The sequence below is a fragment of the Carex rostrata genome, chromosome 9, assembly GCF_964058835.1.
Source record: "Carex rostrata chromosome 9, lpCarRost1.2, whole genome shotgun sequence".
In the NCBI taxonomy this organism is placed as follows: Eukaryota; Viridiplantae; Streptophyta; class Magnoliopsida; order Poales; family Cyperaceae; genus Carex; species Carex rostrata.
Window position 1 is genome coordinate 7,826,329 of NC_135926.1, and position 144,179 is coordinate 7,970,507.

Sequence of the window (144,179 nt, forward strand, 5' to 3'; positions counted from 1 at the left end):
GATTCAGGCTAGCTCGGGAACAGTATTATTGAGCTTTGAGGTTCGTACCAAGTTAAAAAGAACAGTTCCGATCTACTAATTGTAGAAGATTCTGAGAAAGTGTGAATTCGCCTGGAATTTCTGTTGTGAAACTGACACAAATTATGTCGTGTACCAACTGCTGAGCTGCTGATACCAGAGTTTGGAGCTGATTGGACCTAGTCAATAGTCAAATTAATTACGTCCCTGATGCTGAAATTGTTATCATAGGAAATAAAAATGAAAAAAAAAAATTGTTGCATCCTAAAATTGCCCATTTCGGCTGGTATATTACGGTTGGGTTTCCCTCCAGTAATATAGATTTCATTAGTCCTCTTTAATTATATTTTGAATCGGAGGGTGTCCATGTAAAGTTGGTGTTTGACATAGGTATGTCTAAGAAGTTTATTAGTAATCATTCTATTGGACTTCTGCACTATTAATAATCATTCTATCGGCTGGAAGTTTGATCTCAATCATCCAGTTTGAAATAGACGGTTAAGATATGTCTAAGAAGTTTCAATGATATTAGTACCATTGGAGAGACCAAGAACCATTAAGAGTCTGATTTCAGTCCCTTATCATGGGAAATATAGTATTAATAATCATTCTATTGGACTTCTGCACTAATATTCATAATCATTCTATCGGACTCTTCTGCACTAACTGTCAGATTTGTCATGTATATGATCTCTCAAACATATATTTATACAATCTACTGATACACTGGTCCTACCGAATTTTATTAGTAACAGTTAGAATCTTCCTTGAAAATTTGGTGGGCACCATTTGTTAATTGACATGACAGATTTTCGCACAAAATCTGTGACATATCAGGATTTGGATTGGAACCCTGGAAATGGGTATGATCCTAACTAAAGCACATAGTCAAGTCCTCCTACCTCTATTATAAAAGCACATTATATCTTCAATTATTACACATATATATTCATCTCTCTCTCTTTCTCTCTCACACACGCGCACATACTTTTTAGCTATCAATGCCAAATTCATTTTTCTTTCTACTACTCATTCAATTCTTTTCTCTCCCACACAACTCCTACGCAAAACCACAATCCAGTCTAAGCAAACATTTTTCTCAGCGAGTAGAACACCATGACCAACCCTTTCTTGTCTCACAGGATCAAAACTTTTCTTGTGGTTTCTACTCTGCCGATACAAATGCCTTCGTCTTCTCCATTTGGTTCACCAATTCAATCAACAAAACCATAGTGTGGACTGCAAACCGAGACTCACCAGTTAATGGGCACGGGTCTGAAATGTCATTTCGACATGGTAATTTGGTTTTAAAGGATATTAACGGATCGACTGTGTGGTCAACCTTGCTGCTCTCTTCGGATGAATATACCATCTCCCTCCTTAACACCGGCAATCTTGTAATAAATAGCTATGGTATAACCATATGGCAAACTTTTGATTCCCCTACAGATACACTCCTACCAAACCAACCTTTGTCAAAAGGTACTAAGCTCATCTCGGCTTTGGAGAGAGGTGGAATCAGTTCAGGTTATTATTGGTTCTTATTTGATAATGATGATGTGCTGAAACTTATATATGATGGGCCAGAGACCTCTAGTATATATTGGCCGAATCCTGACAATAGTTTTTTTTTCAATGGACGTAATTACTATAACATCACAAGATTAGCAGTTCTAAACGAAACAGGTAGCCTAATTTCTAATGATGGCTTATCTGTATTTGCTAGTGATTTCGACCCCGGTATTAGACGGAGATTAACTGTTGATTATGATGGCAACCTAAGAATTTATAGTTTGAACACATCAGACGGAACATGGGAGGTTACTTGGGAGGCTATGCAGCAGCTGTGTAATGTGCACGGGTTATGTGGCCAAAATGCAATATGTGAGTATTCACCGGGCCTGATGTGCTCTTGCCTACCCAGTCACGAGATGAATGACCCAAGCAATTGGAATAGAGGTTGTCGACCTACATATAGCTTTAGTTGCAATCAAACAAAATCTCGGTTTGTAGAGGTCCCAAAAGTTGACTTCTATGGGTTTGATCTAGGGTATACCACTGGCATTTCATTTCATGATTGCAAGCTTCTCTGCTTGCAAAATTGCACTTGCATGGGTTTTAGCTACCGGTTAGATGGTGAGGGAGTTTGCTACCCAAAAGGTGTACTTTTTAATGGAAACAAGGTATCGAGTTTCCCTGGTAATTTTTATCTTAGACTCCCAACTGATTCCAATAACTCAATTCTAGACACTCGTTCTGGTCTAAATTGTACCAGTAGTTCTGAGGTCATAGGGAATTTTTTAGACACTCGAAACGGCCCACAATGGACATATGTATTTGTTTTTGTTGCAGTTTTGGGTGCACTAGAGATAATTTTATTTGTGATCGGATGGTGGTATCTCTTCATGAAGTACACCGATGTACCAAAATCAGTTGAAGAAGGGTATAAGATGATATCAAGCCAATTTAGGCGGTTTACATATAGAGAATTGAAGGAGGTGACAGGAAAATTCAAGGAAGAAATCGGAAGAGGTTTTTCTGGGGTTGTCTATAGGGGGGTTTTGGATGACAAGAGAGTAGTGGCTGTGAAAAAACTAACTGATGTCACACAAGGCGTGGAGGAATTTTGGGCAGAGGTGAGTGTGATTGGTAAAATTAACCACATGAATTTGGTTCGAATGTTTGGCTTTTGCTCTGAAAGCCGACAGTATCTCCTGGTATATGAATACATAAAAAACCAATCGCTTGACAAGCATCTTTTCAAGAGCAACATGACCCTCCAGTGGAGAGAGAGGCTCAAAATTGCATTAGGCACTGCCAAGGGGCTCGCATATCTCCACCACGAGTGCTTAGAATGGATCATACATTGTGATGTGAAGCCCGAGAACATTCTCTTAACAAGCGATTTTGAGCCGAAGATTGCGGATTTCGGGCTAGCTAAGCTGTCGAAGCGAGACGGGCCAGATTTCAACTTCTCTCACATGAGAGGTACAATCGGTTATATGGCCCCTGAATGGGCACTGAGTCTACCGATAACATCGAAAGTTGATGTGTATAGTTATGGGGTTATGCTATTGGAAATAGTAACCGGTAGTCGAGTATCAAGTGGGATTTTAAATGATGGACAAGAGATGGGTTTAAGGAATTTTGCTGATGCTGTGAAACAAGTTTTGACATGTGGGGATGAATCAGCGATAACAGGTCTAGTAGATGTCAGATTGCTGGGACAGTTCGACCTCGAACAAGCGGCTACAATGCTACGTGTTGCCATGACTTGTCTCGAGGAAGAAGGAAATCAGAGACCAACTATGGATGAAGTAGTCAAGCATCTCTCTGTTTTGGCGGAGTGCGATGAACTTTCACTTGGCTCATGGTAAAAATTTGCAGAGTTTGTGAAGGTGTCAACTTTTGTGTTTACAACTTGGTTGTTATTATGATTAAATTCTCATGTAAAATTTTAAGGAGTTGGATAATAGAAAAGATGTACTTTGTTATGCTCTATTATGGTTTTGCTTTTTGTCATATATGATTAATGTTTTTTCTTAAGAAGTTTTGAACTACTTCTTTATCTTCTTATTTCAAATATCTTCCGGTACCTTAAAAAAAAAAACTTCTTCAAAATATCTTCCGGCACCACTGCACCAGTGCAGTTCCTCTGCATGTTAATTAAGAAAATTCAGAGCGACTAAGAACCACAATAAATTATATTTTATAGAAGGCAATTAATCGGAGACCACAATAATTTATATATGGAATTAATAGGAATCCAAAACAAATGATTTGAAGAAACTAATAAGAAGAACCACACTTTGGTTCGTCACGGTCTCACGGCATGATTTTCTAGATAGGTAGAAAATCACTTGATCTAAATGGAACAAAATTTTCAGATTAAGTGATTTTCTACTTATCTAAAGAAAATAGTAAAAAAATTTTTTTTTAAATTATAAAATTTTGTTACTCTATGTTACGAGTTGCACCGTAGCTAACTCATATATATATATATATAGGAATATGCTAGCATGCTATGCATAGCATAGAGTCCCTCCATGCAACGCTTTGGATTTTGACTTTTCAAAATCCTAACGGTCGATCCGAACCCTGGCGGGGATACATAATTTCTAAGTTTTTGAGGGGTATACATGAAATTCCCTCTATATTTTATGTAATGAGATAACCATTGAAATTGCTTTTTCACTTATCATAATTTTTTTATTGTAAAATTTGAAATTTGAAAACAAAATTGAGTCAAAAGGCAAGAAATCGAAGAAGGAAAAAAAAAATATATTAACGATATAAACTTAATGTGTTGAAATAGAAATACACAGTTTAAGACATTGAAATAACAGAATCCAAACCCTGGCTTCACGTTACAAAGTGGACCGGCGGTCAAGATAGTATGCTGATAAAGATTTGGTTGGATAAATCCCACAATCAAATAATAATTAACCTCTCCAGTGCCCAATCAAACATCCAGTCTTTAAAAGATATACTTAGGACTATATTTTGGTGAGGTTAATTCTGATCATTAGAAATAGATTCTCATTTTTACATATCAGAAGTATTTCTCAGTGATGTAATGGTTTTGGTTTTGGCCTACGGATATTGTAACATGAAAAAAAAAAAGACTATATTTTATTTAGCAATTTAATTACCATCTATTCTTTTGTTTTAAAAATTGTAATGTTAATAAAAGATAATTGTGTTAATATCTTACCCCTGCGAGAATGTTATACACTTTCTTCCAAAACCTTAGTATAATTTATTGAGTAGAAGTAGGATCCTTTTAAGCTAACAAAGTCTTTAAATCAAAACCGTTGAAACCTATCTACTTCACTAGCAATGTGAATTACTCAACATGATATCTAAATTAAAATCATTGTTTTGGATGGTCTAAAATCATTTGAAAACAGCGACTTTGTACATATCTAAAATAATAATAAAAAGCTTGTCTTTAAGCACATTTTAATATGGAGACCATGTTGACCGCTTCAGATCGATTGTTGGACTTTGAAATCGCAAAAATTATTTTATAACATTATGACATTAGTTGAACTGTTATTACTTTGAAATCGATAGGTATAGCTTAGATTGAAATTATAACATTATGACATTAGTTGGACTGTTATTACTTTGAAATCGACTGGTATAGCTTAGATTGAAATTATAATATTATGACATTAATTAACTAGTACAAAAAACTCATTCACCGACCCTTAATCACTGACTGTTTTAAGCAAAGCATCAGTGTTGCTCATACTACACTGACTCTTTTATTAAATAACAGTCAGTGTTTGTTATCAACACTGACGGTTTTTCAAAAAACAGTCAGTGTTGGTGTTCAACACTGACTGTTTTTTGAAAAACAGTCACTGTTGATAATTTAGTGTAAGAATTCAGTTTTAAAGTATGAGATTCATCGTTTATCTATCTAAATAGCAATACTGTAAGAATCAAATTTTGAGTTAGTGTAAAATACAGCATCTTTTTGTGTGAAAGGTCATCAATTTAAATATTGGATGTGAAATCTTAATAAATAATGGAGTTTTGAAGACCAGACTCTATTTTTTTTCTAAAAAAAAAATCTAGCTAGCAATTAGATATAACCATTATTTAGCTTGTGATAATTTTGGTGAGTCAATAAAAAAATGTTTGTGGAGAATGAAAATTCATTGGTATCTTAGAAATTATTGCTCCAATTAAAAAGTTCAATTTGTCCATTTTTATTGAATAAATATGACATGTACCAAATTTAGCTCAATTAATAAAAAAAAATTAACTTTTCATCGAATAACATTTTTAAACGATTGACTTGTCATTTTTGTGTGAAATATATTATAACTGTTAGATGTAAGCAAGAACTATCCTTGAGTAAATGTAAACAAATGCAATGGTCATTGCAAAATATCGTTCGTACTTAAAAGTCAAATTATACATATTTTAATAAATAATGACTTTTAATTTTTCTTCTATAGATGATCAATTAAATTCAGAATTCACTGTAAATTTAGGATGCCCTGTCTAAATGATATATAGTATATATTTAAAAATTAAATTTCTTTCAATAAAAAAATATTTTTCAATATATCAAATGAATATAATATTAACTGTCCCTGAATACATGAAAAACAAATTCAAAGCTAATGGCAAAATACTTTTTTAATCATAAACTGGAGGGTTCAATTTTATAACTTAATTTTTAACTAAATTTAATTTATAACTTGTCATATAATAATTTAATTTTTACATTATTAAATTTATAAGTTAGTATAACAAATTACTGGAGGATTACAAACATTGACTGTTTTTATTATAAGTTAGTATAATAACTTGTCATGTCTCACACGTTTTTTATTTTTATAATTGACAAGTCAATTTCTTGATTGTCAAATATCAACAATATACCAAATGTCTGCTTTGAGATGTTGGCTGATATCTTCATATTATATCTAAATTACGATCCTGATTTACACTGAAACTTGTGCTTTAAAGCCTATAAATGTGGATTTTTTACTTTGAAATGTGGTACTGCTATGCTTTGTTTGGTATTTTGCAGGAGAAAGGGCGAAAAACTGGATCTGACTACTTTTCATACGGCCCGTATGACATTCTGTACGGACCGTACAAGATCTGCCCAACCACACAGAAGGTTCCACAACAGAGGCACAAAGTCTCCAAGTCAAAGCACAGGCATACAGTCTGTACCGGATCCCGTACGGACCGTACGACGCTAATTCGGAAAATCCAGCTGGAATCTAAAATGAGCATAATTTAAGGAGGCCGAAAAGGAAGCCTCTGGGGGCGTGATCTGGGGCATTAAAGGAGATATTCCACAGCAGAAAAAGGGGGATTTTTGGGATTGAACCTGGACAACTTTTCTTGGAGCAAAAAGAAGACAAGGAAAAGAGGAAGAGAAGTGAAAAACGCGAGTTTGCAACGGATCTTCGGATTTTCCACTGTTTTGTCATGAACTCTTTCTTTTCTTGTTATTTGTGTTATCTTGTGAACATGAGTAGCTAATTTACTTTGTTTCTAGGGCTAAGATGTAGTTTCTAGTTTGGCTTTGTTTGTATGCTACTTAGGTTTTGTGTTGAATGCTTTGTTTTTACCTTGTTGTGTAGTATTTTGATTGCTTTATTTGTGCTTGCTTGAATTGATTAGTCATCCCGTTAGATGAATGCGCACATCTAAGTGTTAGGAGCCAAGTCTATGACATTTAATCCAACCGAATAAAGTATATGAAGTAGGGTGAAACCAAGGAGTACCCGAAAGGTGAAACTTTCCTTGAGGCGAAAGTCCTTGGATACTTTTAGTAAACCGACAAGTAACTTAGATAAATTAGGCCAAAATGCGAAAGTTGAGGTTTAACGCATCTAAGAGGGAAATATTTGAGTCCGGTAATCGGGTACTGGGCCAAAATGCGAAAGTTGATATTAGGTATCTAGATCTGGTCGATAGAAACCCTAAACATTAGTATCAACGCAGAAAACAGTAGCTGCAACATCAACTCGGGGTCCCATACGGACCGTACGGGAATCTGTACGGACCGTATGCCTTGGGGCTGGACAGAAATGAAATCTGAACCCTGAAAATGCCTTTTTATCAATTGAAAACAACTTTAATTCCCTTTTATTGTCTTTTAAACTTGTCATAAATCAGTAGAATTGTTAGAACTAAACCAAACCAATTTCTCTCACTTCTAGAATCTTAAGTGATTTTAGGATAAGTCCGGTCGTTTTCTTCCGTCCCTGTGGATCAATACCTGAGCATACTCATCGATAGGATAGTACACTTGCTATCTGATTTGACAGAGTATAACAAAGATTTAAAAGGTATAGCTTGCTATACCGAAACTTTGTATCATATATTCTGTGCGAACATTGGCTTAAATTATTTTTATGACTGAAATAGCAATTTACAATTATAGTTGCTGAAATATATACCAACTATTTATATCTTAATTAATAATGTATCACCCAACAAACATGCATCTCAACACAAAGCAACTAAAGTTTAATTAGGATGATAGAATTGATTCATACAAAAAAAATATAGCATGAGACAAGTTTAAAAAAAACAGTCGGTGTTGGCAGCTAACACTGACTGTTTTTAGAAAAACAGTCGGTGTTGGCAACCGAATATTTTTTAATGAAAATTATATTAGTAATATTTATACAATAATTAATGTTATAACATGTTTATTGCTTAATTAAATGATTTTAACACATTATATTATATAGCATTACATGCATATTGCATATATGACTCACATCTTCTATGCATGAACATGAAACATAAACTCTTGTTTCGTGAATTAATGAAGACGCACGGAAATATGTCGTGCGTGGGTCGATTGGAACCGTTTAAATTACAAGTACAATTGTTTAATTGTTTAATTGTTTAAATTGTTTAAATTTCAATTATGTATATTTTTCATATTTTTGTTTGTTTCATTTTTTTCCTTAATTGTTTTTTTTTCAAACGGATATAAATTTACAAATCTAAATTTAGGTAATAAATTAGATTGAAAATAGTATGAAAAGAATTAAAGAACATTGCATTTATTTTCTTGTACCAAAATTTGATGAAATTTTATTTTCATTTACCTATCAATCAAGAGGATGAAATATTGAAACATCGAAGCGCTATAAACACTTCACGTTGGATTGAAGCTTAGACATGATCGAACTTCAAAAAATTTATTTTAGTTATGTTTAATATTTTCCTCTTGATCATTTAAAAACAACTTTGGAATTATTTCATTGAAAGTCGACCGTCCATTGCTCGTGTAAAAATAAACGGTCCACAAATATTTACACATATTGAAAGAGCAGATAATAATTAAATTCTATAAAATCAATAATTATAAGTATGATTTGTCCATGAAAGCTGTAAAAAGTTTGAAAATATTTTATTTTTATTTTTTTCCATATTATTTGTTGTACAAATTAGATTTACATATGTACAAATTCAACATAAATAAGCTAATATTGAATGTCCAAACTAATTTGTCGAAATTTTCTCTTATCCCATGAACTTTTGCAAAAAATATATCTCTTAAATAAAATTCAAAAAATATAATATAATTCTATATATACAAATTATTTTGCAAACTTTTTTATTTCTCTTCCTTGCAAAATTTTTAACCCTCTATCAAAAAAAATCACTGACGGTTTTTGAAAAAACAGTCAGTGTTGATGTTCAATACTGACTGTTTTTTCAAAAACCGTCAGTGTTGATAGCCAACACTGACTGTTTTTGAAAAACAGTCACTGTTAATAACCAACACTGACGGTTTTTGTAAAAACCGTTGGTGATTTTTATTTTTGTATGCCGCTGAAATTTTCGTTCCCGGTTTATATCTTTCGATTTTAGCCGCGAAGAACATTTCCATCTTCTTTGCGATAAACCCCTCCGTCTCTCTCACCTAGAAAAGCACCGATGTTCGATTTCTCCATCTCCTAGGAAAATCCTTAGCCGCATCTACCTTCTCTCGCCGAGACCAGCCTACCCCTTTCTCTCTATCGCTCTTCTTTCTCTCCGTTCCAGCCTACCCCTTTCTCTCTATCGCTCTTCTTTCTCTCCGTTAAATAATTTTTTTTTTTTGGGTCCGATTCCACTTCCTCCTCCCTTCTCCGCTGTCTTCCCTCTCTTTGGCCGGAGATGACGATAGGGGAACCAACACTGATCAATTTTAGTCCGATTCCACTTCCTCCTCCCTTTCTTTTTGCTGTACTTTTCGGCTTCAATTTTTGAGCTAGGGTTTTGACGGGAAGGTTCGGAAGCTAGAAATTATTCATGGCCGGCCTTGGTTCTGCACTGCTGCCTTGCTGTCTCTCGGCCCGCTCAGCCGGATTCAGGGTACTCTCTCTCTGTCCTTTGCCATCTCAGCCTTGGTACCAGCCCCTTCTTGCCCCTCTTTGCGATTTGCTCCTCTCGGGTAATTAAAAAGCACTCACTTTTATTGTTGCTTGTTGTCGATTTTATTTAGTACTATGATGTTTCGCGCGGGTTGTCATTTTTCCCCGCCGGAGTTGTAGAATTGTGGAAGTAATGATTGTAATTATGGTTCATGAGAAATACTTCATCAAGGACTAGATAACATAGTTATGCCTCAGTGAATACTGTTACTTCGATAAAATTGGGATCATATTGTTTTTGCAAGGATGAAATTCTGTTTTATGGTGCTAGGACAGCCCATATGTCCAAATTTATTGTTCTTTATACCAAAATTCTCAGGAGGATGCAACTATACCCTTGATTTATTTCATGTTTTTCTGTATTTTTTAGCCATGGTTTCTAATAACTTTTATAAGAGGAGAGTTTCAGCCCAGTACCAGTTTTTATTTGCTGATGACCTTTTTTGTAAAATTTGTACAGGGCAGACTACAATTCTGATTTGGGTGTTCTCGGTACCAAAAGTTTCAGTAAAGCACAATCTATATCCTCGAAAAGTTTCAAGAAATTAGAAGACCTAAATCTATTTTTAATTTGTAATTTTATAAAGGGCATATTCTGGGACAGCAAGGTTATTTACCAGTATATTCTGGGCTAGCAAGGGAACTTTACTCGGAGCCTCCTTATACTGAATATGTCTCTACGAGATGGTAAGTTCATTATTTTTGTTCACTAAATGCTTTAAAGTTTGACCCTTGAAATTCTACTGGTACCTCAAAAACCCCAAATGACCTTCTGTGACAGATCAGCCAGTGCAGGTTGATCAGGAGTCCAAACCAAAAATCCACATGAACAGTCAGATAGAGGACTCAAAAACACACACTTTAGACCCAAATTTTGCATTCATAGCATTTTTCTATGATTTACTAGCTATTTTTAAAGTTTGCTTTCTAAATCTCCAAAAAAATGTTGTTCTCTGCATCTTTTACCAATCTGCTCCTGCATTCAAGCATCTGTTAAAAATAGTTAGAAAATTACTAAAATCCTGAAACTTGGCAAGCATGTAGTTTAGACTTTCCTTTACATTTCTATAAAAAGAACAAAAAATTTGACTTTGTAGATTGTCTAGAATGAATTTTTAAAGATTGGCTGACAGCAGCTAAACTCAGATCTGGGTTGGTTTTCTTTCCATTGATCTATCTCGATCTTCTCTTCCTACTTTAAATTTGTTTCTTTTCAATTGCTAAAACAACATTGCTTATGTTCTTAATTTTGCTTAATGGGTGAGCTTGCATTAATTTGAGAATAATTTGCAGAGTGAGTTTGCATGGAGTGAATACACTTCTACGGTATATTGTCATACACTTTATCATTGTGATATTAAATTTAATGGCACAAATTCTAATTTTCACTAATTACTATCCATAGGTTGTACTAGGTGAAGTGGCAATGTGAGGTTGCTTACGTTGAATAGGCATCGTCAATTGAATGTCATCTCTTCTCGGGTGGTACTATCCTTTATATTAGTTATAGGTTGCAAGAAAGAGAAGCATTTTTTATTTAAGTCAAGTAAATAGATTTTTGATGGCAATTAACTTGGATAATTTGGTGTCTTTTGTGTGTTTTGTGGATATATGGCATGTAATTTGGATAATTTTTAATGGCAATTAACTTGTTTGGTGTCTTTTGTTTGTGATTGTGGCATATTAATTTTTTAATGTCAATAAATGTTGAATGGTAATTTATGGCTAGCAAAACAGAATCATGCCAACACAGAAAAACAGTCGGTGTTGGTGCTCAACACTGACGCTTTAAAAACAGTCAGTGTTTAACCCAACACTGACTGTTTTTAGAGCGTCAGTAAAAGATAACCTTCACTGGCGCTGGCTTTACTGACGTCGCAATAACAGTCGGTGTAAGAGTATTTGAACAGTCAGTGAAGGAGTTTTTTGTACTAGTGGTTGGACTGTTATTATCCAAGTAATGTACAATGTTGTTATTTTAATTAAAACTTACTTTATGTTTGCAGGCTATCTTATATTTTCTTGCCATACCCACAAATTTGTTTGTTTGGAAAAAAAAAATCAGATTTGATAATTTTCATCTTATGATTTGATCACAGTTGAAATTTTATAACTGCACTATAGCGAATTAGATTGATTATATAGAAAAAATCTATTTTTACCAATAATGTTCAAAAAAACATGCTGAATATTAGTCTATAATTGTTTGTAATAACAAAAAAAAAAACATCAATATATAGCGACTGCTCTTTTCCTAATGCAACTGCTCTTTTCCTAAGAGCTCCATCTAACTACTAAATACTAATGGCTTGTATGTTCTTCTTTGTTATCCTAATGCAACTGCTCTTTTCCTTACACAATACAAAAGCACAAGCACAATCCTATCTAAACAAAGGATCCTCTCTGGAAGTACGTCAAGTGCCATGTAAGATAACATGATGCACAAATTCTAGTTAACCACTTTCACCTCGATATTGACCCGTCTCAATATATAGCGATTGGTCAAACCTCATGTTCCAAAATCCAGACCCTGGCTTCACGTTACAAAGTAGACCGGCGGTCAAGATAGTATGCTGATAAAGATTTGGTTGGATAATTCCCGCAATCAAATAATAATTAAGCCCTCTAGTGCCCAATCAAACATCTAGTCTTTAAAAGATATACTTAATTATTAGGACTATATTTTGGTGAGGTTAATTCTGATCATTAGAAATAGATTCTCATTTTTACATATCAGAAGTGTTTCTCAGTGATGTAATGGTTTTGGTTTTGGCCTACGGATATTGTAACATGCAAATAAAAAAAAAGACTATATTTTATTTAGCAATTTATTTACCATCTATTCTTTTGTTTTTAAAATTGTAATGTTAATAAAAAAAATTGTGTTAATATCTTAGCCCTGCGAGAATGTTATTCACTTTCTTCCAAAATCTTAGTATAATTTATTGAGTATAAGTAGGATCTTTTTAAGCTCACAAAGTGTTTGAATCCAAACCGTTCAAACCTATTTCACTAGCAATGCGAATCGCTCAACATGATATCTAAATTAAAATCATTGTTTTGGATGGTCTAGAATAATTTGAAAACAATGACTTTGTATATATCTAAAATAATAATAAAAACTTTTGGAAAAAAATGTAAAATTTTGATTTTAAGCACATTTTAGTATGAAGATTATGTTGAGCGCTTCAGATCGATTGTTGGACTTTGCAATCGCAAAAATTGTCTTGTTATAGCTTAGATTGAAATTATAACATTATGACATTAGTTGGACTGTTATTATCCAAGTAATGTAAAATGTTGTTATTTTAATTAAAATTTACTTTATGTTTGTAGGCTATCTTATATTTTCTGTTTGTATTTTTTTTAATTATAACACACTGTTACCTTTTTTTTAATGAAGGTTGCTATACCCACAAATTTGTTTGTTTGGAAAAAAATAAATCAGATTTGATAATTTTCATCTTATGATTTGATCACAGTTGAAATTTTATGACTCCACTGTAGCGAATTAGATTGACTATTTAGACAAAATTTATTTTTTCAGATTTGGCAATGTCATGTTATTGTTGTTCAAAAAAACATGCTGAATATTAGTCTATAATTGTTTGTAATAACAAAAAAAAATTAATTTGAACATAAATTTACCTCATTCTAATGTAGACCGAGATGAAATCTCGTTAAATTGGAAATTAGCAAAGACTACAAAAAATCATTGTTAAAGAACCTTTTCCTTGCTATTTCACAAATGTGTGAATTTTACATCTAAATCCAACTCTTACAAGGCAATGACATCACCTTCAATAGTTCATACATTGTCATATTTTGTGGAATTTATTCAAGACAAGACGAACGTATATCACGAGCACAAGTTTATTTCCGCGGCTATTTCCCCATCTATTTTTTTACACATCAAAATCGTCAATCAAATATATTTCTGGGGCCAAGCTGTTAAAATGATGAAATGGTTCCCCAGCCGAGCAAAACAGCTGGCATAATCTCTCTCTCTTTTGTTTCTTTTTTAAAGAAAAAATAGGGGTCTAGAATCTAACCCCAAATTTCTCTTTATTATTATTTATTATTTTATTGAGGATAATCCAATATATGAAGCCCAAATACAATGTCTGGTCCTCTTTCTTTGCAGATCAAGGTCACTGTTGTGTGTCAAGTTGTAATACAATGTCTGGTCCTCTTGCTTTGCAAATTGATGACCATAAAATATGTATACTTTTGTCTAGGGTTTCATATCAATGATTTGATCAATTTTCATACATTTAGGCAAATTTAGTTTAATTTAGTTTAGAATTATATCAAGAATCAAGTTACTGCCGAAATCTATTTAAATTACAGGAAATGAAATTATAGATCTTCTCACAAGCTTTCCGAAAAGTGGTAGAACACTGAAAACGGAAATACGGATAATGAGTTATGCCTATTTGAAGTTTGGCTCACAGCATAAACTGAGGCAGGACGCGGGTCGCGTCAGTTGTGATGCGGGTCGCGCAGAAAGCCGACAGAGCAAATATGGAAATTCCAGCTTTCGACATCTTTTCGTATTTTGACTATATCTTGGACATACGAACTCCGTTTTAGGCAAATAAAAGCTTGCTGGAAAGAGGACAACGAGATCTACAATTCTATGAAGATTATAAATCAGAATTTATAATGTGAAAATCACAGAAATCATTTTAGAGAGGCATCAGCTGAAATTATTGCCATATTTCATGATATCTTGGTTGATTCACCTTCCATCCTTGGTTGCTTGCTCCCCAAGTCACAAAATAGCTATAAATAAGGGGGAGGCAGCAGGAGGAAGGGATATATCTCCTTTTGTGAAGCAATCTTTGGAGAGGAGACATATTCCTAGGGTTTGGACTTGATGGCTAGCTTGGAGACAAAGTCGAGAAGCAAAAAGACAAAAGTTTCTTCACGGATCTTCTTTGTTCTTCGGGTTTTGTCATGAACAATCTTTTCATAACTTGTTTTGCTTTATTTTTTATCATGTCTGAGTAGATTTCTTAGTTTCTAGGGTCATGATGTAGTCCGAAACTCTGTTTTTATATGCATGTTATTTGGATCTGAGTTGATATTTGTGTTTATTTGCTTGAGTATTATTTTTATTGCTTGGTTGAAATTGATTGAATGATTCTTGATTGTCTACTATTAGATGCTGTACACATCTTTCTAGTAATTTGACCTAGATGTTTCTCTCAACCAGACTAAGTATTTGAGGTAGGTCTTTAAAAGCCAAAGAGTAATCGAGAGGTGAAACTTTCCAATTATCGAAAGATAATGGATGCCTTTAGTAAACCTGACAAATAACTTAGGTTGAATACCTATAAACGAAAGTTTAGAGTTTGAAACTTAAGAATGTGAAATTGCATTTCCGTTACCAAGTTTATTAAGCCAACATACGAGAGTTGAGGTTTGGGAACATTAGGTATGGTCAGTAGAACCTCACACAAAGAAACAACAAAGAAACAGAGAGTATGTTGTATTATCCTTGAAGCCCACGCGAGCCGCATCATACCTGACGCGGGTCGCGTCACAAGGGTCGCTTCTGAAAGGAAGCGGGTCGCGTGGCTGGTGCTGAGAGGCAGAGTGGAAGATGAAATCAGAAACCCTGGAAACGCCTTTTACAATTGATAAAACCAAATTTTATTTTCTGTCATTTATTTCTCTCAATTGAACTTAGGAAATTAAACAAACCATATCAACATTTTTAAACTTCTAGTACCTAATTAATTTAAGTAGAGTCCAGTTTATATTTGAACCGTCCTGTGGATCGATACCTGATTTTACTATACGATAGGATTGTGTACTTGCAATCTTCATCGAAAGTATATTCAAGGTTTAAAAAGTACAGCTTGCTGTACTGAAACTTTGTAATACACTTTCGTGCGAACAAGTTTTTGGCACCGTTGCCGGGGACGGCATCATTTATTTTCTGGATTTTTGCTTAATTTATTTAATCTAGATTTTATCTTGTATCTTTTCTTTTTCATTTTCTTTTTTCTCAGGAAGCTATGAATCTGATTGACAGCATGGCCCAGAGCCAACAGTGGTCCGGCCGTGACAACACCCGAGCTGGAGGTGGCTGCCGATTTGAAGTTGATCAGATCACTGCTCTAACCGCCAAGCTGGATGCTATGCAGAAGAAAATCAAAAAGTTGAGTGTGAAGGCAGTTGTCAACCATCAACTACAGCTATGTGTCATGTGTGGAGACAGAGGGCACTCCTATGAGCATTGCCCACTGGAACAAAGGGAGAAGGAACCCGAGCATATCAGCTCTCTCAACCGAAACTTTTACCATGATGCTTCATTTGACAACTACCACCCATTCCAATACGATCCACCCGAGCCGTACATCGCTCCCGCTGTGAGCGACTTCATGCACGAGCAGGCGAAGATGAATCAGATGATGTTCGAGCAGATGCAAATAATCAGTGCCCAATTAGATGCTCGAAGCAAGATGATAAATATGCTAATGGCTCGCCAAGCTGCCTTTGCACAATCACTTTCTAGAAGACTTCCCAGTCAACCAGTACCCAACCCCAGAGGAGAGGTAGAAACGATCGAGTTGGAATCAGTCTATGCAGCAGATTTGAAAACAAATGATCTGGAGGAACTGGGACGCGGGCAGGATGAAGCAAACGCGGGCCGCGTGCCACAGTCTGAAGACCCAGAGGAACCGGGACGCGAGCCGGATGAACTTGACGCGGGTCGCGTTACACAGTCAGAAGGTTTGAAGAGTAAGCAAAGCGAGTCGGATGAAGCTGCTACGAGGTCTTCACGCGACCCGAGTGTACCTGACGCGGACCGCGTCAAAATCCAAATAGAGAGTCCGACCCCTGAACTCAAGCCTCTTCCAGTAAACTTCAGGTATGAGTTCCTAGATCCAGATAAAACTTGTCCTGTGATCTTAAATATGCAGATACAATTTTCTTATATTCACAAATACCATATGACCTTTGATCACTTCTCTAAGTTGTGATCAACGGTCCTTTTCGGATATCCTAAAATAAAGAAGCACCTTTTTGAGGCACTATTATTATTTTTTTATTAATTTCTCTTTTTTTCAAGGACAATGTGGGGAACCAACTAATTCAATTTGAGCTCCTTCAAACTACTGCAACTTTTATAGTTGTGATAGCCAGCATATTTGCTGTTACAACATTCTTTTCTTTAAGCATATAGTGTCTCAGTCAAATAATTAAGTCCAAATTTTATTAAGCACCAGAATACATTCGGTACTAACATAATGTGACTAAACAAAGTTGTAAAAAGACTGACTTATTATTCTTTTATTATAATGTTTGAAGAACAATTGCGATCCTAAGCTATTATACAGTGGAAACATGAATGTGTGTATTTACTTGTCTTAATATTAAATTTAATGCTTCAAGGTAAAGAAAAAAACTTTACAAACTTAAAACTTATTGTTAAACGGTTGTCCTGCCGATCCATTTATGATTATGTTTCTTGGATTTTGTATGAGAATGGTTAAACTGTTATACATTAAAAATGCGTCACCTTATAAAAGAATTGTTTTTTATTCTCTTATAATATGTTTCCGTTGCAACGCACGGGCACGATACTAGTATATGTTTGCTTACTATAAAGACCTAATTAACATTTATGTTTTCAATCAAATGTTTCCTTTTATATAACTCAATTAAATATTGCTTGTTGTTGTAATTTAATTTTGTTAAATATTCAAAGGGGCATCTCAAATAAATAGAAATGTGTAACATCCCGAAAATTTGAGTTATTATTATTATTGCTAAGAAGATATTTTTTTTATAATAAAATAAAGTTCTATGGCGTAATTAATAAAACATAAAATTTGAATATATATATAATTTCATTTTACCCATCTGATTATTTTGTTTAAAAATTTGTTTGGCTTCTTAAAATATTGTTTAGTTATTTATTATTATTTTTTTTTAATCTTATTACGGTTTGAGAAATACATTAACTGTTTATTCTTATATATATATTAATATTAATTTACACCCTTTCGCTGATGACACTTATATACTCTTTCTTTGACCACCTTTCGATCATTAAGTAATATTTACAAAGTTAAAATTATAATTTACAATTAGATATACATTAACTGACATCCTTTCGTTGTAATTAGATGTGCATTAACCGATCATAACCGCCCCTTTTAATAAATTCCTTGCCGTAAACCCTGTTTTGCCCCAAACCAAATATCCCTTTAAATTTTCTCCATTCATTGCCATGCCTCTCTCTCTCGCACCCCAAAAGAAAAAGGAAAAGAAAACCGAAAATAAAAGAAAGAAAGAAATAAACAGAACTTATCATCACAATTATTTTGATATTCGATTTCAATATCCGATTCGAATTCTGACTACGCCGCCGTGATTCTAATATGTCGTTGCGATTCGATTTGGAATTCTGAGTATCTCGTTATCAAGTAACCGGACTTCTCTATAACTGTGTTTTCGTTTTGTATGGTTGATTTGAATATTGGTATTGCATATTGAATTATGATGACATATTTAACGGGATAGCGGGTCTGAGGTTGGAATTTGAAATGTGATTGTAGCCTCTCATTGTTGGATGGATTTCCCAGTGGGTTGGCGGTCTTCCAATGTTGGATGGATTTCCCATTGGATTGGCGAATTAAAGGAATTGTGTTATGAGAATGTGGGAATCGCCTGTGACAGGGATTACACGTGTGTGAATATGATGTGACTTGTTTTATGGATAACCTAGACCGACGTGCTATTGCTGGTTAAATATGCGTGCATAATTTGATGTGTATTTGTGTGGATTAATCCGGTCTAATTGAATAGTTGTTAAATTAAGCCAATTGTAGAGAAGCGCGTCGTTAAATAACCGGTTACTGAGCTTTCTAGCTGACTCCGTTTTGTTATTTTTGTTTTCATTTCTGTTGGCGACGTAGGTTGACGGGCCAATGAAAAATGTGAAGATGCTTATATAATCACGCTCCGGATGGTAAAAATCTGGGGTGTGACAAAATGTTTATGTCTCTACGAACTAAACTTTTCCAACGGTGATCTCATAGAAATAATATGTCTAACAATAAAATAATATAAACTGAATCAACAAAATATTTTCAAGGACATTGTGCTCCAGCATTTCCATGAGTCTCACTATAAAATAATATGAACTGAATCAACAAAATATTTCCAAAGGCATTGTGCTCCAGCATTTCCATGAGCCTCATTATAAAATAATATAAACAGACTTACCAAAATATTTCCAAGAATAGTATCATGGAAATAATGTCTCACTGCTTCCATTTTATTTCCATGCGCTGGGGGTGAGGTATTTCCATGGGCTCTCAATAAAATATAGTATTTGGTCTGTTTAGCAAGTCATGAATTTTTTCGACTAATCAACCGAGTATTCCCAATTATGGCCAGTTATTTCCTATTATTCCCGATTAATTGTTTGGCGGTACCTTGTCCGTCCGACAACTGCATACTATTATTTACAACAATGGTGTACACTACAGTGAGCCTACGGCCATTATACCAAAAAAAAAAAAAAAATTCTCTTTTTAGACGGATATGGCTAAGTTTATTTCGGTGTTTAGTCTTGACTAAAATATCAGACTATATCGTATTGAAATTAATTTTGATAGTCAAAGAACCCTTCCAGAAATCAGACGGTAAAAAGTTCAAAGTAATTACAGTGCTACCACTCCTTACATATACCATCTGTGCGGAAGCACGTCCGATGGTAGAGGGGCGATAGTAAATGTGTTTTTTCTGTAGTAGTGTTTATAATTAATTATTCACAGTATTATTGTTAGCGAAACTACGTGCATACATATAGATGTACAGCTGTAGAAGATTGCGGAACCGCCAGTAAAATTCGCTATTTCTTCGTTTGATAAAATGTTGACAAGCAAATTCAGAGGAGGGGATGAAGAGATTTACATATTGAAAATGGGTGGCTTGAGTTTGCTAAATTGTTAGGATCATGCAGACTAGGTAACTAGCTATAGAGATGAAGACCGACAAGTTATTTTCAACATGGTAAGTTCTAAATTATTATTTTTTTCCTTCTTTTAGATAAATGATTGATCTGTGGAATAGACCTCTAATGTGGTCTTTCTTGATGTCGTTGTCTTTTCTTGTAAGCTTGCTAGTAGTAAATACTTTTTCCTTGTTACGTAAACATGACATTAGCTCTCTTCTATAAATCAGACACCAATTATTTATTTATTTATTTATTTTATGAATTTGACAATACTATGATCCAATCTCATCTTTCTTGATCCTTTATGCGCCTTCTCTAAATGAGATTTTCTTTTTCTCGGGCTTCATACATTTCTTTGCTTAAACTTTTTGCCAAGGCTATATATCTTGATCAACTTTTACGTTCATAAATTAATTGTATAATTTTTAAGGAGGGAGGAGAATGGTTTCGCCCATAAAAAATGTTAGTTTAGGCCGATTAGTCGTTGGCGATGATCAAACCGTTATGAATTTTTCCGACCAATCGACCGAGTATTTCTGATTAAGACCGATTATTTTTTATTATTCTCGATTAATCGCTTGGTGGTACCTTGCGTCTATCCGACAACCGCATATTGTTATTTACAACATTGATATACACTACAGCGAGCCTACGACCATTATACCAAAAAAACAAAATCTTTGTTTAGACAGATATGGCTAAGTTTATTTCGGTGCTTACTCTTGACTAAAATATTAGACTATATCATATTGAGATTAATTTTGATAGTCAAAGAACTCTTTCAGAAATTAGCAGGCCAGTGGGGGTAAAGAGAAGAATATTTTAAAAAAATAAAATAAAACTTAATGTATTTCCCATTAATTTCCCTTTCTTCCTGTCATATTGTTATGAATTCACATCCTCTCCAATACCTGATAAGGGTATCTTTTACAATTACTAGATCCGGACCGTTCTTTTTAATTTGGCACAAATCTTAAAGCCTAGTAATACTGGCTCTTATGGTGATCTGAATCCCAAACCGATTGAAATTTAATCTCAAACTGTAAAATGAAGATAATCCTCTGCAATACCTGAGAAGATACGAACTCATATTGTTACCTTCTGAAAATCTCCTGGCCACGCCTTTAAGAGAAGATTACCGTACCAAGAACCTGCAATGTCTAAATTTCTTAAAAATCAGTGCAAGCCTTGAGAAAGTGAAGAGTTCTCTAAATTTTTATCTATAAGATTTCGCCCATTTTTGTAAGATCTTTCAAGTTCTCTTCTATTTAGTATGAAATTAGTTTTGAAATATAGCCGACATTTTGGATCGAGTGACTGTAATTTTGCAAATAGTACTACCGTTTTGTACTAAATTAATTTTTTTTATTCCAGTTAATTAAGAATAAATGTTAATTAAGTTCCCACAGTAACAGAAGCTTTAAATTAGTTTATGAAGATAATGCATGATACTGATACACTTTGGTTCTTGAGAATTAGTCATTTGTCTTTAACTTTATCTTATAAAAAATTACATGTCGACTATGCATAAATCTTTATCTAAAAAAATGACTTCACCCCAATTTCTCCTTAAAAATATATATATATATATGGTTCTTACTTTACTATACTATGCTTATTGCTTATAACTGTACTCAACTGTACCACTTACCAACATCTTTAATTTCAGATTGTACAATTAGCTGAAGTTACAGAAAATTAGTAATTACTACTTCAACAAATAATTAAGTTACAAGTTATATTTTTATAAGGAGGGTTCAAATGCCTCCATTTTTTGTGCCTCCATCATGCCTTCATTTTTAAAAACTTTAATAACTCAAAATTTAAATCTTAAAATTCAAAATAAAACCGTTGGATATGAACTACATCATTTTATCTATGCACGTGTAAAAAATTATGACATTTCAACTTTGTTTTGGTTGTCATATTGAGCTTGTAAAAATGTATACTAATTAATGTAGATACTTTCTAGACGTAACTTTTTCAACTTATTGATTCATATAAAAGCAAAATCAAAATGTGATAATTTTTTATGGACACATAAAGAAAATAACATAAATCACATCTAATAGTTTTATTTTGACGTTTAACTTTTAAACTTTGAGTTATTTAAGTTTTTAAAAATGGAGGCATGATGGAGGCACAAAAAATGGAGGCATTTGAACCCTCCTCTATTTTTATAGAGAGCAAATGTTTCTATATTTTTGTGCCTTTATCGTGCCTTCACTTTTTAATTTTCTAATAACAAAAAATGAAAAAATTATATGTTAAAATAGAATTGTTAGATGTGATCGATATTATTTTCTCTATCGTATAAATCTTTATCTGAAAAAATGACTTCACCCCAATTTCTCCTCAAAAAAAAAATTTGGTTCTTACTTTACTATTCTATGCTTATTGCTTATAATACTGAACTGTACCACTTACCAACATCTTTAATTTCAGATTGTACAATTTACTGAAGTTACAGAAAATTAGTAATTACTACTTCAACAAATAATTAAGTTACAAGTTATATCTTTATAGGGAGCAAATGTTTCTATATTTTTGTGTCTTTATTGTGCCTTCACTGTTTAATTTTCTAATAACAAAAAATAAAAAAATTATATGTTAAAATGAAATTGTTAGATGTGATTGATATTATTTTCTCTACATGTACAAAAAAAATTATCACTTTTTGGTTTTATTTTTATATGAATCAACAAGTTGAAAAATCAACGTCAAGAAATTATCCACATCATTGTATTTTGCAAGCTCTCGATAACAATAAAAATTAAATTGAAATGTCATAATCTGTTCCATGTGTATAGAGATATCTATATCTAAAAGTTTTATTTTGACATTTAAATTTAAAATTTTTAAGCTATCAAAATTATATAAATAGAGATATAATAGAGACATTGGAACTATATACATTTTTATATTGAAAATGCTGTTTATTATTAGTTTTGTAGTTATATTTTTTTTATTTATTGATTCTGTCCAGGCGTTTCTTCTTCTTTTTTCTTCTAGCACTTCCAGTATACTCTTCTCATTAGATTAAAAAAAAAAAAAAAAAAAAAAGATAATAAGAACTCTTGAGACGAAAAGATGGAAAAAAAAGAAGCTATGACCCCTTTAAAGATGATAAATCAAAGCTCTAATGAAAGGGTGGTGGCGGATATTACGATAATTTACTTGAATTGATATGGAAATTGAAGTTGGGGGCATAACATACGATGATATGAAAAGTACCGGTGTGGGGCGGAGCAATTTCCTTTGAAATAAATGTAATAAATAGTCATGGTGACATAAAGTAAAAATATTACTGATAGAACAAATTTTGATCTAATTAGAATCCGGCTACTGTAATATCAGTAGTATTTCAATTTAAATACTATTACCTTTAAATCTATCGAATTGGTTTTAAATGATTAATTCATGAAATCAATCTTTTTCGTGAGTGGTGTGTTTACATATGATAAAAATGATAAGAAAATAAATGCATTAAAATTAACTTAGAAAACTTTCATATTTGACCGCTTGACTTGATACTAAAATAATTCAAAAAATTATTAATTTTGCGTATAAATAAATCACTCATAAAGTAAATTGGTTTGGACGGTTTGGATCTATTATTTGAAGCATATACGATAAGTTTAAGAGTTGGTGACAAACACCATTGATGTCACGGTAGCCGTATTTTAGTTGAGTACAATGGAGATGATTAAGTGTATGAAAAAATATGAGAATCAATATTTAGTTTAGTGACAAAACACGATAACTTCTGAGTAAATGGTCATGAGTTCGAAATTCAGCCGAAGAAAATCCTATATTATAATAACAGTGGTATGGAATTTGAAAATTTAACCTCCATCTTTCTTTCAAAAAGAATATATGTTATATTCCTTTTTCCTTTCCTGTAGCACAATTTGTAGACGGATATTATTAAATTATAAGTTGATAGTAACATTAAGAGATTTTTAGTGATTATTTTTTTGGATCATTATATATATATATATATATATATATATATAGAGGGTCCGGCTAAGTTGCTGCTGGCAGCATTTTAGCCAAGGTGCTGCCGGGCCTATATATTATTTTGTGATGTTCAAACAACAAATTCAAACCGTTAGATGTTTAATCTATATTAAAATCTACTTGCAGACCAAATTTTATATTTTTTTGGAATTTTTTTACTATTTATTAAGCTGATTTGAAAACCGTTGTTTTCAATGCTACAAAAATTTACTGAAAACAGCGGTTTTCAAACCAGCTTAATAAATAGTAAAAAAATTCCAAAAAATGTAAAATTTGATCTGCAAGTAGATTTTAATATAGATTAAACATCTAACGTTTGGATTTGTTGTTTGAACATCACAAAATAATATATAGGCCCGGCAGCACCTTGGCTGAAATGCTGCCAGCAGCAACTTAGCCGGACCTGATATATATATATATATATATATATATAGAGAGAGAGAGAGAGAGATGGGCTACGGTGAGTTGCGAACTAAAGCGACTATTTTACTTCACACTCATATTTTGCGATTTAAAAATCCAAACGACCGATACGAACCGCTCAACATGATCTCCATATTGAAATGTGCTTGGACACCAAATTTTACATTTTTTGGAAATTTTTTACTATTTATTAAGTAATTTTGAAAATCGCTGATCCGATGGTCCAGAAATTTTTACTGTTCACAGCAAAATAGCAGTTTTCAAAATTGCTTAATAAATAATAAAAAAATTCCAAATATATATATATATATAGTAAGGCTACGCTACTTCGTGAATTAAACGGATTATTTTAATTTGCGCTCATATCTCTAGTTTCGAAGTCCAAATAGCCGATCTAAACCGTTAGATGTTTAATCTATATTAAAATGTGCTTGCAGACCAAATTTTATATTTTTTTTGAATTTGTTTACTATTTATTAAGATGGTTTGAAAATCATTGTTTTTATTAAAATTTTGCACCATTAAAAAACAGTGATTTTCAAACCATCTTAATAAATAGTAAAAAAATTCCAAAAAATGTAAAATTTGGTCTCCAAGCACATTTTAATATAGATTAAAAATAGTCCGTTTAATTCGCAAAGTAGCATAGCCTTACTCTCTCTATATATATATATATATACATATATATATATATAGGAATATATATTTATATATATATATATATATATATATATAGCAAATATTTAAATATTGTGAATCGTTCAACTTCAGAAATCTATAATGATGTAGAATCAGTAAAGGCTAGCTCAATGGTCATGTCAATTAAAATGGGACAAATTTAAATATGACCGAGAATTAAAGATGGATACATCACGGGTAGGGCTGCAAACAAAAATTGAACTTATCTCAGTTTAAGTTTGATTTGAATTAATTTCGAACTAAGTTTGGTTTGAATAAATTTTGAATTGAATTTTTTACGAACTCAATTTCGAATTTTTTATGAACTTTTTTACGATAAGAAAGAGTGATCATAGTCGCCAAAATCTTGGTGGGCAACATACAAGGTAGTAGAATTGGCTAATAAAAATCAATTTGCCACTCAAGGCCCTGCAAATGCGAACGGAGACTGGAAGGGACTAATATTTTCTGACAAAAAAGCTTTATCGAGGGCACTTGAAGAATGGCACATCACCCACTTTGTTCAAATGAAAGTGAAGAAATCTGAGGCTTGTCGCTATACTTGTGTTTGTGTTGAAAGTGACTGTCGTTGGAGGTTGCACGCACACAGACCGAAATGAGTTACATATTTTTTGGTCAATCAATACAATGGGTCTCATAATTGTGTTATTCCAATTGGTAACAACATGCACCGAAATTGCACCTCTGCTTTAATTTGTGAGAAGATTCTTCTATTAATGAGAGTGATGAGTGTAAATTAGGTATACTTTACCTAGTGTTTTGTATCAATAACTTGACCAATTTCCATGCATTAAGGTTAATTTAGCATAATTTAGCTTAGAAATACATCAAGAACCAAGTTCCTGCCGTTTACTCATCTTATTTGTAGTTTTGGAGCATTTGCAAGCTTTGGAACGGTCTCTAGGGCACATGGTGCGACTGTGTCCACTTTAGAAGAAACCTCGATCGAAAAAGAACAAAAATAGCCAAGTTAGAGGGGTTGTGCGGCCTAAGGTGTGGTCTGGCCGACCCGCACACCCCTCAAAAGCGCCAGAAGACAAGCACATCACATTGGTGCGGCCTGCCGTGCGGCTACCCTTGCCTGCACCTCAACCTGCACACCTGATCAGAAGAACACCCCATCGAGTCAGAGAGCTTTTGCGGGTGAAGGTGCGGCCTCACTGACCCGCACGGGCTCCATCTCTCCTCACAGCGCAGCCGGTTGTGTGGCCTGCCCAGGCCGCACTAGCCATATCTTTGGCAGTTTCGTGCAATCTTCGCTCGATTCACTTCTAGATTTCGCCTGATTGTTCTACAAGTCACGAATTTAGTTATAAAAGGTAGCAGGCAGCCATCTGGAGGATCATCATTCATTCCACCATTCTCCTCCATCAAACCCTAATCATCTTCTCCATCCATCTCATCTCTCAAGTGAATCAAAGGCGCGAAGGATTGAAGAACTTGGCGGATCTCGAGGAGCTTACAAGGAAGAACTGAGGCATAACTTGGGAATTGGTGTATTCTATTTCTCTTGTTATTTTCTTGATTTTACTTGTATGGATTCTTTGTTTTCTATCATGGATGTTATTGTTTTTGCACCAGGCTAATTTCCTCTCTAAGGGCTTAGGTTGTAGCATGAACTTGTGTTAGTTTATTTACTTGGATGTTCTCTTTATGATGATTGTTTTGGCTTGATGTTTGGTTTTATTTTATATATTTGTGAGTCATGCATGATTTGTGTTTTGGTAATCGAACCTTGTTAGGGTAGTGACAGTACTTTAGCATTAAGGGTGTATGATAAAAAAGAAACACTTTCATTGTACACAAATAATCTTAGGGTTTAGATAAGGTTGACTGGATTCGGATCTATTTCCGGAATCATAGAACCAAATATGGTACCAAGTAATAGTAGTAGATGATCCGTGTTAAATAGACCAACCTAGTTGGAATTTTCATCAAGATTAGACATGAATTTAGAGAACTCCAAAAGTGAATAGATTGACCTAGTGATTGTAGACCAAAAGCCCTTAGACCTTGCTATCTTGATTTACAAAACACTTTTTATTTGCATTTGATTTAGTTTCTTGTTACAAACCAACTGCTTTGGGTATTGAACCCACACTTAGTTACATTGAAACAAAACCCCCCTTTTTAATTACTTGCAATTTATTTAGTTTTAATTTAGTTTAGGTAAAAATTACAATTGCCATAGACTTTGGATCGATACCTCATTATGATATCTCCATATTATGACTAATTTACAGCCCTAATTTGCACTAAAACCTGTGTTTTAAAGCCTATAAATGTGGACTTTTTACTTGTATTTCGATGAAATGTGGTACTGCTATGTTTTGTTTGGTATTTTGCAGGAAAAAGGGCAAAAAACTGGATCTGACAGTTTTTCATACGGCCCGTATGATATTCCCTACGGGCCGTACAGGACCTGCCCAACCACACAGAAGGTTCCACAACAGAGGCACGAAGTCTCCAAGACAAGGCACAGGCATACGGCCCGTACGGGGTCCCCTACGGGCCGTACGACGCTAAATTGGAAAATCCAGCTGGAATCTGAAATCAGCTGAATTTAAGGAGGCCGAAAAGGAAGTCTCTGCAGACGCGATCTGGGGCATTAAATGAGAGAATTACACACCAAAAAAATGGGGGATTCACCACTGGAACTTGGACAAGCTTGCTTGGAGCAAAAGACAAGAGGAGGAGAAGAGGAAGAGAAGTGAAAAACGCGAGTTTGCAACAGATCTTCGGATTTTCCACTGTTTTGTCCTGAACTCTTTCATCTCTTGTTATTTGTGTTATCTTATGAACATGAGTAGCTAATTTACTTTGTTTCTAGGGTTAAGATGTAGTTTCTAGTTTGGTTTTGTTTGCATGCTACTTGGATTTTGTGTTGAATGCTTTGTTTTTACCTTGTTGAGTAGTATTTTGATTGCTTTATTTGTGCTTGCTTGAATTGATTAGTCATCCCGTTAGATGAATACGCACATCTAAGTGTTAGGATGTAACACTGTGAACTTTTAAAATTCAGATTTAATTAAAATAATAAGTGGTTAAATCGAATTATATATATATATACGTATATACGAAATTAGTGACGTGGATGGTGAACAATAATTATACGATTAATTGTGTTAAGAAAGAGGAACAATAGGTGTTATATAAATCATTTAAACAATATCGAACAAGTGGAGGGTTTATTTTGCAAAAAGACCACTTACAAGTGGGGGCCCCTTGTCATTCTTCTCTTTTCCCCTCCTTCCTTTCTTTTCCTGCGCCCCCTCCCTTTTCCTTTGCTTCCGCCAAGAGAGACAGAGAACGAGAGAGTGAGAGAGAGATCTAAACCCCCCGGTGACCGTATTTCACGAAAACGGAGATTTAGGAAGAGGAGCTCAAATCTCGTACATCCATCCGTTCCATCGATAATTCTCCTTTCTATTTCTCTCTCATTTCGTGATTCCTTGTTTTTAGGGTTTCGGTGAAAACCCGTAGAATCGTACCAAACTTATTATTCCGTGCCTTTGTTGTTTCTATAGTGTAAATTGACTGATTCCGTGTTCCAAAGTGCAACCAAATTTCCAATTTACGGATTTTCCCAAAAATTGATTAGGGTTTAAATTGTAAAAGTGCCGGAACTTAATAAATTTACCTATGGATAGATCCTAACAAGCACGGCTAGCGGGATTGACGAGCTTACCGAGTCGCGAGATCGCGGACCCTCTACGTGCCCTACATAACCAGGTGCGGGGGTTCACGGGATCTGTTTTGGGGTTTATTCGTAGAACTAAATAACGGTGCATATTATTATATTTATGTTGATTGCTTGATTTAAATAAACTGTGCATAGCATGTTGAATCTCTGATTGAAAGCATTTGTTGCCGCATTGCATTAATTGTGATATTAGTGTAATTGAATTGTATAACTGTTATGATTCTCATGTTGGTATGGTTTATCGATTGTTGATCTGTCGTTTTGAATAAGTGAGTGGAACCACAGTATGACTTGGATTGATTGTGTGAAGTGAACAGTGTATCATAGTGGAAAGTCTAGCTAGCTACTAGACTTTCATCCAGGACCCTTATGCGCATCTGGAGAATGGCCCTAGTGAACCCAGTACCGGTTGGGTAAGGGAAGTGCAGTGTAATTTTAGGTAGAACTGTGGTTCAGTGGTTCAGTGATTCAGTGAAAGTATCAGTGATTTCTTTTTGAGAAAAGTGATATTCTGTTGCATATTCGCGGAATATGCCCGTGTATATTTTAAGTGATGAATTGATGAGATTGTATGACTTGAAACTAGAAAATAGAACTGTTAAGCCGGAGGTGACCGATAGTTGATATCTGTACCTCATAACCAGACTTATATATATTATATCTGTGAAACCAAATCTTTCTGGAAATTCGTTGTTTGATGTTGATTTTATGTGAATTGAAATCCGTTTGAATCTATTCCCAGTACATGTGCATTTATTATTATTGGTGAATAAATAAATAGATGCCCTATTGCTAGTGTATTTAGTTCTGGTGATGGATTTCTCACAAATCCAGTAGCCCTTTAAATTCCGCACTGAGAAAACGGATAACAGGTTTTCTCACCCCCTCCCCTCGGGGAATTTTTCCCTTTGAACTGATATGTGCAGGTAAACGCGAGTGAAGTGGGACTCGGGCTCGACTCGTGAGTATAGGCCGAGCTAATAGGTTATGCCAAACCCTTTCTATGCCATTTTGAATGTGTAGTTGAACCCGTAGTCGGTTATTTTGATGTATAGGTTATTATCGAACTGTATTATGATATAAAACCCTAACGGTATGTTTTAAATAGTTGTTATGATTTAAATGTTGAAATTGCATGTTAAACGTCATTAAAATTTCTAGTGAATGGGGAATAATTGTTCAGTTATACGGGGATTTGATCGGGTTTGGAAAACGGGGTGAAATTCCACGAAAATGGGCAAAGGGATGAAAAACAGTACCCTTATTGCGGGCCGCAATAACCCTATTGCGGGCCGCAATGAGAGTAGACAGAGGAAATTTCGCAGATTAAAACCCAAACAGGTCATTGCGTGCCGCAATGAATGGATGCAGAGGCCAACCAGGTCATTGCGGGCCGCAATAAATTCATTGCGGGCCGCAATGAATGGAGGCAGAGACAATTTGCAGAGGCTGGAAATTTTGGAACTTGTTGCGGGCCGCAACAGCCCTATTGCGGGCCGCAATGGGGATTCTGAAAAATGTTGTTTTGAGTATAACTTAGCCAAATTAAATTGGATTTGAACCAAACTTGTTTTAAATCAAATCATATGATAATTTGACTAATCTGGACCGCCGGTTAAAAGATTTTCATGCAATTTGACTTCTCCAAAATAAAATTTTTCGTGCTCTATTGAGCGGTGCTTCGTAACCTCAGACAACGCTCGCAGGGGGCTGCCGCCCCCCTGCCACCCCCCCCCCCCCCCGCATACTAATAGAATCAGGCCCACCCACATAAAAATATAATAATATAAATATAAATCCGCATGCATGAACAAAACCGCATTTTAAAACAAAACTGCGCGACCCCCTGTTCCGGGGTGTGACATAGGAGCCAAGTTTATGACATTTAATCCAACCGAATAAAGTATATGAAGTATGGTGAAACCAAGGAGTACCCGAGAGGTGAAACTTTCCTTGAGGCAAAAGTCCTTGGATACTTTTAGTAAACCAACAAGTAACTTAGATAAATTAGACCAAAATGCTAAAGTTGAGGTTTAACGCATCTAAGAGGGAAGTATTTGAGTCCGGTAATCGGGTACTAGGCCAAAATGCAAAAGTTGAGGTTAGGTATCTAGATCTGGTCGATAGAAACCCTAAACATTAGCACCAACGCAGAAAACAGTAGCTGCAGCATTAACTCGGGGTCCCCTACGGGCCGTACGGGAATCCGTACGGGCCGTATACCTCGGGGCTGAACAGAAATGAAATCTGAACCCTGGAAACGCCTTTTTATCAATTGAAAACAACTTTAATTCTTTTTATTGTCTTTTAAACTTGTCATAAATCATTAGAATTGTTAGAACCAAATCAAACCAACTTCTCTCACTTCTAGAATCTCAAGTAATTTTAAGACGAGTCCGATCATTTTCTTCCGTCCCTGTGGATCGATACCTGAGCATATTCATCGATAGGGTAGTACACTTGCTATCTGATTTGACAGAGTATAACAAAGGTTTAAAAGGTATAGCTTGCTATACCGAAACTCTGTAAGCATATATTCTGTGCGAACACATTACTACAAGGATAAATTGTGCGCCTACAATTGATCTACTTTGTGTTTTTAGGTTTATAAATTTAAAGCATATTGTGTAAGATTTAGTCCAAAATAAATACCCCTAAAATTCACAACAGAGAGCATCGTTATCAATGAGTGTAAAAGAAATTCGACTCAAGATCAAGGATGATTTTAAAACAGATATCAGTTATGATTTAGCATGGAAGGCACGCAGCAGAGCATTAAAAATTATATATGGTAGTTGGGAAAGGTCTTTTTTCTGATCTACCAAAGTACTTATTAATGATGCAAGCTTCAAATCCAGGTACTGTTTGGACCATGAACCCTCCTTGAACAGAAACAGGCAGACAACAATTTAGGCAAGTCTTTTGGGCCTTTGGCCCTGCGATAGAGGGTTGGAAAAATTGCCAATCGGTGGTAAGTGTTGATGGCACTCATTTGTATGGCAAATACGAAGGATGTGCATTGTATCAGAAGTTGCCTTAACTGGATACGATAAAGGTGGTTCCGACCAGACTCAATATGAACAAACATCCACATTCTCCCGAGTTTTATTTACTTCTCAATATTCAACTTACATTATAAATATTTATTCTAAGCCTTAGATTATAGTCAGCTCAAATTAGAACTGGCACCAATTGCTGGTTGATTTTGATCAAGTTAAGTTGACTCAAACAAAATAATGTATTATATTCTCATTTATGCAATGGTGACGATAACAAGGCAAAAGAAGAGAGAATAACCGCACCATCCCGTTGAAAACACTTAGGGCCCGTTCGGCCACGTACTATTCACCGTAGGAAAAAAAAATTTGCTCAGAGCTAAGTTTTTATTTCCACGGTGAACAGTAAAAATCAGTTCAAAATTTTTGATTCCCACACCCATTCCTATTCCCTACTGGGTTGCCGAACGGACCCTTAGGGCCGGTTCGGCCGACAAATGGAAATGGGCTTGGGCACGGGAATTGAATTGAAAAACACTGTTCCTGTGGGAAAAAAAAATTCAGTTGAACTGAATTTTTTTTTCCCACGTGAACAGTGTAACATCCCGAAAATTTTGAGTTATTATTATTTATGTTCACAATTTTTTTTTATAATATAATAAAGGTTATAATTTATTTTGAGAACATATATTAGTTATAATTATATTACTTTAAAAAAATACAAACATATAATCTAGGTATTATTTTTTTTCTTTTATACATTCTAAATTATTGATTTGACTAACTTTATTTCTTTCTTTTTTTCATTTGATTCTTAGGTCATTAATTTGTGTATTTAATTATATTAATTGATAATTTCATTTTAAAAAAATGAAGCAATATAGCTGAGTCCATTCTTAATTGTCCCTCTGATTTCGTCACTCGATACACATTACATATATGACAGTTACCATAATTTTTTATTAATTAAACTACTATAAATCATCCTCCTTAATTTACTTTAAATATTAAATAAATAAAAAAGGAAACGACGCCTTGTAAAAGGCGGTTATGCATGGTAGCCTCTTTAATTATATTTCCTGTCTTTCTTTTGTTTCGCTAAGATTAATTATAAGCGCCCTGTTGAGTTATAAAACCCCCTCCATCCGTACCCTAGATTCACATCATTCCTCTTTGAAATTTCTTTTGGCTTTATCCTATATCTACTTAGAATATAATCTACAATTGATTTATTCGTCTTATATCGTCAAAATCAACCACTCCATAATCAGCCCCGAAAGAAGAAATATTTTGTTTTCATATCAATTATCATATGCCCGTTTCGAACTCCTATTACGTCGCAGTAATTTCGAGCTATCGTTGCAATTTGATTTGAAATGCCGAATGTCTCACTATCAGGTAACCGGACTTCTCTATAACTGTGTTTTCATTTTGTATAGTTGATTTGAATATTGGTATTGCATATTGAATTAAGATGTCATATTTAACGGGATAGCGGGTCTGAGGTTGGAATTTCATATGTGATTGTAACCTCTCATTGTTGGATGGATTTCCCAGTGGGTTGGCGGTCTTCCAATGTTGGATGGATTTCCCATTGGGTTGGCAGATTAAAGGAATTGTGTTATGAGAATGTGGAAATCGCCTGTGACAGGGATTACACATGTGTGAATATGATATGACTGGTTTTATGGATAACTTAGACCGACGTGCTATTACTGGTTAAATATGCGTGCATAATTTGATGTGTATTTGTGTGGATTAATCCAGCCTATTTGATTGATTGTTAAATTAAGCCAATTATAGAGAAGCGCGTCGTTAAATAACCGGTTACTGAGCTTTGTAGCTGACTCTGTTTTGTTATTTTGTTTTTATTTCTGTTGGCGACGTAGGTTGACGGGCCAAGGAAAGATGTGAAGATGCTTATATAATCACGCTCCAGATGGTAAAAATCTGGAGTGTGACAAATAGTGATTCGTCCGAATAGGCCCTTAAATTTATTTTATTCTGCCTACGGGCTTATGTTAATTTTTTTTTATTTTATTCATTGTGACTTTACAGTTGTACAGTTTTTAAGATATAATGTATATAAATATATAAAATCATGTCCTCATTTATTATATTGACAATTTATTTTGTTTTTCTACATTATCTCAATTGTTAATGCCGAAGCGAAGCGAGGCTTTTTGCTAGTATATATTGATGTAGGATCAGTAAAGGCTCCAATGGTCATGTCAATTAAAATGAGACAAATTTAAATATGACCGAGAATTAAAGATGGGAACACCACGTGCTTGCTTATTGGCAAACATCACAGGCTATGCTCTCAATAATTGAATTTTTTTTTTTTCTGTCTTTATTATAGAGCGGCTGTGCGGCTTGTGATGAAATATTTGACTTTATCATTTCATGAAAGAGAGAGTCTATGATGCTAACATAGTAACATATAGCATCATAGTCTTCATAAAATATTCTTTCGAATAACGGCATCAATAAATCATTATTAAATTATACAATAGTTTGATAAATGAAAATTTAGTATGCTGATTTTAGAATAGTAAATTTTGATCCAGAATCCATATTAACAACAATAGTATTTCCATTCCATAAATACAACATATGCAACCTGACAGCTTCTTGAGATATGTTTGATTGCAAAATAATAATAGTTAGAATAGTCAAATTAAAAATAGTTATGATTTGTCTTATTATAATAGTTAAATCTCAAATTCTTAACAATAATATATTCTAATTAGATAAAAAGTTTGAATTTATTATTCTAACTATTCAAATTCAACTCACCAATAATAGAGTTAAAATGCATCATTAGTGTTGTGTCTCAACCATACCCCACGTCTTTATCTCTACTTTCAAAGTTCAAACAGTCAATTCGAACCACTCAACATGATATCCATATTAAAATGTGCTTAAAGACCAAATTTATACCTTTTAAAAAAAATTACTATTTTTTTTAAATAGATACAATATCACTGTTTTTACCTAACTCTAAAAATAACTTATTCTCGATCAAATATTCCCACCCACGAGGTTCGTTGGCAGACTCAACCTGACATATTACGACACGACTGCCATGAATTGCCTCCAAAGTCAAAAACATATCTAGCATGAAATGATTTAGTCGTAGTAAAATCAATATTAAAGTATTTAGTGTGGTTAAATCAGCATAATCAAAGAACCAAAAGATATAAGACAATGTGATGCAACACCATCCTAATTATGATTCCTTATTTTAAATAAAAATATTGGCAATGTGGTATGAGATAAAGATATTAATAATATTATTTTGATTTTATGCAGCGTGTGAGTTATATTTTTTTTTTCATTTTAATTTTATTGTCTATATGCTACGTGAAGTTGAAAAAGCACTATCAATATCTTTATGTATCCGTCTTTTAGACCTCTCTAAACCTTTTAGAATTTAGACACATGCCGCTTTTTTAATTTTATTGTCTATATGCTACGTGAAAATGAAAAGGCACCATCAATATCTTTATGTACCCTTCTTTTAGACCTCTCTATACCTTTTAGACACATGCCGCTTTTTTTAAATTTTATTGTCTATATGCTCCATGAAGTTGAAAGGCACCATCAATATCTTTATGTACCCCTCTTTTAGATCTCTTTATACCTTAGACACATGCCGCTTTTTTAAAATTTTATTGTCTATATGCTATGTGAAGTTGAAAGGCACCATCAATATCTTTATGTACCCGTTTTTTAGACCTCTCTGTATCATTAATTTGGACACATGCCAAATTTTTTAATTTTATTGTGTACATGCTACGTGAAGTTGATAAGGCACCATTAATATCTTTATGTACCCGTTTTTTAGACCTCTCTATACCTATTAGACACATGCCTCTTGTTTCTATTGTCCATCCTTATTCATAATTAGTGTGTTAAAAAAACTCATAATATTTTTTTAAGAGAGAAAAAAAACTTATAATATGGTTATGAGATCAAATCCCAACAAATAAAGATTAATTAAACGAATTATAAATAAACTTGTAGATGATTAATTAGGATCAAGCTCAAGTCCTTCACGGAATAATTAATATAGGTAATTAATCTTTTTTTTATTTTGAAAAAGTGGAGATACCACCTGTTTCATTACGAAACACTCAAGTTCGTACAAATGCATAGTCCAAAATATACAAAACCAAGAATAGCTAAACTGAAAATAAAAACAGCTAAGGCAAAATACAACCAATAACAACTAAGTCAACTAAAGCAATTAAGACGTATCACTTCGAACCATAGCACTCATAGAACTAGAAAACGTCATTAGGAGAATCATTGAGGAGACCATCAATAGCCATACTCGACCCTATCACGCAAATAGTTAGAGAGGGCCGACCCCTCTAAACCAAGAAAAGCGTCCTCGTCTGAATTCCCCATGGAGTTTTCCCTTTCCTGAGTGCTCATATCCAAGAGTATCATCAGAGAACCTGCCTGATTCAAATAAGTTGTATCCATATGTAAAATTATAGGTAATTAATCTTGATTGAAGTTAGCTCATATGCTGACGACATAATTTATTTATTGGCTGATTAATCACCTAGTTCAACCCGGAATGGCCATATATACATTTCGATTTAATTTCTAAAATCTAAAAATATTTTTATGACACTTGTACGTACAACAATTACAAATGTTGATATGATAATTGTAATTTCAATTACATAAATATAAAATAATTGTTGTTTAAAGATATCACATCATATTGTAATTACATAATAATTAAAAATATAAAACTTAAAATTTCAGAATCATTAAACTATATGCTTCATGCGAATAGTTTTGGCTTCATACAATGCACAAACAATATGACAATTTGAAAATAAAATAAAATGACTCATGTAAAGAAATAAATAAATACATTTGTACTTAGCCGAATAAATATACAAATTTTTGCATAAATAATTTTTATATATAAGTTACAAATTTTATTTATTTATATACACTATTTGATATTAAACTATTCAAATTTTAAAAGTTGAATTATAAACATGTAATGATATTCGTACGACAACGAGTCAACGACACTGTAAAAAAAAAACAGAAAAAAAAACCGGTCCAGACCGCCCCTACCCGGACCGCCCTACCCCCGCGGGTATAACGGGCAAGGGTATTAGACGGGCAGAGCACAGTTTTTGAAAAAAATACCCGTAATACCCGGCCCGAATTACCCGTATACCCGTCGACCGTCGTGCCCGTGCCCTTGCCCACCCATGCCCGTGCCCGGGTATGTCCGACCCGCCCTGTCCCTACCCGAGAGCAAACCACTATGCAACACTATCCTTTATGATTCCTTATTTTAAATAAATATATTGACAATGTTGTATGAGATAAATTTTTTTTTTTGATAAAAAGTTAGATTGTCCATTTCATTAGCATGAAATCATAGGTAACTTACAAGAAAAGAGAGTTCAATGTTCAGTTAAGAAAAATCATAAAGTACTAATGCAAAGCAAAACATAAAGGCTTTGCGTTTAACAAGCCATCAAAAAACAGTCATAGCAAAACAACAAGCTAATATACTAAGGAGTTTGGCTAATATAACATCAGTGTTATTTCAACCTATATAACACTAACTTTAAAACCTATCAAATCGATTTCAAACGGTGAATCCAAACCCTTCAAACCGATCTACTTTATTAGTTGTGCGTTTACATGCAAAATTTATAACTTTTCGAATTTATTTAGTATTAAGTAAAGCGATCAAAAGTGTGAGTTTTTAAGTTAATTTTAATACATTAATTTTTTAATATTTTTACCGCTTGATTTGATACTAAAATAACTCGAAAATACAAAAAAATTGTATGTAAACACATCACTCATAATGTAAATCAGTTTGAATGGTTTGGATTAGTCGTTCGAAGTCGATTTGATAGGTTTTAGAGTTGGTGTTATACAGACTGAAATGACACTGTGTTATACTAGCCAAACTCTATACTAAGCCACATATAATAGGGCTAAGGTAAAATAAGAATCCTAAACTCGAAACTAGACAAAAAATCTTTGTTCTTCTTCGTTGCGCTCAAGCTAGAGAACCAGCATCCCTCAGCAACATAATAGGGGTTGTTTTTGCATCTGCAACATCCTTATACACTACCAATTGGTTGTTAGCAGGATCCAAAACACGAAGGGGTATTGCATTGATTTCCTCCAGCAACCATTCCTATTGCCGCTTCCTTCATTCTTTTATCCATGCGACCTGTCCAATATTCAAATAAAGATATGATGGCTGGATTGAAAACAGATTGAACACGTTTACCTTTACTAGATTGAAAACAATTCTTGTAAATTTCATTTCCTTGTTTCCCAATCGTCCAACACACGGCACTAAACACAACTAATTAAGAACCCTAAATGGTGGATTGAATCAAGTTGACATGAAAAATAAAAATATCAGAACAGTATGACCAATCAGTCAAGTAGAGAGAGTTATTGCCTAACCAAAACCATATTTTTTGTGCTTGAGGGCATTTAAGGAAAAGGTGGCTAGTAGTCTCCTTCTTAGTACAAAAATGGCAAGTCAACGCTCTTGATCATCCTCTTTTCCTTAAAATTTTCTTAGTTAAGATACGATTATGTATGAGATAAAGATATTGATAATATTATTTTGATTTTATGCAGCCCACGAGTTATATGTTTTTTTTTTCATTTTAATTTTATTGTCTCTATCTACGTGAAATTGAAAAGGCACCATCAATATTTTTATGTACCCATTTTTTAAACCTCTCTGTACCTTTTTGACACATGCCGCTTGTTACTGTTGTTCATCCTTATTCATAATTAGTGTGTTAAAAAAAAACTCATAATATTTTTTTAAGAGAAAAAAAACTTATAATATTAATGACGAGGTTATGATAGATCGAATCCCAACAAGTAAAGATTAATTGAACGAATTTCAAATGCATAATTAAAACTGATTAAATAAACTTGTAGATGATTAATTAGGGTCAAGCTCCAGTCCAACACCGAATAATTAATAGGTAATTAATATTTGTTGGATTTATTAATTGGCACACCCGTTATGGGAAACCCGAATCCAAAACCTGACCCGTTATGAAAAGGTTCTGATCTATTATGAAGATGTGCATTGGTTTTTATATATAAACTCAATCCCTCTCTCTCTCAGTTACTTAAACAGAAATAACAGAACCACTATTTTCGTAATACAAGAAAAACACCAAGAAGTACTATGTTAATGCTTGAAGGTCTCAGGTCGAGGAAAACACAGGGCTTCCGGCTTCGGCTTGTGATTCCTTGCAGAACCAGTGATATTGCTACATTCGCAAGATCCGCTTTTCTATGAAGATTAACGGAGTAATTTGTAAGTTCTATCCGTTAATTAACATTGGTATCAGAGCTTTTATAGCATGTATTCTGGTTTTTAATAAATAACACGAATTGTTCCGAAAATTAATTTCATGTTTTAGAAAAAACGCCTAATTTGAAATTATAAAAAAAAATTTCTGTATCATGGTTAATTTTCAGATTTAATTTACAAAATTTTTTTTGTAAATTTGATCAATCTAAATACGAATTTTATTTTAAAAAACGTATTTAATTGAGATTCATTGTTTTGGAGATTTTTTAAATGTATCTTTTGGAGATGTATTGTAAAACAGTGATCTTGTATAATGGAAATGGGAGATGCAAAGCAAAACAATGCATCTTTAGTTTATTACAGATCTTATACAACTGGGTTGGACAATTTTTTGATCCAAATGAATCACAACCGTCCAAAGAACTATTTTTTCTCAAGAATTCTCACGAATTTTTTGGTCCAAATGAATCTTTAGTTTATTTCCGATTGGATGGTCGATATTCAGTGTGGACAGTTTCTATACTTCCATATTGTACATAATCCATTTCTAATTCAAACGGCGAAAAGGATGAATATGGTCCATTTCTTGCTTGTGAACATGGTCCATTGGTTTCCAAGGGAAAAAGACCATTTTACCCTTGGCCCATTAAGGCATGAATAGTGTTGGGCTTTGATTTTGGGCTTTGACTTTGGGCCTTTAATTTTAATTAAGGCTTTGATTATTTTGGGCTTTTAAATCCATAATTCAAACCCATAATTAACAATTAAAATTCCAAATCATATATATATAATTGTCATGTACAATTATATTTCTTTTCGGTTATTGTTCGGTAACTTTTATACAACGTAACGTGTACGTTTATAAATTAACCGTTGTTTCTGCTTGTCATTCTAAATGACATTTATAATTTAATTATATCACGTATAATTAATTATAACCATCTTAATATTAATTATAATCAATTTATAATTAATCAGTAAGATTCTCCGAGTAGCTCCTATATGGTGTGACCCAATAGGATCTGTGTTATGTTGGTAAACAGAGTTAAAACTGTTTTAACTTCTGTTAGTCATGGGTGGCATCTGGCAACACATCATGACCATCCAATTACACAGATGATGCTGTACTGTACAATATCACGATCCAGTAAACAATTTACTTGTGTCAGTTCTTCTGTCTCATAGCTATCAGATCAGTTTTAAGGTAGATATGTGTCATCCTTGTTAACTGTATCTTTTCTTGATCTTGAGTAGATTATCAAATATAATTACTCTTGTAATTATACTGCATGCAGATAATCTAACTCTACCAAGGGGCCCAGTGATGCTATAGCTCGTATAGAAATACGAGGGACAAGTAGTATTCTTGGCAGACTATCACTTCCTCAGCTAAGTTATATATATGGAAATGCTACCGTTATGGCTGCTTTTTACGGACAGCGTTAGATAACACTTACTCATATATATTTCTTAGTGGGAACGATAAATACCTCATACTGTAGAACTTTGACACTGAATGAAAACATAAATGACACGAACACAATTCTATTTAATGTTTCATTCGGGGTCTGTCAAATATCATGTTCCTAGAACATGTATCCATGTGATTAAAATGACATCTCGTGTCAGGTGGTTTGTAAAACTTAACCATCTTTTAATCCACATGCTAACCTTATCGCGGTAATTAGTGTTCCTGCTAATTACCTTGGTCAGTGACTTTTAAGAGTATATATTATCTATATTACGGAGTTTCACAATTTCAGTCATGAACTCGAAATGATCCATAATTTCAATAACACTCAAGGCAACAAAATGATATATAAATAAACATTCAATTCATGAACAAAACTTTATGATTAACTTATCGTATTATTGACTTCTAGATTATTACAAACTAACAGCTAGTTGTAAAAAATGGGCATCACACTGTCCTTTTGGGGCACTTCTCTTCTTGATTTCTATGGCCGGTCTGAAGAAGTTGATAGCATGGAACATGTTTGATGGTGTACCATATGTAGATATTGCTTTATACAATGCTTTATTTGGCGGTTATTCTAAAAATGGATTTAATCATGCTGCATTAGGGTGTTTACATAAGATCAATCGTATTGGCTTAAGCCCGAATGAGGGCACTTTATCAAGTACAGTATGACCACAATATCATATTCATAACGAACAAATAACTTCTGTAGCATAAAAAGGTAAAGTCGTCCTTCAAAGAAATGTGTAATGTTTGGCTGAATCTCTAGATTCTATCATAATATAGTTATGTAATATCTAAGCTGAACAGCTGCTGCTGCCTTTTTTATTTTTATTTTTTTTATTTTATCATTCAATGCAACCTGAATCAGCAATTTCTGGAAAATGGCTGGGGTCATATGGGATGTCAGTGCTGCCATTGCGGGCCCGGGCATGTGTACCGATGTCAATATCTTATATCAACATTTTCAAGCAGTATACAACAGAAGGTACTATCATGACTTTCAATTTTTTATTTTAAATTGAAATTATTTGGAGTGGTACTCAAGGCTTGCCTTAACTATGTACACTTCAAAACAAATCCCCAATATTGTCTAAATAAGAAAAAATATGTTTAAATATGTCTACTTCAAATCTTTTAACAAAAAATTCTTACAGCCAAAAAGAACAATATGTTTTCTTCAGGATAAAAATAAAATGAAAGCAAAATAAGCATCAACAGCTTTATTGTTCAAAGTGAGCAGCTCTCTGTCTACAAATGGGACAAACAGCTTGCTCCTCCATCCACTTGCCAATGCAAGAGAAGTGGTACTCATGGCCGCACTTCAGTTGTCCCTTTACATCAGCGTCAGCATATTGTTCCTGCAAAAAAAATTTATCTTTAATTAGATTTATGAGGTATACTTTCCGTCTTGTCTCCATATTTTTGCCCATTCCAGACCCATTTGGAATTGACTGCTTTTTCTATGGAAATACACGGTTGAACCACTTAAATTGGATTCATTCTATAAACAAAACACAGTCAAAAGCTTATGCATCAATTACAATTCTAGTTGTACCAATTTTGCTAACAATGGTGTCTGACATATTAATATAAAGAGACAAAGAGAATCATGATACCTGGCAAATAACGCATCGCTCTGCCTCGTCCTGCTCCCCAGAAAAGATAACTTTTTTCAAAAATTTGGAAAGCTCGGTTGTTTTGATTCCTGTGTTGACTTTCCCAATCCTTTCTTCCAATTCAAGCAGTGCCTATATATATATATATAAAAAAAACAATATTCAATAATTATTATTTTAAGTTGTTTATATTTTTTTTTGCTATTTTTTTTGAAAGCAGGATGCAAGGAAAGACCTCATAGCTCCAGTTGTTGATGTCCATATCCATATCGCGGTGCCTGACAGCCTGTATAATCTGAGGGTTCTGAAATATACAGAAGAAAACCATGCTGAAAACCGTTATCCAAGGAACACTGTTTAATGCTAGTACTTTTCTATTTTTTGTATATAATTTTTTTTTCTTTCAAATGAAGGGTTGAATTAATTATCTCAAAAAGGAAACAAATCAAGGAAAAAGGGGAAGCTGGAGTACTTGTTTAGGTAGTGTTGTGTACGTTTAACTTTTATGCTAATTTGAGTATAAGATCATGTTAGATAAACTTTCTTCGGTCTTTAGTGCAAGAATAATTTCAAAGATCTCTGATATGTGCAAGCATCAATTGCCAGTGCTAAGTATTTTCCGATATATTGGAAGCCACAATATGAGCAATGAAACTTCAAAACGAAAGTTTGGACTATTTGTATAAAACCCGAACGGTACAAAAAGGGTAATGAATATATGATCATAATTCCAAACATGAATCATGTTCCAATTATTTTGTACTACATACATCAGCCATCACAATCCCATTTCTATTAGAGAAAAACAATGTTATTGAAAGGAGTAATAGAAGTACCTGAGGCCCATCTATTGGAGATGTACTTGGTAGAGAAACACTCCTATCTTCTGAAGCTGACATAAGCCCCCCACAATGTTCACAGATATGAGGGGATGTAGATCCAGCCAATGCCTGAAGGCCTTGTGAGGTATCTGAGGAGATAGATATGCTCTCATCAGAAACTGATGTAGGGCTCTGGTGGTCGGCAAGAAGATCTGCGGCCAAGAACTGAGATAAGCTGGCCATGACCTGAGATACGATCTCACCAGAAATTGATGTAGGGCTCTGATGGTCGGCAAGCAGATTTGGGGCCATGAACTGAGATATGCCCTCACCAGAAACTGATGTAGGGCTCTGATGGTCGGCAAGCAGATTTGGGGCCATGAACTGAGATATGCTTTCACCAGAAACTGATGTAGGGCTCTGATGGTCGGCAAGCAGATTTGGGGCCATGAACTGAGATATGCTTTCACCAGAAACTGCTGTAGGGCTCTGATGGTCGACAAGCAGATTTGGGACCAAGAACTGAGATATGCTGGCCATGACCTGAGATATGTTCTCATCAAAAATTGATGAAGGGCTCTGATGGTCAACAAGCAGATTTGGGGCCATGACCTGAGATATGCTCTCACCAGAAATTGATGTAGGGCTCTGATGGTCGGTAAGCAGATTTGGGGCCATGAACTGAGATATGCTCTCATCAGAAATTGATGTAGGGCTCTGATGGTCAACAAGCAGATTTGGGGCCATGACCTGAGATATGCTCTGACCAGAAACTGATGTAGGGCTCTGATTATCGGCAAGCAGATTTGGGTCCATGACCTGAGATATGCTCTGACCAGAAACTGATGTAGGGCTCTGATTATCGGCAAGCAGATTTGGGGCCATGACCTGAGATATGCTCTCACCAGAAACTGATGTAGGGCTCTGATAGTTGACAAGCAGATTTGGGGCCATGACCTGAGATATGCTCTCACCAGAAGTTGATGTAGGGCTCTGATGGTCGGTAAGCAGATTTGGGGCCATGAACTGAAGCCGTGGCTGTAAGTTCACATGAGGTTGGTCCAAGGAAACAACCCTCTCTCTGGGCATAGACGGAGTAAAGGGACTGCGGCTCCTAACATTTCTCTGAGCCTCGTCTACTGAAGATGTACTTGGAAGTTCTCGTTTCATGTTAGAGCTTCAGTTTTACCCTGTTAAAGTTTATAAAATTTATAGTATTGATGTTAAATTGATAATGGAAAAAAAATATTGTGCTTTATATTTAGTGTTAGATGATATTTCAAATGCATTCATTTCTTTGCACCTCTAATTTTTAAATCGTCAATAACAGATGTTTTAAAATTCAAATAACAAAATAAAACTATGAAAATAATTAATTCGTCAAATTCTTTTTGAAAAACCCTGAAAGTCAACACTTATTCGAAAATTGTGAATTCACTCTACTGGTAAGAAGGCAACTACAAAGAAAAATAGCTCAATTGGCACAGTGTACTTATTTCACTCAAGGAAACAGTTTAAGAGGTGCAAATCACACTTTGATTTGTGCTATGGAGAGAAAGGTGCAAACACATATTTGTGGAAGAGCAGAAAAATGAAATTGACATCTCAAGAGAAGTACTGACAGAACATAGCATCTGGTTCTCAATTGGAATAGGATGATGATACTTCGATGTATAGTTTGCAGTCTACTTTATAATCTTTCTTTTGGGTTTCTCGTTGATTCTTCGGTTTCAACTGGTGACCTCTTCTTTTTTACATTTTTTTTTTCCCTTTCCTTTTCTTTTGGGTATTGAGCATTCAATAAGCCCTTGTAGAAATGACTCCGAGAACAAAATATATACGGAGTGGTTTAATTAGTGCTCGATTTGAGAGAGTGAGAGAGAGAGAGGTACCTCGATTTGAAATCAAAGCTAAACCCGCGCTTGGGAGAATTGAACGTCAGATGAAATCGCTCAATTTCTCCCGGGAAACCCCACTTTTCCTTTTCTTGTGAGAGAAAGATACGGAGTGGTTTAATCAGTGCTATTACTCGGCGCATTTATAGAGACGAGAAGTCGGTTCCTCTAATTCTTTCCAAATTTAGCATATACAAATTTAGAATATCTAAATTTGTCGAAGTAACTGTTTTTAATTTGGGCAACATCTGATTTCCTTATTTGCTCTATAAAACACTTTGTTCTGTTTTAACTTTTTTTTCATTTTTTATTTTTATGCGCTAATATATATGCTGTTGTTACTTTTATTTTTACATAAACAGAAGCTATTTTCCATCTAAAAATATATTTGTTACTAATAATATGGATGAGAAATTATTATTTTCGTATTATAGTAGATAATGATTTACTATTTATATGTCAAGTTTACAAGTATAAATTTAATTCATTAATTAATTAGATTTAAATATTAGCAGCAATCAAATCCCATAAACTAATTTTTATATATTATATAGTAAAATGAAAAGATGTACAAATTTATTCCATAAACACATTTTTATATATATTATATAGTAAAATAAAAAAAATATGTACAAATTTAATTCATTAATTTAACAAGATTAATAATTTAATAGTTTAGACTTTTGGATCAGTCTTTTTATGAATATATAGTTTGAGCTCTTAAGCATTTTTGTGAGAAGAATTTAAAAGTACTTGAAAATCACATATATCTATATTTTTTATTTTGTTTCTTTTTAATAAAAAGAAACATTATACTCTAATATTACTATATTAGAAAAGAAAAATTCGGACAAAATTAGAAAAGAAAAATTCGGACAAAAAAAGGTAATAAGATGTTGAAATAGGCAAATAATCAATTTTTTGTTTTCAAGCATTACATGCTTCAAGTAAAGAAAAAAAAATGTTCTCAACGTGGCACTGTTTATCCCAACTTTTAAATAGTTATTAACTTTTCTTATTCTAACATATTTTAATTAGAAGTAAAAAAATAGGACGGTTTTCAAGAAAGACAAAACTGCTCTGAAAATAGACGCCATCTTAATCTAATCCGTTAATCTAAAATTAAAATAAAAAAAAAAATAGTTTATCATAGTCTATTTTTTTCGTTTTAGTTTTTTCTGCATCTGTCCTCTTTCCTTAATTAAAGTGAAATAATCTAGTTTTTATTCTAGTCGACGAGTGCTAAAAAAATGATGTTTATTGTTGTGTGCGCTATTTGCTAATTCTACTAAAATATAGCCTATTTATATTTGCATCCAACAAATAGTTTGCTGAAGCAACTAATTTAAATTTGTACAACATCATGATTTCCTTATTTGCTATATGGAAGACTTAATTAATTAATTTGTTCTGTTTTAACTCTGTGCATCAAGTTGTTGTTAGTTATTTTTATGCGCCAAAATATTTTCTATGTAAAAATAGATCAGTTAATAATAATAATAATACGGGTGAGAATTGAGAAGTTACTATGTTTAAATATGTCTACTTCAAAATAAATAAATAAAAAGAAAGAAAAATATGAATCAATAGCTTTATTGTTCAAACCGAAATTCTTTTAGTTAGCACCTCAGAAAAATAGAATTAAATGATTATCATCCAATCAGTCATATTTAAAATCATGCACCTATATATTCAGTCAGTGCACCAAATTGAAATGGTGCACAGACTAGGGATGCGCACCGAAGTTTTTTTTTTTCTTTTTCTTTCTGTTTTGCAATAAATATTTCATATACAATTCATTCATTTTTTGGAAGTATGCACGATAGGTTTTTTTTTCTTTTGTTCCGACTACAGAGGTGCATGTGTTCACACCGAATTGTATATCATCTATTTCACAGATATGATGTGCACCATTATCGGGGTTCACAATTCATTTGTATTGAATTTATTACAAAACAGGAAAAAAAATTGTCTGCATATCCAATAGGTGCACCGAATTGGTGCGCGTTCTCAGTCTATGGACCAACCTAATTTCGTGCACGGACTGGATCCACGTGAGTGATAGGTTTGAAATATAGCTTGAACGGTGTGGTAATCATTTAATTCTAATTTTCTGTGGTGCTAACTAAATTTTTTTTTGCTTGTTCAAACTAAGCTGCTCTGTGTCTACAAATGGGACACATATACAGCTAGCTTGCTCCTCCATCCACTTGCTAATGCAAGAGAAGTGGTACACATGGCCGCACTTCAGTTGTCCTTTTATCATCAGCACATCATATGTTCTTGTCAAAAGTTTAGATCTTTAATTAGATTTATGAGATATAGTGTCCGTCTTCACTCCACATTTTTGCCCATTCCAGACCATTTGAAATTGACCTTTTTTTATATGGAAATACACGGTTGAACCACTTAACTTGGATTCATTCTATAAACCAGACACAGTCAAAAGCTTGTCCATCAATTATGATTCTAGTCATACCAATTTTGATAACTATTGTGTCTAACAAACAGATACAGAGAGAATTAGAATTATGACACCATGCAGATGACGCATCGCTCTGCCTCATCTTGAACAGATTAATTTTTTCACAAATTTGAAGAGCGCGGATGTTTTGACCCCTGTATTGACTTTTGCAATCCTTTCTCCCAATACAAGCAGTTCCTATAATAAATAACCAATATTTTATTAATTCTTTTTTTGGATGATTTTTTTTTTTTTTTTTGGGGGGTGAGGGGAGCTTGAGGAATTCACATTCTCTAAGATATCTCAAACTTTGGGTGTTTTTAATGGAAAATCTCAACTGTTCAAATATGCTTAGCACGAATCTCAAAGCACAAATTATACTACCCGTACGCTATCCCTCGATAGGCACGCTGGGAAATTGTATCTTTTGTATCAACTAAAAAAAAAATCTTTTGAATTAATATATCTAGCCTGTTCGATCATTTTAAAATTCGTGTAAATTAGATCTATACTAATGTTAAAGGGCTCCTCAATTATAAATTGTGACCAAATTGGCTCCGTTCAAGAATACTCTTTTGAGTTAATGCAGGCGATGCGGACTCGCACGTCGGTCACACAAAAGTTGAGATTCTCAGAGAATATGCACTCGAGCTTGAGTGGGGGAAAGAAAAACCTCGTATCCCGTACAGTTGGTGTCCATATACATATCGGGGTGCCTGACAGCTGGCATAATATGAGGATTCTGATCATTTACCAATAAACAGAACTCTGATGCAGAGTCGGTACCTGGTACCGTCAAGTTGAAGCACATTGTCCTTCAGAACTGTCTAGCCAAGGTGTGCCAAAATAGATCGTTGAGCTTCTGATCTTCTAGCTACTGTTAGATCCATCTCAGCGGTCGCATCATAAGCCTTATCCAAATTGTCTATATACATACCACGTTTCATATCTTTGCATATGGTGATTTAAAAATCTGCAATAATGATTTATTCAATTTGATCAGAGCACAATAATAAAAAAATGTCTTAATATGGAGCACAACAATTTAGTTTGTCTCCAATATCTCATAGATTTTTTTTTTTTTTTATTTCATAGAATTATATATAACAATTTCAATATGCAGTAAACTATATGAGTTAATGTCCAAATGATTATTAAAATTATACATACATACATACATAAGATTTGATCGAAGTGAAAAATATCATGAATGCCACCGAAATAACATGACTAACAAACAAGATAAAATAATGAAACAAATTCATTCAAACAAGTCCAATAGTTATGGGCTCTTTAGCGTGCTCATGTGATAAGTCTGAAGAAACAGCCTATTCTAAAAAAATTCTACAAGAAAGCAAAAACACCCAAAGATTCAGATAAATCCTTTTCCTTTCGAGAATCAGAACAATTTGGTCCAATGTAATACTAGGTAATTTCATGATAAGCTAGCAGTCCAATGTCCCAATTCTTTCTCGGCTGCTATATCCCTTTTGCTAGAAGAGTCGATATGTAGTGCAAAACGGGTTGAAACTATATAAAGGATAAAATTTTTTTTGAAATCTTACAATTGAACTTTTTCACATGTTCTTAAGAACAACCCATTTGGCAATGCTCACTGCCAAAACACCTTACGCTGTTTTTACGAGATTTTTTTATATTAAATACTTACAGTACTATTCTTACATTTTGTCTGAACTATTTAATCAATTTTGTGTTAAATAAAAAGAAAATGAACTGCTAAGGCCTCCTCTGTCCTGTCAATGCTGCTGGTACCGGATCTCGTACCAGTAAGTAAATTCATCAGTGTTTGCCATGTCTTGTACCAGGAGCTAAATTCCCCACTGTATCCAGTCGCTGGTACCGCGTCTTGTACCAGTAGGTAAATTTCCCACTGTGTTTGCCATGTCTCGTACCAGTAACTTAATTCCCCACTGTATTTGTCTTTGTGGTCCACATTTGCAACATGCAAATTTCATTATTCTTCTTGTAAAGTACTGCAACGATGTTGTGTTCTTATCTGATCGACCAACTCCAACAATGTTTTATGTTAAAAGGAACAATTAATTAGAAATACACATTCCGATAAACTCGCTCGATCAAAGTGCGGTTAATTAAAGATTGAGCAAGATCATACAATTACAACCACTTGGTATAAAATGAAATCAGATCGAAGATTTCCTGAACTGAAACAAATATCAGATCACAGAACTAAGATTGTCTGAGATCCCATGACAGTGAACAAATTTCTCTACATGGAATGCTGAGGAGCTGGATTTGTCTCCCTCTTTTGAAATAGTTATAGATATGGACTTGATCCTTTTGTAAGTACATCATTGGATCAACCAATTTACTTGAAATAAAATCATACTAAATCCCTTAACAAATGTCCACAATATCATATTCATAACCAACAAATAACTTCTGTAGTGTAACAAGGTAAAGGCGTCCTTCAACGAAATGCTTAATGTTTGGCTGAATCAATACAATGATACAAGTGCGTACTCAAGGCTTGCCTTAACTATCTGCACTTCAAAACAAATCCCCAATATTGTTTAAATAAGAAAAATATGTCTACTTCAAATTTTTTTTACAAAAAATTCTTACAGCGAAAAAGAACAATATGTTTTCTTCAGGATAACAATAAAATGAAAGAAAAATATGCATCAACAGTTTTATTGTTCAAAGCGAGCAGCTCTCTGTCTACAAATGGCACATACAGCTTGCTCCTCCATCCACTTGCCAATGCAAGAGAAGTGGTACTCATGGCCACACTTCAGTTGTCCCTTTACATCAGCGTCAGCATATTGTTCCTGCCAAAAATTTTAATCTTTTATTAGATTTATGAGGTATACTTTCCGTCTTGTCTCCATATTTTTGCCCATTCCAGACCCATTTGGAATTGACTTCTTTTTCTATGGAAATACACGGTTGAACCACTTAAATTGGATTCATTCTATAAACAAAACACAGTCAAAAGCTTATGCATCAATTACAATTCTAGTTGTACCAATTTTGCTAACAATGGTGTCTGACATATTAATATAAAGAGACAAAGAGAATCATGATACCTGGCAAATAACGCATCGCTCTGCCTCGTCCTGCTCCACAGAAAAGATAACTTTTTTCAAAAATTTGGAAAGCTCGGTTGTTTTGATTCCTGTGTTGACTTTCCCAATCCTTTCTTCCAATTCAAGCAGTGCCTATATATATATATATATAAAAAACAATATTCAATAATTATTATTTTAAGTTGTTTATATTTTTTTTGAAAGCGGGATGCATGGAAAGACCTCATAGCTCCAGTTGTTGATGTCCATATCCATATCGCGGTGCCTGATAGCCTGTATAATCTGAGGGTTCTGAAATATACAGAAGAAAACCATGCTGAAAACCGTTATCCAAGGAACACAGTTTAATGCTAGTACTTTTCTATTTTTTGTATATAATTTTTTTTCCTTTCAAATGAAGGGTTGAATTAATTATCTCAAAAAGGAAGCAAATCAAGGAAAAAGGGGAAGCTGGAGTACTTGTTTAGGTAGTGTTGTGTACGGTTAACTTTTATGCTAATTTGAGTATAAGAGAATGTTAGATAAACTTTTATTCGGTCTTTAGTGCAAGAATAATTTCAAAGATCTCTGACATGTGCAAGCATCAATTGCCAGTGCTAAGTATTTTCCGATATATTGGAAGCCACAATATGAGCAATGAAACTTCAAAACGAAAGTTTGGACTACTTGTATAAAACCCGCACGGTACAAAAAGGGTAATGAATATATGATCATAATTCCAAACATGAATCATGTTCCAATCATTTTGCACTACGTACATCAGCCATCACAATCCCATTTCTACTAGAGAAAAACAATGTTATTGAAAGGAGTAATAGAAGTACCTGAGGCCCGTCTACTGGAGATGTACTTGGTAGAGAAACACTCCTATCTTCTGAAGCTGACATAAGCCCCCCACAATGTTCACAGATACGAGGGGATGTAGATCCAGCCAATGCCTGAAGGCCTTGTGAGGTATCTGAGGAGCTAGATATGCTCTCATCAGAAACTGATGTAGGGCTCTGGTGGTCGGCAAGAAGATCTGCGGCGAAGAACTGAGATAAGCTGGCCATGACCTGAGATATGTTCTCACCAGAAATTGATGTAGGGCTCTGATGGTCGGCAAGCAGATTTGGGGCCATGAACTGAGATATGCCCTCACCAGAAACTGATGTAGGGCTCTGATAGTCGGCAAGCAGATTTGGGGCCATGAACTGAGATATGCGTTCACCAGAAACTGCTGTAGGGCTCTGATGGTCGACAAGCAGATTTGGGACCAAGAACTGAGATATGCTGGCCATGACCTGAGATATGTTCTCATCAAAAATTGATGTAGGGCTCTGATGGTCAGCAAGTAGATTTGGGGCCATGACCTGAGATATGCTCTCATCGGAAGCTGATGTAGGGCTCGGATGGTCGGTAAGCAGATTTGGGGCCATGAACTGAGATATGCTCTCATCAGAAATTGATGTAGAGCTCTGATGGTCAACAAGCAGATTTGGGGCCATGACCCGAGATATGCTCTCACCAGAGACTGATGTAGGGCTCGGATGGTCGGTAAGCAGATTTGGGGCCATGAACTGAGATATGCTCTCATCAGAAACTGATGTAGGGCTCTGATTGTCGGCAAGCAGATTTGGGGCCATGACCTGAGATATGCTCTCACCAGAAACTGATGTAGGGCTCTGTTTATCGGCAAGCAGATTTGGGGCCATGACCTGAGATATGCTCTCACCAGAAACTGATGTAGGGCTCTGATAGTTGACAAGCAGATTTGGGGCCATGACCTGAGATATGCTCTCACCAGAAGTTGATGTAGGGCTCTGATGGTCGGTAAGCAGATTTGGGGCCATGAACTGAAGCCGTGGCTGTAAGTTCACATGAGGTTGGTCCAAGGAAACAACCCTCTCTCTGGGCATAGACGGTGTAAAGGGACTGCGGCTCCTAACATTTCTCTGATCCTCGTCTACTGAAGATGTACTTGGAAGTTCTCGTTTCATGTTAGATCTTCAGTTTTACCCTGTTAAAGTTTATAAAATTTATAGTATTGATGTTAAATTGATAATGGAAAAAAATATTGTGCTTTATATTTAGTGTTAGATGATATTTCAAATGCATTCATTTCTTTGCACCTCTAATTTTTAAATCGTCAATAACAGATGTTTTAAAATTAAAATAACAAAATAAAACTATGAAAATAATTAATTCGTCAAATTCTTTTTGAAAAACCCTGAAAGTCAACACTTATTCGAAAATTGTGAATTCACTCTACTGGTAAGAAGGCAACCACAAAGAAAAATAGCTCAATTGGCACAGTGCACTTATTTCACTCAAGGAAACAGTTTAAGAGGTGCAAATCACACTTTGATTTGTGCTACGGAGAGAAAGGTGCAAACACATATTTGTGGAAGAGCAGAAAAATGAAATTGACATCTCAAGAGAAGTACTGACAGAACATAGCATCTGGTTCTCAATTGGAATAGGATGATGATACTTCGATGTATAGTTTGCAGTCTACATTATAATCTTTCTTTTGGGTTTCTGGTTGATTCTTCGGTTTCAACTGGTGACCTCTTCTTTTTTACATTTTTTTTTCCCTTTCCTTTTCTTTTGGGTATTGAGCATTCAATAAGCCCTTGTAGAAATGACTCCGAGAACAAAATATATACGGAGTGGTTTAATTAGTGCTCGATTTGAGAGAGAGAGAGAGAGGTACCTCGATTTGAAATCAAAGCTAAACCCGCGCTTGGGAGAATTGAACGTCAGATGAAATCGCTCAATTTCTCCCGTGAAACCCCACTTTTCCTTTTCTTGTGAGAGAAAGATACGGAGTGGTTTAATCAGTGCTATTACTCGGCGCATTTATAGAGACGAGAAGTCGGTTCCTCTAATTCTTTCCAAATTTAGCATATCCAAATTTAGAATATCTAAATTTGTCGAAGTAACTATTTTAAATTTGGGCAACATCTGATTTCCTTATTTGCTCTATAGAAGGCTTTGTTCTGTTTTTAACTTTTTTTTCATTTTTTATTTTTATGCGCTAATATATATGCTGTTGTTACTTTTATTTTTACATAAACAGAAACTATTTTCCATCTAAAAATATATTAGTTACTAATAATATGGATGAGAAATTATTATTTTCGCATTATAGTAAATAATGATTTACTATTTATATGTCAAGTTTACATGTACAAATTTAATTCATTAATTAATTAGATTTATATATTAGCATCAATCAAATTCCATAAACTAATTTTTATATATTATTTAGTAAAATGGAAAGATGTACAAATTTATTCCATAAACTCATATTTAGATTAGCAGCAAGTAGACAGAGTAATGCTTATATAAATTAGCAGCTAATAAATTCCATAAACTCATTTATATATATTATATAGTAAAATAAAAAAATATGTACAAATTTAATTCATTAATTTAATAGTTTAGACTTTTGGAGCAGTCTTTTTATGAATATAAAGTTTGAGCTCTTAAGTATTTTTGTGAGAAGAATTTAAAAGTACTTGAAAAATCACATATATCTATATTTTTATTTATTTTGTTTCTTTTTAATAAAAAGAAACATTATACTCTATATTACTATATTAGAAAAGAAAAATTCGGACAAAAAAGGTAATAAGATGTTGAAATTGGCAAATAATCAATTTTTTGTTTTCAAGCATTACATGCTTCAAGTAATGAAAAAAATATGTTCTCAACATGGCACTATTTATCTCAACTTTTAAATAGTTATTAACTTTTCTTATTCTAACATATTTTAATTAGAAGTAAAAAAATAGGAAGGTTTTCAAGAAAGACAAAACTGCTATGAAAATAGAAGCCATCTTAATCTAATCCGTTAATCTAAAATTAAAATGAAAAAAAATAGTTTATCATAGTCTATTTTTTTCGTTTTCGTTTTTTCTGCATCTTTCCTCTTTCCTTAATTAAAGTGAAATAATCTAGTTTTTATTCTTTTTATTACTAGGCGACCAGTGCTAAAAAAATGATGTTTATTGTTGTGTGCGCTATTTGCTAATTCTACTCAAATATAACCTATTTATATTTGCATCCAACAAAATAGTTTGCTGAAGCAACTAATTTAAATTTGTACAACATCATGATTTCCTTATTTGCTATATGGAAGACTTAATTAATTAATTTGTTCTGTTTTAACTTTGTGCAAAGTTGTTGTCACTTATTTTTATGCGCCAAAATATTTTCTATGTAAAAATAGATCAGTTAATAATAATAATAATATGGGTGAGAATTGAGAAGTTACAATGTTTAAATATGTCTACTTCAAAATAAATAAAAAAAAGGAAAGAAAAAAATATGAATCAATAGCTTTATTGTTCAAACTGAAATTCTTTTAGTTACCACCTCAGAAAATTAGAATTAAATGATTATCATCCAATCAGTCATATTTAAAATTATGCCACCTATATATTCAGTCGGTGTACCAAATTGAAATGGTGCGTAGACTGGGGATGCCCACCAAAGTTTTTTTTTTTTTTTTCCTATTTTGCAATAAATATTTCATATACAATTCATTCATTTTTTGGAAGTATGCACGATAGGTTTTTTTTTCTTTTGTTCCGATTACCGAGGTGCATGTGTTCACACCGAATTGTATATCATCTATTTGACAGATATGATGTGCACCATTATTGAGGTTCACAATTCATTTGTACTGAATTTATTACAAAACATGGAAAAAAAATCGTCCGCATATCCAGTAGGTGCACCGAATTGGTGCGCGTTCCTAGTCTGCGCACCAATTTAATTTTGTGCGCCGACTGGATCCGCGTGAATGGTAGGTTTGAAATATAGCTTGAACAGTGGTAATTAGTTAATTCTAATTTTTCTGAGATGCTTACTAAATTTTTTTTTGCTTGTTCAAACTGAGCTGCTCTGTGTCTACAAATGGGACACATATACAGCTAGCTTGCTCCTCCATCCACTAGCTAATGCAAGAGAAGTGGTACACATGGCCGCACTTCAGTTGTCCTTTTATCATCAGCTCATCATATGTTCTTGTCAAAAGTTTAGATCTTTAATTAGATTTATGAGATATAGTGTCCGTCTTCACTCCACTTTTTTGCCCATTCCAGACCATTTGAAATTGACCTTTTTTTTTTATGGAAATACACGGTTGAACCACTTAACTTGGATTCATTCTATAAACCAGACAGTGAAAAGCTTATCCATCAATTATGATTCTAGGTATAAAATGAAATCAGATTGAAGATTTCCTGAACTGAAACAAATATCAGATCACAGAACTAAGATTGTCTGAGATCTCATGACAGTGAACATATTTCTCTACATGGAATGCTGAGGAGCTGGATTTGTCTCCCTCTTTTGAAATAGTTATTGACATGGACTTGATCCTTTTGTAAGTACATCATTGGATAAACCAATTTACTTGAAATCTGTAATTGCTACAAGCCCTAATGAATTGAGTTAAGCCAAAATATCTGTTGTGTTTGAAATTCATCTTGGAAATTCCGTTAACTGTGATTCATCTGATTAATTGTTGTCTAGCATTGGCATTCTGTTATTTATGATTATATATATCTGTTTGAATTGTTATTGTTTGGGTTTCATTGCTGAATATAGAGTTTGATTGCAAGTCCAATAGTCTGAAATGTGGCAAATTCGCACTGAGAATTTATTCTCACCCCCACCCTCCGGGTTATTTTTACAGGTACGGGTGCGATGGATTCCGGAGAGGCACGCGAGTAGTGGGCCTTATAGTTTACCATCTCATGACCCTAGTTATGTTTTGTTGTATAGTTTAGGGTAGACCTCATGGTTGGTATCCGGAGGAGATACTTTTGTTGTATTATATGCTGACCAGACTGTGTACTCTGATTTGTGTATATATAAACTTGGTTTATATTATTTTGATTTTGAATTGCTGGGTATAATTTGGATAAGCCTTGTAAGTATACACGGCGTTGTATGCTTACTGCGGGAGACTGTCGCATCCCGTGGCCGCGGGGTGTGACACCAAGCAGCAATCACTTATACAAAAGATCCCAAGTATCACTCAAAGACCAAACACATTGATACTAAGTATAACTTCGTTAGAGACATGGTGGCGAGAAAGCAAGATTGCATGCAGTACATATCGACACACAAAATGGTAGAAGATCCTTTTACAAAGGCAATACTTAGAGATGTGTTTATTGGCCATGTGAAATCTCTAGGGTTACGTAGATTGTAGTTATACATTTGATTGAACAGTATATTATGTATATTTGTATTTGTGGGATAAATGCAATGAATGATATTTTCTTATTCATTTATGTGATAATTGTTACAAATTATTTAATACCAATATATTTAGCATAACACATGAGATATAAAATGAAAGGTATGTCAGACAGTTGATTGGCCTTCTCACACAGGCAATCGCTTCTATGTCTTGGTAGGACATAGAAATGAAATTGATTTTAAGCTAGACATGATACAAAATGTGAGAGCAAGTGGTTAAAATATATATCGCCTTGACAGAGAATCAAGATGAGGTCATATGAATATATTATTATGACCGAAGGTGAAATACCCACTATTCACATTAACTGTCTTATGCTAAGTGGGAGTGCTGTTATTGAATTTATATGATAAGTAGAGTTGTGGACTCAAGTTAGATATTATGTATATCTGAACTATCACTTGTACGATATTGGATTTTATTTTAGACATACGCTCCATAAAAAATAGAGAATAATACCGTAACATATGTTTCATACCATATGTGCAATTGACCGACAGGGTAACAGAAGATATGATATCTTCTTCTTTGTTGTGTGAGACCCGCGAGATCAAAAGGATCTCATAGTACTCTTCGATTTTTTACTAAATACTTGAAGTTTCTTTTCAATTAGTTATTTTGGAATGTTACCAATGATCATGTATGATGCGATCTAATTGAACATATCTGAATAGCAATTGATTTGGAATGAAGAGATTCTAGATAAAAGAAAAAGATCATTTGAGTGTTACATTAGGTTATATTCACTGGTGCACCAATTATATTTATGTAACATAATTGTGAATATATAAGTATAGTTGTATCAATAAAAACAAAAAAGAGATCATGTAATACTTAAAAATGTAACTTGATGATCTAGGGTACTGCATATTTACTCTACTTAGATGTTGTTATACATACCTAACAGTTGGATAACAACATATGCTCTAAAATTAAAATATGCTGGTCACGACCTATTTCTTAGTTTATAGCGGGTATCCCATTTTGTGCGAGTGGGAGATGTTGGATTTATTAATTGGTACACCCGTTATGGAAAACCCGAATCCAAAACCTGACCCGTTATGAAAAGGTGCTGACCCGTTATGAAAAGGTTCTGATCTATTATGAAGATGTGCATTGATTTTTATATAAACTCAATCCCTCTCTTTCTCAGTTACTTAAACAGAAATAACAGAACCACTATTTTCGTAATACAAGAAAAACACCAAGAAGCACTCTGTTAATACTTGAAGGTCTTAGGTCGTGGAAAACGCAGAGCTTCCGGTTTCGGCTTGTGATTCATTGCAGAACCAGTGATACGTTTACGCTCGCAAGATCCGCTTCTCTATGAAGATTAACGGAGTAATTTGTAAGTAACCAGTGATACTGCTATGCTCGTAAGATCCGCTTCTCTACGAAGATTAACAGAGTAATTTGTAAGTTCTATCCGTTAATTAACAATATTGATTGAAAAGTTAGCTCATATGCTGGCGACATAATTTATTTATTGGCTACCTAGCTCAACCCGGAATGGCCATCCATACATTTCGATTTGATTTCTAAAATCTAAAAATATTTTCATGACACTTGTACGTACAACAATTACACATGTACGTTGATATGATAATTGTAATTTCAATTACATAAATATAAAATAATTGTTGTTTAAAGATATTACATCATATTGTAATTACAATTATAATTAAGAATATAAAACTTAAAATTGCAGAATTATTAAACAATACTCTTCATGCGAGTAGTTTCGGCTTCATACAACGCACAAACAATATGTTGTTTTGATTATATAGTTCATGCATAGGCTCAGCTCAGGACCCAGAATCCAAGGGGGACCAAAAAATAGTTTGTATATATTAAAAAAAAAAATTAATATGTATATATTAAAAGAGGAGGATCCATTTACATTATTTTTTGATGATACCGAATTATATCCTACATTTTCAAAGTTTTTAAAGTCTAAACAGTAAATCTAAATCGTTCAACATAATAAATATATTAAAATGTGTTCAAAACCTTTATAATCGGATCTGGCCATGCGCTACGCTGCGTGAAGTCAAAATTGGTATGTTAATATATATATCCAAAAATCACCCGGCCTGGAACGGATTCGTAGAGGATTACCCTCTGATGTTAAATCTCATATAGTTTGAAATTCAGGTTAGCTGAGGGGACAGTATTATTGAGCTTTAAGATTTGTACCAAGTTAAAAACAACGGTCCAGATCTACTAATTGTAAAATATTCTGAGAGAATGTGAATTCGCCTGGAACTTCTGCTATGAAACTGACACAAATTTCGTCGTGTACTGACTGCTGAGCGGCTGATACCAGAGTATGGACTATGGAGCTGATTGGAGCCTCCGTATCTATAGTCCAAAGTCAAATTAATTACGTCCCTTCTGGGAAAGATGCTGAAATTGTTATCATAGGAAATAAAAAATGGAAGAAAAAAAAAATTGTTGCATTCTAAAATTGCCCATTTCGGCTGGTATGTTCCTTTCAGGCTTTCACAACGGCTGGGTTTCCTTTTTCTCGAAAAAAAAAAAAAAAAAATGGTTGGGTTTCCCTCCAGTAATATAGATTTGATTAGACCTCTTTAATTATATTTTGAATCGGAGGATGTCGATGTAAAGTTGATGTTTGACATAGGTATGCTTCAAGGTTGATCTCAATCATCCAGTCTGAAATAGACGGTTCAGATATGTCTAAAAAGTTTCAATGATATTAGTACCATTAGAGAGACCAAGTACCATTAAGAGCCCGATTTCAGTCCGTTATCATGGGAAATATAATATTCATAATCATTCTATTGGACTTCTGCACTAATATTCATAATCATTATATTGGACTTCTGCACTAATATTCATAATCATTCTATTGGACTTCTGTACTAACTGTCAGATTTGTCATGTATATCATCTCTCAAACATATATTTATACAATCTACTGCTACACTGGTCCTACCGAATTTAATTAACAGTCACGGAATCTTCTTTGAAAATTTGGTGGGGACCATCTGTCAAAATGAGATGACAGATTTTCGCACAAAATCAATGACAGATCAGGATTTGGATTGGAACACCTGGAAATGGGTATGATCCTAACTAAAGCACACAGTCAAGTCCTCTTACCTCCATTATAAAAGCACATTATATCTTCAATTATTACACATATATGTTCATCTCTCTCTCTCTTTCTCTCTCACACACACGCACACATACTTTTTAGCTATCAATGTCAAATTCATATTTCTTTCTACTCCTCGTTCAATTCTTTTCTCTCTTACACAACTCCTATGCAAAACCACAATCCAGTCTAAGCAAACATTTTTCTCAGCGAGTAGAACACCATGACCAACCCTTTCTTGTCTCACAAGATCAAACCTTTTCTTGTGGTTTCTACTCCGCCGGTACAAACGCCTTCGTCTTCTCCATTTGGTTCACCAATTCAATCAACAAAACCATAGTGTGGACTGCAAACCGAGACTCGCCAGTTAATGGGCACGGGTCTGAAATGTCATTTCAACATGGTAATTTGGTTTTAAAAGATGTTAACGGATCGACTGTGTGGTCGACCTCGCTGACCTCTTCAGGTGAATCAATCATCTCCCTCCTTAACACCGGCAATCTTGTAATAAATAGCCGTGGTATAACCATATGGCAAACTTTTGATTCCCCTACAGATACGCTCCTACCAAACCAACCTTTGTCAAAAGGAACTAAGGTCATCTCGGCTTTGGAGAGAGGTGGAATCAGTTCAGGTTATTATTGGTTCTTATTTGATAATGATAATGTGCTGAAACTTATATATGATGGGCCAGAGATCTCTAGTATATATTGGCCGAATCCTGCCACTAGCGTGTTTGCCAGTGGACGTACCTACTATAACAGCACAAGATTAGCAGTCCTAAATGAAACAGGTAGCCTAATTTCTAGTGATGGCTTATCTGTATTTGCTAGTGATTTCGGCCCTGGTATTAAACGGAGATTAACTGTTGATTATGATGGCAACCTAAGAATTTATAGTTTGAACACATCAGACGGAACATGGGAGGTTACTTGGGAGGCTATGCAGCAGCCATGTAATGTGCACGGGTTATGTGGCCAAAATGCAATATGTGAGTATTCACCGGGCCTAATGTGTTCTTGCCTACCTGGTCACGAGATGAATGACCCAAGCAATTGGAATAGAGGTTGTCGACCTACATATAGTTTTACTTGCAATCAAACAGAATCTCGGTTTGTAGAGGTCCCAAAAGTCGACTTCTATGGGTTTGATCTATGGTATACCACTGACATTTCATTTCATGATTGCAAGCTTCTCTGCTTGCGAAATTGCACTTGCACGGGTTTTAGCTACCGGTTAGATGGTGAGGGAGTTTGTTTCCCAAAAGGTACACTTTTTAACGGAAACAAGGTATCGAGTTTCCCCGGTAATTTTTATCTTAGACTCCCAACTGATTCCAATAACTCAATTTTAGACACTCGTTCAGGTCTAAATTGTACCAACAGTAGTTCTGAGATCGTCATAGGGTCATCAAGCACGTTTGATACAAGTCGAAACCACCCACAATGGACATATGTATTTGTTTTCGCTGCAGTTTTGGGTGCACTAGAGATAATTTTAATTGTGATTGGATGGTGGTACCTCTTCAAGGACACCGACGTACCAAAATCAGTTGAAGAAGGGTATAAGATGATATCAAGCCAATTTAGGCGGTTTACATATAGAGAATTGAAGGAGGTGACAGGTAAATTCAAGGAAGAAATCGGAAGAGGTTTTTCTGGGGTTGTCTATAGGGGGGTTTTGGATGACAAGAGAGTAGTGGCTGTGAAAAAACTAACTGATGTCACACAAGGCGAAGAGGAATTTTGGGCAGAGGTGAGTGTGATTGGTAAAATTAACCACATGAATTTGGTTCGAATGTTTGGCTTTTGCTCTGAAAGCCAACAGTATCTCTTGGTATATGAATACATAAAAAACCGATCGCTTGACAAGCATCTTTTCGAGAGCAATATGACCCTCCAGTGGAGAGAGAGGTTCAAAATTGCATTAGGCACTGCCAAGGGGCTCGCATATCTCCACCACGAGTGCTTAGAATGGATCATACATTGTGATGTGAAGCCCGAGAACATTCTCGTAACAAGCGATTTTGAGCCGAAGATTGCAGATTTCGGGCTAGCTAAGCTGTCAAAGCGAGATGGGCAGGATTTCAACTTCTCTCACATGAGAGGTACAATCGGTTATATGGCCCCTGAATGGGCACTGAGTCTACCGATAACATCGAAAGTTGATGTGTATAGTTATGGGGTTGTGCTATTAGAAATAGTAACCGGTAGTCGAGTATCAGGTGGGATTTTAAATGATGGACAGGAGATGGGTTTAAGGAATTTTGCTGATGCTGTGAAACAAGTTTTGGCATGTGGGCACGAATCAGCGATAACAGGTCTACTAGATGTCAGATTGCAAGGACAGTTTGACCTTGAACAAGCAGCCACAATGCTACGTGTTGCCATGACTTGTCTCGAGGAAGAACGAAATCAGAGACCAACTATGGATGAAGTAGTTAAGCATCTCTCTGTTTTTGCGGAGAGAGATGAACTTTCACTTAGCTCGTGGTAAAAATTTGCAGAGTTTGTAAAGGTGTCCTTTTGTGTTTACAACTTGGCTGTTTTTATGATTAAATTATCATGTAAAATTTTAAGGAGTTGGATAATAAGAAAAGATGTACTTTGTTATGCTCTATTATGGTTTCGCTTTTTGGTCATATGATTAATGTTTTTTCTTAAGTTTTGAACTACTTCTCTATCTTCTTATTTCAAATATCTTCCGACACCTTAAAAAAAAACTTCTTCAAAATATCTTCCGGCACCACTGCACCAGTGCGATTCCTCAGCATGTTAAGAACATGCAGAGCGACTTGTGGTTCTTATAAGAACCACAATAAATTATATTTTATATAAGGCAATTAATCGGAGACCAAAATAATTTACAGGGGGAATTTCACGTATACCCCTCAAAAACTTCAAAATTACGTATTTCCCCCTCTAAAGTTTACGTATTTCCTCCTCTAAACTTCAAAAACTCACAAATTTACTCATTTTATTGTATTTTATATTAAAACTCATTCTAAAATCTTAAAATACTCATTTTACCCTTTATTAAAAGCATATAAAGCCCATCAAACTCAAATTTAAATCTAAAGGGTTCCTCTACCGTTTGATTCATGTGTATCGCATTAAGATCTATGCATAGTGCTTCAATTTTGTATTGATCTAGCATGCACGTATCTTAAAGCAATATTGATTGGTGTGCAACGCATTAAGATCTGTGCACGTCACATCAATATACGTGCGTGTTCGCATCAAGATTCGTGCTAATCTTGCACACGCATATTTAAAAGCAGTTTGGACGGTAGAAAAATTGTTCAGATTCAACTTTGAGTTTGATAGGCTTTATATGCTTTTAATAAAAGGGTAAAATGGGTATTTTATAAATTTAGAATGAGTTTTAATATAAAAGACAATAAAATTTGTGAGTATTTGAAGTTTAGAGGGGGGAATATGTAATTTTAAACTTTAGAGGGGGAAATATGTAATTTTGAAGTTTTTGAGGGGTATACATGAAATTCCCCCTAATTTGTATATGGAATTAATAGGAATCCAAACAAATTGAGTTGAAGAAACTAAGAAGAACCACACTTTGATTGGTCACGGGCTCACGGCATTAACAGGGATGCAGAGAGCGACTTCAAATTTGGAGGCGCGCTTGTTTTTGTTTTATTTAGAAAATAAAAACCTATTAAGGAATAATAGCTCAATAAATCCAGCATTTTTTATTATTATTTTTGTCTTTTTACAATCCAACTTCTAATAGCAGCCTACTGTCCCTGTCCCTTAATTGCCATAAGTGACGTGCTAGCTACCGTTACTTTGAGGGCAGCTAATTGTGTCTACTTATATGCATGATGCATTGTATAATCAAAATAACTAATTAAGAATGCATTTTTGTTAACCACAAATAATTAAATATTTGTAATTCAATTATATAATATGAATATTGATTTGTCAGTAATAAATATATACTTGTTAACTATAAATACCAAATAATTATATGTTTGTAGACACATAAGATTCTTTATCAGAGCGCTACTCCACAAAACAAAAACAAAAAAAAGGGGATGGATTCTTTAACAACTTATTAATTAGTCTAAACAATAAACTAATTATTAACAATTAATTAGATATTAAAATAACTGGATGATCAAAAGGGTGAACACTAAACTTTTTTCTTTTTTAATCGTAGTAGTAACAATGGGTTTTAAAAGGACAGTTGTTCCTTTACATTTAGCCATTAGCCTATTGTTATGTAGTTATCATGCGATCTAGTATTCAAGTTAATCAAATGAAGATGCATATGCTTTAGAATTAGTATTGTTAAACTTCCTGGCCTGGAAATATGAAATGTAATATTCAAGTTGAAAATATAATACGCAATATACAATGTGTTGTTCAAATTAATAGTCAACTTCGACAGCAGAAGTTTTCAATATTTTATAATTTTATTGTATTTTTTTCTGAGAAAACTTAAATTTTAATTAGGTTTGAAATTTGCAATTTCTTGTTATAATTTGTTCCCTAGCTTTGTAATCTTCTAGTTGATTTAATGAAATCACCCTAGAGATTTGAATAGTATCATTTTTTTTGTCATTAATGCACTGATAACAATCTAGGCCGCATTCATGATTCATAAATAGGCCCGAATTGAAGAATAGCAAACAATGATTGCGGCAATAAACTAAATTGACGATTATTTTGTCAGTCACTTTTGACACGGAGCATTTTCAAAATAGAGGCATTGCCCCCATGCTTAATCAAACATGAAGTATAATACTATAGAGAGTCATGTAACATCTTCGAGCATTAATACAGGGATGTCAGCACAAATCAATAATGAAAAAAAAAAGTTCTAATAAAAGTATAAAACCTATGAAAAATCAGATCAAAGAAAACTTACTACATGTAATACAGGACACACGCAAAGCCTCTTCAAGCTGCAGTGAAGTGCCTCTGTGCCATCCACATCTGAGCAGAGATGAATTGGTATCAAAACACCATCTCTGAACAAAAACCTTAAGGTAATTTCTTCACCTCCTTCGTCATTTGGCATATGGCATTCGCAATCTCTTGGTGCGAACTCAGCTGTTCTAGAGAATTTTTCATCACAAGGGCACGAGTGCGAGTTAGCTGCCTCCTGCTGACTTGTGCTTTGAGATGCATGCCATTTAGACATTGCCGAAACAAGACTTAAACCATATGAGGTGAGTATGCCGTGCATGTCTTCTATTGTTGAGCAATTGACATGCGATATCCAGAACTTCGAGACTGCCTCGTGAACTGCAGCATGGACCCCATGGTAGCACTTGTAGCAGCACATGTAGATGCAGGAATCCTTCTTTCCAGAGACAAATATAGGCTGAACGAACTCTGTACTGGTAGATTGGCCCTGGTTTTCAATTGGTGTAGGTTCCGTATCTGGACTTTCATCGGTTAGATTTGGTGAGTCCTTGGATATGGCCTCTGGAACCATCTCTTGTTCTTGGGTTTTGGTCAGCCTTGTGAGTTCTGCTACTACATTTTCATGACTTAAATTTTGTGATTCCTCCAAGATGGCGTCTGCAAGGGTGTGTAGGTCTTGACTTTTGCCAGATACCAGCTCATTTATAGGAGGGTCCAATAATTGTTCCTCAATAGGAGGACCCATTGCCAGTTCATCAACAGGGCCTGATACCAGCTTGTCAATTGGAGGATCCACTTCCATCCCATTTTCAGTAGCAGCTGGAATTTCTGATTGGTCAGCTGCCTCCTCAGTGAGTATGGTAACTGCATCTCCTAGCAAAGGTTTGTCTTGTGCCTCAACTCGGACCTGGTTGGGAGCACTTTGTTGAAAGAGAGAGGGGTTACATTGAGATGCACAATTATCATTGCATGGCTTTTCATCAATTGTTTTGGTGCTTGATGAAGGGATCTTGATGTCACCGTATGATCTGAAAAAATATTAGTCGCAAAAGGGTAATAAATTACTGCTTGATTCAACAGGAGCATACATGATATTCATTTTTTACAAGGCTATAGGAAATGTTTTTTCTAATAACCAATATTTATTTATTTTCTACTTTCAAGAATGCAGGCATGACCACTGGAGATTTACCATATTGCTATTAGCCAAAGTTGAGTAGCAGTCAGGGCTTCATTGGGATTAAAATATGAAAAGCTGGCCCAATAATACAACGGCTAATATTGGGGGCTAATTTACTAGGCACAGGACAAAGATTTAAACGAGAATATATATTTTCTATTACAAGATCAAAATAAAAGTACCTTCGAAAGGCATAAGCCCAGTTCAAGACCATGTCATCCAAATAAGCAGCCTGGGTGAGAATATGAAAATACCGATATGGATCCCTCTTCTCTGAAATCCTTGCCCGGATCTTCTGTACCAACAACTCCAATACCTTTCTCACATCACAACAGACCTCATAAACTGAGCTGTATTCACCCCTAAATGCCATCAGACCCACCGCAACCAAACCCCATGCAATACCGCTGTGATCCTTTTTACTCTCTTTAGCCATAATAGTAGCACTACTGGTACGGACCACACAAGAGTTAAAAGGCCAGCCCTTCCATGGCCCTTTGGTATTGGCTGAAGGTCCTTCTCTGAGTTTTGAGGTGACCCAACACAGCTCCGAGAACTGGGGGTACCTTAAAATTTGGTAACCAAATGACCAAATTGCACCTGTCCTGATATTATTCTTCACAGGCTTTTTAGGCATGCTGCTTGGATTATCTTCTGCTGGCGCTGAACTTTCCTTCTGAATTTTGGATTCCATTTCATTCTTGTTTGGAATTTGAAATTGTAATGGAGATTTAAGCTCAGCACCGTGGGCTGATTGGTGTACTAGTTGGATGTAGCGCAGTACTAAGTCATGAGATAGTCTGGAGACACATGAATTTATTACTTCGCTGTGGTTAAAAGTACCATCTAGATTAACTGAAAATCTTGGAATAGTGTGGACATCAATCTGGCCCGATGTACTAGCATTGAAGAATCGCATTATTCCAATAGGAAGATCATCAAGCTGGATCTCAGTAGTAGCCTATTGTCAAGAGATAAATAAATCCAGTTACAAAAGAACAAAGAAAGAAATTAGGTCTAAGGGTGTAAAATTTAACACTTTTACCAGGATAATTGTGGACATGGAAGTACATGCAGAATCAACTTGTTCAATGAAGGTATTCCAAATTTCTGAGACTCGAGCCAATTCACCTTCTTCAGAGCTGCTGTCGCCATCCCTGGAAACTACTTTTTGTGCTCTATCAATTGCCCACAAATCTATTCTCGGCATGTAAATAACGCATCTCCCCAAGTTCAGGCATCTCACTGGTCAAAAGGCAAAACAGATGAATATATATATAATGAGAAATAAGTATGCTCTTGTTGCAAACAAAAAACTGAAAAATAATTAGATGGAGAGGGCAGAGAGCTCACTTAAGATCTGTGTTAACCCAGAAATAACATCTCCATTTCCTTCCTGAGACATTGTAGCAAGATTGACCTTATGGATATCAATCTGCCCCAAAAATGCATGCAGAAGACAAGACACAAGCCTCTGTTGTCCAGATAGATGAGGCCCGCCAATGAGAACTCGAAAACCAGTCAAGTTACTATACATGAAACCACTTTTCAAGTCATTAGCAGATCTCTGTGATCTGGACGTATCAAATTTGTCAGAATTCACATCACCATATGGGGTCCCCAAGTCAAGCCCCATTTGACAGGTTATAATCCCATATTTTGTCAGGACCTTTACTAATTCATCTGCGACATCTTGCTTCTCAATAAAAGAATTAATACAACTCAGCCACAGGGGAGTAGGAATCTTATTCTTCTCCATATCAGAAAAAATGAACCCTTTAACTATGGTTGATACCTTCAAAAGAGAACTCGGCAACCACACCCTTTCATCCAATGATAACCAGACCAGAAGCCGGCAAAGAGGTTTTAACAAACATGGCACAAGATGTGAATCAAGAGGCGATGCAACAACCTCACTAGCCGCCATACCAGCCTCCCTTTGTGAGCAGGGAGGTGGCGCAGATGCCAGTGCCACCAGCCAGTCACTCTCATCCACAGAAATTTGCGGCAGGGGAGGGGGGCCACTGCTCCGACTAAAATGTCCCTTTTCGGCCAAAGAAAGAATTTCACTCAATGGGCACTGCCTTTTAAGCGCATTTATGACTGCCTGGGTGCACACTGACCTCAAGTCTGCACCAGCATATCCGACTGTTTGATTTGCAACAAATGATAGAAGAGACCCTGACACGGGACTAGGCCAATTTTTCGTATGAAGTGACAAAATGGCAGATCTATCCTCACAAGTGGGCAAGGGGAAGTATATCTCACGGTCAAATCGACCAGGACGTCTGAGTGCTGGGTCAACTGCATCAGGGCGGTTAGTGGCCCCAATAACCACAACCGACCCGCGTGACTTCAATCCATCCATTAGTGACAGGAGAGTCGCTACAACAGAATTATGTGTCTGGTCCTGCCGCCTTGACCTGCAAGGCGCAAGACCGTCAATCTCATCAAAGAAAATTATGGACGGCTGGGATTTCTCTGCCACCTGGAAGAGCAGCCTGAGCTGCCGCTCGGCATCACCCACATACTTTCCAAGACAGTCAGCCCCTTTTCGTGCAAAGTAAGCAATTTTTCGATCACCCCGAGAACATGCACCAATAAGTGCACGCACGACCAGGGTTTTTCCTGTGCCAGGATGGCCATGCAAAAGAACTCCTCTAGGAGGAGTGAGTGACAAGGAATTGAACACCTCAGGATACAAGAGAGGCAGTATCACAACCTCCTTCATGCACCGAATCACATCTTGCAGACCAGCAACTGACTCCCAGCCATCGGAAAATTGTGTACTTTCACAGGAGCCTCCAATAAATGTAGGGGCAATGCGTAAGAGATCACGATGGAGGCGTTTGCTTTCTCTCTTGAGAAATTCTTCGTCCTCCCCACAGTTCTCAATCCATTTCTCCTCAGCCTCAAGGTCCTTTATGCGGGCCTCATCTGAGTGTTTTTTCAACTCAGCCTGGATTTTTTTCAGTTTTAGTTTCCTAAGGAGGAGAGCAAGTCTGTTGCCTTGCGGCTGGAAGAGGTGGCGGTGGTCATTGCATGCTATCAGAAACTTCCGGTGGTCAAATATGCACCCATCAGCACGACTACAAGGCTGCACACCATATAGTTCAAATGAAAAAGGAGATTTAATAAAAAAATAAAAAGATATGATGCAAAAACACACAGTATGTGGCTGCTCATCATGAGCCACCAGTCAAGGGATCAAGAAGAAAGCCACAGGAGATGATGCAGTTTACAGCCAATAGGTCGGTATAAAGAACACCAGTGTGATAATAGATGGTTCCAATTGAACAGCAGACATGGAAAATGAAGAGAGGCATTTTATTAATTTTGTGATAAACTGAACAGCTAGTAAACTGGACATGGAGAGAGAAAGAAGGGAGACAAATGAATGGAGATGCAGACAGCTTGAGGCTAAGCCCACTGAAAATTACACGGATTAGTTAATAGAAGGCGTGGTAGCACCAGGTCTGCCCCAATGGCTGTTATTGATTCTTGTTATAAAGCTTGAGGACCAATTTGGTACTTTCAATAAAATTCAAGCCCAAACCTGAGTTTCCCTTTTCTTAATTTTTTGTGTAGACTTTAATTCAGGGCTTGTCGGATATGTGGCATGTAGTGCATATGTGATCCTTGACAGAAATTCTCAAAATTACATGTTTGGGCACCGATTATCAGGGCCTGTCAATAATAATTTGATAACGCTATAATGGTCAAGTATGTTATGCATGTTGGGCTGAAAATGAAGGAATTGGTAGAAATGTGTACCAAATGATAGGTTTTTAGACAGCGATCAACGCGGCAACCAATAGTAGCACCAGGTCTACCACAACGGTTACATTTCAAAGCTCTTCCTCTGTACAGTGCAGCTCTGACACTCTTTAAGTAACCAGGTCCAGCAAAGTATACCTGAATATATCCCCACAAATTCCCTATTAGGTTAAGAGGTATTAAAAACTAGATAAGATGAAAGCTAGTCTATACCACTATATACATAGTATTTTACATATAACTTGCTGATGCATCTATAATTTATAATAGAAATTGCAAAAAAAAACGGCCAAGTTACTGGAGGGATTTTAAGAGTTCCTACCATGAGTTTATGAAAGGGATTAATAATATAGTAACAAATTTAAAATTACATACGCTTTTTGGATAACCACTTACAAAACTTACATGTAATTTATCATTTATCCTCACTTCAAAATATAAAAGAATAAACCCTGAAAATTCTGCACTTTAATAACACCCACACACACACACACTACTTTTACCTTAGCTTTAACTTTTGGGACAGGTTATATTTACAACAAACTTATTTGACAACCATGACAATGGACACGTGGCTTAGCAAAATTAAGAAATAAAAAATGTACATATGTAGCTACAATTTAGATATACCGTGTTTCAAATTTGGTGTAATTGAACACCAATAGGTTGTCTATCACTTCAAAATTATAACAGTTTAATTGTGTCGGCATCTAATTGCTGACAAAACAATTCTTAAATTGCACCAAATTTAATGTATAGTTCATCTAAGTGATAATAAACACATCTATTATTAAGCAAATTTTAACGTCAGTTGTTGCGGTTGTCCAATAAAATTGGTTGTCAGTACATCGCATCCCTTTCATCTTTTATCTATTATATTTCAATAGAGCCCATAATTTTATGCCCAGTCTATGTCATTTGTATCTCAGAAAACAAACATATACAATAGTCAAAATATGCAACAAGATTCTCAAACCTCTGGGCTCCATACGGCGCAATTCTGATGGACCCAGATCCAAGTGATGCCAAACTGGTCGCGGATTGGACCCAATAACCTGCCCAGCCAGCCCGGTTTATCCCCAAAACCATCCCACACATCATAATTTGTCTCCTCTGAACCAGACAACCCTTCATATGCCTCTTTATCACTCTCATGTGGAGCATTTAGATCCCGTACCAATATTTTTGGCGGCCTACCATCAGTACCACCTCCACATAACCCACATCTCCTCCCCTCATTAATCTCTGATTGACGCATTAGGTCTTTGTTTACCTTGGGGACATTTTCATTTTCACATATTATTTTTTCATCTGATTTTTCACCAGAAACAGTTGCTTCCATCTGTTGTGCAGGAATTGGATCCTGTTCTTCTATCAGGTCATCAATTTGGTCATTTAAATCCGGATTCTCACTTTGGGTTGTATCTTTTACCTCTAAAGCATCCTCCTGGGAATTATCTTCATTCACCTCCTTTTGTGTAAAATTGAGCTCCGATAAAGACTTCTCATTCTTGCTAGAATCCTCTTCTTCACCCGATAAAGATATCTCAACCCGATCCGCAGCTGGAGATATCTGTCTTGAACCATTAATTGTACTTCTCCTATTTAAACGAAACTTGGACTTCCTCTTCTTCCTACCCATTAAGTTCGTCTTTCCCTTAGGCCCTCCTCTCGGTCTCAGAATCATCCCTTCACTATCACGACAAGTTGAATCAAAAGAAATTGCTTTTCGAACTTTAACCTCCTTATTTCTTCCATTACTACTTCCGATGGAATTGGGAGTGATTGGAAAAGAATCGTCGATCCTGGGCCTCTTTTTGCGGGAAGAAGGAACTGGAGAGGAATCGAGCACGACCGGAGCGCGGCGCTCACGAGAGCTACGCCGGACAGCTTCGGAAGAAGGAGAAGGAGAAGGAGGGAAAGAGGGGCTATCTATAATGGCGTCGAGCCGCTTTTGCTTTTTCTTTGCACGCACCATTAGAGATAGAGAGAGAGAGAGAGAGAGATGCAGCCGTGCAGACAAGGTGCTCGATGGAATGCCCGAGAGAGCGTTCGAAAAGGTTTTATCGTCTGGTGATACTCGGATCCGAGAGGAAGGGGAAGAATGGTAAAGGCGCAATGGTCTAATTTAGATTGGCGCCGTGACATATCAGGATCTTTCACTGACAGGTGGGGTTCTGACCCCATGGGACCAAGGAAACAGTGATACTCACTTGATAATTTACGGGCGGGTTGGTTATTAAAAATTTGAAGGCGTGAGAATTTGTATTTTGGAGGCCAGAAAGAAAATACTACTAGAGGAAAATGAAGAGAACGTTGCCATATGGAAAAGTAGCACGGTGTTGAAGTTGAACATGGGGTTTAGTACCTCATTTTAAAGGGGTTTTATTTCTTTTCATTTTTGAGATCAGGCGCGAATATAGGGTGTCAATGCCACCCTTTTAATCGTTTATCTGACCCATATCTTATTTGAAAATATGAATAAAGATAATATTCTTTTTTGTTAATTTTTTAGATACACAGATAAAAGTAATAATTTTTTTTGTTATCTTATCTGTTTTGGTATAAGATAATTTTTAAAAATAAATTTTTTTTTATATATATATATGAGTTGGCCACGGTGCTACGCGTAGCATAGAGAACCACCGTGTAACGGCTCAGTATTTGAGTTTTCAAAATTCTAATGGTCAATCTGAACCGTTCAACATGATCTCCATATGAATATGTACTTGCAAACCAAATTTTACATTTTTCAGAATTTTTTTACTATTTTTTAGATAGGTAAAAAAATCACTTGATCTAAATGATATAGTACATATCTAAATAAATTTAGAGTTCTATATGTAAAAAAAAACATCAAAATGATGTATGGAATCAAAATAAGGCCAATTATTTGATCGAATGATTAATATTTAATCTGAAATTTCATATTTTAATCACATCCATTAGCGAATTAGGACATCTACGTACATAATATAAGAATGGAGATAAAGATGTCTCCTACCGAAATTCTTGTAGAATATTTTTTTTTTCAATTATGATCTTATCAGCATCTTTTTGGAAATTCAAAATTTACTATCTACGCCAGTGTTGTAAAAAATGTCCATTTAGACTGATTAATCGACCGACTATTAGTGGGATCAAACTGTCACGAATTTTCTCAACTAATCAATTGATTATTTTCGATTATAACCAATTATATATAATTATTTTCAATTAATCACTTGACAATCTCCTATCTATCCGACAACCGCATACTGCGTAGTACTCGAGTTCAAGGCAAATTCAATATACATAGAAGTTTAGAGCCCATTTTTTAACGAGTATGGCTAATACAACATCAGTGTCATTTCAGTCTATATAACACCAACTCCAAAACCTATCAAATCGAGTTTAAATGGTGAATCCAAATCGTTCAAACCAATTAACTTTATGAGTGATGCATTTACATGCAAATTTTTTATATTTTTGAGTTATTTTAGTATCAAATCAAGCGGCAAAAAAATTGAAAAATGAATGTATTAAAATTAACTTAAAAACTCACACATTTAGCCGCTTGACTTGATACCAAATAAACTCAAAAACTTATAAATTTTACATGTAAACGCACAACTAATGAAGTAGATCAGTTTGAACGGTTTGAATTCACCATTTGAACTCAATTTAATAGGTTTTGGAGTTGGTGTTATATAGACTGAAATAACACTGATGTTATATTAGCCATACTTTTTTTTAACAAATAGGGACAATAATAATAAGTGAAAATTAGTTTTATGCCATTCCAAAATCTTGAAATTATGAAATTGTCACCCCAAAACTTGAAATTAGTTTTTTGCCACTCCAAAATCAATCAATTTATGAAATTGCCATATTTATATAGCTGATATACATATTTGATTAAAATTATTTTGAAAAGTGTTGTATAAAAAATGTATTTTTGTATTTCCAATTTTACCCTTCCTTCAATTAAACAGAGAAAATTAAAATTGATTCTCCAGTCACTCTCTCACTCTCCCTCCTGTAATCCCTAGCACCCAAACTCTCTCCTGCTTCTCACGATCTCTCTCTCTCTCACTCGCCGAGCACCTCAACCAAATCGGAAAAAGCTAAACCTGAGAATCTCTTCACCTCTCTTTCACCCTTCCCTTCGCCTCTCATTAACTCATGGTTCCCTTCTCTTCTTCTTCGATCGAAAATTAGGAAAACCTGAGAAGCTGGTGACTTCGGCATAGAGGAGCGAAATTGATGCAGCAGGGTGCTCCAGTAGTTAGAAGCCAAGCATTAGTGCAGGTTTGATCTTTTAATGGCTAAATTTTTCCGTTAGAAGCCAAGCATCACAAAATTGTCTTCATCATTCAAGGCTAGGGCTGCTAATGATTAAGATTCGACTCAAACTTGACTCGGCTCATCAATTGTAGCCCAATGATTCGGCTCTTAACTCGGCTCATTTTTGAAAGAAAAAGCTCAGCTCGACTCGACTCATGAAAGAAAAAACTCGACTCAACTCGGCTCATAAAAGAAAAAGCTCGACTCGGCTCACGAGCCGACTCATATTTTTAATACATGTATATCTTCATTTGCTATGAGGCCTACCTTCATGCTGATGTTTAATTAATTTACATGTAGAGACAATTTTTTTCAAATTTGTAATACATGTATATCTTCATTTGCCATGAGGCTTACCTTCAAATTTTTTCAGATTTCAAATTTTTTTCAGATTTCAAATTTTTTCAGATTTCAAATTTTTCAGATTTCAAATTTTTTCAGATTTCAAATTTTTTCAGATTTCAATTTTTTCAGATTTCAAAATTTTTCAGATTTCAAATTTTTTTCAAATTTCAAATTTTTTCAGATTTCAAATATTTCAAATTTCAATTTTTTTTCAGATTTCAAAATTTTCAGATTTCAAATTTTTTCAGATTTCAAATTTTTTCAGATTTCAAATTTTTCAGATTTCAATTTTTTTCAGATTTCAAATTTTTTCAGATTTCAAATTTTTTTCATATTTCAATTTTTTTCAGACTTCAAATTTTTTCAGATTTCAAATTTTTCAAAATTTTTCATATTTTTTTCAGATTTCAAATTTTTCCTTTTTCAAATTTCAAAGTTTTTAACACGTAATATGAATCGGCATTTTGAAATTATTTTAAAAAAATGATATTTATTTCAAATTTCTTTAAATCATTTCTTTAAAAAATAATCAAAGTTTTTCAACGTGTAATTTAAAGTCACAAGAATATCTCTATCCCACTTCAATCATTTCTTTAAAATAATTAAATGATCATTTTTTTAACATGTAATATGAGCCGGCTCACAAGCCGAGTCGAGCCAAGTGTTTACATGAGTCGAGCCGAGCTTTTTTCTTTCAAAAGTGAGCCGAGTCGAGTTAGGGCATTTTTTAGTTTCGAGTCCGATTCATTATGAAATATTGAGCTGCTCAACTCATTGATTTGCGAGCCGGCTCGACTCATTAGCAGCCCTATTCAAGGCTGTCTTCTAATTCTCATCTAGGTCTTTTAAACTTTTATCAGTGCAAGTTTGATCCTGGCATCTTGGTTTCTGACCATGGGGTAACATCACTGACTACTTTGTCTCTCATTCTTTAAATTCTGAAAGTCTGATTGCCCATCCAAATTAGCTTTCTCTAAATATTTGAATTTATAGGGTTGAGAATGCAGAGGTGCTGTGCTTGGGAATTGTTTCTGTAGCAGTTTTTATGCTGGTGTTGCCCCTTTTTAAGGCAACTGGTAGCATTTTATTGCAAATAGCTCCTTCAAATATTCACCCTTCTGCTTTCAACAAATGTTCAAGACAGGTAAATTTACCTATGACAAAATACTGCAAGTGCATTCTTAAGTTGGGAATTTGAATTTTCTGTTATACCCTTAAGAATCTACAACTTAGTTTATTATGCCTCCAAGTTATCCTTTGTGCAGGATAATATCAGTGACAGATCCAAGCAAGAGTTGGGCTGCTTGTTGGCTGAGAATAGGTATTTCTCTTTCATAAATTGGAGAATTGCTTCGTTGGGACAAGTCTCTGGTTTCAATTAATTAGGCTCGGCTACACAACAATTAATTAAGGTTTAATAAAGCTTTGCTTTGTTGAACTTAATTTTGAGACAAACCCATGAAGTTTATCCTGCTAACGTTGTAATTAATTCTTGGTGAAAGAATATTATATAATTTTTTTGTACTTGCTATGCAGGGAGGTTCATTCCTGGATGTTACATCTTTACTGCTATACAATTAATGATGCTATACAATTAATGAGGCAGTGGCGGAACCAAGGGGATGCGAGCAGGACCAGGCACCCCCCATAAAATTCAGAATTTGTTTAGGACCAGGATACTTGGCACCCCCAAAAATTAATTTTTAAATTTCATAGAAGATTTTAAATATGAATACAAGGCCCATTTTGAATACAACGAAGGCCCATTTTTAAATCTTCTATGAAGGGAGGCCCATTTTTAAATTTCATAGAAGATTTTATATGAATACAAGGCCGATCAAAATTGATTCATATTCGCGTAATCGCATGTCTATTTGAAGCATAAGATTTTAAATATGTATACTAGTAATTTTAATTTCTGATTTTTTTTCATGTTCTTGATAAATTAAAGCATGTAATTTATGATTTGTATGTTTTTTTTTTCTGTTTTACAAATTTAAAACTTTCAATAATGAAGCGAAAAACAATAGAAATTTTTTTCTAACCGATCGAAACTGGTACAAGTTCCCAATCTGAGTCTCGGGCGAACACAGAAATTATTAATATGTATGATTTGTTAGGAAGTCGTAGGGCTAAATTGAAATTAATAGAAATGTAGGATTTAATTTTTATTTCAAAAAAACAATTGTTATGCATACAACATACTTTTGTTATAGAGATGTTATAATTTTAAATCTATTTAATATTTAATATTGTTGTTAAGATGGTTATTGTTCTTTCATCTTTCGGCGGCTCCCCCCCCCCCCCCCCCCCCCCCCCCCCCCAAATTCAAATTCTGGTTCCGCCCCTGTAATCAGGTACATCTTTGCTGCTATACTATAGTTTTTTTTTTTTTATTTAGAGTAATTCTAGCCTATATCCATCTATTACGGTGCATCCATCCAGTGAGCTCATAATTTATGAGATTTTGCAATGTGCTCATAATCTACATGAGTTCATGAGTTTCTTATAAATCAATTTTGTAAAAATTATGAGATTTCTGGATTTTGCTTGGTACCAAGGAATGTATTGCTGAAGCACTAAATAACAGCTAGACTTATGAAAAGAACTAAGTCTAATAGTTGAGGGTGATGATTTTAACTAAAGTAGACTCGGACAAGAAAAGCTGGAGAACTAAAAATAATTCCTCAGATAGCAACTCTTGAAGAAGTATTCGAGGTATCACAAGCATGTCAATTTGAATAAGATTGACAGGTCATGGATTTCCAGTGGGTAAGATTTCTATTTCAATTTGAATGGATGTTGCATTAGTGGGTAATCTAACATTATTTCTACAATTATGTATAAGTTTGATCCAGAAACTGCATTTAGGATAGAGGTGAAGATTGAAGCTTTCGTCAATAAGCAAATTGACGGTCGAAAGGATTACGCCAAAGGAAAGACATTACAATGGGTGGTGGATTCGGATAGATTCTCTTTGTGTGATTTGAGGAGTTACTTATTTGATGATCTATGTTGAGGGAGTTGTCAAACACCAAAAATATGAATATTTGACAAAAATGATGGTAAAGAAGTGGAAATAGTGTTTGAGTCACAAATATCAGAGATATTTAGAATGTTCTAAAATGAAAGAAAAATCTTTTTTCTTATAGTAGTTTGTGATTTGGATGGAAGCTCAAAATGTAGTGGTATAAATTTCACTTATACATGCACTCCATCCCAACCATCACCAACCATAGCACTTGGTAGTCAAAGTCATATAGAGAGCTCCCAGGGATGTTTGATGTCAGGTCAACCTGATCAATCTGATAACCTTGATGAATATTAGTATTTTGGACGGAATGAGCATATTTCGTTAAAATTTTGAATAAAATGAGCATATTTTGTTATATTTTGGACGGATACGTGACAAATCAAACTTAAGTGACCGATACGTGACAAAAAAACAAAGTTTAGTGATCTCCAGCGAAATTTACCTAACAAATTGTATCAATATTTATAATAAAGTTTGACTAGCGTGCTATCAAAAATATAAAACGTCATGTGTTATGCTCTCGAAAACTTATCAGATAAGCTTTAAACGAGGAATCCAAACTTTTGAAATTGATCAATTTCACGAGTCATACATCTACATGCAAATTATAACTTGGTTTGGTTCGGTTCGATTTAGTTAGATTCTATTTTTGAAACCGAATTATAACTTGGTTTGCCTAGTTCGGTTCCGATGAACACCCCTACCGATAACAATACATGTCAACACTTCAACCAAAACTCTTTATAATGAGTTCGGCTAGTATGACATCGGTATTATATGACACTAATTTCAAAATCGATTGAATAGACTTCAAACGACTAATCCAAACCGTTCAAACCGATTTACTTTATAAGTGATGTGTTTACATGCAAAATTTTTATATCTTCGAGTTATTTTAGTATTAAATCAAGCGGTAAAAATGTTGAAAAATAAATGTATTAAAATTGACTTAAAAACTCGCACATTTGATCGCTTGACTTAATTCTAAATAAATTTGAAAAATTATAAATTTTGATGTAAACGCACAACTAATGAAGTAGATCGGTTTAAACGGTTTGAATTCACTGTTTGAAGTTGATTCAATAGATTTTGAAGTTAGTGTTATATAGACTGAAATGACATTGATGTTATACTCGTGACACTCCTTCATAATAACTTTTAAATAATTATTGGATAAATTTTTTAAAAATAATTTTAGCAATCCTCGATTGCAAATTCAACCTTGTTCTTTATTATGAATCCATGTCACGTGTCCAACTTTCTTTTTATTGTCCTCTAATTTTGCACGTATATCCCGCCTTTTTAAGTTCTTCGATAATTTAAGGTAATACCTTTTTAGAAACTATTTCTTGCTAAATTATTTCTTTATATTTGTCATCTTCTATTATCTTCATCTTTGCCTTTAAATAAGAAACTACTTTTTTTTTTCTTTTCAAATTACAATATAATTTTTGTGACGAGTTTACCATTTTTTCTAAAAAGTATCATATCCTACGGCCATTTTTATTAATAACCCAAAAAAAAAACATTTTTACCAAAATAACCACAAAATCTGAGTTTTTTCAAATATAACCAAACCGCCAGGGATGCTAGCGGTCCACTTCTATAGCGGACCGCCAGGGATGCTGGCGGTCTGCTTTTTTTTTATTATTATTTTATTTTAGAGATCTAATTTGTTTATATTTTCATTTGTGAAGTTTTAGTTTTTTTTTTTTGCTTAGGGTATTTGCCAAAAAATTAATTAGAATGTTTAAAACATAAACGAAATTTTTATTAAAGAACTGGGAGTTTAAAATTAAAACAATTATAATATTAGTCTGAAATTTCGAAACAGTCAGACCTAATCGAATTAAAACAATTTATCATTTATCTCTGAATTAATTATTGAATATGCTAGATAATATAACTGTAGTTCTAACCAGACCGCCAGTGATCCTGGCGGTCCAGTATGCTGGCATATAACCACTCTGTCTCTCTCTCTCTCCAGCACACAGTATCATTTATTAAACCACAGAGAAGAAAGAGAGAACGATTTTGGCGATTTTGAAGCGATTTTAGGCGATTTAGATGCGATTGCTACAGGTATTTTATTTTTTATTTAATTATTTTCTGTTTAATTTTTAATTAATAATTATTATACCCACAGTCCGTAAATACTATAAATTAGTCTTTAATTAATATTGTAATTAAATTTTAAATTGCAAAAAATAATGAATCTATTATACTGTAATTCTTATGAATGTTGTTTTTTAAATGTAGTTTGTTAAGGACAAAATGCTGGTTGCACTGTACGTGGGCGGTAAGCTAACTAAGGGTGTAGAGGGCGTGTATTACTCGAAAGATGCCTCATTCGGCTTGCAGGTTAATGAAAGAACCACATTTATTGAACTTAAGCAACTAGTATACGAAAAGACTGGTATAAACCCCAACCGGTATGACTTAGAATTGGCTACCCGAATTGACACACAACGGGCTGGGGCGGGTAGACCTTACTTTGTGAGTTTTCCTATAACAGATGAGGAGTTGTGGAAAGCTGTGTACCAACAATTTGAGTCTAGGGGGGTCGCGATGATAGACTTATATTCCAGGAGGGTTCCCCAGGCCGGGGCTAGACCTTTTAGTGCGGCTGGGGCTGGACCTTCTAGGGCTCCCCCTGCTGGACCTTCAGGTTATGACAATTCGGCTTATGATAGCCAGGGGTACCACCACTCCCCTCATGACAACCAGGGGTACCACAGTCCCTGTTATGACAACCCGGGGTACCATAACTCCCGTGAGTTTACTGAAGTTGTACCCCCACCACCACCACCCAGACAAGCACCCATAATCCCTACATTTCCAGCTATACTAGAGTCAGTACCGATACAGTTATCTGTTAATCGAAATGATACTAATATTGATGTTGATGCTATTGATGCCATACCGGAAAGAGAAATGGAAACTGGAGATGAATACCAAGGAATTTAGGAATCTGATGACTTATCAGATGGTGATGCAAATGTACCAGGTTTGTCCAGGGAAGAAAAATTCCCAATCAGGGGTCGGGGGAATAGGCATCCTGTCGCCACATTCAACGATACCACAACTTTTGAAAAGGCTGACATTAGTTTCTTTGGTCCTCGTGTTGTATACAATCGTGAACTTGCCCCAGGGCAAGTCTATACCAACATAGATGAACTTGTAAAGAAAATCCATGAGACTCATGTTCACGGCAACTGGGAATGTATATTAGAAAAAAGGGAATAAAAAAGATTGGTTGTGATATGCAAAAATGCCCCTCGTTGCGAGTTTCGCCTTTATGCAACCCCTGCGGGTTCGGGGGAAGCATGGATAATTAAAAAGTGTGAAGCATCTCATACATGCAAGTCTGTGTCCACAAGGACAGACCATTCAAACCTGACAGCATCACTAATTGCCGATGCAATTGAGGCAGACATTAAGTTGGACCCATCGATGAGCATCAAGGCGGTGGCTATGGCCGTCAGACACAAATACATACATGTAATCCCAAAATATAACAGGTTGTGGAGAGGTCGTGAACTTGCGATTTGCAGAATATTCGGTAGTTGGAAGGATTCATACGACTATCTGGCACCATTGCTCCAGGCTATGGCAAGTACAAATCCCGGCACTGTATTTCAGCGGTGGCATGGCCCCATTTATGACAAGAATGGAGTACTAATAGAGGGAGTTCAACAATTCAAGGGCATAGCATGGGCTTTTGGTCCTTGTATCCAAGCTGTGCCATTCATCAGACCCGTTATCAGCATTGATGCATGCTTCATGTCTGGCCGTTACGAGGGGAGGCTACTGATAGCATGTGCATATGATGCTGAGAACCAGCTGTTGCCTTTGGCGTTTGCAATTGTTCAGGAAGAGGATGGTGAGAACTGGGGATTCTTTATGCAGTTTTTAAGAAGACGGGTGGTTGGGCCAACAAAGTTTTTCTCTGTAATATCAGACCAGCACAAAGGAATAAAATATGTTTTTGATCGTGAAGAATACGGTTGGTCAACACACACTGGCGAGTGTGTGCACAGGTTGTGTATGCAACACGTTGCGGAGAACCTTAGCAAGGCAACCGGACACGATACATGGGTCCTAGAAATATTCAGACGTAATTGCAAAAAAAAGAAGCCGAGAAGGGTGGAAGAGATGAGTAGAGAATTTGCAAAGGTATGTGTTTGTTAATTGTTTACATGTCTTATTGTACTTTGTGGACATATTTTTATTTTAATTGTTTACTTATATTATTTTATTTCCTTATTTATATGTAGTATATGCCGAAAGCAAATCTCTACTTAATGAAGGTGGGCAAAATAATCTCAGAGATGTCCAAGAGCCACCAGCATACGAGAAAATATATCAAGCACGTGATGGAGGTTACCGTTAGGGAATTATGACCACCAACGGTTCTGAATCGCTGAATGCAGTCTTCAAGGAGAGCCGGACGTTGCCTGTGGCTACAGTTGTAGAATACACTTTCTACAAGTTAAATACCTGGTTTCAGGAACGGCGTGCTAAGGCCGCAAAATTAATAATGATGAACCAGTCATTTTCAACAAGGGTGGAGGAGAAACTAAGAAAACACAGGAACAAAGGTGCAACTATGACCGTGATCCCGATGGGTAATGATGGTACAGAATTCGAAGTGCACAATCCAAATGAGTATGTTCCTTCCAGCCGTAGACCAGATGGCACTATGGAGTTTGTGAAGAGGGCTTTCAAGTACGTAGTGCAATTCCGAGAGGCAAGAGAGGTGACATGTACATGCCAAGGACCCCAACTAACACATATACCTTGTAGTCACGTGATGGCGGTATGCCGAGTGAGAAACTTCTGCGAGGATCACTATGTCGCTGACATGTATCGTACCGATTACCTTGCTTCTACTTGGGGTGGATCTTTCCATTCTTATCCCAACCAGCATGAATGGCCTGCGTATGTCGGTGATAGAATACTCCCTTCAGAAGGATGGATAAGGAAGGGGAGGAGGAGACACAAACGTGTTATAATGACCATGGACGAGATGGGTGGTAGGAGGCCATCGGGAAATCAGGCTCGCCGTTCCGTTTCTGACAGGCGCAGGGCAGGTATGTAGCATTTTTCGGAATTAATTTATGATTTTATTATATTAATAACTGAATTCTGTTGTTATGTTCAGATGCCATAAACGAACACAATGAAAGAGAAAATGCGAGAGTTGTTGCTGAAGCAACTGGTAGACCACAACCACCTCTTGCGACCCAATCATCTAATAGCCAAGGGTCTACAAGTACTGCCGCACCTGCAGCTGGCACCAGAAAATCTTCTCGTCTATTGGGTTTATTCCGACGTCGTGAAAGATGAACTTATTATTTTGCTTGGGTGAACTTATTCTGTTTGGTTTGAACTAAGTTATGAATATTGGTGAACTTCAGTTGTATAATTGAACTTTAATTGTATTCGTGAACTTTACTTGTTAGACTATGTTAGACTACTTTATAACTACAGTTATATTATCTAGCATATTCAATAATTAATTCAGAGATAAATGATAAATTGTTTTAATTCGATTAGGTCTGACTGTTTCGAAATTTCAGACTAATATTATAATTGTTTTAATTTTAAACTCCCAGTTCTTTAATAAAAATTTCGTTTATGTTTTAAACATTCTAATTATTTTTTTGGCAAATACCCTAAGCAAAAAAAAAACTAAAACTTCACAAATGAAAATATAAAAAAATTAGATCTCTCTAAAAAAAAAAAAAAAAAAAAAAAAAAAGCAGACCGCCAGCATTCCTGGCGGTTTGGTTATATTTGAAAAAACTCAGATTTTGTGGTTATTTTGGTAAAAACGTTTTTTTTTTGGGTTATTAATAAAAATGGCCGCATATCCTAGCTAAAGGTTAATTTTAAATCCAAACTCATTTTTTCTATTATTTTGTTTCCGCGTAAATATAATTTAAAGAAAATTACTAAATATAATCACAGAAAATTGTACCGTGTCTCCTCCGACATGTTTGGTAATAATTACAGAAATATAATAAATATTGATATAAAATATGCTTAGACTTAGGTCTTCTTTCTTCTTTGACAGAGAAACATTCTTGGCAACAACATCGTTGGGACGATTTGGAGGCGGCCGCAGCAGCAGCAGCAGCAAGGCGGGCGCTTTTTCTACCCAGAAGGAGGAGGCGGCGGCTGTGAGAGAGAGCCTGAGAGAAGGCGACAATGAAAGGCGAGCACTTTGCCTTCATTTCCGTCAGGATTCTGCTGGCCTCCTTGGCTCACAACTCTGACCCCACCAAAGTTCACAAAACTGACCCCATCATTTTTCCCCTCTTCAAATATTTAAACCGAAAGGAAGAAATCAGTTCTGATGATTACACGTATGGGATTATGGCCATGATCAGATATTGTGCCCAGACGAATCGGCTCAACCTAGCCTTTTCTTTTCTCGGACGGCTTCTCAAACAAGGTCACAGAGCTGAGGCCGTGATGTTCAATCCAATACTCAAGAGACTTTATTCTGAGAATAGGATCAGTGACGCTGTAGCTATTGTTATTGACAAAATGCCTAAGCTGGGTTGTATTCCAGATGTCGGAACTTATAACACTCTTATAGATGGGTTGTGCAAGAAAGGTGAAATTGCAAAGGCCGAGGAGGTACTGGATAGCATGATTTCCAAAGGGCTCGAGCCTGATATCATGACTTATTCTTCTCTTGTAGATGGGCTATGCAAGAAAGGTGAACTTGAGAAGGCAGATGAGGTTCTACATAGCATGATTTTCAAAGGGCTCAAGCCTAATGTCGTGACTTGCAACACTCTTATAGATGGGCTGTGCAAGAAAGGTGAAATTGAGAAGGCCGAGGAGGTCCTGGATAGCATGATTTCCAAAGAGATCGAGCCTAATGTCATGACTTACAATTATCTTATATATGGGCTGTGCAACAAAGGTGAAATTGAGAAGGCAGAGAAGATGCTGCATGACATGCCTTCGAAAGGGCTCAAGCCTAATTTATTTACTTGCTTACTTTCCTCTTATATTAGGGATATGGCGTGATAACAATGGCTGGACATATAATGATATTATAGTTTGGTTGTGCGAGGAAGGTAAAATTGACATGGCAAAGGTGGTGCTAGATAGTATGATTTGCAGAGGTAAGGAGCCTAATGCCGTGACTTACGACACTCTTATAGATGGGTTTTGCAAAAAAGGCGAAATTGCAAAGGCAAAGGAAGTGCTGCATAGCATGATTTCAAAAGGACTCGAGCCTAATGTCGTGACTCATAACACTCTTATAGATGGGTTGGGCAAGAAAGGTGGAATGGACGAGGCAAATTAGCTGTTGCATGACATGATTTTCATTTTGACTTTTAACTTGTAGCTCTCTGATATATGGGCTCTGCAAGAAAGATGAAGTTAGGTAGGCCACGGAGTTGCTTCTTTGAAATTTGAATTTGTTGTCTTTCATTATACTGATGATATTGTTTTAATGTGCTGGTGCCTATTACCACTTTTGCTATCTAACATCTCTATGGTACTGATCTACTATAATCTGGTACCGATTCATGATAAATTACAAACCCGAGTGCCAAAACTTTATTTATTAAGACATGTTTTACTCTGGACAAAGTTATAGTCAGCTCAATTATTTTTTTCTGGATAATAATATAATCACTCATTATTCAGTCTTCTTCCCAAGAAATAATTCCAATTATTTATTTCGTTTTGGCTTTCAAAGTGATAGCTTTTGGTTTTCAGCATTTGCAACTGAGAGGGATATCTGTTGTTATTCCAAGGGGATCACAGGGCCCTGTTATTCCTATTCTAACCGTTCAAAGTTTTTCATGCACGAATCTCAAGGAAAAAAGTTTTTCTTGCCCGAATTTCGATGAAGATCAACGGCTAGGATCGGAATAACAGGTTTCTGTGATCCCTTTGGAATAACAGCAGATTTATTTCCCTTGAGAGAGTGGTGCATGGTGTTTATATTTCTTTTTGGATATTTGAGTAAATTTTTAATTACCATCTGGGCATGAATTTTTCATTAACTTATCATTATTCTTAGTTCGGCCTATATTAGCTTATTTTCATTCAACTTATCAATTGGTACGGACATCTCAAAGATTATGTCAACTGTCTGATTAAATAATTTCACCTGTTTAAGAATAAAAACTATATTCATTCAAACCTAAGTACCTAAAAGAGAAGATAGCATTTAAATAACAACCCAAAAGCCTATACTACCGAATTGTGTAAATACCTTTTCTACCTTCTTGAATGAATACTAATTTTGCATCTTTTGAAGTATATTCTGAATGAATTCTTTGTTGCCTACTAATGGTTTTCGCTCAAGGGTAGTCATACCGTATAATATATTTGATAAGGAGACGAACATGCTTGTCTCTCTGACATCTCTCTTTCTACAACTCTTTTGCACCATCGAGCTCACTTGAAACCCAAAATGCTTTGAACATCCTACATTTTATCAATTAATCAATTAGTTTACTATTATAATTTGAACAGTTATCAAGGATTGTCAAATCAAATATATTTGGTTAATGAGAAAAAGAAGAACAAATGGGAGTCCTTGTCTGGCATACCACGTAAGATGACACCCGCCGGATCAAACTATAATAAAATTTGCCACTTTTTACTGATAAGTTATTCATATAAAAAAGGAAAACTTGACAATAAGCACCATCCTAATTTTGTGCAGTACCATATGCTCTTCGATTTTGACAATCCTTTTTTTTTTTACAACCCTGTTTTTTCACCTATCACAGCTGATTTTTTTTTTTTTTGCATTAAAAAGATTGATTTTCATTCTATGTCCAATAGAATGATCTAAATATCGAGGTCAGAATCCGATTTTAGAACAAGATCTTAAAGGTATGATAAAAAGTCCTCCACCCCCCTTCCTTGAACGATATCAGAGAATGAAATGGTTCTTGTCTACTGTTTCAAAAAGGAAGTTGACAGAAGAAAAGCTCCGCCGTTACCCACCCAAACTCATATAGAGTGTAGTGTAGTTTGTCAACTCATCTTTTCCTGGCTTCATTTCCCAAGAGCGAGTAAGGATCCGGTGACAAAGCGAAGAGAAACTAAGATTAACATGCTAACACCAATTCATCATCACTTTGGCCTCTCTCGACCTTCGAAACACCAGTCTGCCCAAACAGTAGAAATCTTGAGAAATTATCATTTGGCAACACCACCTTATCGATGGAGTAAACTGCCAGTGGAAAACTTGAACTTAGGGTATTTGTGATTGGTATCTCATTCACTCCGGTTGACTGACACGATAACCTGTCAACAAAAAATCACATTTTTTTCAATTATAATTTCAAGACACAATTTTGGCCCTTTCATTTGACTTAATAACCATGCACAAAATTAATACTCGAGTTTGTGTCGCGGCATTTTGAGGACGCTGCAGAATATGTTGCACTTAGCATCATTAACTGTTACCGTTTCCTTGCCCGTACCAGCGAATGTGGAGGGAGCGCAGGACAAGGTTGTGAGGAAGCAGTTTATCAAGAGGTGGAGAGTGGTGGCTGAAGGAGAGAGATGGATCATGTGGGTTAAAAGGCATTGTCTATTGTTCCCTTGCCTGGCTTGTCGATTTTAATTAGTCCGGTAATTAACAATCAATGATAAACTTGATGACGTGTACTTTGAGTTATTATATATTTTATATTCATATCAGCATATACCCTCTAGTCTCTAGAGATGCCATCGCTGCCAATCAAAATAATAAAGGAAATAAGGTATTGTCTTTCCAATGCTGTACCAAAACAATTAGCTGGTACAATGTTACTTCTCAGGGTTCAGGAATGCATATCCTCTTCATTAACTCAGAAAGGAATCTTTTGAGTTAATGAATCTTAACCGTCTGATTTTAAACAGAGTCAATCTGATTTCTGCTTATGATATAGGGAGCTTTTTAATATTAGTGCGGATCTAGTCTGCACGAATTTTAAAACAGATCGGATGGTCCGAATTCATTAACTCAAAAGTTTTTCTTTTGAGTTAATGCAGAGGATACGAATTCAAGGTTCAGATGACTGTCAATTTGGTAATTCAAAATTTAGTCTCCCTCCGTACAAGTCTAGCCAGTTCATTTTAGATTAGTGTTCTAAATAGCGCGCTATAGCGTTTTTGGACCCTAAACACTAAGCTATGGCATCAAAATGCGCTATTTGAGCTACGGACGCTATAGCAGTAGTAGCAGTTCGCTATAACACATAGCGTGTAGCGCAAATAGCGCGCGCTATGCAGCATGAGTTTTTTTTTTTCAATTTATATAGGCTTTAAATAAAGACTTAGATTGAATTTTAACTGTGATTTTTTTTACAATTGATGTACTAAGCTTTATATTAAACTATTAATTATTAAATGAGAGATCTATCAAACAAAATCAAATAAGGAAACTATAGTACGCTATGCAACATGAGCTGTTTTTTTTTTCTTTTCAATTTGTATGGGCTTTAAATAAAGGCTTAGATTAGATTTTAACCGTGATTTTTTTTTTCTGCAATCGACGTACTAAGCTTTATATTAAACTATTAATTATTAAATAAGAGATCCATCAAACAAAATCAAATAAGGAAACTACAGCGCGTTATGTAACATTTATTTTTTTTTTTTTTTCTTTTCAATTTATATGGCTTTTAAATAAAGACTCAGATTGAATATATTAAGATATTTCTTGAAATAACAAAATGATACTTACTATATGATAGTTTGAATATTTTGAATATATTAAGATAGTTAATTATGCTATGATGTCTAGGTTATTTTGAAATTTAAATAGAAAAAAGATAAATTATGTCATGATGCTGAATATATTTTGAATAGAAAAAGATCGATAATTTATAATATTAGTATTTCTATGGATATTTTGAGTCGCAATTTGGACTTTGTATTAGTTCAATATGAATATTATAATTTTTTAATTAATTTGATGTTATTTATTGTTCTATGAGACTTAGATAATGTTGATATTTAGTACAAATACATGATATAATTTTTATATAAAATAAAAAAAACGTTATGTGGCATAGCTTTCGCTATAGCGACGCTATTCGCTATAACTTTTTTTGTAGGCTTTCCGCTATGACGCGATAAACGCTATTTAGAACCTTATTTTAGATGCAAGTTGTAACAACATAACTTTCAAAGAAAACATTCTTTTGGAAATTAACCTAAAACTTTGGAATTCTTGGGCCACTTGAACACATTTCCTCATTTTAAAAGTTCGCACTAAAATAAACGAGACTTTCAATTTTCTTGCGTTGAAAATATGATTGATAGATCCAGAGATTACTGGTATATATAAAATCAAACTGAAGAGAGTTGCATCCCACGGATTTTTTTTTTTTCCTTTTTATAAGAATACGGTACTTCGTTGTTTTGACAAATGGAAACCACAGGTTAGATGTATCTTTCATCTTTTGTTTATGAGGGTGATAAAGCACCATAGTGACATGGGAACATTAATTTGCCATCTTTGTGGCTTCTCCCAGCAAAACAAACCTGAAAAATGTTATCTACAACTGGATATACGTGGTCTCGTGGAACAAAATACAACTGATTGTTGTATAATACGGTAACAATTAACAACAGATTCATGGGACTGCCAAAAAGTAACATCTAGACGTGATTAATTACGATATAGTTCAACTGGATATACCTGCCTGCGCAAATCTCAACACAGATTATCTGATATAACCAGAGTTTGGATAAGGCTGTCCGAAGCCCTTCGGACAAAACACAAACCCTTTTTCAATTGAAATAAACAAGACATGACTAAAGTGGATTCACAAAGAAACATGAATCAGTAATCATCAAGTTCTGTAAAATCTTCAACAACATGATGCCGATTAGCAGCAGTCTCAGCCAAACACAGCTCTTCTAAATCACCTCGCAGAAGTGGGTCACAGAAAACCTTTCCCACTTGCAATATTTTCGGACAACCTAAGAATCAAGGAGTTTATAACCAAGAATATTATTGCACATTTATAATTTAGGAAACACATCTTCAAAGGGTAAATAAATTAAAGATAAGAGTAGGTAATGGGAAATATATCCCATGTTTTAGATGTGGCATGCTGAAATTTTACTATAGCCAATTGAGAAAATTAACAACATGACGACAATAATGAAATTAAAATATATATATATATATATATAGAGTACGGCTAACGCGCTTCCTCTAGCATATGAGCCGAAATACTTCCGGTGGAAATTTGAAATTTCAAAACCCAGAAAGTCGATCTGAACCGTTCATCTTCTTCTCCATATTAATATCTGCTTGGAGACCAAATTTTACATTTTTCTGAAATTTTTTACTATTTATTAAGCCACTTTGAAAATCGCTGATCCAACGGTGGCTTAACAAAACAGTAAAACCATTGGATCAGCGATTTTCAAAGTGGCTTAATAAATAGTAAAAAATTTCAGAAAAATGTAAAATTTGGTCTCCAAGCAGATATTAATATGGAGAAGAAGATGAACGGTTCAGATCGACTTTTTGGATTTTGAAATTTCAAATTTCCACCGGAAGTATTTCGGCTCATATGCTAGAGGAAGCGCGTTAGCCGTACTCTATATATATATATATAGTTGGGCTAAAATGAGCCATGGCTCATAGCGCGTTGGTGGGCTATGGCTCATTTTAGCCATTTTGAAAATTCAAACAACCGATCCAAACCGTTCATCTTGTTCTTCATATTGAAATGTGCTTGGAGACCAAATTTTACATTTTTTGGAATTTTTTTACTATTTATTAAGCATTTTTTAAAATTGCTGATCTGATGATCCAGAAAATTTTACTGTTCACAGCAAAACAGCAATTTTCAAAAATGATTAATAAACAGTAAAAAAAATTCCAAAAAATGTAAAATTTGGTTTCCAAGCACATTTCAATATGGAGATCACATTCGGATTTGTCGTTTGGACTTTCAAAATGAAAATACGGCATGGAGTACAAACGCTTGATGAGCCATGGCTCACCCAAGTCAACCTCTCTCTCTCTATATATATATATATTAGAAAGGAAATTTACCAGCCACAGGGCACCGAGGTTGCGGTTTCTGCCTTCGTATGTAGTGCATGATTGGGTCCCTCTCGTATATATGCTTACATTCCATGCTGAACACAAAATAAATGGTCCAATTAGCATAAATTGTCTGTCGTTGAAAAATTTACAAATTAATTTCCCAATTTTGTAAATTTGTAGAACTAGCCCTCAATCAAGCTTTAGCCTAAACTATGTCTGTCGTTGAAAAATTGAGAAAACACTAATTTTCCCAATTTTGCAAACTAGCACAAAACAACCCTAAATCAATCACTAAATATCTTCAGCAAAGCACATGTTTTCTTATATTTAATTAAAGCTCATCCATGCAATTCAGCCGCAATTAAGACCAGTCTTATGGCTTAGCATCACGACAATTAAATACCAACGAGAAGAGAGATACTAGAGCACTTTTTATTTAATAATCTAAAATAAGAAGTGATGAAAGAACTCAAATTTTAAAATTTCGAAATCCAAAGAGCTTGCACATATTGACTGCAGTGTGAACAATTCCCTGCAGCAAAAATCTGCCAACCTTAAGTTCTTTGGTTCGTGATCAAAATATGCCAATGGTGGATTAATCTTCATTTTCCAGGAACAACAAAGCTGTTAGCCATTTGTTCAGCAGAGTTTGCACTAGAAACAAAGTCGTTGGTAGAGGAACAAGTGTCTGGCACCATGTGAGCTTGCTTCAAAAGAAACAATTGAACCAACTAACTCAACAAAAGAAGATGTGATAGTCTTCTTGATGCAACAACTCATGTTGCTCCAAATATCAAATCCATTGCGCTTTCTCAGTGAAGTACTGAATAGTAATCACAGATTTTGGCCACAAACCAAAGTGGTTTGCAGTCAATATATGTGAACTTAGTTTTAACATTTTAATATTTAAGATTCCCATCTTCTATTTTGATATTATTAAAAAAAAATAGGTGGATACTAGAGGGGTGATAGAGAAACATACCAACGAACAGGATTGACCAAGTCAACCACAGGCTTGCCGGTCAAAGGGCAATTAATATTTAATACATTGACCTGAGTGCTAGTCATGACTAAATCTTCTTGTTCATCTCCAGGCATTGGCTCTCCCGCATGATGCACATTCTGCATCAGTACATAATTACAATCATTTATACCATTTACACCTAATTATCATAACAATGAACTCTTCCCAAGCAAGTGTTTGCAGTTTTAAATGGATAACATCATAACAGTAATATTCTTTGTAGATTTCTATTGAACTGAAAGCTTTTATTATATTATTAAGTTGCTCATTTTTTATTGAGAGATATTACTAATTATACCAGTTTTCTTACTTTTCCCTTTGGATTCACAGTATTAACCAACAAACTGGTTTTATGCAAGCAAAGCTGGAAGGTAAAATTGATGCCTAGTGCGGGACCACTTGGAGCTGAAACATTGATCAATATAAATTAAGCTACATTGTGCCAAATTATGGCTTTATTAAGTACTATAATAAGTACTTTTACACAGCTAGGTTTTAATCACTACAGTGTTGCACTCACTTTAGGCCTTAATTGGAGAACTGAGGTTTTACCGATGATATATCAGATTACTGAGAAATGACTGGATGTTTAGTGAATGTGCACAGTAATTGCAGTTTTCACTTTGCATTATAGAAGCAAGGATTTTCTATTAAGGTACAACAATAACACAAGTATGCACCTGAAAATGCATGGCAATGTGCCAAGAATTATGGGCAAATTGTTCAAAAGAAAAAAAAAATGCAGCAGTCCAGATAAAAATTATACCAACCTTTGATTTATGTGTTTTTCCAAATCTTTACCTTGAAACGGGGAAACAGTAAAAAATAAAAACCTTACCCAGATAGCTTCCTTGAACTGACGGTATAAACGATCACTTTCAGGACCTGATTGTGATGATGCTTTCAGTTTAGCCACGCCATCTTCTAAAACTTTCCTAAAATCAGTAGGCTGTAGAAAGTAAAAGGGTCAATCTCTCATTCATAGTTTTCAACAAGCAAATTTTGTAACAAGCATTTACTAAAGTTTGCACTTGGCAAAAATATTAGTTATGAGTGAGACATTCTTGGAAGATATCATGGCAAGAAGCAGAATCCTTTTTAACCCCAATTGTTACCAAATTAATCATGCAAATAAAAAGCATTAACCTACATCAAACCACATTTGGAAGTATCACAAAAGTAACAGTTGCATGATAGAATTTCCAAGTTAAATACAATATCAACCTAGGAATCGAATAACATAAAATGAATAACAAAAAACCTGATCAGATGACTGATAGTTGTTGTTGATAGATTGAAGAGCCCCGGAGAAAAGTGCACACTCATCAAATTTACCAAGGAGCTCCAATACTACCTCATCTAACTTCTTTACCTACAAATGGTATCATCAAAGCATTCATAATTGATAATATGAACTGGTACTAACAAATCCTTGGAATGCATAGCTTCTGTTTGGTGAAATGCTTAATTCAGATAAAAATTGTACTCTATTAGTCTAACCCAAAAACTTAATTCAGAAGCTACTTGTCTGTTTGGCTTTAGGAAGGACTTGGGAGTAGGGGTGCAAACGGATCGGATAGTGGTAAAACCATATCCGTATCCGTTTTTATTTTCCGGATACGAATCGGATATTAGACGGATATGGATACGGATCGGATATTAACCGGATACGGATGCGGATATCCGCTTTTTATAATAGTGAATAACATAATTTTATTCATAATACATATTAAATTGTATAATATATATCTACTATTCGGATACGGATAATTAAAATTCAAAACCATATCCGTATCCGTATCCGCACGGATATTCGGATATCGGATATCCGTATTAAATTTTCAGATACGGAGTCGGATAATATCCAACCCGTTTGCACCCCTACTTGGGAGTTTAGGGTTTTAGGGCTTCAAAAAAAGTTTAAATAAAAATAACAGAAAATGAAGTTATACCTAGTCTGTGTTTAACTGGCTCAAGCATCCTACTAGTCTGGTTAAGTCAAGGAAGGTACTTTACCAAAAGAAAATAAATTTTTGATCAAGATAACAGCCATAAGCAAAACATAAGAAAAACATAAAGTTCGGATTCTCTGAAAATTTCTAATTAAAAGGATAGTTCGATAGATACTCCATCCTAGTACAGGGAAAACTCAGGTTTGGTACAGGTACCCTACCAGTAAGATCTGATGAGAAATAGAAAAATATTACCTTATCAGTTTCCCCTTGTTTCTCCAGATCAATACCAACTGATTTGAATATATTCAGAGATTTTCTAATATCCTACAAAGCATAAGAAAAAAGGAAAATCCAATCATTGAATTATGTAATTAATTAAGAGGGAAATGTCTTTCAAGTTTACCCTTGCAAAACCTACAACCTTCATGAACCAGTACAGAAAATACAACCGAACTATCGAACAACGCTCTTTCCATCGGCGATTGAATAGAAGGGGCGAGAGACACTTGAGGTTTAGGAGTAAACAAGTAGTAACGCAAACTAAAAAAAATAAAATAACAAACGAGGGTTTTAAAGTTTTCAATCTGAAAGGACACAGACATACAGCCATGAGAGTTTCGTTGTCCGATGAGATAGTGGAGGCGGCCGTCGCGATTCTAGAGCCGGCGCTATTGCTCGGCCGAGAGGTCGCAGCTGACGCCATTTCTTGCACTTCTTTCCCCCTATTTCCTTATTTCTATTGTCAATTTTTCCAATGGAGGGAAAATGAGCGAAAAGAGGGATATTTGGGAAGGGAATTATTAATAGGTAGAAAATAGCACGTGCCCCTTAATTTTTTTTTTCCGCTAATCCCATTAACTAAATTTTGAATTATGGGCCATATTACACATATAAACCTTCCTATGTTAAACTAAGTTGATATGTGTATTGGCCCAAATTTAAGGCGGCCTATAAAACCAATTTTCCATTCTCAGCTCTATTCAAATAGGAAAATAATTTTGAATGAGTTCAATTTGTATATAGGAAATTTGACGTTCATTTTCTACTTATCACCACCGACCTTAAATATTATTAGTGCTTCTAAACTAACGACTAGCAAGAAAACTCAATTAAATAGCAATACAGCGACACTATGTAGAAGAACACTTAAAAATGTAATGAAGTGCTATTTTGTATAATGACAAATTGATCTAATAAGGTAGAAGAACACTATTGAATCCATAGCTGATATTGCGGCCATTTCTTTTAGGGGGAATTTCATGTATACCCCTCAAAAACTTCAATATTACGTATTTCCCCCTCTAAATTTTGAAATTACATATTTCCCCCTCTAAACATCAAAAATTCACATATTTACCTATTTTATTGTCTTTTATATTAAAACTAATTCTAAATTTATAAAATACCTACTTTACCCTTCATTAAAAGTATGAAATGCCCCATTAAACTCAAATTTGAATCTGAAGGGTTCCTATACTGTCCGATCCGAGCGCATCGCAATAAAATTATTGCGTCTTCGCTTCAAGATTTGTGCTAATATATTTTGCACGGATCTCAAAGCAATTTTGATCCGCATGCAACAGATTAAAATCTGTGCACATTGCTTCAATATCCATGTGTGTTCGCTTCAAGATTCGTGTTGATGTAGTGTGCACGGATCTTAAAGCAATTCGAATGGTAGAGGAACCTTCAGATTCAAATTGGAGTCAGATGGGCGTATTATGTTTTTTTAATAAAAGGGTAAAATAGGTATTTTATAAATTTAGAATGTGTTTTAATATAAAATATAATAAAATGGGTAAATATGTGAGTTTTTGGAGTTTAGAGGGGGAAATATGTAATTTTAAAATTTAGAGGGGGAAATACGTAATATTGAAGTTTTTGAAGGGTATACGTGAAATTCCCCCTTTCTTTTAATACCAAAAAAAAAAATATATATATATATATATATATAAAAATAACCTCTGTTTTGGGTTTTTTTTTATATATGCCTGACCGCCTGGATACGGGGCGGGCCAAAATTTTAGCAAACCGCCCATTGTATGAGCGCTTCATGCCATTACCAAACCGCCCATATAGTGGGCGGTCCACTTTTTTTTTTAAACATAAATTTTTTTATTTTTTTTATTTTTTGTATTAAAATATTATAAATGTTGAATATATTTCTTTAAAAATAGATGGAATACAATATTATTTGATTTATTAGAAAGACTGCAACAAATAACCCAGATCAATATTTTTCAGACCGGGTTTTTCGCGGCTGTAAGAAAAATTAATATATTTCTTTATGTGTTATTGGATAAAAATAAAAAAACTTAAATTCTGAGTTATTGATCCCGGTTCAAAAGTCACTTCTATGTAATCTAGAAAATATTATGATCCTTCTAGGACATTTAATTTATAAAAAGTTGTATCTATTTTGAGAATTCTTTTTGAATAACAATTATTAAATAACTTAAAGTTTTTATTTTTTTTTCAAAAATAGATACAACTTTTCATAAATTAAATGTTCTAAAAGGAACACAATATTTTTTAGATTACATAGAAGTGACTTTTGAACCGGGATCAATAACTCGGAATCTAAGCATTTTTATTTTTGTCCAATAACACATAAAGAAATATATTAATTTTTCTTACAGCAGCGAAAAATCCGGTTTGAAAAATATTGATCCAGGTTATTTGTTGCAGTCTTTCTAATAAATCAAATTATATTGTATTACATCTATTTTTAAAGAAATATATTCAACATTTCTAATATTTCAATACAAAAAAGTAAAAAAAATTAAAAAAATTTCTGTTTAAAAAAAAAACACAACTTCCAAAAAAAAAGTAGAATCCCAGACCGCCCCAGCCAGGGGCGGTTCATTTTTTTTTTTTAAGTTTTTTTTTTTAAACAGAAATTTTTTAATTTTTTTGTATTGAAATATTAGAAATATTGACTATATTTCTTTAAAAATAGATGTAATACAATATAATTTGATTTATTAGAAAGACTGTAACAAATAACCCGGATCAATATTTTTCAGGCCGGATTTTTCGCGGCTGTAAGAAAAATTAATATATTTCTTTATGTGTTATTAGAGAAAAATAAAAATGCTTAGATTCCGAGTTATTGATCCCGATTCAAAAGTCACTTCTATGTAATCTAAAAAATATTGTGTTCCTTTTAGAACATTTAATTTATGAAAAGTTGTATCTATTTTTGAAAAAAAAATAAAAACTTTAAGTTATTTAATAATTGTTATTCAAAAAGAATTCTCTAGATACAACTTTTTATAAATTAAATATCCTAGAAGGATTATAATATTTTCTAGATTACATAGAAGTGACTTTTGAACCGGGATCAATAACTCGGAATCTAAGCATTTTTATTTTTGTCCAATAACACATAAAGAAATATATTAATTTTTCTTACAGCCGCAAAAAATCCGGCCTGAAAAATATTGATCCGGGTTAGTTGTTGCAGTGTTTCTAATAAATCAAATTATATTGTATTTCATCCATTTTTAAAGAAATATATTCAACATTTCTAATATTTCAATACAAAAAAAAATTAAAAAATTTATGTTTAAAAAAAAAAAAACTTTCAAAAAAAAAAGTGGACCGCCCACTATATGGGCTGTTTGGTAATGGCATGAAGCGCCCATAATGGGCGATTTGCTAAAATTTTGGCCCGCCCCATATCCAGGCGGTCAGGGCATATATAAAAAAAACCCACAACAGAGGTTATTTTTATAATTTTTCTTTTTTTTTTGGGGTATTAAAAAAATGGCCTCTGATATTGTAAGGGATTTAAAAAAAAAGGATAATTTAGATGCTACTTGGTATATAACAAAAAAAAAATGTGAAAATTTTGCCCCTTTTATCATCCGAAATAATAAATTTGGTCCCTTCGAAATAGATTGTAGAGCAGATATTAATTTTTATCATTCCGCTGATTTTTTTTTTTTATGGAACATGGTTTAAGCAAAATGCAAACTTGGTGTGTGTGTTAGTTATTTCTCAAAATAAATCACGTATTTTTTTAAAAATTAAATTTTGTTTATTCGATGAAAATTCTACGCCGTTCTAACTTCCATAAAAAACTTAAGGTAAAATAATACGGGAGTCGTTGTACCTATTTGATCATATTAAATTACCGACTTAACTAACTTCTATTTATTTAGCGATACGCATGAATGGATACACAAATCAAAAATTATACAATAGTGATAACCGACATATGGTACTTGAAACATCGATTTCTAAAAATCAACCCTCTAGGAATAATAAAAAAAATCTAGAGGGGGTCAAATTAATAGAATTTAGCACATATTATGGGTAAAATGAAACGAAGAAGGGAATAGCTCACTTTAATCCTCACTAAATTGAGTGCGTATCCTCTGAGATATCTCAATTTTTGCGTGACCGACGTGTCCAGTGTAGCGCAGGGGACAGTATAATTGGTGCTTTGGGATTCGTGTATAACGTATTTGAACGGTTGAGATTTTCCATAAAAACACGCAAAAGTAGAGATATCTCAGAGGATACGAATTCCACTAAATTTCAGCCCTAGCTTCGTGTGTGTGTGTGTGGACATAATTAGATAGTAGGTCGTAACATTGAAAATGTATAGCAGTGAACATGCTCGATCATTTGCAACTAAAATGTACTTTCATTTTTCCTCAATTATCTAAAGTCTAATTAATAACCACAACGCAATAAAACGTCATTCTAATTATTTAAGGCCGATCTGATTTTATTCAAAAAATATAGTAAATTATTTAGGGTCAATTTGCTTTTAGTTCAAAAAATAGACTAAGTCTACATGATATGTTTATCTAATTAATAGCTAAAAAATATATCACATTAAGAAAACCACTTTAGATGAATATATAACTGACGAAAATAGCTATATATTATATGCAGTATAATTTTAAGATATTAATGCATATAATTAATAGTCTCTTCTCAAATTCCTTGCATTACATAAATATTCTTTCATTTACACAGGGAACTTTTGCATAACTGTTCTTTCATTGAGAACAAAAACTGGCGATGGTATTTAATTAATCAAATAAACTGGCGATGGTAGGCAAAGAATTGAGTAACTTTGGAAAACCAATATCTTTGTCTTAGAAGGTGAGTAGGCAATACCTACCGATCAATATATTCTATACTGAAGATAATTTTAACCAAATTAATAACAATGCAGATTGACAGTTGTATACCACTATATCATGTGTAATTATTTCCTTACGGAGATTGATCTGGCAAGATAGAAATGTCAACGGTGCATGTTGTTGAGATAGACTGACCATCTGCCATATATATATATATATATATATATATAGAGTTAGGCTGGGGTGCTATGGATAGCATAGTGGCCTCTATGCTACGGCTCAATATTTAAGTTTTCAAAATCCAAACGGTCGATCCGAACCGTTCATCTTATTCTCCATATTAATATCTGCTTGGAGACCAAATTTTATAATTTTCTGAATTTTTTTACTATTTATTAAGCCACTTTGAAAATCGCTAATCCAACGGTTTTACTGTTTTGTGCAGCCACCGTTGGATCAATAATTTTGTAAAATACTTAATAAATAGTAAAAAAATTCAGAAAAATGTAAAATTTGGTCTCCAAGCAGATATTAATATGGAGAATAAGATGAACGGTTCGGATCGACCGTTTGGATTTTGAAAACTCGAATATTGAGCCGTAGCATAGAGGCCGCTATGCTATCCATAGCACCCCAGCCTAACTCTCTCTCTCTATATATATATATATAGGGTCTGTCTAAATTGCTGCTGGCAGCATTTCAACAGAGGTGCTGCCGGGGCTATATTTAGCCGTGTGATGTCCAAACAACAAATCCAAACTGTTAGATGTTTAATCTATATTATAATCTACTTGGAGACCAAATTTTATATATTTTGGAATTTTTTTACTATATATTAAGCTGGTTTGAAAACCGCTGATTTCAGTAAATTTCTGCAGCATTGAAATCAGCGGTTTTCAAACCAGCTTAATATATAGTAAAAAAATTCCAAAAAATGTAAAATTTGGTCTCCAAGTAGATTATAATATAGATTAAATATCTAACGGTTTGGATTTATTGTTTGAACATCACAAAATAAAAAAAACAGCGGCAGCACTGCCGGCAGAAATGCTGCCGGCAGCAAATTAGCCGCAGCCTATATATATATATATATATATATATCGGTTCTTAATTACTAAATAAATGAAATTTCAAAAACAGTTCGTCATTAATTGTCTATCTCTTAAATCCATTTATAAAGTTCTGACAGAGGGGGGCCGCATCCAGGCAGCTTTCAACACAATTTGGGGATGTAAGATTCCTCAGACAGTTAAAATTTTCGCATATTCAGTTATATCCGGCAAGCTACTGACAAGGGATGCGTTGAGAACAAGGGGAATGCACATACAGGCAGATTGTGTCTTATGTCGAAACTGCCCAGTAGAATCAGTGTTACATCTCCTGTACCTTTGCCCCTATTCGGTAGCGGTTTGGTTTGCAGTGGCAAGAAACGGAGTGGGTAATCTCATGACACCGGCCATGACAGTTCAACAGATATGGGAGAAATCAGCAACAGATGCAAAAAGGAAAGGGTGTATATTCTACAATCGATGGCTTGCTAGTTTTATTTGTGTGGCTTGGATGATATGGAAGCAAAGAAATGCTATAATATTTGAAGGCAACAGGGTTACGCCGGAGGTACTGGCTAAACGAGATAACTCTTTGGTTACAATTTTGCTGAGTGTGAGGGAGAATGTGTTTTTCTTTGCAGTCCAATTAACATTTTTTGGTTTTAAATTAGAGGCATATTCGGTTTATAGAGGGAATGTAATTTCTTTCAATCAATAGGCTTTAGGAAGGACAATCGGTATGAGATTGTACGTGTCTCTATTTGATCAAATGTATAACTTTTATTAACATTAATACAATTACTTGTCAGCTGCTGACAAGCTTTCAAAAAAAAAAAAAAAAAAAATTGTCTATCTCAGTTTTAAATAAATTTGGCAAGTTTCACCGAAGGTAATTAATTTTGATATATTCTATATTGACTACTATTTTTTTTAATCTAATTAAGTGTATAATTTTGAGTCTAATTTACATACAAATTATATACTAGTTTTCCAAACATCAAATCTATTAATATATGTCAAACAAATTTGTTTGTATTTCTAAAAAAAAAAAATCACAAGTCAAAACCGGACTAATTTAGACCCAAAATTAAAAAATACACATCAAAATTGTGTGGGCCCCCCTATTAGAATTTATCCTCAAGTTATTTCTGTGAAAATAAATAGTTAATATAATAGAAGAAGTATGCCAGAAAATCATGATTGTTCAAGGACAGCAAAGTATTTTTTTTGTGCCTGATCTCTCTAATCAAGAAGGATACAATACATTTAATTATCCTGTATTATAATACTATATATAGATGTATGGAGTAGAATTAAGGTGTTCTTAAGCTTATCAAGTTTTTTTGTAAACTCAACTATATCCTTATCGAATTGGCTTCAAATGATAAATTTAAACTATTTGAAATTCATCTATCTTATAAGTAATGTGTGTATATACGAAAATTTTAAACTTTCAAATTAATTTAGTCCGTATAAAGTCAAGCCGTTAAAACTAAAAAAATTATCAATTAGGATGAGATCTCACCAATAAGAACGCTCATAAAGGATTCAATTAATTAAACTAATTGGAGAAATTAAAGAGCCCCAAACTTGAGTCATTAAAGTGCTTATATTATTCCCACCCTGATTCATTCAACGCACATATAACATATTAAATGGTTTAAAGCTGCTTATTATTATTTTTTGAAGTGTTTCATGTGATTTGTCGTCTTCCCCAGATATGTGTCTACGTCGTTTTGATCTAAACTTCTTATAATTAATTAATATTTAATACTGAGAATCTTTATCAGCAGTAGAAATCAGTAGAGGCTAGCTAGTGAGCATTTAAAAAATTGCTATATATATATAGTGAAGAATTTTACACATGCACCTCCTGTAAATTTCAAATGTTAATTATTGCTCGCATTTGTCCTGAAAATAGCAAATATTTTTGCATTATTGACCTTGCCTCGCTGTTGATTTTAAGTTTGTGATTTACAAATTATTAATTAAAATTACACCTCAATATTACTCAATATAATGACGAATGCATCTTTATTTACTTTTAATTAGGAGTATTATATCCTGTAATGACCCCAGAAAATTTCATATGGGAAATAAATACCAAGGATGTAAGTCGAACTAAATGAAGGAAAATTTTGTTGCACAAAAGTGGTTCGCCCAAAGATAGAAGAGATAATAAATTAATTGGCAAGTAATTACAAGCACACTTATCTCGACCAAAGAAAGAAAAAAAAAACAAAATAAACCAACAATCCAATGAAATGGAGAAATGAATATTCAATACAACGAAAAAATGACTAGAATGACCTCAATCTCCTTAAATTAAACCATCCCCCAAATAACACTCATCAATATCAACCCCACAAAAGAAGTCCATTGCATGGCCCTGGCTTTGCTATTTATCCCCGAATTTTTGTCTGATGAGTTCTCTCCAGCGGATGGCGCTTCCGCTGTAGATGGTGTTTTGTCACCCGACTTGGCCGGCTTTGGTGCCGGAGCTGCAGCAGGTGGCTTTGCACCAAATATACTGTATGGAAGTAGGACGTCTTCGATAGAGTACACGGCCAGTGGAAAGGAAGAGCTCATTGTATTGGTGATTGTCGTGTTGACGACCCCAGTTGAGATATTGACCTACATTATTGCAATAAAAAAAATTTAGTTAAATGGCTCAAATATGAAATATATATACACACACACACACACTATTGACTATTGAGGTGTATTATTATGTGGTGTAGCACTAACGTTCCAATATGATCATGCAATTCCAAAAAAAAATCAATATGAAAAAATATTATGAAGCTAGTTATTTATGCGAAGATCTTCAAAATAGTGAAGACATGTGCATACAAAATATATAATAAAAATTAATATGTAACATAAACAGTCTTTATTTTTAAAGTAAAAATACACAGCTGCACCTTTCTTAGGTTTGAAATTTATTTGCACGAAACTACATATAATATGGCTACTTTTCTCGGTTCTGGTCAATGACCCTCTCCCATCTTATTTGTTAATTACGAAGTTGCACCAGTTTTGGTTGACCAATAATTAAGCAGATCTACAGTTACATTAATCAAGGTTAAAAGTTGGAAACAAAAGAACTGAAGGAAAAATACACATCAGATAATTCAGAGTTACATTACATATCTAAGTACCAAAATCCGAGAATATATATAAAAATAAAGAAAATTAAGCACACTAAAGCTCCTCTAGTTACGACTAACAAAATGTAAGTAATAGCAAGAAAAGGTTAATTAATTACCTGGTTAGTAGAGCTAGTTATGTTGAGGGTATCGGCACCTTCGCTGCCAGATGATTGCGTATTGACAGGGTTGCTTGTGGTACCGAACATGGCCAGGGTGTAAAACCGCGGAAGCACGTGGTACAACACAACTTCGATCTGTTCCTGTTCGCTCAACCTGTTGAGCGTGCCTGATTTAAGCTTGCTGAAAGCATTGTCGGTTGGAGCAAAGCATGTGAGGCCATTGAAGGAGTTGTTGAGCTGGCTATTGAGCTGCACGTCGACACGGGTTGAAGTAAGGAGGCGAATGAAGGTGGTGTATTGACGGCCGGCCTCCAAAATGTAAGTTAAGTTGTTTGGTGGTGAGCTGGGGCCTGGTGCAACTGGCTGCGCCAGGGATGGCACTGTAATGAAGAAGAGGAGGGATAAGGGGATAAAAAGGGAGATGTTTAACAATGAAGCCATTGTGTGCACTGGTTTGTGATTTGTCAAGTTCTGGCAAGACTGAGAAGAGGGGAATATGTTGATATATATGCAGTGGAGTGGTGCGGTGAGTAATGCATTACTTTTATAAAAAGGAAAAGAAAAGAGTAATGTATTACCATTTCATGTTGGTTTTCTCCGGTTGGGGGAAACAATGGAGGATGCCCTTGAACATTTTTACTATATATATATATCCCTAATCATTTGTGCTATTTTTAATGAATCTTAAATACTTGTACTCATACTTCTATCTTTAATTGGAATTTGTTCAGATATAAAGAATTAACATGATAAACTAAATATATAAGTAAGAGATTTAATACAAATTAATTCATACTAATTATAGAAGCGCAGGGATCGATATTAAAAATTTCCATAGCTCAACAAGCTCATCTTTATTTGTCTAAGTCTTATGCTCTGTCTACTAATTATTAGATTAAGATGATCGATGGATAGGGTCAAATCAGAAGTGGAACTAGAAAATTTTGTATTGAGTGGGATTTGAATCCATCATAAAATAAAACTTTAATTACTAAGTTACAACTAAACATATGTCATTTATTGAGGGTGGTTAGACTATATAAAAAGTAAAAAAGAAGAAGATAAAATTCAATTAAATTTCTATACATATAATTAAAATTTTAAAATCATAAGGGTGACTTAATTACCTTTGACTAAGTCTTAGATCCGCCCCTGAATTAGACTGATATCAGGCTTGACTTAATTAGAATACCCAGTCATACTGCATATAGTTATATATATATATGTATATGCTTTATTTGAAATATCTACTAGTTTTCTTGTAAATTTAAACGTATATGTTCGAAGAGAGTTAGAAATATAAATTAAAGATTATATTTATGTGTTTTTCACTCGTTATTTTTCAGTATACTACCAATAATATTTAGTTTAAATATTCACATGCAGCTTATCCATAAAATGTGTTCCTATTAATATTAAATTGAAAATTACAATTAAAATATAAAAAAAACTTCTAAAAAATATAAAATTAATTATTCAATAGATATATTGAGGATATTTTTGTTTATTTAAAAAAATTAAACAATTTAAGACCGAATAGATAGAATTAGATAGAACTTGATTAAAAGTGTAATAAAATAAACATGAACTTAATTTTTAGATATAAAGACAAGAATCAGATAAATATGTCTAAAATTTAGGAAGAAGTGCTGGATCTAGAACTTAGACAAAAACTAAATTCATTGGCATCTCTGCATATAATTTTGTTTTCCTATATATATTTCTAAAAGAAGCTATTTTCATTTTGTAATTAACTTGTACTTTCATACTGCGTGAGTGCGTGTAATAGGTGTAATCCATGGGTAAGAGCAAGTTTAGCTTAAGACAGCGCACGGAATATAGAATCAAAACAGAACCGGATATGGTTAGTGCACTGCCTGAAGTAAAAACTATTTTGTTAATATCATTACCCGTAATCCATAGGCACAAGCCTCTTTAATATATACTACTCGTACAAATTATTAAACTGATGATCAAGATAAAAACTAAATAAAACTAAATGGACATAAGAGTCTATTTTCTATGAAAATGGAGAGAATCTGAACTATGATCCAGATGAGCTGTCAGTGAGCGTGCCTGAATTCTGAAATTGAAAGTTGCAATTGGAAGGGTGCAAGTCAAACCTACATGCATGCAAGTTGTGACAACTTAATTTGCTTTTATTATCCGGAGGCAAATACGGAGAGATTGATCAGGAGAAATATACAAGGAAATTTCATGAAATTATTTAAAAAGAAAAAGAAATCCCAAGTTTTGTCGGTGGAGGTTAGCATATATTTTTTTTTTTTAGTGGTTGAAAAGGAGGCTACTGGCTGCTGTTTGACTATTACCGTGGGGTCTCAAATGTTATTATCCGATCAAAAAGGTTACTAAATATAGTTGGTAAAACATCGCTTTAATCTGGATAAAGTTTCTTAGGCTGTTTGATTTTTCCAATATGAACGATTCTGGCATCAAATAGCACCCGCTCGTATTTTTCCAATATTTTTAAAGCTCGCGTTTTTTGTTACTGCATATAATAATCGTAACAACCGTGAAGATTTATATAATTAATTAGGTCTAATATAAGCTGATTAAATATTATTTTCTGTACGAGAAATTACACACTAAGAGTATCTACATTGGTAATTCATTCCAATTTTAAATCCTACGTAACAAATTAATTCTTTTGTAATTTCACGGATTTATGATAATTTTTTTAAGCGGACAAGAACAAGAACAAGAACAAAAAAATAAATAAAGATATTGTCCGCTTAATTAAACACTCTATATATACTCGAGATCTTTTTCCTCGTTATTTTCAAGGTATTAATTTGGTACTTTAATTCTGGAATCGAAATGAAAATGTGATCTCCTTTGACAAAGATGCATGGATTGAGGCATGTGATCATATTGCAAGGATTTGTGGGGGCTATTGTGGAAACATGGCGCGCGATGGGTGCGACGGTTAGCTGGTCGATTCCAAATGACTTGAGTAATTAGGTTAGAAACTGTATAAAAAATTGTCATGTGTGTAGTGGTTTTCTTTTCTAAATAAGGATTGATTAAGGTGGATGACTCGCATTGGTCCGATCAAGCTAATTAGTGTACCCGTCATGCAAAACACATGGTTTGCAAATTAGGGCCCCGTCATACAAAACTAGACAAGGCAAATTGAGAAATCAATAGTTATGTTTGAGATAGATTAAATAAGATTCGATTGCTTTTATGTTTAGGTAGGTATCAGATTCGAATTGTTTTGGACCGATTAATTTCAAGGTTCGTTGTACTTTAGGCATTTTAGGCATTAAATAAATATATGCCTCGAATCATAAGGATTTTAATTTTTTGGGGCTGCTATTTTGAGGGTTTCCAGTATAAATCAGACGGTTATGCTAGCTTGTATCAAATTAAATAAACTTTGGTTCTATTAAATTAAATAAGTGTTAAATTTGAGTTGTTTCAAATCAATGGTTTCCGATTGTATAATTTTTTTGTTTACATAATTATGATTGACCAGCTCAAGATAAGAATTTAATTAAATACATAATGTATATATTCATTATATGTTTTTAGTTGTAGTTGAACCGTGCATGATAACTTTGATCGGTGGTTTTTATTGCATGTTTATGTATTAAATCCATATTTACTGTTCAAGCATCTTTCTTCCAATTGCATGCATATAAAATTCTTTCTTATAAGAGAACAAAAAAGAACCAACCTCATCACATGCAAAATACCAACCCCTTGAAGAAAACATGAAAAAGAATTAAAGAAATGAACAATATTTTCACGCCAATCATGTACATATCCTCTCAAATACAACACCACCTACCAAAAGCAAGTACACTTTCATTCAATTATTAACGCCACCGACGATATCCCCATCCAATATTCCAATCCAATTGAAATTAATACCCGGAAAGAAAAAAGAAAAAGAAAGAAAAAAAAGACAAAAGAAAAGGAGAACAAATGATCAATTCAGACTGATTCCTCACAACAGAGCACCCAAAGTTGCACCCACAAGACTAAGTCCTGCTAAGGAGCTCCACTTTATCCCAACGGCTGAGTTAGAACTGGTGCTTGTACCAGCTTCACTCGGTCCCTCTGTGTCTGACTTTGAGGTCTTACCTGCTGGTGCCGGTGCCGGTGGGGCATGTGCTGGCGGCTTTGCACCGAACAGATCGTTCGGTAGTAGAACCTTTTCGATTGAGTAAACTGCTAGTGGAAAGGTTGAACGTAGAGTGTTTGAGATCGTTACATCATTCACACCGGTCGAAATATTGACCTGTTAAAGAAGAAGCTCATTTTTTTCAATGTAAAGTTTAAATTCCAGTATATCCGGATCCTTTTCCCGCGTGATAGGATCGTGTACAGACAAAGCGCTCTGTTTCTCTTGTTCTGGTATGATCTAATTAACTTACTTCCCCTGTTAATTTAATTTACGAGCATGTCGAGAATCGTTCAAACAACTAAAAAACATTTTGCTGCTGGTGGAAAGATAATTTAATCCACAAGCCAGAGGTCATGGATTTAAATCTTCTATTGACTTAATTTTATAAGTACATTAGAGTTAGAACTTCTGCATTTTGTTAAGATACAGAGAAAAAAATGCATTGTAAAAATTAGTTGCACTCAATTGATGATTACCTGATTTGTAGCGCTAGTTATGTTAACAGTGTAGACGCCATTGCTGCCCGAAGCCTGTGTTCGCACCGGGTTACTCACTGTCTGGAAATTTTCTATGCTGTAGTACTGGGGCAAAACATGGTATAATGCCAGGGCAACTTGCTCTGTCTGTGACAGAGAGTTGAGCGTACCAGCTTTCAGGCTGTTGAATGCATTATCGGTGGGTGCCAACACGGTGAAACCGGCATAGGAGTTGTTCAACTGGCTCTCGATCTGCTTGTCAAGTTGTGTTTCTTTTAAAAGGCGAATGAACGAAGTGTATTGACCGCCTTTTTCAAGGATTGCGGTGAGGTTTGGTGTGCCAGCGGGACCTGGTGCGGGTGCGGCGGGCTGTGCATTGGAGAAGCTAAGAATTGTGAGTACAAGTGAGAGGGAGATGAGAGAGGCATGGCAAGAGCTGGCCATTGTTTGGTTTTGTTTCTTTTTTGATCTGCAGTGTAGTGGAGTGAGGATGCCATAATGGGGGTGGTGATACTGATATAAGCGTGGCACTAGCGGTCAGACTGTTAGAGCTTGTAACTGTTCTCTCCGGTCATGATAAATGGAGATATCCATTGTTCTACCAAAAAGTCGTTGCCAGATGCAATTTTCTAGCCTACGGGCTTCACCTCCAAAAAAAACAAAAAAAAATGCAATTGAATATAAAACATATTACAAAAATCAGTGGTACGTTGCCAGAGGCGGAGAGAGTAAGAGTTAATGGGGAGTAATTGATCCCATTGTTTTTCAAAAATTTTATATTTACATACGGTTTTTTATATAATCTATAGTAAAATGCTACGCATACAGTACATTGATCCTCATTCACAGCATACAAATTTTATATGATTGATCCCCATTTACGATTGGTCTCTATAGTCAGAAAGTCTGACTCCACCCCTGTACGTTGCAACACATAATTGGCAGGTGTGGTGAAATAATCTTACTAAAATTTGTAAATTTTAACTTGTATGTGTATTAAATAGTTAATTCTTTTAGCCAATATTTTGAAATTGACATTATTGAAGAAAATTTCTCACTCAGTACGTTACTAATGAATACATGCGACACTCTAACACTATTAGTATGTACACATATGAAGTTGTAATAGAACAAAAACAATCTTATTTCTACTAGGAGTATCATATCATTTATCTCATGTGAATTTGATCCATTAGGTAAAAAGACATACCATATATTTGTTTCAGAGGCGGATCTACATTAACATGTATGGGTGCTAAGCCGATTTTAAAATTTTAGTTATGTATATTGAAATTTAATTTAATTTTTTTTAGAACATTTTATATAACTTAGCCCCTCATAAAATATCACATGTTTATTTATATTCTAGTGGTTAGAGCTTACTTTGTGGTTGTAAAGATATTGGATTCAATTTTCACCAACAATGTATTATTCATTTAATTTTAGCACCCCTGTTATGAATTAATAATTCCACCCCTAATCTGTTAATCACTTATATAATTACTTAATTGGATCCACTTGTGGGAAAAGGATAGCTCCAATAATCTCAAAATTGAGAGGAAATTGATTAAGAGGTGGATACATAGTGGACTGCTGGAATGAGTTGGTATTGTCTGGTTGGCTTTGGATAATGGCTCAGAAAAGCGAATATACTACATTACTACCTGTCCATCCTTACTTTTCTTTAAAAAACAAAATAACCTAAACGATAAATAAGATTCTCAAAATTACAGAAGTCGGATTGTATGTTGTCACAACTGTGCGCAAGACTGTGCGGTTCTATTTCTGGTCAATGCTTTTAGATAACACGGAGTGCTAGAAAGCTTATAGCCGCAGTAGATCATATTTTTGCTGTCTTGATAACATTATTTTACCGGGCATGATTTGAGCATCCTTTGAGAAAGAAAGAAGGGCAGTGGCTTGTCTTTCTATTTCTCTGTTAGTCTGTTACTGGATTAATATTTTTTTCAGAATAAAATAGAAATTAACAGTATAAATCGAGTCATCAAACATGTGACATTTTCCGTTAATAACTTGGCTAGTTTTTCCACTGTTGATATGATTCCATGGGTACTCTGATTCTTTGGGACAATTCATTTATACTTTCTTATGAAATCCATCCGAGCAGGTGATAACTTGAACTATTTTTCACATTTTTTCCCCAAAAAAACGATTTAATAAAGAAAATAGTACTATTACAACAATACAAGTTCCATTAATAAATTATAAGGATAATATAAATTTAAAATAAATTAGTAAACTTTTAAAATATTGAAATTATGTGTAATAGAGAAAACGAAATTAACCATGTAGGAATTTCTCCATACCTAAGCACAACAAATAAACAAGATATAATACATGAGATGAAATGTTAAAATAAAATGTCATAATATGTCATTATTAGATCATAAATAAATTTGTGAAGTTATGCAAATATTATTCGGTATAATATTTGAATGCATTATAAGAATAATAGAATAATATGACTAATATTATTTGTTCATAAATTAATTTATTAAACCAATAGTAAGATGAGATTGTTGGAATATTTAATGACATTTAAATTTGATCAAATTGTGTAAAATTTGATATATATGACAAATTTATAAAACAAATAATTAATATGTCTAAAGATTTTTTTGTACTTTTAAAACATTTTAACTTAATTTGAAAAATATTATTAAAATTATCAAACTAAATTGTTATCTATAAATCATTAAATCCTATCTCCATAATAAATGCTGGTCTTCAAACTGGATATGATTAAATAATAAAATTGCTGATACTGTGATACAGACAAGATATTTATTGCGGGACTATTATGTAAAAGTTTATAAGAACTAAGAACTCAAATTTGAATGTAGCTGGCAGCTTTTGTTTGCTAAGACAATCACAGGGGTTCGGTTGGATGCGCGGGATTTTTTTCATAAACCATAATTAATAAAACAAATTTTACGGAATCAATATGATTGATTTTTTTTTTTTCAAAAACCACAAGGACCGTGGGGTTCCCACGGTCTCAAAATTCCCTTTTCCCCAGACCGTGGGAGCCCCATGGTCTCAAACTTTTTTTTTTCGGTTTTCCCAATCCTTCGCATACTGCACAATTTTTTCTGCCGCAGAAGATCGACACAATTTTTTCACAATCCCTCCAGACCGTCCGCTTCCCACGGTCTTCTTTTTCCTTTTCCCCAGACCTTGGGAGCCCCATGGTCTCCTTCTTTTCTTTTCTTTTCTTTTTTTTTTAGTAAAAATCTATGTATAAACATATATAAATTTTGAATAAAAAATAAACTTAATATTGATATATAACTTAGAGTATAACTAGTGTGTTCTTAAGTTAATAAAATATTTTTGTGAACTCAATTCTAAAATTTATCATAATGATTTCAAATGACAAATTTGAACCGTTCAAATCCATCTATCTTATGAATAATGTATCTAAATACAAAGTTTTTAAATTTTTGAATAATTTTGTATAGAGTCAAGTGGTAAAGAAATGTTAGAATGCATTAAAATTAATTTATAAAGTTTCTAATTTTGACCACTGACTTTATACTAAATTAATTTGAAAGTTTAATTTTTTTTGTATGTAGATGCATCACTTATAAAATAGATGTGTTTCAACAGTTCAAATTTGTTATTTAAAATTAATTTGATATTTTCATCAAAAAAAAAAAAAATTAATTTGATAAATTTTAGAATTGAGTTCACAAAAATATTTTATTAACTTAAGAACACACTAGTTATACTCTAAGTTATATATCAATATTCAGTTTATTTTTTATTCAAAATTTATATATGTATATACATAGATTTTTACTTAAAAAAAAAAGAAAAAAAGAAAGAAGGAGACCGTGGGGTTCCCAAGGTCTGGGGAAAAGGAAAAAGAAGACCGTGGGGAGCGGACGGTCTGGAGGGATTGTGAAAAAATTGTGTCGATCTTCTGCGGCAGAAAAAATTGTGCGGCATGCGAAGGATTGGGAAAACCGAAAAAAAAGTTTGAGACCGTGGGACTCCCACGGTCTGGGGAAAAGGGAATTTTGAGACCGTGGGAACCCCACGGTCCTTGTGGTTTTTGAAAAAAAAAAAAACCAATCATATTGATTCCGTAAAATTTGTTTTATTAATTATGGTTTATGCAAAAATTCTTAATTTGCGGTGTTCTTTAACTTGAACTGTCAAATTAAATATGTTGATTTAAATCATCATATAATTATTTATCAACTGATTCCATCTGGTGGGTGGTGTAGATATGCTTCTTTTTTCGGATTTTCTTTTTCTGTCTCTACTGGTTTTATTCTTTTTTGGACCGTTCCAGTTACATAATTCAAACAATGACAAGCATTATTTCAAACAGCGTAAAGGATGCAAAAATGTCTTATGAAAAACAAATTTCAAATCTCTTCAATTTTTTTGTCTCTATCCTGACTTTACTCTTTCAATTTTTAATAACATAATTATAAAAAATATACATCAAAATAAAATTATTAAATGTGATCTAATTTATTTTCTCTAATATGTACCGACAAAATTATTACTTTTTAATTTTTGTATTTGAATAAACAAGTTGAAAATTGAAATAAATCACATCAGTGCATTTTTTTGCAAGCTCTTGATAACAAATATAAAATTGAAATATCATGATCTTTTATATGTAAATAGAGAATATGATGTAGATCATATCTAGTGATTTTATTTGAACATATAAGTTTTTTTTTGAGTTTTTAAAAAAAAAAAATGAAAGTATAATAGATACACAAAAAATGAATTTACGAAAACACAACGTGAATATGCTACTTCTTGTTTCTTTGTGGTGCTCTGTTTAGAGAGTTCTCTTACAATCAAAAATATATTTCGGATTTTGTTTTAAATATAAAATTATTCATTGAAGAAAGAATTTAACTTTTAAACCAAGACATATGCTATCAAATAATAAATAACATAAAAAAAAATATTGAGAATTAGATAGATCACAAATAAATAATTTATTCCATATGTAGAATTATATTTATCCCACTCATTAATTGATGAATATTTAATTATTTATCAATATAATATTAAATAATTTTAGTCATATAATTAATTTTGTATTTGTTCTCTGCGTTTAGTGATTCCTACCAGAACAAAATTGCCAGTAAACTGTGATGCGCTGACACCATAATTAAATTTTCCAATCAAGAGTAGTTATACGCATGGGGTCAGGGAACAATTTTTTCAACTTCCTTTTCTTAAATAAAAAAGGTATTTTGTGGGCATGAAGGTCACATGAGTACATGACAACGTATATTTATTTATAAAGGTACACTTGGACAACTAATCCCCAGTTAAGAACTGCAGGTGTGGTCTAATTTCATGTTTACAATAATTTAAAGGACTGAAATTTTCTGGAACGGACCTTAAAATTTGCATAATTGCGGTATGATACTTATTTTCATATAAATTCCAAAAATAATAACATAAAAAAGAGAAGAATGCATGTGCTGCCATAAAATATTATGACACGTCCGATTCCAATTTTGAGCCGTTTGATCATAATCAAATGGCCTCGGACGCACTTTTATTTTTACTTAAGGAACATTTTTGAGAAAAAATAAGGGTCATGTTTATATTTAATTGATAATTGCGGTTACAAAATTTGTATCCACAGTTCAAAAAATTTAAAATGCTCAAAACAGTTGAGCTCGAAACATAAAATAAATAGAGAATATTAAGAAGTCCCTTACTGGGAAAATAGAAAATAAAAAGAAAAGTCATTTAACACTTGCAATTTTCACTAGAAGGCCCCGGGTTCCTCTCCCTTTCGTACCAGTAATAACCTGTATCGGTCCGATACGCATACTTTTTCCATCATTGTAGCAGTTTGCTTCTACCAGTCTGTTCAGTTGCTGTTATCTGGTCCTTGCCAGACTCCATCCCCACTCATACCGGTTTGTACCAGTACCATACCAGTGCTGCTTTGTACCGTTTTAGCTTGGTGTAAATTGCACCTCTTGTTATATTCTTCATTTTAATCCCTCTTGTCACAAATCCTCCATCCTCACTTCACTAACCAATGCCCTCCACTTGGTGTTGGTCCCCCTCTGTTAAGTTAGTGTACCGGTTTTTTCATAGTACCTCAATTGCCAAAGGATCTCTTCAAGTAATCACCCACTGTCTTGTTTGAATCAACAAAATACCTGGCACAGTGCTCTCGCCACATGATAAACTGCATTATCAACATTGTTGTTTTCTGTTCTTTCGTTAGCTTGCCTGTCTTAGTTTCATATGTTACCTTTGCAGTACGGTAGGCTTCTGTGGCCATCCCAGATGCGGTATTTGCATTATGATTTATGAGAGTGTTGTATAATTCTAATGTGAAGGGGCATTCCTCAAACAGATTCTTTGATGTCTCTTCATTGGCTCTGCATAGAATATACATGCTCACTATCGATCATCCACCCACGCTTTTGAAGATTTTCATGCGTTAGGATTTTGTTTCGGATTGCTAACCATCCAAAAATTATCATCCCGGGCGAGGCTTTGATTTTCCAAATCTTTGATATCCTGATTGTGGGTCCACCTCCAAATTAGATCATCCCTGACATCTGGTTGCAGATCTTTAATTACTTAAGGGACATTGTTCTTTTCTTTTCTTTATCTTATCATCTCACTTGATTGGACAATTCAAGTGCAAAGTCTTAAGTGTATTCTTAGATATATAAAATTCTTTAAATTTTACTTAATTTAAGTATTTTTCAATATTTCATCAAAGATTGTTAAATACCGGTCGCTAAGAAATTTTAGGCATAATAACAATTTCTAACATTCTCATTGCCTATCTTGGCCACCTCAAATTTTGATGTGGTAATACATACTTTGATGCCTAAAATTACGAGAAGTGTGGAGCGTATACAATTTAAATTTTTTTAGTTGATTCACTTCTAATAGAAAAATGAACAAATTTAGTCTTAACAAATATCATGCATTTTCAAATATGTTAGGGCATATGTCATTCCTACAGAAATTTAAATTTACACAAATTCCATAATTAACAAAAATATTTACATTTATATGTGTGTATTATATAAATATATACATTTATTGAATGAGAAGGGCTCAAATACCCCTTGCTTAATGCTCCAATTGTATCCCAACATCTTTATCTTCAATTTCAAAGTTCAAACAGACGATCCGAACTGCTCAACATGATATCCACGTTAAAATATAATTGGAGACCAAATTTTATGTTTTTTGAATTTTTTTTACTATCTTTTAAATTATGTATAAAATCATTGTTTTTAGATGGTCCACAATTTTTTGAAAATAGAAATTTTGTACCTATCATAAAAAATAGTAAGAAATTTTCAAAAAAAATATAAAATTTGATCTTTAAACACATTTTAACAGGGATATTATGTTGGTTGGTTCAGATCTTTTGTTTGAACTTTGACATTTATATTGAAGTACAATTGAAGTATGAAGCAATTGAGCATTTGAGCCCTTCTCATGTATGAATTAAGTGAGTGGTAACTTATACTAATATAAACAATATAAAATTCACACTTCCTTCCATTTCCCTCAAAAAGATATATGTTCACACGTCAAAATTAATAGTGACATGAGATCTGTCATAAAAGTCTAGCGGTAAGAGCTATAACTTGAAAAAATTTAGAAACTCAAATGAATAACAAATACGTGCAACAAGTATCATAATTTATTTTATTTTATTCACACCGTATCTAAATAATATAAATAACACGGATCGCATTACTACATGTAAACTAGATCTTGAGTGTGTTTAGGAAATATAAATTTTGCTAAGGGTCAAAAGAGAAAGTAATGTGGTTGGTCTAGAATGTTCTGTATCGGTGTCAGAAAAATGTGATGCATATTCTTGAAAATTGACCAGCATGAATTATTGCTGGCATCACATGGGAAGCGGCTATTAAATTTGTAATGTTTATTTGCAATTCTCTATTTTTCTTTCTTTCTTTAAAAACTTTAGAAAGTAAATTACACATATCATCAAGTATCATTTTAAACATTAAAGTTTTTTTACAAAAATATTTTGTCCCTTACAGTTTTCAATATAAAATTGATTTTATTATTATCATCAATGGCTTAAAAGATTGATGAAAAAAAATCCACCTTGCCATCTATGCCATGATGCCAGTCTTGTACTCTTGTTATGTATCTACCATCAGTTTAGCGCAATAATAATATTATTATTCAAAAGATATTAAGGTAGGACTAATTTAGCATAACATATAAGTTTTTTTTTCTAAAAAAATAAGGATTTTTGAAATTTTAAGAATTAAAATGAGAAACCAATGATACTTTTGAAGCCCATTGGTAGAATTTTTTCGAACTTAAAAGTTGAATTGAACTGATAATTAAATTGGGCCAAGACAACTTAGGTGGAATGAGGACCATGAAATGGAATCCATATTTTTTGTTTAACCCACCAAAAGTAAGGCCCAAATATCCGAGTTTGATCTCCGGTCGAATTGGCTTTGGAAATACCGCAATTGTTAATATTTTATTTGTTGAGTTCTGGAGATAACTTTAAAAATAAATAATTGCAAAAGAGCAATCAGCCAATCACATTTTTCTTAGGAGTGCAGGCGATCGGATCGAATTCAGAAACTGCTCAACTTTAAGCCCAACATTAGAAAGCTGAATTACAAAGAAAATCCGTCCTTGTAAGGCCCGTTCGGTATACAACTGTTTCTGTGAGAAAGAAAAAGATTCACTCAGAGAGATTTTTTTTCATCATGCGCACGGTATTTTGACCATTTAAATTGGATATGAATCCAAATTCATTTCCGTTCTTGCTTGGCAGCCAAACAGTCCCATATTGTACTAGGTCTAACTATCCACCATCAAACATTGAGTAATTAACAATAAAAAAAGGGGAAGGATAAGTTATAAATTGAAGATAAAAAAATAAACAAGATATCAAAAATATTTAAAGACAGCTATCTCTTTATTCAAATAATTTTTATGTGTGTATAATACAAACTTACAAAATTTCTATCTATAGACTAAAAATTGTAAATAACAAACTATCTAAATTAATTCTATTGATAAATATGGTGAGGCAAAATTAAATTAAGAAGAAGTTTTGAAATAATTAGTGAAGAGTTACAAATGGACATCTATAACTAAATTATTTCGTAATATGATATACTGACAACTATATTTATTTTATAATTGTGATAATTAACAAACATGTTAATATAATCGAAAAGATAATTTTTAAATATGTTCTGTAGCTAGACTATATAACAAATTTGAAGCAATTTGAGCATCATTGTATTACATGTTTTATTTTATTTTATTTTAAATGTCTTGGCAGGATTTTATTTAAATAGAACTAAATAAAATTGTCTTAACAAAACAAATACAAGATTTGAAAGTTACAAAAAACACCACCGAAGCAGTGTTTTGGGGAGGCACTTTATGACCCAGTCACATCTGACACTACCATTGATCATACAATTTTTTTTAAATTCTCCTCGAACCGAGGTAGTTGTTCAATGGAGGCACAATTTTGGACTAATTTGTTAGATCTGAAGAGTTTCTAATTCTCTTAGACGATCCACAAATTTTAGAATAATTGGATGAAGAAATGATAAAATATTTTGAGAGAATAAAAGAAAAAATAAATAAATAAGAGGGAGCTTCACGGTTTGGAAGGAAGAGAGAAGGGAGGAATGAGGAAGAAAGAAGAGAAGGGAGGAGAAAGTGGGCTGCTGGATTCGAAAATTTTAAAATTACCCCTTCACCGAGGCAGTGGTTCGATGGAGGGTAAGATAGTGATTTTCTATTGCATCTACTCTAGCCAGGTTAAAAACTTGCTCCACCGAGACAATGGTTCATTGAACAAAAGACATTTTTTTCATCGAACCATTGCTTCATTGAAGATTATTTTTATAACTTTCAAATTCTTTGGGCTTATTTTGTTTAAATAATTTAATTTAGTTCTATTTTTTTTTTTTAAAAAAGAATCCCATGGCAGTGTGCTGCCACAGGTGGAACATGTTTTATTTTCTTTCATGAAAAAGTAAGTAGCATATCCAATTAAAATAAGAAGAAAAATAAAAAGGATATGAACTTACCATCCTTGATTACAAGTAAGCTGCATCTGTTCTCAAGAAATGAAGCAATTGGATCTCATGAGAAAGCAGATCTTGAAAATTTTGAAATATACACATTGTGAATTAAAAAATAAAAGTGTTGTATATAAGAATATCTTTTATATCGTTGAATAAACAATCTTTCCACCCAGTGATATTTTTGCTGAACATCTTGGTATGCATAATGCATAAAAATCAAGCGGATCAGATTTGAGTTCCCCATGGCATCTTCAAATGTCGCAGGAAGTTCGGGGCTAAGAGAATTAATATGGACTCAAATTTAAGTCTAAAAAATGTCACTAGTACTTGCTTCTTACATAATATATGTACTGTACTTTATTTAATCATTTCATGTGGTCCTCGAAAAGCTGTCCCCTTTTTAACTTTGGCTAACCCTTTGGCGTTTTCGCTGCAGAGAATTCATAAATTATATGCTAATTGAATTGAACATATAATTATTGTATTTTTGTTTCAAAACAAAAACCTAATTATTTGCGTCAGTTGAGAGCATCTTTTTTCTTGAAAGCGTATGATACAAAATTAGATACGGAGAAAATATTTTCGAGATGCTCTGTAGAAATCCAAACTTTCAGGGCATTTTAGCGAAGTATTAAAGAAATTACTATCTGACTGGGCAATATTTTATTTGTTTCAGCTAATTGAACAGTAGTTTGACATTACCTTTATTTCAATTAAAGTCACTGATGGCAACATAATTCTCGAAAAAAAAAATTAATTCAGATTACTTGCTCTAACGATTGAGGAATGATATATATTCCATGAATACATTTTTTTATTTTTTTTTCTTGGTTGAATTTTGTTTATCCCTTTTTATATTCTGAGTTGTTTATCAATTACAAGTCACACTAAAAGTAACAATCTTAATGTCGCCACCATGGACCTTTTGATAGCTCAATCTTACCTTTTGATGGCGCACAATATTAATTAGCAGTTTAGCCGCGCCTTCAATTACAAGAGAAAAGACTGAGAAAACCACAAGTTTGACTGTTCAATACCAGCAAAAGAAGTTGACGCTTTAAGGATCTTCTGTGGCTCTAAACAATACTATAACATATGTGGCTAGAAGAGTAACCCCCAACCAGTACCATTCTTCCCTTGCTACAAAACACCAAGCATCGTTCAACTACTTGGCTTGGCTTAATGCTTATTTGCTTGTCATTTTGATTCCAAGGAGACGAGCAGTCCTTTTCAAAGTACACCATGTGGAAAAAAGATACACGTAAATTTATTCTTCAAACCTTATTTTTTATACTTAGCACCTACCAAGCCCTGTACCGTCGTATGATTCATAGTTTCATATTGCAACTTACACACATCCTTCTTCAACCAATGCACACACATCCTTCTTCAAACAATGCATGAATCACAACAAACTAGGCAAAAAGCTAAAAGAGAAGGAGACCAAAAGCTTAACATGCATTTATTCCACAAGAACAATCTCTCATTTGCTAAACCAATTCTCCTCCTTCCTTTTTGCCTACTTATACTTAGTTATTTCTTCTTCTTTTCTGACAACTCTGGTTTTCAGCCTCTCTTCACCAATTCTTCTTGCACTACGACCAAAAATAGCGCACTTGATTCGTTTCCACTACAATCTACAAACCTCCGAATTTTCATCGGCATCCTCACTGTTCCTCACCTTCATGAACGGCGCCACCTACTTCGCTTGGTTTACTCTTTACAAGCACGCAGCCTTGGCACCGCTAAAGTGGATGTGCGCTTTGTATTTTGTCACTCGATGAATGAGGAGCAAAAAACATTCCTTAAACTCGAGATCAAGCAATATAACGATATCATCATCCTCGATTGTTTTGAGAACCTAAATGATGGTAAGACCTATACATACTTGTCAAGCCTCCCGTCTATGCTACGTGGAGCTGGTGATGGTCAGCCATATGATTATGTTGTAAAAACAGATGACGATGCCTATTTTCGGCTAGATAATTTGGCTAAGTTATTGAGAGATAAGCCACGGCAGGATCTCTACTATGGTATGGAGCTCGGGTGTGTAGGAGCACAGATTGTTTGTGGTGTGAATAACACGTTCATGGCAGGTTTCGGGTATGTGTTGTCGTGGGACCTTGTGGAATGGATAGCTGAGTCGGAAATTGCACGCAATAACAAAATCGGGTTGGAGGATGTGATGTTGGGGAAGTGGCTGAATACTGCAAATAAGGGGAAAAATAGGTATAATGGATTTCCAAATCAGTTATATGATTACAAAGGAGATTCTCCGGATGGATATTTCCGGCATGAGCTTGTACCCGACACAGTGGCAGTGCATAAGCTGAAGGAGAATTCGCACTGGGCTAGAACTCTCAACTACTTCAATGCCACGCATGGATTAAGACATTCTAAGCTTTACAATAATATTTTAATCCTTTGAATGATTGATTGTATATTTGTATGTATATTTTGTTCTTTTCTTTCATTCTTCAATTTGTTTAATCTTTCATGGAAGTACTGTCTTGCGTTGTCAAGTAGGGGGGAATGCCGGGTCAAAGTTGAAATACTGGCATCTTGGGATAAAGGAAAAGAACCAAAGAAGAATAAGACTGGTTCAACATTCGTGTAACTGTAATTTGCACAGTTAAATTTTCAATTTTTTTTTTTTTTTTTTGAGAAAAGGAATTATAAATTTCTAATCTTTAATGAAGAATCACATTTTGCGCGTAAGAATTCCAAACCATTATAAGTTTCTAATCTTTTAAAAAGAATCACATCTTGCGTGTAAGAATTTCTAACTATGCTTTGAGTCACCTTTCAAAAGAAAAGGCAAAATCAATAAATGCTGTATTGCCGCCTGCCTGGTGGCTCCAGAAAGTCAAACTTGGAAGATGCCTTGGCGCTGTTTGTTGCAAGTTGCAATGCTGAACAAAATAACAAACTATCTGGGTTATCAAATGGATGGCCCAACAAAGTCCATGCAACTAGTTAAATGGGCTGGCCCACAGAATGAGTTAGTACAGCCCATTAAATAGCAATGAACTATTGTATGGACTGGTCCCTTAGTCTAATGCACGGGCCCTGTTACTGACTTCAGCTGTGTATTTTCAGGAGTTACTGAGATGGGCTATTTTGGGCCCAATTGTGCTTTGATAATTTTGAATGCAATATTAGTTGACCTGTGAGTCTGTGACTATTTAGCGCCGCCGTCAATGACTTCGTGTTTTTTAATTTTTAGCGCTTAAAATAGTATTAAGTATTGACATGAACGCAAGTTTTATTAATCAAGTCCAGCGTGCGCCGTGATGGTATATTTTTCTTTTTTCCCGATGTGACGCCATTGACAAAAGAGTAAAACCATGTTCCAAACTCATTACTGGCCGAAAATTTTTAAATTTGACATACCTCCAAAAAAAAAAAAAAAAAGCCGAATAACCATAATTTTCTGTAAATTTAATTTGACACGACCGTAATCTGTGGTGGCGAATATTTTGATGGTCTTTCTATTACATTTGTACATGTAAATTCTAAGATATTCTATTTATTTCTGGGAATATAAAAAAAAGTATCGTGGTCATTCTAATACATTTAAATTCTAAGGTACTTGTGATACTATGATAGCTTCTAGAGATATGGAGTAACTTAGAATTTTAATGTACTAGAAGGAACAAGATAATTTTTTTTATTATCCAGAGTGATTTTTGAACCGAGATCAATAACTTAGATTTAAAATATTTTCTTTTTTTTTCAGTAACACACCAAGAAATATTTTAACCTTTTTACAGCAGTAAAAAGTTTCGCCTGAAAAATATGACGTAGTACTTCTAGTACATCTAAATTATAAGATATTTCATTTATTTTGTTTGATGTAGTCTATTCAAATTATAAGTTACTTCATTTATTTTGAAAAATTAATAAAAGTCATATTCAGGCGCCAACTGTTGCCGTTGAATTTCAAATTAATTTTTGAGAAAATGGCTGTCCGCCATCTGTTATTGTGAACACCATCAAGGAGTTTGGCTAGTATAACATCAATCTCATTTCAGCCTATATAACACCAACTCTAAAACCTATCAAATCGACTTCGAATGACTAATCCAAACCGTTCAAACCGATTTACATTATGAGTGATGCGTTTATATACAATTTTTTTATATTTTCGAGTTATTTTAGTATCAAATCAAGTGGTAAAAATATTGAAAAATTAATGTATTAAAATTAACTTAAAAACTCACATATTTGACCGCTTGACTTAATAGTAAATAAATTCGAAATGTTATAAATTTTGCATGTAAACACACAACTAATGAAGTAAATCGGTTTGAATTCACCGTTTGAAATCGATTTGATAGGTTTTAAAGTTGGTGTTGTATAGGTCAAAATAATACTGATGTTATACTAGTCCAACTCACCATCAAGATGTCCGCTACATACGTGTCAAACTAGAATTTACATAAAATCAAGGTTAAATTTTTTTTTGTTGGTAGATATAAAAATTTCGGCATTACTGGTTGAGATTTCGATGTAACAAAAAAAAAAAAAAAAAACATTACAGCTGGGAATAAATCAGCATGCAATTGCTGTATATATATAATATGGAATTTCAATTGGTTTTAGCTCGACTTCTCGTGCGTTCCCCAAGAATGAAAATTGACCAACGTTGGGTAAACGCATGGGTTTCTGTTCTCATGCACCACATGCAAATATGATAACTTGATAAGTAAAAAGATTACTCATTTATGATTTTAAGTTCAACTAGCACCTTTGGAGTTGGCACCAAGTAAGAGTCCAGATTATATAACGATCGAAATAACTAATTAAATTCACAACCCACACATTGTCAATTTATCATCACTAGCAAAGATATACTAAAAGCCCCAAGCGAGGAATCATGTCAACAACCAAAAATCATCCCTCTCCTTCATCAACTGTTTTCCTTCTCCTCCCTCTTGCACTTCTAACCCTAGTATATATGTTTTACTTCAACAACTTCCATGTCCTCTCCTTTTTCTGTACCTCGTTCGTCAGTGCATTTTCCACTGCTAATGGCACCAGCAAGACGCCTCCACCAGCTGATCGTCATGCTAACCTCAACATGTTCTTCGGCATTCTCACAATGCCACATCGCCATGAGCGTCGTCACCTACTCCGCTCGGTATATGCCCTTCAAACTCACAACCTTACTGCTGCTAAAGTGGACGTGCGCTTCATCTTCTGCAACTCAATTGGGGACAATGAGAAGATGCACTTAGCAATGGAAATCACGATATATGGCGACATCATCATCCTCGATTGCGTGGAGAACCTAAACAATGGTAAAACCTACACCTACTTCTCCAGTCTACCATCCATGCTCGGTACTGGACACAACCGACCTTACGACTATGTCGTCAAGGCAGATGATGATGCATACTTCCGGTTAGATAATCTGGCTCTGGTTTTGAAAGACAAGCCGCGAAATGATCTTTACTACGGAATGGAGTTGCAATGTGATTATATAAAAGGCAGCATTTGTGGTGTTCATAACACCTTCATGGCTGGTTTCGGTTACGTGCTTTCATGGGATCTGGTGGAGTGGATCGCCGAGTCAGATACTCCAAGGAGTAACAAAAAGGGAGCGGAAGATATGATGTTAGCCAAATGGTTTAATATGAGGGGAAGGGGAAAGAACCGGTACAACGGTGTGCCTGCAATGTATGATTACAATGCAAATATGTCGGAGAAAAATGATTACAAGCATTATTTTATACCGGATACAGTAGCCATTCATCAACTTAAGGATAATTTCAAGTGGATTAGGACTCTGGAGTACTTCAATGTGACTAATAGTTTGAAACCTTCCAAGCTCTACCGTAGTTTTCATTGAGAATTTATTTACTATATTCCTGTATTTATAATTTAGTTCATCTAAAATCTTTATTTGATTAGTGTTTCAATGATGTGATGCTCAAAAGATGTCTCACTTCAAAGTGCATTATATGTAGTGAGTCTTCTTGCCAATGTTTAATAATTGATGTATTAGAAAATATAATGCAAGTTATATATGCTAGTTGTTCATGTAAAAACAGAAGGAATGAGTCTGATAAATGTAAGTTACATTTATTAGAAAGGGTAATTTTATATAGTATGTCTTCTTAGTTCTTTTAGTCTGTATATCTGTCTATATAGTTATGGTGAAATGGATTTGATAAAAAAGGGAAAATATGACAGACTGTGAAGGAGGATGTGATGTTCGAGAATTGCGGATCATGCAGTAAATTAATAAGGGGAAATATAGGTACAATGGTTTTTTTTTCCTAATCAGTTCTATATATGGTTATAAAGGGCTAAAGGCAATGCCCCAAATTAATTAATACTTAAAAGACCATATTCATTTGGTGAGGTACCTTTGATATTTGAACCCACACCTATTGTGTATTGTAGGCAATCTACGTCGGGGAACTCGATGCATGGATTACGCCTATTGACCTGTGAAATGGATTTTAATATATATATATATACATACTAGTATCATACCCGTGCGTTGCAACGGGACATATTATAAGAAACAAATATATCAATGAAAATAATAATTATTTAAAAATTAAAACACATGTTAATAGAAAATTTATATGATTATGTATTTTTAATTAACTTTAATCGTGACCTCTGATAACAATTTGATGATGTGATGATTTTTTATTTTTAAGTACCAATGATATCAAATAATAGCTCGATTCGAATCTAATATCAAATATCATACAACAATTCAATATCAACATATAATATGATATCAAAAAACATAAATAAAAAGTGTTATCGTGTGTATGTACAGGATACACACACACACACATATTATAAGAAAAATATATATTTACACACACGTTCCAATTTATATTCTTCTTTGTTTCCAATTTAGAACACACACACACACACACACACACATTAATATATTATTTATCGGAAATATATTCTAAATTGTCCATACCAATATGTATAGAAACAAAGAAAGAGAAATAAGGAATAAAAAAAATGATTTTCATTGTGAAACGTATAAAAACGAAGAAGTAAGGAAACAATAAATTAGAAAATGGAAGGTGGAGTCTTCTCAATTGAAGAGGAGAAATATGGAAACAAAAAAAATAAGGAAACGGATAAATATATCGCTAAATTTCAGAATTTATTCAATTTTAATTGTAACATATCGTGTGGCAGCATATGTGTTACATTCCGAAATTTTAAAACATGATTAAATTTCTAAATCGATCATTTGGCTTAAATAAAAAGTTTAATTAACTTAACGATCGTTCAGAATTGTCTGACCGACTAAAACGGAACTAAAATTTCGTAATATAAATAATGTATGAAATTATGTATAATAAAATTTAGAGATTTAGAATAAAATAAAATATAGTACTAGGGATAAAATTTTAATTATTCGGTAAATTAGAAACTTAGAAAATCCGTTACAATTCCTTTGAATTTTTCGGAAAGACGAAATTGATTTAATTGGATTCGTGTGAATAAATAAGTAATCGAATTCCAAATAAGAGTATAATTATACGAAATTATTCGTACCAGATGAATTATATAAGAGTTACCAAATTTCATTTAATTGAGAATTTAAGGATTTGATTTGATATTTATATATATAGACATAGATACTATCCGATATCGATATATTCGAATTCTAAAATTGAATATATATAATTATATAAAAGGAAAATCAAATTATTCGAATCTTAAATTGAGAAATAAATATACGAATTATATGTACAAATATAGTTACAAAAATATTATGAAACTTCGACTCGAATTTATAAAAGAAACGGACCATAAATCAATTAAATGAGACTATACTTGAATTTCAGAATTTTGTGAACCCTTAGATTATTTCAACACGGATCTTAAATGTTGGAATTTTATTAACCACTCATCTCATCCAGCACGAATCTTAAAGCAGTCCATTTAACACCCCCACTCCTCTCCTTCTCTCTTTCTCTCCTTTCCCTCTCTACCCGTGAGACCCCCCCCCACAGCCCCGCCCCCCCCCCTTTCCTCTCCTCTCCGCCAAATCAGAGAGGGCTCCGCCCTCCCCTCTTCCGTCGCCGGCGAACCCCACCGGACCCGCCTCTGATCTCTCCTCTCTTCCTCTCTGGCCGTGAGAGCCCCAGCTCCGGCCCCCCCACTCTCTCTCCTCTCTTCTACACCGAAAACAGGGGGGCCCCGCCCCTCCCCTTCCGCCGCTGCCACGGCCAGCCGCCCGCCGCCCCCACTCTCTCCTCTCTTTCCTTCTCGGTCTGACCCGCCAGACCCGCCAGAGCCCCGCCCCTCTCACTCTTTCCCGCTTCTCCTTCCCTCCCATGAAACCCTAGAAATTAAGGTTTGGCTTGGTGATGTCTCGGTGCTTGATCGGTGCTGTTCTGATGCTTGGTTGGTGCTAAGCCGTGCTAATTGCGGGTTGTTGTGCTCCGGTGTCGATTCCCCTTTCCCCTTTGCTCTCTCCATACCAGGCTAGCTCTAATCGGATAAATTATCGAGTCTCTTGTTTAAATTAATTGTATTTTGTTGAGGGAATTGTAGTTAATTACACCTTTACTCGGGTTGTTGATTTTCCCGGCAAAGGTGCTGACTTGTGGCTTGTCTCTGTTTTGCTGGTTTTATTGTGCATGGCTGTGTTGTGTGCATGAATGGCGAATTGCTGGTACCAGTGGTACCAGCCCAGTATACTACTGGTATGGTGCTGATTTTGTGTGTGTACCAGTCCTTGACTTAACAGGGACCAAAAATGTAAATAAATTAAATTGAAGGTTGTTTTGTGCAAAATACAAGTCTTGGGAATTTTTATAAAAATAAGGGGTATGAATTATAAAATATAAGGCCTATGTGAGTTGTATAAATATAAGGGACCAATTTGTAAGATGTTAATTGTTTGAGGCTATGGCCGGCCATGCATGTGAAGTATTATAATTTGAGCCATATGTGAATTTAAATAATTGTAAAGAGGACTTGAATTGGAATAAAATAATTGATACGTCCAATGGACCAAAGTGTAATAAGGTGAAAGTTTATATAAGGGCCGACCACATATATATAATGTTGGAATTGGACTTGAATTAAAATGATTATAAATGAGCCGAAAGGTATAAAAGAATTGACGAATGGAAAAACGGCTTTTGTAATTTAAGTTTTGAGAATGTAACCGAACTAAACCAAGTAATCGTATAATATAGGTGTAGGCTCAGTCGAGCCAGATATCGCGAGGTAATTCGAGACTCCCGATCCGTAACTAAGCGGTACGCTCGTCATAATAAGGTGCGGGATTCTTGGACTTGTTTGATACTTTATTTTCAGGAATTAAACTGTTATTCGTTTGTCATGTTGAATCTCATTGATTGCATCATTGAATTGTGTAAAGCATTTGCATAGCCCAATCAAATTAAACTCGAATTGATATGACTTGAGTGATTTGCATGCTGGTATGGTTGTAGGTTGTGTCGATCTATTATGATCTGATTTGATTGAAAGTCACCACGATTTGATTTGGATATATATGTGAATGGATTTACGAAGTTAAGCACTTGGATCCAATGAATTTGCCAAGTCGGGCTGTATGCTGACTTGGATTCCCAGGATCCTAAATGGCCTTAGGTGAACGGCACTCGATATTCCCAGTACCGGTTGGGACGAGGGAGGGTGATTATGTTATGAGATGTGATTGGAAATCGTGGGTGACATGTGTAACGTCTATGGCTCGGTGGCATTCTCCTACGTGTTAATGCATTTGAAAGGTCAATTGAATATTACGACTATTGGAATGATTCCAGAGAGGATTTTCTTTATATGATTCAAACCAGACCTTAATAAACTGTTAAGCCAAGCGATTGCAGATGGGTGTCAAATAAAGGGTCCAGCGGTTGGCCATCTGTAGGTGTCAGTAACCCTACAGATGTGGGTTTGATAATGGTTCAGCTCGAAAGAACATCTGTAATTGCTACAAGCCCTATTGAATTGAGTTAAGCCAAAATATATGTTGTGTTTGAAGTTCATCTTGGAAATTCCGTAAACTGTGTTTCAGGTTGATTAAATTGTTGTCGAGCATTGGCATTCTGTTATTTATGATTATATATATCTGTTTGAACTGTTATTGTTTGGGTTTCATTGTTGAATATAGAGTTTGATTGCAAGTCCAATAATTCAAATGTGGCAAATTTTCGCACTGAGGATTTATTCTCACCCCCCACCCTCCCGATTATTTTCAGGTTTATTGGACGGACGCAGCAAGTGAGGATATTGGTAATGCATATAAAAGATCCACTGCCTTGCGTGTATATGTGACGCTTGATTTATACACGCGGCGGGCTGTCAGACCCGCAGGATTTGGGGTGTGACAATATGTGGTGGGTATGTTTTTAACTAAATTTAGACTTCTATACATAAAACAGATGCATTTAATCAAAAGAAGACAAAATATGTAATTGGAGAGCTGAGATCAAATCTGAAGTTTTATCTCTCAATCGTAGCCGTTGGCGGATCGGACACCCAACGTGCTTAATCGTAGCCGTTGTCCGATCCTCCAACGGCTACGATTGAAAGTTGAAATTTCAGATTTAATCTCAGTCCTCAAATTACATAATCTGTCTTATTTCGATTAAATGCATCTGAATAATGTGTAGAAGTCCACATTTAACTAAAAATATACTCGCCACACGATGCATTACAATTAAAATTAAATAAACTATGAAATTTAGGGACATCATATGTTTCCTTATTTCATTCATTGCTTATTTCTCCTCTCCAATTTAGCCATATAATTATGTTTCCTTATTTCATTACTTATTGCTATTCTATGTTTCTATAGCTATTGTCGTGATAAATCTAGAAATATTATCAATTTTATTTCTATACAGATCTATACAGATCACAATGGAAATCAATTGAAAATCTTAGAAGCACAAATCAAATGATGAGTGTATGCACCTTATGAGGAATCAAAGGAAGAACATGAAAAGACTGGACCGATCCGCCAACGGCTACGATTGAAAGGTGAAACTTCGGATTTAATCTCAGCCCTTCAATTACATAATTTGTCTTCTTTTGATTAAATGCATCTGTTTTATGTATAGAAGTATAAATTTAGTTAAAAACATACCCACCACATATGCTGCCACACGATACGTTACAATTAAAATTGAACAAATTCTGAAATTTAGCGATATATTTATTTGTTTCCTTATTTCTCTATTTCCATATTTCTTCTCTTCAATTAAGAAGACTTCATCTTTCATTTTCTTATTTCTTTGTTTCCTTACTTTTTCTTCGTTTCTCTTTCTTTGTTTCTATACATATTGGTGTGGGCAATTTAGAATATATCAATGTGTGTGTGTATTCTATAAATTGGAAACAAATAAGAAGAAGAATATAAATTAGAAACTAAGAAGAATATAAATTGGAACCTGTGTGTGAATATATATTTCTCTTATAATATGTGTGTGTGTGTATATCCTATACGAGGAGGGTTCAAATGCACCCAAATTTTTGTGCACCCAAATGTACCCTATCTTTCAAATCATTTTTCTCCGTTTTCAAAGTCCGAATAGTCAATCCGAACCGTTAGATTCGATATATATATTAAGATGTGCTTGGAGACCAAATTTTACATTTTTTGGAATTTTTTTACTATTTATTAAGCCACTTTGAAAATCACTGATTTTACTTTTTCTGGACCATTGGATCAGCGATTTTCAAAGTGGCTTAATAAATAGTAAAAAAATTTCAAAAAATGTAAAATTTGGTCTCCAAGCACATCTTAATATATAGATCGCATCTAACGGTTCGGATTGACTATTCGGACTATGAAAACAAAGAAAAATGATAGGGTGCATTTGGGTGCATTTGAACCCTCCTCATCCTATACATACATACGATAACACTTTTTATTTATGTTTTTTTATATCATATTATATATTGATATTAAATTGTTGTATGATATTTAATATTAGATTCAAATCGAGCTATTATTTGATACCATTGGTACTTAAAAAAAAAAAATTATCACATCATCAAATTGTTATCAGAGGTTACGATTAAAGTTAATTAAAAATACATAATCATATAAATTTTCTATTAACATGTGTTTTAATTTTTAAATAGTTATTAGTTTTATTGATATATTTGTTTCTTATAATATGTCCCGTTGCAACGCACGGGTACAAAAGCAAGGCCAACAAATTACATAATATGTCTTATTTTGATTAAATGCATCTAAATAATGTGTAGAAGTCCACATTTAACTAAAAATATACTCGCCACACGATGCATTACAATTAAAATTAAATAAACTATGAAATTTAGGGACATCATATGTTTCCTTATTTCATTCATTCCTTATTTCTCCTCTCCAATTTAGCCATATAATTATGTTTCCTTATTTCATTCCTTATTGCTATTCTATGTTTCTATAGCTATTGTCGTGATAAATCTAGAAATATTATCAATTTTATTTCTATACAGATCTATACAGATCACAATGGAAATCAATTGAAAATCTTAGAAGCACAAATCAAATGATGAGTGTATGCACCTTATGAGGAATCAACGGAAGAACATGAAAACATTCGGTTGTAATAGATTTTTTTTAATCATATTTTCATTTTTATTTGATAATTCATATATTTTAATCTTTTCATGGAAACAATCGTCTTTTTTGTTTTAAATAAATAAAACAGACCATTTTAAGGTGAATTATTATAATGTTATGTAAAATATTGAAATAAGGTGAAGGATTATAATGCTACGTAAAATATAGAAATATTTGATATAATAATCATTTTGACTTGAAGCCTTAAGGTTTGAAAACAAAAATTTGATTCTTTACTTATTTTAATATCTTGTGTTACTTTTTTGTTCTGATTTTAGAGTGTAATGTTTCCTTTTACTTTTAAATTCTTATAAAAAAAAACGTTCAAGAGCTCAAACTTTGTACAAAAGCAAGGCCAACAAAAGTTGAATTGAATTTACATTACTCGTAAAAAGACTGTTCTAAAAGTGCAAACTATTAATTTATTAATCTGATTAATTAATGAATTAAATTTGTGCATATCTTTTTATCATTTTACTATATAATATCTAAAAAACGAGCTTATGAAATATGTATAATGATGAACTAATTCATCTTATTGATGAATTAATCTCTAAATATGAATTTATTATCTTTTCGCCAATATATGAAGATGATATTGAAAAATAATATGTTGCGTTGATGCAAATCCATGTATTTTTTTTTATTTAAATTTAAGTCTTGAAATGTAAAAATTATATCATTACATTGATGTTGATTTTTTAACATTATTTTATTTGAGAATGTATTATCTATTTTGAAATAAAATATTTTCTAACATTTTATATAAGTATTCTAAAAATAGTTCACAACTTCACATATTTATTTATTATTTATAATTCAATATTTATTGTTGCTGATTTATTTCTTTGTCTAGATAAATTTAATATGTGATTATTCTCATACATAATAATGAATATAAAATAAATAAAGAAGGATAATAAATCTTAGTGGTGAAATACATATCATACAAATAACAAGGCGATTATATCAAATATATTAAAAAAAAATCATTATTTATGTTACACTGCTTAAAGAAAAATCACTTATTTGTTATTCTGTTTAATTTCTTTTTATTAAAATATGTCATTTTGTATGATTTTTTTTAATGTTCTCTTATATATATATCAGCCTTTACAACGCCATGCATGAAAGGAATATGCTCGGAAATTGCCTTTCCTCATCCTTGATTTCTCAATGGCTTGTTTATTTAAACTCCTTTTTTTATTGAGATATTTTATAATCGCATCCTTGAAGTTTGGACGCTCCAGTTTATAAAAACCTCAATTTATTTTCTTTTGACTTCATAATTTTATAATATTATTTTGTTATGCAGTCATTTTTCCCATCTATAGTAGATTTGAATATCGATTAGAGGTCTAAAATATTCACTTTATATATAAGTGTGTCATCAAACCTTCAATTGGTGTTTGAAAGAGTCTAAGCTCAAGAAAGAAAGATAGAAAGATTTGAAGAAATGAATTTTCTCTATTGATTCAACCAACCGTTACAATTACACAAGTGCTCTATTTATAGAGTTCAATATATTGTTCCTATTACACAAGGCTATAACAGGGCATGAGTAACAACTCTAACAGCAATTAGTTAGACACATCCTTGCTTTGACTGGACGCATCCTGTTATGGTTTATTAGCCCCCCGCCCCCTGCAAGCGAAAGGTGAGGAGATCACTGTGAGCTTGGATCGAAGTAGTAAGAACCGAGGTGCAGCTAGCGGTTTAGTCAACACATCAGCAATTTGGTCACGAGTGGAGAGGTACTGGATTAAGACATTCTAAGCTTAACAATAATCTTTTAATATCCTTTGAATGATTGCTAGTATATTTTGTTATTTTCTTTCATTCTTCAATTTGTTTAATCTTTCATGGAAGTACTCGCCTTGTCAAGTAGGGGGGAATGCCGGGTCAAAATTGAAATACTGGCATCTTGGGATAAAGGAAAAAGGACCAAAGGAGAATAAGACTGGTTTGACATTTGTGTAACTGTAATTTGCACAGTTAAATTTTCATTTTTTTTTAGAAAAGGAATTATAAATTTCTAATCTTTAATGAAGAATCACATTTTGCGTGTAAGAATTCCTAACCATTATAAGTTTCTAATCTTTTAAAAGGAATCACATCTTGCGTGTAAGAATTCCTAACCATTCTTCAAGTCACCTTTCAAAAGAAAAGGCAAAATCAGTACATGCTGCCTGCCTGGTGGCTCTAGTAAGTCAAACTCTTGAAAGATGCCTTGGCGCTGTTTGTTGCAAGTTGCAATGCTGAACAAAAAACAAACTATCTGGGTTATCAAACGGATGGTCCAACAAAGTCCATGCAACTAGTTAAATGGGCTGGTAGACAGAATGAGATAGTACAGCCCATTTCATACCTGTGAACTATTGTATGGACTGGTCCATTAGTCTAATGCACGGGCCCTGTTACTGACTTCAGCTGTGTATTTATAGGAGTTGCTGAGATGAGCTATTTTGGGCCCAATTATGCTTTAATAATTTTGTCCGTTTCTGTGACTTTGAATGCAATGTTAGTTGACCTGTGACTATTTAGCGCTGCCGTCCATTAGAGTTAACGGAGTCTTTCCGTCGTTCTGTTCAATCAAATAGTTCACTACACTACAGCGCGTATCTAAAAGCAAATCGAACGGGTAATTTTATATGAGGGCAGGATTTTCCTGCCCACAAGGGGGCAGGAGATTCGTTTCCTTCAAATATTGACTTGAACGCAACTTTTATTAATCACTTAGCGTGCCCCATGATGCTATATAATTATTTTTCCCAATGTCAGGCCATTGACAAAAGAGTGAAACCATGTTCTAAATTGAACTATAGAATTTTCTTTTACTGGTTGAGATTTCGAGGTAAAAGAATAATACAGCGCGGAATAATTAAGTCAGTCATTGCTGTACGAATCTGACCCCATCGTTGGGTAAACGCATTGGTTTATGTTCTCCATTTTATATTTATCGTTCGTTCTCAGACGAAACCATGCATATTTAATGCACCACATGCATATACGATAAGTAAAATGTTACTCATTTATGATTTTTAAGTTCAAAGATAAGGATCTAAGTAACTTAAATTCACAATCCACACATTGTCAATTTATCATCACTAGCAAAGATACTAAAAGCCCCAAGCGAGGCAATCATGTCAGCAACCAAAAAACATCCCTCTCCTTCATCAACTGCTTTCCTTCTCCTCCCTCTTGCACTTCTAACCCTAGGATATATGTTTTACCTCCACAACTTCCATGTCATCTCCTTTTCCTGTACCTCGTTCGTCAGTGCATTTTCCACTGCTAATGGCACCAGCAAGACGCCTCCACCAGCTGATCGTGCTAACCTCAACATGTTCTTTGGCATTCTTACAATGCCACATCTCCATGAGCGCCGTCACCTACTCCGCTCGGTATATGCCCTTCAAACACACAACCTTACTGCTGCTAAAGTGGATGTGCGCTTCATCTTCTGCAACTCAATAGGGGATGCCTATAAGATGCACTTAGCATTGGAGATCACGTTATACGGCGACATCATCATCCTTGACTGCGCGGAGAACCTAAACGATGGTAAAACCTACACCTACTTCTCCAGTCTACCATCCCTGCTCGGTACTGGACACAAACGACCCTACGACTATGTCGTCAAGGCAGATGATGATGCATACTTCCGGTTAGATAATCTGGCTCTGGTTTTGAAAGACAAGCCGCGAGATGATCTTTACTACGGAATGGAGGTGCAATGTGATTATGTAAAAAGCATTTGTGGCGTTCATAACACCTTCATGGCTGGTTTCGGTTATGTGCTCTCATGGGATCTGGTGGAGTGGATCGCCGAGTCAGATACTGCAAGGAGTAACAAAAAAGGAATGGAAGATATGATGTTAGCCAAATGGTTTAATTTGAGGGGAAGGGCAAAGAACCGGTACAACGGTGTGCCTGCAATGTATGATTACAATGTAAATATGTCGGAGAAAAATGATTACCAGCATGATTTTATACCGGATACAGTAGCCGTGCATAAACTTAAGGATAATTTCAAGTGGAATAGGGCTCTGGAGTACTTCAATGTGACTAATAGTTTGAAATAACCTTCCAAGATCTACCGTAGTTTTCATTGAGAATTTATTTACTATATTCCTGTATTTATAATTTAGTTCATCTAAAATCTTTATTTGATTAGTCTTTCAATGATGTGGTGCTCAAAAGATGTTACTTGAAAGTGCATTATATGTAGTACTGAGTCTTCTTTCCAATGTTTAATTGATGTACTGTCTATATAGATATGATGAAATGAATTTGAAAAAAAAAAGGGAAAATATGACAGACTGTGAAGGAGGATGTGATGTTCGAGAATTGTGGCTCATGCAGCAAACTAACAAGGGGAAAAATAGGTACACTGGTTTTTTCCTAATCAGTTCTATCTATGGTTATAAAGGGCTAATTGGCTAAAGGCAATGCCCCAAATTTATATAATCAATATATACTTGAAAGACCATAAGCATTTTGTTATAGATCATAAACATTAGGTGATGTACCTTCGGGATTTGAACCCACACCTATTGTGTAGAATTCTTATCCTCTGCATTAATTCAAAAAAGAATATTTTGAGTTAATGCATCTCTATCATCCGATTTGTTTTAAGATTCGTACATATTAGATCTACACTAATATTGAAGAACTCCTATGTTATAGATAAGAGCCGGATTGATTCCGTTTAAATTCGAACAACTGAAATTGATTAACTCAAAAGATTCTTTCTTTTTAGTTAATGGAGAGGATACGCATTCCTATTGTGTATTGTAGGCAATATCTTGTGAATTAATGCAGAGGATACGCATTTCTATTGTGTATTGTAGGCAATCTACGTCAAGGAACTCGATGCATGGATTACGCCTATTGACCTGTGAAATGGATTTTAATATATATATATATCGCAGCCGTTACAACGCCATGCATGAAAGGAATATGCTCGGAAATTGCCTTTCCTCATCCTTGATTTCTCAATGGCTTGTTTATTTAAACTCCTTTTTTTATTGATATATTTTTGTAATCACATCCCTTTGGAGTTTGGGCGCTCCAGGTCATAAAAATCTCAATTTATTTTCTTTTGACTTCATGATTTTATAATATTATTTTGGGTAAATTTTATTATTTGTCATGAATTGTTTACTTAATTTTTATTTGTCTTTTTTTTTGTCACTCAATTTTGTCATTTTTCTCAATCAAGTCACTCTACACTTTTTCGTTCAAAATATTAACGAAATATGCTCATTCTGTTAGTATTTTGGACGGAAAAATATAGAGTGACTCGATGGAGACAAATTATAAAATTGAGTGACTAGAAAAAATCCCAACAATGAAAGATACTGGTACGTCGATCCGGGCTCTTTATTTAAAATAAAAATCTTGTTTAGTTTCGTTCATCAATTTCTAAAGCTTGCAAGAAGATAAAATCCCAACAATGGAAAAAAAATGGTTCAATAAATTAACTAAGTTCTGGCCTGTTTAGTTCAAATGTTCTGAGCAGATTTCAAAATTTCAATCTATAAATATAATGTTTGGTATATTTAGCCAAACGGTAGTCGTGGTACTTACAATAAGCTAACGCAATAATTTTAGCATCTTTCCTATATGCATATCAAATTAAATTGAACTCTAGCATCTGTTGTACTGAACAATTATATCAAAATTCATAATAAACATTAAAGCTATAGTTTTTTTTAGTAAAGATTAGAGTTCAAGCCACCCAACTATTTAATACCCTTATTATTACAATAAATGATTTCTCTCATCTCACTACAACAGAACCTACTTTCAGCGACCGGAATCCCGGTCGCTGAAAGTTATGACGCCGGTCGCTGAACCTAATTCCGGTCTCAGAAAGTCAAAACCGGTCGCTAAAAGCCTCGTCGCAGATATAATTCCGATGACGTCACCGGTCGTTGAATGATGTCATCCGGTCGCTGAAACTTTTTTTACGACCAAAGGTTTTTGCTCGCTGTTGTTTTTTTGCTGACGTCATGTAACGTTATCAGCGACCACAAATAACGGTCGCTAATAGTCTATTTGGTCGCTGATGAGCGAGTTATCAGAGACCAATGTGGTTTTTAGGCTTTTTTTTATTATTTACATTTGCACCATTTAATAATTGGTATCATGCGTACCAACATACAACATACAAGCAAAAATAAATATCGATACACACTCAACATACAACACAAGCATACAAACAAATATAAACATAAAAATCAAAAAATAGTATATCATCTCATCAAACATAAACATCCGAGTAACATAAACAGTAAGTCTAAATGCCAAACAGTACCATCAGCACCATAAACATAAATATCGAGTACATAATTGTGCCAATAACATAAACAATATCATATGACAAGGTAGAAATATATAAAAAGACCTAAGCAGTACCATCACCGCCAACATTCGACCAATGCTCCTCGTCATCAATGTCGTCATCATCCTCGTCATCCTGAGGAGCGGGCAGCGAGGCCTGGTGCGAGCTCGAACCTCCAGGCTGTGAGCCAGAACCTCCGGCCTATGAGGTTGTAAGAAAGTAGTTTACATAATTAGGATTAGTTTACGGTTCACAATTAAAACATACTTATCGAATTTTATACCTGAGTAGCTCCCAACCGAGCCTCCAACCGAGCATCCACCCGAGCCTCGATCTGAGCCTCCATCTGACGAAGTATCCGAGAAGATATCCTGTCGATATCTTCTTCTGAGAGACGCTGACCTGGCGGCATAGAGGAATATGACTGTGAAGAATGCGACTGAGAACCGCTAGACCCATTGGAGCGAAACATGCCTCTCGTCTTGCCTGGAACATTAAAAGTAAGACAATTAGTACGAAATGACAAAACTAAAATAAATTTCAATTTTCAAAGAATGTTTATTTTACCTAGAGAACCGAGACCATAGTTGTCGCCGTGGACATTCTGATCATCAATGCCCGTAGAGTACCAGAGGTCGGCGTCGTATGCGGGCCATGCGCCTCTATCCGCTCCATACTTCTCCGTCATAGCTTTCTCATATTTTAGCTGCAAATTTTTTAAAATATAACAATAATGTTATGTACAACTAGAACCAATTGGTGTAATCTAAACGATTCAAAAGTATTATTACCTGTGCGTTTTTAGCCTTAACATTAATGTATTCCCCCGTTTCCTTTCTCGTATGAGTAGGCTAGAACAACTCATCCGACCATCTGGGTTCGCGCCCTTGTGTTTGCTCCTGTTAAGAATTTAAAAAATTATTTCATTTAAAAAAAGATTATCAAGGTTAGATCGATTAGATTCAATTCGAATGAAAATAAATTAATTTAATAAAAAACAACTTACGAAGCGCTGTTTGTGAACAAGCATGTTCACAGAGCCCGTCGTGGCACCTGAACCTTCGGCATTGGCCCTATTTTCTGCATTCTGCTTGCTCCTACTGGTAAAATCGTCACTTTCAATGCTATGTCTCAGTAGTGAAGAAATGTCTGTGGATTTAATATTTAAGAAAAATTCGGTAGCATTTTCCCTTAGTTGCCCGAGTACGCGTTAGAAACACATCCTTCTAGACATGTTTCAATACGTACTCGTAGGAACAACAAGGAAAAATGATAACGAATCTTTCTTAAATACTAAATCCACAAACATTTCTTCACATCCTAAATGAGACATAGCATTCAAAGAGCTGTCCCAAAATGGGGACTATTCAAAATTAATCCCTATTGGATTAATTTTGAACGGGTATGGACCTAAAAGGCATACTAAATGTTCTGATTTTGTTGGATCATAGAACAATACTATATTAATAACTACACAATATAATGTAATTAACTACCATTTCATTAAGAGAGGGAGAAACTTGCCTGACTACAAGCAATTCTTCTACTTTTTTTATCTCTCTTTGAGTCTCTTTCCTTCTGCACCTGTTAATTCAACACTTGATTGATTAGAATGCAACTATGTAACATTTACATAACAATTACCTATTTCATAGCAATTATCTCATTGATAAACTATATAACAACTCAAATAAATACAATGAACTCAAGTGATTCATGTACAATTTTTATAAAAATCAGTACTATAATAGCATGCATATTTCAGGTACCACTATAATCGCCTAACAGTGTGTTGTTTGCAAGATAAACATGGGATGCAAGATAAACATGGGCACACAGGAAAACCTAATTATCAGAGGATGCCAGATAAACATAGGATGCAAGCTGTGCAACAGTCAAAGTGTGGAAACGACGGGACACATCATGTGGTCTTGCCCATTTGCAAGTAGGTTCTGGAGAGGCCTGTGTGCCCAGATCAATATACCGACCCGCATGGAGCAGAACATAGAGGATGCATGGTTGGGAGGACGAATGACACTGCAGGGAAGGGCAAGAAGCAGATGGGATATGGCCTGGGCAGGAGGGTGCTGGACTATGTGGAAGGAGAGGAACAGGAGGACCTTCGCGGGCACAACAAAGACCTTGAGTGTATTAATAGATGAAACCACAATGAATTTACATAATTGGGAGCTTTTCATATAAAATTAAGTGTAAGAGGGGTTTGCTAGACCAGGCAGGGGCATACTGTGTACTCCTGGCAGCAATATTTACTAAATAGATTACTTTGATACTAAGTACGAAACTTGTAAATAAACTTTCTTTTCAATAGATTTGTTGCCGACAATTGTCGACAACCTTCAAAAAAAAAACAGTGTGTTGTTTGATCTGTTCTATATTTCATACTTTTTTTTTTTCTTTAACCAACATTTGATTAAAAAAAAATCAGTAAAAGGCGAGGCCTTTGTATCTTATACTAATTATGTATCATGATAGTTTTATTAGAATAGGTACAATTGATTTAAAAGGGAATTGATCTTATGCCAAAGGGATTGATACATATTGACTCTTTTTTTCCAATCCGTTCAATTTTTCAGAAGATAAGGGGAAGAAGGTGTCAGAAGGAAAACTTAGTATACAATGATGGTTGAATAATGTAATAGTGTATATATATATATATATATAGAGGAGGGATCAAGTTACAACACTTGAAAGTTACAACAAAGTTACAACATCTATTTTTTTCATTTTCAAAGTCCAAATCGTCGATCCAAACCGTTAGATATTCAATCTATATTAAAATGTGCTTGGAGACCAAATTTTACATTTTTTGAAATTTTTTTGCTATTTATTAAGATGGGTACAAAATCGCTGTTTTTTAATGGTGCATAATTTTAATAAAAACAGCGATTTTGTACCCATCTAAATAAATAGAAATTTTTTTTCAAAAAATGTAAAATTTGGTCTCCGAGCACATTTTAATATAGATTGAATATCTAACGGTTTGGATCGACGATTTGGACTTTGAAAATGAAAAAAATAGATGTTGTAACTTTGTTGTAACTTTCAAGTGTTGTAACTTGATCCCTCCTCATATATATATATATATAGAGTTAGGCTGGGGTGCTATGGATAGCATAGTGGCATCTATGCTATGGCTCAATATTCGAGTTTTCAAAATCCAAACGGTCGATCCGAACCGTTCATCTTATTCTCCATATTAATATCTGCTTGGAGACCAAATTTTATAATTTTCTGAATTTTTTTACTATTTATTAAGCCACTTTGAAAATCGCTAATCCAACGGTTTTACTGTTTTGTGCAGCCACCGTTGGATCAACAATTTTGTAAAATACTTAATAAATAGTAAAAAAAATCAGAAAAATGTAAAATTTGGTCTCCAAGCAGATATTAATATGGAGAATAAGATGAACGGTTCGGATCGACCGTTTGGATTTTGAAAACTCGAATATTGAGCTGTAGCATAGATGCCACTATGCTATCCATAGCACCCCAGCCTAACTCATATATATATATATATATATAGAGAGAGAGAGAGAGAGAGAGAGAGAGAGAGAGAGATGGGCTATGGTGCATTGCAATGCATGAATCCTCTTATGCATTGCACTATAAATCATGAATTTAAAATCCAAACGACCGATCCGAACCGTTCATCTTTTTCTTCATATTAATATGTGCTTGGAGACCAAATTTTACAATTTTTGAAATTTTTTTACTATTTATTAAGTAATTTTGAAAGTCGCTGATCTGATGGTCCAGAAAATTTTACTGTTTTTTACTGTTCACAGCAAAACAGCAATTTTAAAAAATGCTTAATAAATAGTAAAAAAATTCCAAAAAATGTAAAATTTGGTCTCCAAGCACATTTCAATATGAATTAAACATCTAACGGTTCGGATCGGTCGTTTGAACTTTAAATCGTGATTTATAGTGCAATGCATAAGGGGATCATGCATTGCAATGCATCATAGCCCATCTCATATATATATATATATATATATATATATATGTGCACCCTTCCAAGCTTAGAATAATATAATTTGGCTCTTGAATTAAAAAGAATTCTTTTGGGCATTTTCATTATGAAGTTAAAAATATACAAGACAGTCATATTTAAAACTATACCAAAGTATTCATATACTAGACTTACATATTTATGTGCAAGAATTTTTGGAGGGTATTTAAGTAATTTTTTCTTCCATTCCCCTCTGATATACTAAAAGGCTTTTAAACAACAATTATAATTCTATTATCAACTAAAAGGCTTTTAAAGAACAATTATAATTCTATTAATAGTCACAGTAATGCCAAAATTCTAATAATAATGCGCGCAAACAACAACTTTCGGTTCATCTTGAACTTTCGGTTGAACAATACTTTCTATTACAAAAAACCAACCAACAAACCTGGAAACCAACAAACCAAATTATGTTTTCTAATAATCCTCCTACTTCATATTCGGTTCTCCTCTGATTTTCATCTGTAGTAACTACCATATATTTTTTTCCAATTTTGACAATGCAAACCAACAAATCAATTAGAAAACAGAAAATTAACTCACCTAGAACAGTGAACAGCTGAAGCAGAAATCAGAGGAGAACCGAGCACAGCTGGAACAATGCACAGCTGAAGCAGAAATCAGAGGAGAATCGAGCACAGCTGACAAATCAGAAAAAACCGAGAAATCACTAAACCTAGATAGAAATTAGAAAAAAACCGAGAAATAAAAAATAAGATGGATCAGATACCTTCAAAGAGGAAGATGGCAGAGACGACTGTCTGGCACCTTCACTGCCTTCTATTTCGCCAACAGAGGAGGGAGAGGCGCCAGATGGTGTGGGGTTATGGCTGACTGGCGGAGAAGGAGGAAAAGGTGCGACGGCTCCGTCTGATTGGCGGTGGCGCGTCTGGCTGGTGGTGCAAGCGTCTGGCGGTGGCGCGTTAGGGTTTTAGGGGGCGACTGGCGGGAGATGGTTTTCGGGGGCGACTGAGCTGTGACGCGCGCGAGATTGGTTTTGGGGCGAAAACACTTTCAGCGACCGGTGAAAGCGCCGGTCGCAGATCCGGTCGCTGAATGTCATGGTCGCCGTTGTTATTTGGATTTTCATTTTTTTTGGGAGAAAAAACTTTTTGAGACCGGCGTAAGCACCAGTCACTGATAACGCTCGCAGTAAAATAGTTCTGTTGTAGTGTCTGAATTTCAACCGAATTTTTTATTAATATCCAAATTTTATATTAAATTTAAAAAAAAATCCGACTCCTTTGTTTTTTTCGAAAACTACCCATTCCGAAATTTTTTTTCCGAAAATGGCCCCTAAAACCCGAAAAAAATTTTCCGGACTCACCCTTCTATTCCCGGAAATAGGGTGCACATCTGATATAAGCTCATTCGAATTAAATAAGGTGCATACCTCTCATCATACTCGCATTTGTGCCGATAATGTCTCACTGTTAAAATATCCTTACTCTAAAGTAAGAAAAAAATCAATTATAATATAATTTGATTACTTACAGAGTTATGAAAAACGAAATAAATATATGCTTACCTCCTTAAATGCCTCAGATACCCTATGATTGCCGTGAACTATCCACAACAAGGGACTAAATCTATGCTTATTTACTTGGTCTGCCATACTACAAAATTCGAACAATATTGTAAATCACCTTAAATTTTTCTAAATTATTCTACACCATTTTCTTATTAATAAAATATTATTTAAATTAATAGGGTAATTTTCTGGACAACTTTGGTATTTTCAAAATTATTCTACACCATTTTTGTATTTTCTAAATTATTGTATACTATTTTTGAATTAAAATAAAATTATTCCACCCTTTTGCTATTTTCTAAATTATTCTACACCATTTTGCTATTTTCTAAACTATTCTAGACCATTTTAGTATTTTCTAAATTATTCTACACTATTTTGGTATTTTCTAAATATCCGAGACTATTTTGGTATTTTCTAAATTATTTTAAACCATTTTGGTATTTTCTAAATTATTCTACACCATTTTGGTATTTTCTAAATTATTCTACACCATTTTGGTATTTTCTAAACCATTTAAAATGAACTAATTAATTATATTTTAAATTAAAATTAAAACAATATAAATATAAAAACCTGAATCGCAGATCTGATCGATCAAACAGTCAGAGCTCTGAAAGGGATTCCTAAAAGAAAAGAGATTCCTAAAAAAATTCTAAATTAATCTAAATATCCAAGACTATTTTGGTATTTTCTAAATTATTCTAAACCATTTTGGTATTTTCTAAATTATTCTAAACCATTTTGGTATTTTCTAAATTATTCTACACCATTTTGGCATTTTCTAAACCATTTAAAATGAACTAAAAAAATTATAAATTAATATAATAATCTACTACATTAATAGGATAATTTTCTACACCATTTGGTATTTTATAAATTATTCCTGACCATTATCGTGTTTTCTAAATTATTCTAGACTATTTTGGTATTCTCTAAATTATTCTAGACTCTTTTGGTATTCTCTAAATTATTCTAGATCATTTGGTATTTTCTAAACTATGTTGGTATTTTCTAAATATTCGAGACTATTTTGGAATTTTTCAAATTATTCTACACCATTTTGGTATTTTCTAAATTATTCTACACCATTTTTGTATTTTCTAAATTATTCTAAACCATTTTGGTATTTCCTAAATTATTATACACAATTTTCTAAATTTCTAATTTTTTTGGACATTATTCTAAACCATTTAAATTCTTTTGGACATTATTCTACACCATTTTGGAATTTTCTAAATCATTCTAGAACATTTGGTATTTTCTAAATTTCTAATTTTTTTGGACATTATTCTAAACTATTTAAATAAATAAATTTAAAAAAAATACCTTTAACTATGATAGTGATTGAAGAGGAGAGGAATGAACAATCAACAAAACAAAACCGAATATATAGGCCCACCCCGAGTCCGGAAATTTTTTTTTCAGATTTTGGACCTAATTCCGGAAAAAAAAATTCCGGACTCTAAAACCGGATAAAATTTTTCCGGATTTAGCGGAGTTTCCGGAAAAAATTTTCCGGATTTAGCAGAGTTTCCGGAAATATTTTTTCCGGTTTTAGGGTTTAATTCCGGAAAAAAAAATTCCGGAATGGGTAGTTTTCGAAAAAATCAAATGATTTAGATATTTTTTTTAATTTAATATAAAATTTGGATATTAATAAAAAATTCGGGAATTTCAAACTCATTACCTCTCACATAGAGATCACGTATCTTTGCCACTAGACCAAAGACTGGTTCTTCATTAAAACTATAGTTGGATATTGTTATTGACTAATATTGTGCTTATGATGTTTTATTTGAGGAACAACTAACAAGGTTGTTAATTCTTTAATCATTGTTCTGGTTATTAGTTTTTTAGGGATTGATACATATCAGATACATTATTGATGTATATTGCATTTAGATGAGAGAGGATTTGAATTTATAGCTTGGTGCTAAGATTGACAGACCCTGTACTTGTCAATTGTTTTGGCATGTGCAATGCTTCTTGGGGTTTGCACCTGTTAGGCTGTTATACTTACATTTGGATTTGAATTTATAGCTTGATGCTACGATTGACAGACATTGTACTTGTCAA

At 34.1% G+C, this 144,179-nt stretch overlaps 12 protein-coding genes and 2 long non-coding RNA genes across 20 annotated transcripts; 7 read left to right on the top strand and 7 right to left on the bottom strand.

Moving 5' to 3' along the window:
- The first annotated feature begins 980 nt into the window (after positions 1 to 980).
- LOC144558921 (putative receptor protein kinase ZmPK1) lies at positions 981 to 3,542 on the top strand. The gene has a single exon (XM_078307791.1). The coding sequence runs from the start codon at positions 1,020 to 1,022 to the stop codon at positions 3,393 to 3,395; it is 2,376 nt and encodes a 791-aa protein (XP_078163917.1). The 5' UTR covers positions 981 to 1,019; the 3' UTR covers positions 3,396 to 3,542.
- Positions 3,543 to 9,404: 5,862 nt separating this feature from the next.
- LOC144559553 (uncharacterized) lies at positions 9,405 to 11,596 on the top strand. Of its 5 annotated transcripts, none has more exons than XR_013513167.1 (4): positions 9,405 to 9,955; positions 10,396 to 10,622; positions 11,229 to 11,261; positions 11,341 to 11,596. It is a non-coding gene; the product is annotated as an uncharacterized LOC144559553 (long non-coding RNA). The 5 variants fall into 5 exon arrangements; XR_013513168.1 differs by lacking the exon at positions 11,229 to 11,261 and having other exon boundaries at positions 10,396 to 10,427; positions 10,523 to 10,622; XR_013513165.1 differs by lacking the exon at positions 11,229 to 11,261 and having other exon boundaries at positions 10,401 to 10,427; positions 10,523 to 10,622.
- Positions 11,597 to 41,680: 30,084 nt separating this feature from the next.
- On the bottom strand, positions 41,681 to 43,779 carry LOC144559930 (uncharacterized). The gene is made up of 4 exons (XM_078309098.1): positions 43,048 to 43,779; positions 42,447 to 42,515; positions 42,212 to 42,343; positions 41,681 to 41,953 (listed from the first exon to the last, which is right to left on the bottom strand). Exons 1-4 carry the CDS (start codon positions 43,777 to 43,779, stop codon positions 41,816 to 41,818), a joined length of 1,071 nt encoding a protein of 356 aa, XP_078165224.1. The 3' UTR covers positions 41,681 to 41,815.
- A 5,921-nt stretch (positions 43,780 to 49,700) lies between these two features.
- LOC144559803 (putative E3 ubiquitin-protein ligase HIP1) lies at positions 49,701 to 50,781 on the bottom strand. The gene is made up of 3 exons (XM_078308926.1): positions 50,682 to 50,781; positions 50,460 to 50,591; positions 49,701 to 50,201 (listed from the first exon to the last, which is right to left on the bottom strand). Exons 1-3 carry the CDS (start codon positions 50,772 to 50,774, stop codon positions 50,064 to 50,066), a joined length of 363 nt encoding a protein of 120 aa, XP_078165052.1. The 5' UTR covers positions 50,775 to 50,781; the 3' UTR covers positions 49,701 to 50,063.
- A 9,120-nt stretch (positions 50,782 to 59,901) lies between these two features.
- LOC144559588 (putative receptor protein kinase ZmPK1) lies at positions 59,902 to 62,485 on the top strand. The gene has a single exon (XM_078308652.1). The coding sequence runs from the start codon at positions 59,951 to 59,953 to the stop codon at positions 62,336 to 62,338; it is 2,388 nt and encodes a 795-aa protein (XP_078164778.1). The 5' UTR covers positions 59,902 to 59,950; the 3' UTR covers positions 62,339 to 62,485.
- Positions 62,486 to 64,556: 2,071 nt separating this feature from the next.
- LOC144559093 (P-loop containing nucleoside triphosphate hydrolases superfamily protein) lies at positions 64,557 to 71,799 on the bottom strand. Its single transcript, XM_078308036.1, has 6 exons — positions 70,668 to 71,799; positions 69,689 to 69,829; positions 67,268 to 69,011; positions 66,960 to 67,159; positions 66,097 to 66,875; positions 64,557 to 65,762 (listed from the first exon to the last, which is right to left on the bottom strand). Exons 1-6 carry the CDS (start codon positions 71,667 to 71,669, stop codon positions 64,718 to 64,720), a joined length of 4,911 nt encoding a protein of 1,636 aa, XP_078164162.1. The 5' UTR covers positions 71,670 to 71,799; the 3' UTR covers positions 64,557 to 64,717.
- A 3,388-nt stretch (positions 71,800 to 75,187) lies between these two features.
- LOC144558923 (uncharacterized) lies at positions 75,188 to 77,104 on the top strand. The gene is made up of 3 exons (XR_013513054.1): positions 75,188 to 75,261; positions 75,356 to 75,506; positions 77,054 to 77,104. It is a non-coding gene; the product is annotated as an uncharacterized LOC144558923 (long non-coding RNA).
- An 11,819-nt stretch (positions 77,105 to 88,923) lies between these two features.
- Positions 88,924 to 94,224, bottom strand: HPY2 (RING/U-box superfamily protein). 3 transcript variants are annotated; one of them, XM_078308900.1, is made up of 7 exons: positions 94,031 to 94,215; positions 93,679 to 93,750; positions 92,733 to 92,843; positions 92,310 to 92,420; positions 91,430 to 91,569; positions 90,454 to 90,539; positions 88,924 to 89,363 (listed from the first exon to the last, which is right to left on the bottom strand). In XM_078308900.1, the coding sequence occupies exons 1-7, from the start codon at positions 94,127 to 94,129 to the stop codon at positions 89,224 to 89,226; spliced, it is 759 nt and encodes a 252-aa protein (XP_078165026.1). In that variant the 5' UTR covers positions 94,130 to 94,215; the 3' UTR covers positions 88,924 to 89,223. The 3 variants fall into 3 exon arrangements, with proteins under 3 accessions (XP_078165026.1, XP_078165027.1, XP_078165028.1); XM_078308901.1 differs by lacking the exon at positions 93,679 to 93,750 and having other exon boundaries at positions 94,031 to 94,219; XM_078308902.1 differs by lacking the exons at positions 88,924 to 89,363; positions 90,454 to 90,539 and adding an exon at positions 90,556 to 91,154 and having other exon boundaries at positions 94,031 to 94,224.
- A 7,599-nt stretch (positions 94,225 to 101,823) lies between these two features.
- Positions 101,824 to 103,358, bottom strand: LOC144559454 (fasciclin-like arabinogalactan protein 11). Its single transcript, XM_078308479.1, has 2 exons — positions 102,846 to 103,358; positions 101,824 to 102,211 (listed from the first exon to the last, which is right to left on the bottom strand). Exons 1-2 carry the CDS (start codon positions 103,287 to 103,289, stop codon positions 101,903 to 101,905), a joined length of 753 nt encoding a protein of 250 aa, XP_078164605.1. The 5' UTR covers positions 103,290 to 103,358; the 3' UTR covers positions 101,824 to 101,902.
- A 3,238-nt stretch (positions 103,359 to 106,596) lies between these two features.
- On the bottom strand, positions 106,597 to 107,971 carry LOC144559429 (fasciclin-like arabinogalactan protein 11). Its single transcript, XM_078308453.1, has 2 exons — positions 107,478 to 107,971; positions 106,597 to 107,115 (listed from the first exon to the last, which is right to left on the bottom strand). Exons 1-2 carry the CDS (start codon positions 107,919 to 107,921, stop codon positions 106,822 to 106,824), a joined length of 738 nt encoding a protein of 245 aa, XP_078164579.1. The 5' UTR covers positions 107,922 to 107,971; the 3' UTR covers positions 106,597 to 106,821.
- An 11,002-nt stretch (positions 107,972 to 118,973) lies between these two features.
- On the top strand, positions 118,974 to 120,005 carry LOC144559932 (beta-1,3-galactosyltransferase pvg3-like). Its single transcript, XM_078309099.1, has one exon. The coding sequence runs from the start codon at positions 118,974 to 118,976 to the stop codon at positions 120,003 to 120,005; it is 1,032 nt and encodes a 343-aa protein (XP_078165225.1).
- Positions 120,006 to 122,456: 2,451 nt separating this feature from the next.
- LOC144559933 (beta-1,3-galactosyltransferase pvg3-like) lies at positions 122,457 to 123,431 on the top strand. Its single transcript, XM_078309100.1, has one exon. The coding sequence runs from the start codon at positions 122,457 to 122,459 to the stop codon at positions 123,429 to 123,431; it is 975 nt and encodes a 324-aa protein (XP_078165226.1).
- Positions 123,432 to 133,245: 9,814 nt separating this feature from the next.
- LOC144559818 (beta-1,3-galactosyltransferase pvg3-like) lies at positions 133,246 to 134,269 on the top strand. The gene has a single exon (XM_078308951.1). It carries the CDS (start codon positions 133,328 to 133,330, stop codon positions 134,267 to 134,269), a length of 942 nt encoding a protein of 313 aa, XP_078165077.1. The 5' UTR covers positions 133,246 to 133,327.
- Positions 134,270 to 136,596: 2,327 nt separating this feature from the next.
- Positions 136,597 to 137,609, bottom strand: LOC144559934 (uncharacterized). The gene is made up of 5 exons (XM_078309102.1): positions 137,540 to 137,609; positions 137,325 to 137,432; positions 137,101 to 137,239; positions 136,817 to 137,019; positions 136,597 to 136,734 (listed from the first exon to the last, which is right to left on the bottom strand). The coding sequence occupies exons 3-5, from the start codon at positions 137,219 to 137,221 to the stop codon at positions 136,597 to 136,599; spliced, it is 462 nt and encodes a 153-aa protein (XP_078165228.1). The 5' UTR covers positions 137,222 to 137,239; positions 137,325 to 137,432; positions 137,540 to 137,609.
- Positions 137,610 to 144,179: the final 6,570 nt, after the last annotated feature.

What these genes read in the sequence shown, in the direction of transcription:
- LOC144558921 (XM_078307791.1), top strand. Translation starts at nt 1,020, where the DNA reads ATGCCAAATTCATTTTTCTTTCTACTACTCATTCAATTCTTTTCTCTC.
- LOC144559930 (XM_078309098.1), bottom strand. Translation starts at nt 43,779, where the DNA reads ATGGCCCCAAATCTGCTTGTTGACCATCAGAGCCCTACATCAATTTCT. An exon ending in TCAACAACTGGAGCTATGAG is followed by an intron (nt 42,344 to 42,446) that starts GTCTTTCCTTGC and finishes ATATATATATAG; the next exon opens with GCACTGCTTGAATTGGAAGA. An exon ending in AGCGATGCGTTATTTGCCAG is followed by an intron (nt 41,954 to 42,211) that starts GTATCATGATTC and finishes TTTTTTTTGCAG; the next exon opens with GAACAATATGCTGACGCTGA.
- LOC144559803 (XM_078308926.1), bottom strand. Translation starts at nt 50,774, where the DNA reads ATGGTTTTCTTCTGTATATTTCAGAACCCTCAGATTATACAGGCTATC. An exon ending in TCAACAACTGGAGCTATGAG is followed by an intron (nt 50,592 to 50,681) that starts GTCTTTCCATGC and finishes ATATATATATAG; the next exon opens with GCACTGCTTGAATTGGAAGA. An exon ending in AGCGATGCGTTATTTGCCAG is followed by an intron (nt 50,202 to 50,459) that starts GTATCATGATTC and finishes AATTTTTGGCAG; the next exon opens with GAACAATATGCTGACGCTGA.
- LOC144559588 (XM_078308652.1), top strand. Translation starts at nt 59,951, where the DNA reads ATGTCAAATTCATATTTCTTTCTACTCCTCGTTCAATTCTTTTCTCTC.
- LOC144559093 (XM_078308036.1), bottom strand. Translation starts at nt 71,669, where the DNA reads ATGGTGCGTGCAAAGAAAAAGCAAAAGCGGCTCGACGCCATTATAGAT. An exon ending in GCGCCGTATGGAGCCCAGAG is followed by an intron (nt 69,830 to 70,667) that starts GTTTGAGAATCT and finishes GGATATATTCAG; the next exon opens with GTATACTTTGCTGGACCTGG. An exon ending in TGGGCTTATGCCTTTCGAAG is followed by an intron (nt 65,763 to 66,096) that starts GTACTTTTATTT and finishes ATATTTTTTCAG; the next exon opens with ATCATACGGTGACATCAAGA.
- HPY2 (XM_078308900.1), bottom strand. Translation starts at nt 94,129, where the DNA reads ATGGCGTCAGCTGCGACCTCTCGGCCGAGCAATAGCGCCGGCTCTAGA. An exon ending in TTGGTCAATCCTGTTCGTTG is followed by an intron (nt 90,540 to 91,429) that starts GTATGTTTCTCT and finishes TTTTGTGTTCAG; the next exon opens with CATGGAATGTAAGCATATAT. An exon ending in ACCTCGGTGCCCTGTGGCTG is followed by an intron (nt 89,364 to 90,453) that starts GTAAATTTCCTT and finishes CTTGATTCTTAG; the next exon opens with GTTGTCCGAAAATATTGCAA.
- LOC144559454 (XM_078308479.1), bottom strand. Translation starts at nt 103,289, where the DNA reads ATGGCTTCATTGTTAAACATCTCCCTTTTTATCCCCTTATCCCTCCTC. An exon ending in TAACTAGCTCTACTAACCAG is followed by an intron (nt 102,212 to 102,845) that starts GTAATTAATTAA and finishes GCAATAATGTAG; the next exon opens with GTCAATATCTCAACTGGGGT.
- LOC144559429 (XM_078308453.1), bottom strand. Translation starts at nt 107,921, where the DNA reads ATGGCCAGCTCTTGCCATGCCTCTCTCATCTCCCTCTCACTTGTACTC. An exon ending in TAACTAGCGCTACAAATCAG is followed by an intron (nt 107,116 to 107,477) that starts GTAATCATCAAT and finishes CTTCTTTAACAG; the next exon opens with GTCAATATTTCGACCGGTGT.
- LOC144559932 (XM_078309099.1), top strand. Translation starts at nt 118,974, where the DNA reads ATGCATGAATCACAACAAACTAGGCAAAAAGCTAAAAGAGAAGGAGAC.
- LOC144559933 (XM_078309100.1), top strand. Translation starts at nt 122,457, where the DNA reads ATGTCAACAACCAAAAATCATCCCTCTCCTTCATCAACTGTTTTCCTT.
- LOC144559818 (XM_078308951.1), top strand. Translation starts at nt 133,328, where the DNA reads ATGTCAGCAACCAAAAAACATCCCTCTCCTTCATCAACTGCTTTCCTT.
- LOC144559934 (XM_078309102.1), bottom strand. Translation starts at nt 137,221, where the DNA reads ATGACGGAGAAGTATGGAGCGGATAGAGGCGCATGGCCCGCATACGAC. An exon ending in CTATGGTCTCGGTTCTCTAG is followed by an intron (nt 137,020 to 137,100) that starts GTAAAATAAACA and finishes TTAATGTTCCAG; the next exon opens with GCAAGACGAGAGGCATGTTT. An exon ending in CTCGGTTGGGAGCTACTCAG is followed by an intron (nt 136,735 to 136,816) that starts GTATAAAATTCG and finishes ACAACCTCATAG; the next exon opens with GCCGGAGGTTCTGGCTCACA.